A 144179-nucleotide genomic window follows, 5' to 3' on the forward strand; every position below is an offset into this window, starting at 1 on the left:
GATACTGTTGATGTGGTCCAAAAATTCTCCCAGTTGTTCATGTCCATGAGGAGCTGCTAGGCTTCGTAGGAGCCATGTCCATGGCAATGTCCTTTAAGTACTGCATAAACAGGTTGGCTGCAACTGAAGCTAATAGGATGCCCATCATGTTGCTGTCTATCTGGTTAAAATATTCTCCATCATACAAAAAATATGATGACATCAGATGTGCTCAAATAAATCCCCAACGGAACCGTCAAATAACTGAGAGATCAGATCTATAGACTCTTTGATTGGACTAATGAAAACACATCAGAGATGACCATAATATCTCCTTCTCTAACACACAAGCATTTAATTTGATTGATAAGGTTGGTCATCATGCAAAATTAATTCCCTTCTTAAGAGCCTACATGGCACCCACAAGCTGATGTGAGACCTGGTCATCAGAAGTTTGAACTGGACCTGGCGGGCACACAACGAAAATATTATCTTATAAGGCGCTGGAGCGAGTACTGGTGACATTGCAGAAGGCAGTGTGGCTACATACAGATGGGAGCAGCAACCAAAAGATTGTCGCCACTTGACAATGGCTGAGAAGTACTTGGCTGAGAGCTCATGGATTTTAAGCTGTTTGAAATGGCTGCAAGCCTGAGAGAGACAATATTTATTTAAGAAGATTTGTGAGCAGCTTATGAAAAATTTTGAAGTGTAAAAAAAATTATACTTGTTCATCATTCTCTACTTTTTTTAATTAACACCTTTCCACTGTAGTAACTAACTTCTTACTGCAGGCAAAGTGGATACAGAAGAACCTTATGATCATAGAGTCACATTTAACATATTCTAAGAAGATATAATGTGATTGGAAAAGTTTGTCGCTCAAAGACTTGAGTAAGTCACAATTTCCTTTCCATGTAATATCATCTGGAGTGACAACAATTTGTAACTTAGTTTTTCAGCCAATTGTACATCAGTGGAGGATTTCTGTTGAAAATGTAGCTATGTTATCTCATGTGATTACTACGTTTCACATGTTCCTTAGATGATTATAAGTTACTGTAACATTTCTGTAATACAGTTTCATAAACTGCATTTTCGTCACTACAACAATTAAATCAAAGTCCAACAGCACTGTTTCAAGATTTTAAGACTTTTTGGTATTTGTAGTAGACAACGATGAATCAAGAAATTTTATGTAACATAGCAGCATGACGATTATCTGGGTAGCCTATACTACTAGGTGATAAAGTCAGTCAAAAAATGATCCTCTAGATGAAATTGTTCTTACATGAAATATTGAAAATATTTTAGCAGTTGCAATGATCATTTAAATTTGTCATTAGGATTTTGTTTATTAGCTGACTTGAAATACACCTTCATTTTTTTCCATTTATAACTGCCAGATGGAGTAGAGAAGTAACAAGCTGAACACTGTAATATCCAAACCTGTTCTAACTTTAATCACTTATTTGATACAGAGCTGACCACACAATCTTGCAAAGTTTGTCAGGCCTTTTTGAATAGCTTTATGGTTATCAATACCACATTACCCTAAAACTGGATATAAAGTAATTTTGCGAGATTGCTGTTTTGTCAAAGTTAAACTGCCTATCTTATATAACTTTCCCTCTGAACCCGAGTGTATATAGTCAATAAATTTTCCCATCAGAATTTTACTCTGAAGAGATAAAGAAACTGGTACACCTGCCTAATATCGTGTAGGGGTCTGCAAGCATGCAGATGTGCCTCAACAGGACTTGGCATGGACTCGACTATTGTCTGAAGAAGTGCAGGAGGGAACTGACACCATGAATCCTGCAGGGCTCTCCATAAATCCGTAAGAGAACGAGGGGCTGGAGATCTCTTCTGAATAGCACATTGCAAGACATCCCAGATATGCTCAATAATGTTTACGTCTGGGGAGGTTGATGGTCAGCAGTAGTGTTTAAACTCAGAAGAGTGTTCCTGGAGCAACTCTGTAGCAATTATGGAAGAGTGGGGTGTCACATTGTCCTGCCGTAACTGCCCAAGTCCGTCGGAATGCACACTGGACATGAATGGATACAGTTGATAAGACAGGATCTTACATATGTGTCACCAGCTGGAGTCGATTCTAGACATATCAAGGGTCCCACATGACTTCAACTTCACACACCCCAAACCTTCACAGAGCCTCTACCAGCTTGAACAGTCTCCTGACATCCAAGATCTATGGATTCACGAAGCTGTCTCCATACCCTTACACATCCATCCCCTCAATACATTTTGAAATGATACTCGTCCAACCAGGCAATATGTTTCCAGTCATCGACAGTCCAATGTCTGTGTTGACAGGTCCAGGTGAGGTGTAGAGCTTTGTGTCATTCAGTCATCACAGGTAAACGAGAGGGCCTTCGACTCCAAAAGCCCATATTGATCATGTTTCACTGAATGGTTCGTATGCTGACATTTGTTGATGCTCCAGTAGTGAAAAGTGCAGCAATTTGCGCAAGAGTTGCACTGCTGTCACATTGAACGATTCCGTTCAGTCATCGTTGGTCCCGTTCTTGCAAGATCTTTTCTGGCCGCAACGATATCGGAGATTCGATGTTTTACCAGATCCCTGATGTTCACAATAAACTCATGAAATCATCATACCAGAAAATCCCCGCTTCATCACTACCTCAGAGATGCTGTGTCCCATCGCTCGTGCTCCATCTATAACACCATGTTCAAATTCACTTAAAACTTGATAACCTGCTATTGTAGCAGCAGTAAACGATCTGACAATTGTGCCATACACTTGTTATCTTATAGAGGCGTTGTTGACCACAGTATCATATTCTGTGTTTTTACATATCTCTGTGTTTTTACATATCTCTGTATGCATGTCTATATCAGTTTCTTTGGCGCTTCAGTGTATGTTGACCACAGCATTGCATTCTGTGTTTTTACATATCTATGTGTTTTTACATATCTCTGTATGCATGTCTGTATCAGTTTCTTTGGCGCTTCAGTGTATGTTCACATCACTGGCACTGCAACAACATAAAATAATGTGTCTTATTTGTTTAAGTAATTTGATTTTAAAAATTATGATCTAAATTCAGAGAAATAATTCTAAAGAATCTCGTAAATATTTACAAACTCAAGTATGTACTCACAAAAAGTACTGGCTTAGGAACTTTCCATTGATGTTAAGCCACCAGCGCTGATATTTAATCATAATAATTACGTACTAATATACAGGGTGAGTCACTTACTATTTCCACCAAGAATAACTCCAAAAGTATGATAGGAGCCGAAAAGTTTGTGGGACAATAGTTACATGGGACAATGGCGGCCATATCATGATAGTTTTTTGTTGCTAGGTGGGATTGCTTGAGAGATATGAAGGTCAACTCCATACGTTTAAAATGGGATGCTATAGTTTGGTACTCATTTCCTGATAGTGGCTATCGAGACAAATCCAGTGATGTGTAACAGTAAGGTCTTTGAAGGTTAATGAAGGTCAAAAAGGTGGCATCAATGACCATTTACAGAGGGTGTTACAAGTGATGACCATTGGTATCAAAGGAGTGCTGCAATCTTCTTATCATGGATTGAGTGCTATTCCTTAGATCGGCACTTATCGAAGCACATGCTCTTACAATTCTCTCTCGCATATCTTTGGCTGCAGTTGGAACAACTTTATGAACAATGTCTTTTACGAATCCCCACAACAAAACATCCAGAGGCGTCAAGTCTGCCGAATGTGCCGGCTATGACAAATCTCCTCTGCATCCAGTCCCACGATTTAGGAAATGTCTCTGCAACTCATCTCTAGCCATCATCGAAAAATGTACCAGACACCCATCGTGTTGATACCACATTCTGTTCCTTGTTCCCAAAGCTATTTCTTCCAATAACAGATCTAATGTTTCTTGTAGGAATGTCGTGTACTTCCTACTATTAAGACTTCCTTCAATGAAATATGGGCCTATAATTCCGTCCTCCAGAATCCCACGCCATACATTCACCGACCACAGTTTTTGGTGTGCAACTTGGAGCAACCAGCATGTATTCTCAGTTGCCCAATAATGCATGTTATGCAAATTAATATTACCATGGTTCATGAATGTAGCCTCATCAGTAAATAAAATCAAATTAATAAATGTGTCATCCCTTTGAATCTGAAGTGGAGTCCATCGTCAGAATTCAATGTGATGCATACAGTCTTTACCAGTTAATTCTTGGTGGAGACTGACACGGTAAAAATGATATTTATGGCGCTGCAGAACATGAACAGTACTACTCTGGCTCATACCAGATTCCCTTGCGATCTGATGCAAACTAACACAAGGATCTCGAACCACAGTGGTAAGAGTACCAACTGCGGTTTCCTAGTTAGTAGCTTTCCTTTGCCGGTGCATTAAAGATCCAGTTGTTCTCAATTTATCAGACACATATTTAAATGTACGACGTGTAGGATGAGTATGTTGAGGATATCTCTCAGCACATAAGTCTCTAGCTCTCACTGAGTTTCGTTCGCATTATCTGTAAATGAGAAGAATATTGACTTGTTCTTCAAAGGAATACATCATTCACATTCGCTTGATTCTGTGGTACTAGTCCTACCATTCCTATTAATATTGTATTGCGAAACTGTCGAATGGTGTTTGCATGTCAATGGCATGTTAGATGGATACGCCGTATTCAGCGAATATTTACTATTAGGGTGATATATGAGAGAGAATTGTCAGAACATGTGCTTCGATAAGTGCTGAAGAGATAAGGAATACTATCAATCCATGATCAGAAAGTTACAGCACTGCATTGATACCACTGGTCATCACTTCTAACACCTTCTGTAAATGGACGTTCATGCCACCTTTTCAACCTTCATTGTCCTTACTGTTACACATCACTGGATTTGTCTCACTAGCCACTATCAGAAAATGAGTACCAAACTATAGCATCCCATTTAACAAAAAAAAAAAGGTCGACCTTCATACCTCTGAAGCGATCCCACCTAGCAACAAAAGAAAACAATGCCATATTATGGCTCTCATTGTCCCATGTAACTTTTGTCCCACAAACGTTTCGGCTCCTATCATACTTTCGGAGTTATCCTTGGTTGAAATAGTTGGTCACTCACCCTGTGTCGCTACTGAGAAAATGGAGTTGTTCAGAAAAAATCATTATAGTAAATCATTTTTAAAACTTTAGATTTCTGTGACTTCTAGTCAGCCTATATTGCATGGACACTGTTGATCACAAAAGTTTCCTTAGTAATCTGGAACACTGCAAAATGTGTAATATTCTGTAACAAGTGAAGTGTTCCAGCCTTGCTAACTGACAATAGTTATTTTCAATTATACCCACTTATCAGAACTGCTATGAAACCACTAAAGTTATATCTAGTGAAGGCACATTTCTGGGACCTCTTTTTTGCTCACATAAGTCAGTGGTATATGTTTAAATTAGGTGCACATCAGTATACCTTATTTGCTGATGACACAACAATTCTATAAAATGATGAGAGCAGTGTGTCAGTGCAGCAATCCGTAAACTGTGTCACAAATTAAATTGGAAATTGGAAAATAAATAACAGTGACTTACAAAATGCTCTTTTATTCAAATTGATGCAATAATCCATATGAACTTCTTTTGTCCAATAGAGATGTACAAGTGTAAGCAGAATAGAAACTAAATTCTCACACAAAAGCCTGAAATTGGTTGTGCATATTGAAGGTTTAATAGTGAGCTAAACAGAGGGCACTATGGAGTAAGGGCTCTGAACTCCTTCCCCAGTTTTAATATAGTTATGAGAGTAGGGCCTAATATGCTTACACCTATTTCTCCTAAATTATGGAACAGTTTTCTGAAGAAACTCCCCAACATCACTCATTGCATTTAGACTAGTATAGTGAATGGGATGTAAACTAGGGGACTCACCAACAGCCTTGTCTTGTTATATACACCCGTTCCCATCAGATCACCTGAAGTTAAACAACGCCAGGTTTGGCCAGTACTTGAATGGTCAACTGCTCGGGGATGTCACACACTGTTGCAAACTTTTCCTTTGTCTTACCACTAGATGGGAAAACTGATGGTGGCAAACAGTTCTTGATAACCAGATGTTACACCAGTGTTTGGGATTAAATTACAAACCTGTAAGCATTATCTCATAAAGTGAGGCCATATGACACAGTTTACGGTAATCCATCCATCAGATGGGGACATTAAGTTCAGCAGGCCTATTAGTGCTATTCGAGAGGAGTATGCTATGTCCCAGCACTAGTTGCACTCTCTCCCTTCTCAGTGAGATAGCGCAGTGGCTAGCACATTGGACTCACATTCAGGAGGACGATGGTTTAAACCTACATCCGGCCATCCTGATTCACGTTTTCCATGATTTCTCTAAATCGCTCCAGGCAAATGCTAGGATGGTTCCTTTGAAAAGGGCACGGCCGACTTCCTTCCCTAATCCGATGAGACCAATGACCTCACTGTCTGGTCTCCTCTCCCAAACAACCCAACCCCAACCCTCTCTCCCTTCTCTCCTCATCCTACAATGCAAACATGATACCACACCACACACACCACACACACACATACACACACACACACACACACACACACACACACACACACACACACACACACACACACACACTCACACTCACTCTCTCTCTCTCTCTCTCTCTGTCTCTCTCTCTCTCTCTCTCTCTCTCTCTCTTTCTCTCTCTCTCTGTCTCTCTCTACAGTCATCTACACATATCAATTACACTTACCACACAAATTTCACACTTAGCAGTAGAGAAGTGTTAGTGTGCATGAACGACACAAAAAAACTCTCCAGTTAGGTGACTTAGCCTCATGTCTCCCAGCCAATCGAACCATACAACATTACTTCTTTTAACTAGAGGGCTCATTAAACTAACTTAAACAGTATCTAATGCATATCGCTTTGTATATACAAGGTGATTCTATGATGCTTTTACCAACTTTCAGAGACAGTGGAGAAGGCCAAATGTATCAGTCTGAGGAATGGGACCTTGATCTGGAAACGACTGAGTCGAAAGTTATAAGCGAAAACTATTTTGAAACTTCTAACAGTGGAATACATGTACTGGTACTATTGTTGCTAAGATTGTAGGGCAGCAACTTTTAAAGGCTGTAATAACGACCAAAACAAGAAAAAGTATCTAGTAAATATGGACTATAAAATTCATACCTTAGGAGCTATGAGCACTTTTTCATCTTCAGTACTATATTGTGAAACATCTCTCTTCTATTCTGCTTTACGAACCCTTACAACACAAGAGATGTGAACAAGTAATGCAGTCAGGAATTGTTTTGGTGGTCCAGGTGTTATGGTGGGGGGATGCATGTTTTTGCATGGACATAATGAGACTTTGAATATCGTACATTCACCAGTCAATGTTATTGTGACATCAAACTCTTTGCCCATTTCTACCTTTTCAGGGGTGCATTTGGTCCTGACTTCATTTTTAAGAATGACAATGTGTGACCACATCGAAATGTGAAGATGGAGAAGCTCCTGGAACAAAATGATAGTTTGTGAATAGATTGGGCTGCCCATTCCCCCAGCTTCAATCACATCGAGTTCATGTGGGATGCGTTGAGGAGATATATTGCAGCATACAGACGTGCAGCAATGACCATTCAGCAGTTGTCAACCACACTGGTGGAGGAACAGAACTTTTTGTCAACCTTGTGGGCAGCATGGAAGCCTGTTGCAGAATGGTCACTGCTGTCCATGATTATCAAGCACCCTATTAAGCACAATGTCACACCTTTTTTAATGTGCAGGGGACCATCACAAATAACAATGACTTCAACATAATTACTGTCTTTGAATAAAAGTGTCATTTATATTTGGCTCTTTGCGCATTTCTTTGAGCTGCCTTCTGCTATATTGTAGTAATTCTTTCTCTGTGTAGTTCATGTTTCATCAAGCTTCTTTATTTGGCAGTGATACATAATACAAAAGTTACACTCATCCCTAGGTTTTGCACACAAGTGTTTATATATATGCTTGTTGTTCACAGGTTAATCTGCATCATTAAGAATATGGAGACAAGGCATACCAAATTAAATCATAATTGTCCTGTATAAAAACGACTGGAGTTAGGAAATTAATGTAAATGATTGGCTTCTCCAGTACGGCACTGAAACTACTGAATGAAAGAGATGAGTTTTATTTCAACTATTTTAATGAATGTTTCACTTGTTATTTTCAGTAATAGATGCTTGGTTAATAAACACAGAACACAAGCTGAAAAACTAAAATATCAATACTAGTGGTTGAAGGTCTCTTTTATATACTGGAATAAAATACATATGTGTGTCGTTAGATGGCAGATTTTGCCAAAAAGAAAAAAAAAAAACATTAGCTTAGTGCCAGAGCAAAAGTGTAATGATAAAAACTAGCAACTCTTATTACATCAAATATACATGGCTCCTTATTGTATCATCATCAAGACATAGAGCAGTATAAAATAACTGACTGCTTCTAACAACTAAACACTGAAACTATCAACACTTAAATGAATTCCAGTAATATCAGTGTACATATGAAGATTGGTGAGTCCTCATCTACTGTCACTCCTCATCAAAGAGGGTATGTTGGAGATTTGGGCAGTGACAACAGTAATTGTTGATACAAAATAAATGATAAAATGAGGAAATCTAGAGAACTGGATATGAAAAGAATCACTTAATTTGGCCTGTGATATCAAAGACCTTCAGATCAGCAAGTGTGAAAGCAAAGTAAATTGGATGTATGTATCGTTACAATGGACAAATCCAGTCTACCACTCCCACACACAAGAAATGTTTTATTTAGTTTATCACAGCTATACTCAATATCTGAATTCAGTTGCCTTTAACTACAATAGTTCAGAAGCCAAGAATGAATCTTAGAAAGACAAATTGGGGATTTTATAGAAAAGAAATTACAGTCGTTTCCTAGGGGTACATCAGAAACATATATCCGTTGAGGATACAGTAAGGCATATGGTTCCTGTTGGAACCAAAAGACAGGGAATATATACACAGATTATCAACAAACAATGGACTGCAAGAAATGACTGGAAATCTAGACTTCAGCCAGCAACTGAATTCTTAGTCTTTTTTGCAACAACTGGGATCAGCAACATTAATATGAAGGTAAGCATTTAAAGTTACTCCCTCTGAGGTAGCCCACCATTTCAAAATCTGTACAGAAAGGAAGTCCTTTATAAACAGCATTAAGTCAGATCTAGAAGATACTAAGAAGAAGCTAATGGAAGATAAAAATTTTGTTGTACCTTTACTGAAGACAAGATTAATACAGCAATTAAAAGGCTCAAACTGAGGAATATGACAGGAAATGATGGAATTAATTCAGTGTCTATTAATTATACAAGCCTTCAAGCTAGAAAGTGACTCTTGAAATTCTACTTTTATTGTCTGAGCACTGGAAGAATTCCACAACAATTTACAATATGCCAAAACCAGCTACTCTGGTTAGGGATATCTAACAATGACCACTGATTCATCGTATTATGCAGTAATGTTACCAGCAGAATATCCATCGACTGGAAAAAATCGCAGCGCCACAAAGGAGTTGTGGAACATACACGAAAGTTGGTAGGCATGTATCTACATCTGAAAGATGATATCTACTCAGATTTCGCTACAGTCGCGTAAGAGTGGCGCTGGTAGTGCCAATATGAAGATGCAAATCAGGTTTGCTTTAAGTACACAATCTAACGGCCATGAGCGCTATTTATCTTTGAAATTGGACATAGTGAGCTGATGTTACACAAGAATGTCTTTAAGGCAACAAAGACGCCGTTATCAACACCTCACTGAGTTTTAACAATGTCATGTAACAGGGATTACGAGAATCTGGACGTTCCTTCTGCAGTATTGCAGAAATACTTAGCAGAAATGTAGCCACTGTATATTATTTTTGACAGCGGTGGTCACGAAAATGTATGGTCACGAGAAGATTCGGCTCCAGACGACCATATAGCACTCCAGGGGTGGAAGATGACTGTGTTCAGTGTACGGCATACTGCATCTGTAACAGAAATCTTAGCAGCAGTTGGCACCACTTTGACACAACAAACTGTTACAAATGGTTTACTTCAAGAACGCCTCAAGGCCAGAATTGTGCATTCCACTGACCCCAAACCACTGCCATTTGCAACTTCAGTGGTGTAAAGCGAGAGCTCATTGGAGGGTAGAGTGGATATCTACTGTGTTTTCTGATGAAAACTAGTTCCACCTGAGTGCCCTTGATGGCCATGTGTTTGTTAGGAGCCCAGTCGAGTGCTTGAAACCAACCCGTCTGCATGACAGACACAATGGGCCTGCATCAGGAGCTATGGTCTCGGGTGTGACTTTGTACGACAGCAGAACACTGTCGTGGTTACCCCACACACACTGACAGCAAAATTGTACGTCAGTCTGGTGATTCGACTTGTTGTGCTGCCATTTACGAACAGCATTCCAGGGGATATTTTCCAGCAGGATAACGAACGCACGTATATCGCTGTGGTAACCCAACACACTCTGCAGAGGGTTGACATGTTGCCTTGGCCTGCTCAGTAACTAGATCAGCTCCAACTGAGCACATATCGGACATCAGCAGATGAGGACTCCAGCATCATCCACAAACAGTGTTAACCATCCCTGTACTGACCGACCAAGTGCGACAGTCATGGAACTCCAACACACAAACTGACATCCAGCACCTGTACAACACAATGCATGCACGTTTTCATGTTTGCATTCCAGCTAGTTCACTGGTTATTAATGTATAAGCAACTCACATTTGCGGTGGTTTATCTTGCACTTACATTAACCTGTGATCTTGCATTTAAATGTGTTACCTAGACAAATATATTTCCGAAACTTCATTACTCTGCATTAATTATTTTTTGGTGGTACGATTTTTTCTAATAGTGTGTATTGGTGTAGACAGCATAATATTCCCAGGTGATGGCGGATTCAGGTCAAAATGAAGTAGTTGTGATCAGGTATTACTATAACTTCCTTTATTGAAATGATGTTCCAGAGAGGCTTGAAAGTATCAATAACTATTGTTGATTTAACTGCAGCGTATCATACAGAATTTGTAAACAGACCACTGCATAAGCTGAAATGAACTATGTATTGTGATAAGATCATTAAGTTACTAGAGGTGATGCTTAAAAATTGCCCAGTCACTGCAATAATATATTCAGGCAAATAGTATAAGATGAAAAATCGCATGCCTCAAGATTCAATGTTAGTTCCCCTTTCATTTAACTTACATACAAGTTTCATGCTAGCAACAGCATCTCAAAAATTTTGCATTTGAGGTGATATAACTCTGGCAACACAAAGGACAGTTTTTTCAGAGACAAAAGAAACCCTCTCAGAGACTCTACACACACTAAGGAGATATTGAAAATGGAGGAGATTCTGCGTCAGTCCCAGTAAAACTGAGGTGCATGTGCATTCCACTTAAATTAGAAGCTTGAGTGACATAAAATTAAAATCAGTTTCTGTGGATTACAGTTAAACCAAAATGCACATCCTAAATTTCTTGGCACCATTCTGTACTGTTCTTTAGCACTCAGGAACAATCTTGAAATCACAGGACAAAAATAATTGTAGCTCGAAATAACATTACCAGAAAGTTGACAGCTACAAGCTGTGGAGTACAAGCAGACACTTTACATAAAGCAGCATTCTGTCGGCGAATAATGCATCTGTGCATGAGCTAGAGGCAGTCATGTCTGCGAGACTGATGTCAAGCTAGATGACACTATGAGAACTGTGACTGATACGCTGAAAACAACACAAGTTCTTTCGCTTCTTGTCTACAGTAGTACCTTCAGATATGTGACAATCAAAGGCAGAGGACTGAGAATGTAGTAAGATATGCAATTGTTCAATTTCTAAAAAACCTTCAAGCAACAAAATACTTCCTCATTGCCCATGTAGCACACGTAAATCTGGAAGACCTGGAATCTCAACCATTTCCACCAACTTACTATTTTCAGTATAGAAGAACTCAGGAGAACTATCTGGGCACTGGTTTTTGGGCAAGACCTGGCAAATGAAACTGGACCAGCTGTACTGTTGACAGACATAGAGCTCTGAAGAAAAATCTGGAGTTGACTCAGCCTCATCAGAACCAGACATTAAGAGTCTAAACACCCCTCATAAGTGGGAAGACTGCACTCACTCCTAAATGTGGTTGTGGCACAATAGGGAAAGTGGGCAAAGCAACAGATCACATTGTTCGCGAATCACCAAATAGGGGATTTCAAGGAAACTGAAACAACATCATAAATGCTGTTACTTTGTTAAGTTTTTCAGATACAGATATCTGAAGGGACTGAGAAACTAATAAAATCTCTAATGTTTACTTGCTATTATTGAAGACTTCAACTGTTAACAGTGGTAACAAACAATAAATGAGAAACAGTGTTACTGCTTGTAAAATGTGTTAAGTGATGTGTTTTATCCACATTAGTTAACAGCTCCACTACAAATGGAGAGATAGAAGCTAATCTCTAATTTTGTAGTAGATTGTTGCTAATGGCAGCTATGACAGATTGTATGTATGCCAAAATCATGGCTACCAGGTGTAGTAAGGAATGCAGGGTTCATTCCAGAAAAATGCATTTCAGGGATTATGCAACGAGTGTTGGATTGCATGTTGACTGAGCCGTCCATAAGCCCATACTGTAGTCCTTTACTGGTTGTCCTAAACCAGAGATCAGAGTTCGACTAGTTTTGGACCGAAGGCAGGTAAATAAGATTATAGTTCCTGTCACACTCATCCAGAAAATATCGATGAGCTTATACAGAAGTTTCATGGGAAGAAAATCTTTTCAACTTGTGATGTTAGTACGTCTTACTGGAAGATAATGCTAAGTCCTGAATCGAGGAAGTACACAACATTTGTTTATAAAGGGAGATGGATCAATTGGTAACATTGTGCATCAAAAAACCCACACACATTGATTTATATCAGCAGGTCAGCAGCTGTCACCACCCTGAGCAGAAGAATGGGATTTTTAAGACATTGGTGCATAGAGCACATATCCTGTCAGACCAAGAGAGTCTACCAATGGAATTACAGCATCTCAAAACAGTGTTCTGTAAAAATGAGTAGACTACGAAACAAATTGAGGTCGCATTCAAACCAGTCATTTCACCACAGGTTCCAGGAGCAGAGCAAGATGAAGCAAAGAAGGTGGCGTATCTACCCTATGTTGGTTCTATTTCTGCCAGAATCATTAGGATCCTCTGTAAACACAACATAAAGTGTGTTTTCCGTCCATCCAGCATGATCAGGGGACTGGTGGGAAATGATAAAGATGACCTGGGGTTACAGAAACGAGGCATTTACAATATACCTTGTCAATGTGGCATGTCCAACATTGGCCAACGACAAGAACAGTGGGTATCAGGTGCAAAGAACATCAAAGGCACAACCAGTTAAGACAGGTGACGAAATTAACCGTTTCTGAACACTGTCTAGAACTAGATCATGCCATGAATTATGATGAAACCAAGATTCTAGCACAGACACCCAGATTCTGGGACAGTGTTATAAGGGAATCGATAGAGATAAAAGTAACTGACAATCTCATGAGCTGCAATGTGGGGTACCATCTAAGCAGAGCCTGGGATCCTGCTCTGGAATTGTTAAAGGAGCAATGGGGACAGCTGCAGCACTCCATGAGTAGAAGAGCTCAAGGCGTGGATATTGCAAGCTATCCTCAGACAGAGTGCCGAACGTCCGGGAGCGGGTCCAATGGGCGCAGACCATGGAGGGAACACCTAGAAGTGCAGCGGACCGGAAATGGTACTGCGACACTCCCAGAAGATCGTAGTGAGCGGTAGAGGAACGTTTGGAAATGCCTAGCAACTAGCACTAGGCCGAAGATATAACACCTAGGAGCGGATGTGGTGGGCGCGGACCACAGTGGGAACGCCCAGAACAGCAGCGGACGGAAAACGGAAAGGCACCGCTCCAACAGGTCGCAGCAAGCGGGCGCGGACTGCAGAGGGAACGCCTGCAACCGCCGGTGGAGGGGGAAGGCCACAGACGTAATTACTGGACCAGATCCGCTCGAGGAGCAGTCTCAGGACTCACCTGATGAAGGTTATGAGCAACATTACCAAAGCATCGTGCAAGATCGACACTGATATATGGTAGAACACCCGACAGCCCAAGATGTCATTAGATCGCCGGGAAATCCTGAAGAGTTGCAGTGATGTTGTGTTAGGCAGACTATTGTTACTAGGCAAAGACAGAGATACATCCTGCTCAGTCGCTAGTACACATGTGATTGTTTGCACAAATCTTCTCTGAAGATTTCTAGTGTGATTTTTTAATGTAACTGTGGATACTCTGGACAACGAATCTGGTGTTGCGAAGATATCTTGGTGTACTTTGTTTTCCCCGTGCTATGACTGTTTTTTTGTTTCTTTGTTGGTTGCTGGACATTCTTGCGTGCAAGTACAAACACGAACCGAAGTGGACTGTTAGTACATAAGAGCGAGTTGGCTACACTTGAACGCTAACCCGTTTTATTTCAGATAGGCACTGTAGTTAGCTGTTATGTTCGTGCTCATTGTTTTCTACCTTGTTTTATGTTGCCAGAACTTCTGTCTTGGTGCTTTGAGGGCTTAGCAGTTCCATCCCAGCCTCCAGTCCTTCACTAACAGCTTCGCATCTAACCACCTGACCAGCCATCACCACCGACCAGCATTTCATCCGAATGTCTTATTGCTTCTCATCATCCTGCTGTAAAATCGGCATCGCACCGTCAACATCGTACCAGTATCACCACATCGTCGATATAATACCCAGAACATGATTGTCTATTAAATGAATCTTGTATTGTGTGAATAATTCCATTTTCAAGGATTATAAACAGTTCTACAAACACTTAAACCATTTTCTGTATTTTTTGTTCCATGCAAACTCAGTAACGTATTTTTTTCAATATTCATGCTGTAAACCAATATGTTTGATTCAAAGTTCCGGTGTTTTTGCTAAATATGATAATTACAACCGGTTTTGCGAGGCCCACTGGGGACTTTTGATCTCGGATTTTCTCCACCAACCGCCACCGCATAAGCGGGCGTCACATGTATTGTAAAATCCATTCCCGAGAAGGTTAGTATCAAGGAACATAGAATAAAAAAGGTATGCCAGATTGGCTTAGTGCATTCTCATTGGTCAGCGATTTGTTACGTCACCAGGCAGCCAGACGGCAGCAGTCTTCGTTTGTAGAATACGAGAGATTGCAAAATAACTGTTTTCACATCTCTTCTCTTCTCATATAACGTAAAGTTTTGCGCTCACGGGGTTGAACACACTTCATGTTAATATTATATACAAGGTTTCCGAAAGAAATGCGTTAAATATTAGTAGCAATGATGATATATCGCCACGCAAAACTAGTGGCCGATGTTCGCATCCGCAGTCATGCTCGTGTTTTAGGCATGTGACTATGGTAAATGTTTTACAGTTGGGTACTGCCTATTTTACACATGTTTCTGTAAATAAAAAGATATAATCTTCGAACTTACCATACAAAGCTGATGCAGAAGCTACATCGAAGATACTGAAGGCGACGCTGACCAGAGCCGATTCTTCCTTGCCGAATTCCGTTTCATTGCATCAATTTTGGCTCTTTTGTTTAAATGTCCAACCCGTATAAAAGTTCTTGTTCTGACATATAACTGAACTATTTTGCTATTAAGTTCGGGAAATTTCGCACTTATATGATCTGCTAAGGTTGGCATCACTCTATTACAATGAAAAATATTTGATCCATGAGAAGCAGCAAATATAATTTCTAACTCATGTATTTTAGCAAACCAGTAAGTAGAGGGAGAAATGAGGCCCCCTTTTGAAATAATGGTAATCCACTCTTGCTTCAGACTTAATTCTGTATCAACAACACACTGTCCTGCTGTACTTCCCAAAGAACTGTCAACGTTTTTGCACTTGAATGCTATATATCCTGCTAGATATTTTAGAGCATCATCATTCACGTCGTCACTGGTACACACTGAATCATTGAGCTCGAAATCTAAGAGCAAGTTTTCGTCATCTGTAGCGACGTCAAATGATTTATCAGTTACACTTATACATAATTCACTTGAGAGAAAACGTGCAAAATCTTCCTAAGTTTCATCAGCTGGTCTCGGGTAGTTTTCAGAAGCAGAATTCTCATTTCTGTCCTCTGAAGTCAAAGCACCAGAAGACAAAGGTATTTCACTTGCACTTCCAGTCAGTATCAATAAACGAATTCTGTTTTTCACCTCGGAAGGAGTGGGATTGTTGTAGAAGACACCAAGGCCACGGATACTGGAAAAGAAATTTTCCTGACAATCTTGATTAAGTCTGGCTGTCAATATATAAGTAGATCCAGAATTTTTCATATCACTGTAAAGTACAAAAAGTGAATTTATTGATGTAATGAATCCCTTCTGAAATGGGAGAAGACTGTTTCTTTTTCCTACTCGCATATTAGAGCACATTTCAAGAAATCTTTTAAAGAGATTTCCTGACTTCTGATATGAAACCTGTAACCACTTCTAAGGGGACCTTTCTCATCTTGAGGGTATCTCGAATTCAGCACATTGAAAACATCGTTCACGAGCTCAATGAAGCTTCCTTCATGATCTTTATGCAGAACATATCTCACCGCTTGGGCAGTGCAATGTGAAAATATCTGTACAGCCTTTTGGACATTCTGACGATCACGTCCACTAACGTTAATGTGAACCTCCGATATGTGGTGATTGATCGAAAGATCGCCTTTCTGATGTCGAAGAAGATCTTCTATAACCATTTTTGTAATCACAGTACCATCAGGCAAAGTGATTCCGTCATCAAGAAAATGATTTCTTAATAACTTAATCAAATGTGGAACATCAAAAATAACCCAAACGTTTCTGCTATGATCAACAGGGTTTGAAAAGAATATCTTGGATGTAGACACACTAAGTTGCTTCCACACATTCATATTTTTTGGTCCCATGTCACACATAACAGCTACGATATAGATTCAAATATGGTACAAATGGCTCTGAGCACTATGGGACTCAACATCTTAGGTCATAAGTCCCCTAGAACTTAGAACTACTTAAACCTAACTAACCTAAGGACATCATACACACCCATGCCCGAGGCAGGATTCGAACCTGAGACCATAGCAGCCCCGCGGTTCCGGACTGCAGCGCCAGAACCGCATGGCCACCGTGGCCGGCGATACAGATTCCTGCTGTTTCAACTTCTTTTATGACATTCTGTAACAAATCACTAGACATTGCAACATCAGAGTCATAATACACTGGCTGCTTCCATTTTGAAAACAAGCTGCAAACCATGACGACTTGGACATTGTTGTGTGGTCCGAGTACTACATCGTCGGACGAATTGTAAGTCACACGACCGTCAGTGCTCATCTCGTCGAAGCATAGGACACCAATCGCCTCTAATGATGTGAACGTATCTGACCTACTTTTAATTAACTCCAAAACTGGTTTCAAAATACCTGGTCGGCACTTGAACTGTTTCGTCCATGTCTGGAGTGTTGACCTGCAGGGAAAAGGATAATTCTTCCACCTCATGTAGGCATATGCTTTAGGAGACATAGCTTTCAATGTGAGACCATTTGCAATGTCCTCTGAGCACCACTTTACTTGCTTCCTCTTCTTTAACAGACAACGAATTTGTCCTGGTGTGAAACACTGAGAAAGTGTACTTCTCACATCCGAGCATACACATTTGTGCTTCTTAGTGTGAGACACATTACGTTTTATAGATGTAGCTTGCTTTATAACTTCTTTCATGGACTTAATTCTTTGTTCCAGTCGAACATTTTTAATCTTCAAACTAACCAATTATTTCTTCAGTGCTTGAATTTCCTGGTCTTTAAGTGAAATTAGCGGATCAATAAAAACGTCTGTGTTGCTGGATTTGTCCAGCCAGGTGACGTCACAGCTCGAGATTCATCATGGCGGATAAAGGAGTGGGAGGTCGCATTTGCACTCCCGTGATTAGTATGAGTATTTATGGAATCCGGTGATGAGAGTTGCTAAGTGTACACAACTCAAAGATTTAATTGATAACCATAATATTCATGAACAAACAGGAAACCTATGTTACGCTTATTTAACCGTTAGAATATATTACGTAGTCACATGAACGTTTTTTCTAACCGGGAGGAGCCATGAAATATCCGTACGTAATGTAATATTATTGTAATATTCCGGCTGCGAGTACCAACGATAATGCACTACCGTAATTGAGATGCTATGAAACAGGAGCATCTATGTATTTTGTGTTAGAGATAAGGAATGCCGATTGGACGTTGTTTCTTTTGACGTCAGATAAATTTTCATATAGAAGAAAGTTGAAGTACAGAGGAATACAACGTGTCTTCGCAATTATCAAGAGTAAAAAAAATCTCTAGTAAAAAAGAAGGTAAATATCGTTTACGAACTTTTATTCGATGTTGGATCCCCGGACCTTGATAAAACGATTTGTGTGTTCAGCAACCCAGTGCAGATTGATGTCTTCGCAAATTAATAATACTAGGCGAATCTGCTACTATCACGCTCCGAACGACGCGCAATATTTCGCCGTCAGCTTGTGTGTCAACGACGTTCTCTAAGCGACCAGTTTGTTGGTCAGAAGATACCATACTGCCACTGTTGTTCAACCCTCTCATTCTGAAAGTGTTTCCAGAAAATCTTACCGCGACTATGAGTAATTTATCTGTCACGAGAGACGGAGTCTTCATTGCGAGTTGTAGCAGTTTTACCCGACTTTGCCTGGCGTTCTCTGAGAACAGGAGAAACAGAAACCTACGACCGCCAACTCATCCTGTACCTATACCTGCCTCCCTTCCCACACCACAGCACTGTTGGTTAACCACAATAAAATCCGCGAGTGTATAAATTTGTTAAACTTCTTTATAACAACTCAAGAGATCTGCTACAGTTAGCCAGTGAGATGCCTATGCTGGGAGATCAAGCTAAGTTTTAACGAAGAAGCCAGCTCGTTGCTAACATTGTGCACTTTGGCGATTCTGTTGGTGTTCATACTTACTTTTCTGGTGTTATTTCCTTAAATCACTTAACATTTTTGCAGTCCTTGATTGTGATATAGTTCCATATATGCGTCATGTTCCACCTGTTTGTGCCAAGGCTATATTTCATAATTACAACATTTTGTTTATTTATTAAATGTTTGCATACTTCATTCAGTGGATAATTCATTGTTTCAACGTCTTGTGCTAATAAAGCAAAACCAAACTGTTATAGTAATCGCTAGTTTCCTTTTGTAGTTAGCTGAGCCCTTAATTAATATATCCATGAGAGGCGAAGAACCCATACTTTCATGCTTAACTGGGCTATGCCTAGCAATTTTCCGTCAGTAAAATGTTATCCATTGTGTGACATTGTTCCTAATGAATTCCCATGATCTTATGTGTAGATCCCCTTCCCTATAAGACACTGGGGATCAAACTTCTAGCATTCTTAGGGGCATGTTGAACAACTCAACCGACTCTTCACATAGGAGTTTGATGACCCTCAGCCAGTTTTCCGAAGGATGATTTACATTGTCAAATTTTTGATCGACGACTGCTACTATTTGAATCACTTCTTGTCCATCACATTTTTAACCAAAAAAGCATAGACAAATATCATGATAATCAAGGAAGTTTGAGATTTTCAAATAATCATATCCTGCTTGCGCTGAACTAATTTGTATTTTCCTTACAGCAAAGGTTGGTGAATAGAGTTCATCATTGTGCTCAGCTTAGATGCTGCAGTCTTGTGGAAAATATTTTAATATTTTTGTATTTTTGGCAGTAATTCATTGTGTTTTGTGGCATGCCTAGGTTATGAATCTGGCTTTTAAGAGGAGAAATTCATATTCCATGGATGTTTGATTATGCCAAGGTTAACTCATGCTCGTGCGCATAGTATAGAGAAGATGTGTACAATTGATAGGGAAAAGTGAGTACATCTGTAACTGGGAAGGGTGAACTAAATGTGGAACTCGAACAAGCAGTTCACAGTGTGCTGAGTTTAGATATTAAACTCTAATTCTCCTCCGTCGCTGTTAGAGAAAGTCGAGAGAGTAATTTGGAATGATCGGTAGTGACGGTTGGTGAATTAAATATCTTGCAAATTAACAGAGAAAAATCCGGGGCTGAGTTGTTAGGTGAGGAGAACGTGATAGTGTCACTGGCAAATGAAAACTCTGTGGGCGCTGGATGCAAGGACGTGACACAGACCTTTACTGATCGCACGCCAGCTCCTTCTTCATCGTCACCTTTTGATCTCCAGCAGAAAAAAAGCAGAAGAGTTTTTCAAAAGGTCGGAAGAGTGTTACAAACAGAAGGAAGCATTCTTCAAAAAGATGGAAGAGAACTTCACGGAACTCATGCTCATTAACGAACAGCAAGAGGAGATGAATGATGCACGATTCAAAAAGCCTGACGAACAATTCAAGAAGCACACCCAAACATTTCAGGAGATTAGACCAACAGTTAAAGGATCATGTGCAAGGTGTGACGAAAATATTGTAGCATTAGATAAAAAGATAGGGGAAGAAACTAAGAAACCCTAAGACAAGATGAAACCACTAACTGAGGAACAAATCAGCATTTGTGAAAATAAATTATGCACGGTACCTCAAGAAAGCAAGGGCACAATCGATGGATTTCGCAAGGGTATTTACGTCATTAAAGAGTGGAAAGACAAAGTGAAGACAACGTATAGCAAGTAAGGAAACAGATAGATCAATTATTGTTACGTAGTGTTGTGGGTTACGATAAGCCCGTACCTCTAGACTCGAAAGATCAAGAGGAGGTAGGACTGTTATTCAAATTTGAAGAAATAGGAGCAGACATCAGATGTCACAACCACGAAGCACTGATACAATTGTTTAAGAAGGGATAACAGTTTGCATTAAAAAATTAGATTCGAACCGTTACAGGATGAACTTCTGAGGTCATAGTTTCCTGGTCATAAAATCAATTTCATTTGTGTGCAGCTTTTGGAAGAAGCAACTAGAAAAATGCAAATAATCACGGCAAAGGGCAGAACTTACGAGGAATTTAAACAGGTCTTTCTGCATACATTTTGGGTGCAAACTAGGTTTGTCAAACTAAGCATTTTGGTGATGGGGGCTTGTGCAGAATCGCAATTTCGTAGTCCAACGCAGTATTTTATAGAATTGGTCAAAAGAAACCAGTACATGGATGCATCATTTGAGCAGGAAGAGGTAATATGGACCTGCCAAACAAAATTATGTAACAGAATTCAGAGGGATATCACGTTAGAAGGTCATAGAATGAATGACACAAGAACATTCTTGCATTTACCTGACGAGTTCGGTTATGATCATGAAGTCGATGTCAGAGAAGCAATGCACTTTGTGCAAATGCACTATGAGCCACCACAATGTGGGCCACCTAACACGAAATGGAGGACGAGGCATCAGCCCCACAAAAATCGAAACAGATGGAATAACAATAACAACAATACTCATGGCTCATTGGTGCCTCCGGATAGGGTAAATGAGAGACGAAGTTACGGAGGACGAGATGATCAGAGACGAGAGGATGCAAAACTGTGGGCTTACGTGACCCAGATCCATGAAGGAATCCGCGATAAAATGGCAGTGAGAGAAATTGTGAAGAAGATTGACTATTGGCCGACTTCACCGTTAGATGGAAGTCAACATCCACAGACCTTATATGTCAATTATGAAGACTTAAAAGAAGAAACTTTCAGAAGGTGTCGCTCAGTTAGACAACAGGACGGAAGACTTATGTACCCAGTGATCGGTGTGATATTATAAGATGTAACATTATAATGTATTTTGAATTCAGGCAGCCAAATCTCGGTACTTGATAAGGTGTGTATGATATGTTTGATAAGAAGTAGCAGATGTTCAGGAAGCAAGGGATGAGAGTACGAGGTGCAATACCCAGAAAGCTCGCGGAAGTAAAAAAGGAGTCGGAGCCGACTTTGTTTATCAGTCACACATGCTTAGTGCCAGTTTTATGATTACGTGGAACCAGACTGTGATGGTGATTCTTGTTCTTCACTTTCTCAAGCTCTACAGAGTGGTGCTGCCCTTGAAACAGAGGTATGTATCAACGTGTTTATATGGGGAATAATTTAAATTAACTTTTAAGGACAGTGAGGGCGGCTCATGAAGCGAGGTGTTAGTCATCGTTTTGGGTAGTGAAGTACATTCCACGAAATAACATAATAGTAATGGAAGTAGGCGAAGAGGAATTAGGAATAGAAGGAGGAGAGACTCAGCTACCTATTTCTGCAAGAGTTCCGAGGACACAGGCAACGTCTGAAGTATTCGCGGAAGATAATGAGTCAGGGTACAAAGACTATTGTACGAATAATAATGAATGGGAATACGTTTGTTCTGGCGATTCCGCGGATGAAAAAATCGGTTATTAATATTCAGCATAGGCTGGGAAAACTTTTGATATATTTCTCCAGGCAGAAGACTGGATAAATGCGACGTTAGAATTGCAGGAGGAAGATGATGATTCCAATTAAGACAAATTTTAATCTGTGAACTGCAAACGAAGAATAAAACGACGAAAGAAAAGTAGTGTTCCAGATACGGGAAGTCCGGCAAATTCTGTTGATAGAAACAGAGCAGAAGACAATAGAGCAACTGAACAGTGTTCAAATAATGGTTCAAATGGCTCTAAATGGCTCTAAGCACTACGGGACAGCTGAGGTCATCAGTCTCCTAGACTTAGAACTACTTAAACCTAATTAATCTAAGGACAACACACACATCCATGCCCGAGGCAGGATTCGAACCTGCGACCGTAGCAGCAGCGCGGTTCCGGACTGAAGCGCCTAGAACCGCTCGGTCACAATGGGCGGCTGATCAACGTTGATGAGGACGACCCAGGACATGTTATTCGACATCAAAGATGAACATTGTCAGTAGTTACTAGAAATGCGAAAGAATGGATAAGGAGTTACTAATAGGAGTTTGGACATATATGTGCAGCAGTTAGTCGACAGCATTGTAATGAATAATAAAAAACTCCATAAAAACTGTGAAATGCAATGAGATGAAACAAGTCTGCCGAAGAAAATGAAATTATACTAAAGACCATAAAGAGACCACAAAAGTAAAAGTTTATCTATAGAAAAATCAGTTGTCGCATGTATAAAAGACCATGACCTGAGAAGACATTGACCGGTTTGGTTGAACTGTGTTCGTTATTGTCAGACAAAGTTTGTATGGAAGAACATTTTTGGAAAATCCAGCGGAAAAATCGTAAACAAACATCAACTGCTGCACGAATGAAATGTCGTCAGTTAAGAATGGCTCGACAGATTTGGTTGATTTTTATCTCTGTTTTGTTCGGAATTGTCAGGGCAAGGTTTGTGCGAAAGAAATATTTTGCAAAACCCACGAGAAAATTTGGAAATTAAAGCCAGTTTGAAAGATCATCACTTTAGAAAGATTCGCCCGATTAGCTCGATTTCTACTATTTTTTTTATGTTGGTTATAAAAAAACTTTGAGTGCAGTTTGACACTCCTGGTGTCACATGTTTTCATAAGAAAAAAAAATTAGTTTGACAGTCATATGTACATTACTGGCCATTAAAATTGGTACACCAAGAAGAAATGCAGAAGATAAACAGGTATTCATTGGACAAATATATTATACTAGAACTGACCTATGATTACATTTTCACGCAATTTGGGTGCACAGATCCCGAGAAATCAGTACCCAGAACAACCACCTCTGGCCGTAATAACGGTCTTGATACGCCTGGAAATTGAGTCAAACAGAGCTTGGATGGCGTGTACAGGTACAGCTGCCCATGCAAATTCAACACGATACCACAGTTCATCAAAAGTAGTGACTGGCGTATTGTGGCGAGCCAGTTGCTCGGCCATCATTGACCAGACGTTTTCAATTGGTGAGAGATCTGGAGAATGTGCTGGCCAGTGCAGCAGTCGAACATTTTCTGTACATAGAAAGGCCCGTACAGGACCTACAACACGAGGTCGTGCGTTATCCTGCTGAAATGTGGGGTTTCGCAGGGATCGAATGAAGGGTAGAGCGACGGGTCGTAACACATCTGAAATGTAACGTCCACTGTTCAAAGTGCCGCCAATGTGAAGAAGAGGTGACCGAGACCTGTAACCAATGGCACCCCATACCATCACGCCAGGTGATACGCCAGTGTGGCAATAATGAATACACGCTTCCAATGTGCGTTCACGGCGATGTCGCCAAACACGGATGCGACCATCACGATGCTGTAAACAGAACATGGATTCATACGAAAAAATGACGTTTTGCCATTCGTGCACCCAGGTTCGTCGTTGAGTACACGATCGCAGGCGCTCCTGTCTGTGATGCAGCGTCAAGGGTAACCGCAGCCATAGTCTTCGAGATGATAGTCCGTGCTGCAGCAAACGTCTTCGAACTGCTCGTGCAGATGGTTGTTGTCTTGAAAACGTCCCCATCTGTTGACTCAGGAATCGAGACATGGCTGCACGATCCGTTACAGTCATGCGGATAAGATGCCTGTCATCTCGACTGCTTGTGATACGAGGCCGTTGGGATCCAGCACGGCGTTCCGTATTACCCTCCTGAACCCACAGATTCCATATTCTGCTAACAGTCATAGGATCTCGACCAATGCGAGCAGCAATGTCGTGATAGGCTACAATCCGGTCATTATCAAAGTCAAAAACATGATGGTACGCATTTCTCCTCCTTACACGAGGCATCACAACAACGTTTCACTAGGCAACGCCGGGCAACTGCTGGTTGTGTATGAGAAATCGGTTGGAAACTTTCCTAATGTCAGCACGTTGTAGGTGTCGCCACCGGCGCCAACCTTGTGTGAATGCTCTGAAAAGGTAATCAGTTGCATATCACAACATCTTGTTCCTGTCGGTTAAATTTCACGCCTGTAGCACTCATCTTCGTGGTGTAGCAATTTTAATGGCCAGTAGTGTATATAATATACCAATACATATGTAATATACACTCCTGAAAATGGAAAAAAGGACACATTGACACCGGTGTGTCAGACCCACCATACTTTCCCCGGACACTGCAAGAGGGCTGTACAAGCAATGATCGCACGCAAGGCACAGCGGACACACCAGGAACCGCGGTGTTGGCCGTCGAATGGCGCTAGCTGCACAGCATTTGTACACCGCCGCCGTCAGTGTCAGCCAGTTTGCCGTGGCATACGGAGCTCCATCGCAGTCTTTAACACTGGTAGCATGCCGCGACAGCGTGGACGTGAACCGTATGTGCAGTTGACGGACTTTGAGCGAGGGCATACAGTGGACATGCGGGAGGCCGGGTGGACGTACCGCCGAATTGCTCAACACGTGGGGCGTGAGGTCTCCACAGTACATCGATGTTGTCGCCAGTGGTCGGCGGAAGGTGCACGTGCCCGTCGACCTGGGACTGAACCGCAGCGACGCACGGATGCACGCCAAGACAGTAGGATCCTACGCAGTGCCGTAGGGGACCGCACCGCCACTTCCCAGCAAATTAGGGACACTGTTGTTCCTGGGGTATCGGCGAGGACCATTCGCAACAGTCTCCATGAAGCTGGGCTACGGTCCCGCACACCGTTAGGCCGTCTTCCGCTCACGCCCCAACATCGTGCAGCCCGCCTCCAGTGGTGTCGCGACAGGCGTGAATGGAGGGACGAATGGAGACGTGTCGTCTTCAGCGATGAGAGTCGCTTCTGCCTTGGTGCCAATGATGGTCGTATGCGTGTTTGGCGCCGTGCAGGTGAGCGCCACAATCAGGACTGCATACGACCGAGGCACACAGGGCCAACAGCCAGGCATCATGTAGTGGGGAGCGATCTCCTACACTGGCCGTACACCTCTGGTGATCGTCGAGTGGACACTGAATAGTGCACGGTACATCCAAACCCATCGTTCTACCATTCCAAGGGAACTTGCTGTTCCAACAGGACAATGCACCTCCGCATATATCCCGTGCCACCCAACGTGCTCTAGAAGGTGTAAGTCATCTACCATGTCCAGCAAGATCTCCGGGTCTGTCCCCCATTGAACATGTTTGGGACTGGATGAAGTGTCGTCTCGCGCGGTCTGCACGTCCAGCACGAACGCTGGTCCAACTGAGGCGCCAGGTGGAAATGGTATGGCAAGCCGTTCCACAGGACTACATCCAGCATCTCTACGATCGTCTCCATGGGAGGATAGCAGCCTGCATTGCTTCGAAAGGTGGATATATACTGTACTAGTGCCGACATTGTGCATGCTCTGTTGCCTGTGTCTATGTGCCTGTGGTTCTGTCAGTGTGATCATGTGATGTATCTGACCCCAGGAATGTGTCAATAAAGTTTCCCCTTCCTGGGACATTGAATTCACGGTGTTCTTATTTCAATTTCCAGGAGTGTATAAATGGAAAGCTTTGTAATTGAAAATCTCGATAAGTTCTCGATCGATTTGAAACAAATTTTACACGATATTCTAACAAACATTCTAACGTATATGTGATATATATTTTTGTAATATATATAATATATACATACATAATATATATACTATATAAAGGAGAAGCGTAATTACCACAAACCTCGAAAAGTTTGTGACGGATTTACTTCCAGTTTTTGTATGATACTCTAATGTACATTCGGCTGGACACAGGCTATGTATTTTTGTAATATATTACGTACATAAATATATATGTCGTATATAAAGATGGGTTACCAAAAATCTCGAGAAGATCTTGACAGATTTGCTTCAAATTTTTACACAGTACTCTACTGCACGTTTATATGGAAAAGGACATAGAAAGGGGCGATGAGGAGATGGACAGAGAGATGGGTAAGGAAATTATGTACACAAAGATGGAGGAAGGAGATGTATGAAGAGAGAGGGGGGATGAGAAGATGGGGAGAGAGAGGGGGGCAAGGAGTTTAGGATTTATATTCATTTCCTGTACATTTTTATAATTTGTTAAGCATTGCTGGATTTGCTAGTAAGTCATAAATTCTGTTGCAGAGTGAAGAAAATTCTACACAATTACGTTGATGGGACTGAGAACTTCATGAGTCGCAAATAGAACGGTGTTTTACATATATTGCACATCAAGAGGTTCACTGAATAAACTCTGTTGGAGGACAAACAACCAATCTAATACCCATGGGCTAATATACATGGAAGTGGATAAGAGGATGATATGGAGGGATTTTGTTATGAATTGCATGTGAGCGACTTCTCAGTAAGATTTGAATCATCGAGACTGCATTGGAAGATGACAAAGATAAATTTTTTTAGTTGTGTTTAAGCACACCATGAGGGCGAGGCAGTGAGCTGTTACGCAGAGAAGAATAGATTACTTACACGCCATGTACGTGATGTACAGGTATATGAATCCAATCAACTGGAACTGCAGGATTTGCTTGATTTTGTGTATGCTGCTCACTGGGGATGAGACTGTCACCTGGGAAATGTCCGTTACTGTGATGTTAAATATCTTACAGTAAGACAAATACTACTCACGAATGTAACGATTTGGTGAAGAATATTCTGAACTCAAAAAGGAGGAGATGTGTGGTAACAGTTGTAATGAATGCCATGATAGAGTGTTTTGTGCTTTCTTGTGTTATCAGCTATATGTTATCATTGTATGTCTTACATGTGTTTCAGAACAGTCATCCAAAATGTGGAATGACCAGTTGTTTTCATGATTTGAGTATTGTAAAGAGAAGGAACAATCCAAGAGAGTGAGGAAAACGCTTCATGATACTCAAGGAGTATGTCAGTGCGTGCTGCCAGCACAATTGTTAGCTGTAGGCTGTGCCAATAATTAAAGCAAGTAGCATGCTCAACTAAGAAGGGAGGATTCCATTTAGCATCTGAGGATACCTGTTCTTGTTGTTGTGGTCTTCAGTCCAGAGACTGGGTTGATGCAACTCTCCATGCTAATCTATCCTGTGCAAGCCTCTTCATCTCCCAGTACCTACTGCAACCTACATCCTTCTGAATATGCTTAGTGTATTCATCTCTTGGTCTCCCTCTACGATTTTTACCCTCCACGCTGCTCTACAATACTAAATTGGTGATCCCTTGATGCCACAGAACATGTCCTACCATCCGATCCCTTCTTCTGGTCAAGTTGTGCCACAAGCTTCTCTTCTCCCCAGTCCTATTCAATACTTCCTCATTATTAATGCGATCTACCCATCTAATCTTCAGCATTCTTCTGTAGCACCACATTTCGAAAGCTTCTATTCTCTTCTTGTCCAAACTATTTATCGTCCATATTTCACTTCCATACAAATACTTTCAGAAAAGACTTCCTGACACTTAAATCTATACTCGATGTTAACAAATTTCTCTTCTTCAGAAACGCTTTCCTTGCCATTGCCAGTCTACATTATATATCCTCTCTACTTCGACCATCATCAGTTATATTGCTCCCCAAATAGCAATCTAATTCCCTCAGCACCACCCGACTTAATTCGACTACATTCTATTATCCTCGTTTTGCTTTTGTTGATGTTCATCTTATATACTCCTCTCAAGACACTGTCCATTCCATTCAACTGCTCTTCCAAGTCGCTTGCTGTGTCTGACAGAATAACAATGTCGTCGGCAAACCTCGAAGTTTTTATTTCTTCTCCATGGATTTTAATACCTACTCCGAATTTTTCTTTTGTTTCCTTTACTGCTTGCTCAATATACAGATTGAATAACATTGGGGAGAGGCTACAACCCTGTATCACTCCCTTCCCAACCACTGCTTCCCTTTCATGCCCCTCGACTCTTATACCTGCCATCTGGTTTCTGTACAAATTGTAAATAGCCTTTCGCTCCCTGTGTTTTACCCCTGCCACCATCAGAATTTGAAAGGGAGTATTCCAATCTACATTGTCAAAAGCTTTCTCTAAGTCTACAAATGCTAGAAACGTAGATTTGCCTTTCCTTAATCTTTCTTCTAAGATGAGTCATAAGGTCAGTATTGCCTCACGTGTTCCAGTATTTCTACGGAATCCAAACTGATCTTCCCCGAGGTCGGCTTCTATTAGTTTTTCCATTCGTCTGTAAAGAATTCGTGTTAGTATTTTGCAGCTATGGCTTATTAAACTGATAGTTCGGTAATTTTCACATCTGTCAACGCCTGCTTTCTTTGGGATTGGAATTATTATATTCTTCTTGAAGTCTGAGGGTATTTCGCCTGTTTCATACATCTTGCTCACCAGATGGTAGAGTTGTGTCAGGACTGGCTCTCCCAAGGCCGTCAGCAGTTCCAATGGAATGTTTTCTACTCCGGGGGCCTCGTTTCGACTTAGGTCTTTCAGTGCTCTGTCAATCTCTTCACTCAGTATCGTATCTCCCATTTCATCTTCATCTACATCCTCTTCCATTTCCATAATATTGTCCTCAAGTACATCGCCCTTGTATAGACCGTCTATATACTCCTTCCACCTTTCTGCTTTATCTTCTTTGCTTAAAAGTGGGTTTCCATCTGAGCTCTTGATGTTCATACAAGTGGTTCCCTTATCTCCAAAGGTCTCTTTAATTTTCCTGTAGGCAGTATCTATCTTAGATAGATAGTGAGATAAGCCTCTACATCCTTACATTTGTCCTCTAGCCATGCCTGCTTAGCCATTTTGCGCTTCCTGTCGATCTCATTTTTGAGACGTCTGTATTCCTTTTTGCCTGCTTAATTTACTGCATTTTTATATTTTCTCCTTTCATCAATTACCCGCATTCCTATTGTTTTATTCATTATTAAACCTACTCCTGCATGACCTTTATTTGATTTTGTGTTTATAACCCTGTAGTCATCTGACCAGAAGTCTTGTTCCTCCTGCCACCGAACTTCTTCTGTCACCCAAGGATTTCTACTAGCCCTCGTCTTTTTACCTACTTGATCCTCTGCTGCCTTCACTACTTCGTTTCTCAAAGCTACCCATTCTACTGTATTTCTTTCCCCCATTCCTGTCAATTGCTCCCTTATGCTCTCCCTGAAACTCTGTACAACCTCTGGTTCTTTTAGTTTATCCAGGACCCATCTCCTTAAATTCCCACCTTTTTGCAGTTTCTTCAGTTTTAATCTACAGGTCATAACCAATATATTGTGGTCAGAGTCCACATCTGCCCCTGGAAATGTCTTACAATTTAAAACCTGGTTCCTAAATCTCTGTCTTACCATTATATAGTCTATCTGAAACCTGTCAGTATCTCCAGGCTTCTTTCATGTGTACAACCTTATTTTATGATTCTTGAACCAAGTGTTAGCTATGATTAAGTTGTGCTCTGTGCAAAATTCTACCAGGCGGCTTCCTCTTTCATTTCTTAGCCCCAGTCCATATTCACCTACTACGTTTCCTTCTCTCCCTTTTCCTACCACCGAATTCCAGTCACCCATGACTATTAAATTTTCGTCACCCTTTCTATCTGAATAATTTCTTTTATTTCATCATACACTTCTTCAATTTCTTCGTCATCTGCAGAGCTAGTTGTGATATAAACTTGTACTACTGTAGTAGGTGTGGGCTGCGTATCTATCTTGGCCACAATAATGCGTTCACTATGCTGTTTGTAGTAGCTTACCCGCACTCCTATTGTTTTATTCATTATTAAACCCACTCCTGCATGACCTTTAATTGATTTTGTGTTTATAACCCTGTAGTCACCTGACCAGAAGTCTTGTTCCTCCTGCCACCGAACTTCACTAATTCCCACTATATCTAACTTTAACCTATCCATTTCCCTTTTTAAATTTTCTAACCTACCTGCCCGATTCAGGGATCTGACATTCCACGCTCCGATCCGTAGAACGCCAGTTTTCTTTCTCCTGATAACGACATCCCCATGAGTAGTCCCCGCCCGGAGATCCGAATGGGGGACTATTTTACCTCCGGAATATTTTACCCAAGAGGACGCCATCATCATTTAATCATACAGTAAAGCTGCATGCCCTCGGGAAAGTAGTTTCCCCTTGCTTTCAGCCGTTCGCAGTACCAGCACAGCAAGGCCGTTTTGGTTATTGTTACAAGGCCAGATCAGTCAATCATCCAGACTGTTGCCCCTACAACTACTGAAAAGGCTGCTGCCCCTCTTCATTAACCACACGTTTGTCTGACCTCTCAACAGATACTCCTCCGTTGTGGTTGTACCTACGGTACGGCTATCTGTATCGCTGAGGCACGCAAGCCTCCCCACCAACGGCAAGGTCCATGGTTCATGGGGGGTGAGGATACCTCAAAAACTATAATCTGAATTGCACGTGAGGTACACTGATCAGCCAGAACGTAATGACTGCCTACCTCGTAGCCGGTGTGTCCACCTGTTGCGGCGAGTCGTCATGGGATGAAAGTAATGAGGCCTTGGTAGGTAGCAGAAGGGAGTTGGCACCAAATCTGCTCACGCAAGTCACCTATTCCCTGTAAATTCCGGGGAGGGGGTGATGAGCTCTGACACTGTGTTCAACCACATTCCAGATGTGTTCGATCGGCTTCAGATAAGGCGAGCAGAGGTCCGAGCACATCAACTGAAAATCGCTGCTGTGTGCCTCGAACCACTCCATCACACTCCTGACCTTGTAACATGTCGCATTTCTTGCTGAAAAGTGCCACTGCGGTCGTGAATCATGATCGTTATGAAAGGGTGTACATAGTCTGGAACCAGTGTACGATAGTCCTTGGCCATCATGGTATCTTTTAGGAGCTTCTCTGGACCCATAGAAGCCCACATGAATGTTCCAAAGAGCATATTCGAACCGCCGCTAGCTTGTCTCCAACCCGCCGTGCAGGTGTAACGAGCTGTTTCCCAGGAAGACGATGGATTCGCGCCCTCTCATTGGCATGATGAAGAAGATATCAGGATTCATCAGACCATACAACACTTCGGCACTGCGATTATGTCCAGTGCCAACGGCCAAGTCCCATTACAATCGTAGCTGCCGATGTCGTGGTGTTAACATTGGCACATACGTGGGTTGTCAAGCTGCAGAGGCTTATCATTAGGAGTGCACTGTGTGTTGAGACACACTGCGCACTCTGTTTTCAGACAAACATTAAAGTCTGATGTTAGTTCGACCACGGTTCTCCACCTGTCCAGCCTATGAATCGAACACCTGCAATGAGATGTGGCTGCCCAACCCCATGAAGTCTGGATGCGGTTTCTTTATGTTTCTTCATATTTCATATTCCCAAAAAACTCTGCATGAGGGCAATACAATCGACACAAGCAGTATAATCCACATAAGATGGCGTGGTATACATGTAACCACATAGGTACCTGTGTGGGAAAGTGAAGCAACCTTGACACAGTGGTGAGACAAGGAAACACTTCCTGCAGAGTGACTCCTGTCAAGGGAGCACTGCCTTTTCCACCCAAGGCGGGCCTGTTTTCGAGTACGACTTACCTGTCAGCGTGTGCCCACTGCATCTCCACGCCTGCACAGTACAGCTACTCTAATGATTACCGACACTAGAGTTTATGCTATGTTGCCTGGCGTAAGAAAACTGTGCCATTAGCCAATGAACTGATCATGTAGCAATGTAGCGGAGGACATCCAATCTGAGTCTACAGCATTAATTATCAGGGAGGCAAACCTGTGTGGGAAGATTGCACAAGGAACTGTCTCTGAACTTGTTATTGTGTTGTCAACATGGTCGTGCTGCGCAGTAAACATTTCTCATCTGACAATTGTTGCCGGCCGGACTGGCCGAGCGGTTGTAGGCGCTTCAGTCTGGAACCGCGCGACTGCTACGGTCGCAGATTCGAATCCTGCCTCGGGCATGGATGTGTGTGATGTCCTTAGGTTAGTTAGGTTTAAGTAGTTCTAAGTTCTAGGGGACTGATGACCTCAGCTGGTAAGTCCCATAGTGCTCAGAGCCATTTGAACTATTTGACAATTGCTACGAACTCTTACCTGGTTATCCACTTGAACTTTGAGTCCTGGGGTTCGGCTGAATTCATTGTTCAGGCAGCAGATGACCACATTTCTTCGTTCCTTGTGAATGAGAATGAGCATTATTGTGACACTCTCCACAACACCAAATAATTTGTGAGTAAAGGAAACAAACTGACTATCTGAAGACTGATCAGACATTATAATAGGAAACTTGTGAACTTCATTATGATAGACACTGTACATCATGTAAGAAGAAACCAAACGTTGCCAGGAACAGGCTATGGACTTGAACTTCTATGCTAGGAGCCCATTAACTAGAGCTGATATGTCTTATCAGTTACTTGGACGAGCAACTACCTTCATCTTACGAGCTGTGCCAGGCTTCTATGAGAAGAACCACAAAAACTCCATGGTGGGGAAATTTGTAAAGGTGGCCTAGAGAACAGAGTTCCAGGGTACAAAGAAACACAGCAGAGGAAAGAAAATACAGCACCAACCTGATTATAGTAGATTTTGAAATTGATTCTTTTGGCACTTTTGGGCACTGGTCAGCAAGTTGCTCAAGCTGGATACAAGCTGGTCTGCTGGAATTGCCACATTCTCATCCAAAATGTGCTGCTGCTGTTCTTGAAGACTATGAGGGTTGTTGCAAAACACCTTACATTTGAGGGCTTCTAACACAAAATAACCACACATTGACAGATCAGGTGACCTGGTTGGCCAGATAGGGCCACGACCAAACTGACCTCTGCTAACAACTCTGTCAGGTGTGAAGCTTGCATAAATGTGCTCCAAGGTTCATGTGGTTGTATGGGCAGTTGCTCTATCCTGTTGGAAGCAACTGCATGTCTTTTGCTCCTCCACTAATGCTGTCACAAAGGGTTTCAAAATGTTCTATAAAAAGTCTGATAAAAGGAGATGGGACCAATAATGCAGTGTGCAGATACAGCACATCAGACCCCAACCTTCTATCATGCAGTGGTGTTTCACAGAGATTATGCAGATACTATGCTGCCCAGAACCTGTGGTTCTGTGAGTTGACATAATCACTCAGGTGAAACCAGGCTTTATTGGATATAAACAATAGATCCATGTCCAAGCCATCCATTGTTATCTCAGTGAACAGCCACTCTCAAAACTGGATGCGCTGAGGAGCATCTGCTGGCTTTAATGCATGAACAACAGACACTCGGTAGGAATTAATGTACAGGTCCAGGTGGAGCATTCGTCCACATAATCGATGTGATACGCCGGTCTCTTGCGACCGACGTCAGTTTGATTTGGTAGAACTCTGAAGCATTTTCTGATAAAATGCAGCGACATTTTCTTGTGTGAGGGCAAGTTTCGGAATGTGTTTTGACTTGTTCAAAACAGATCCTGTCTGACTCCATTTTCGGACCAAGCATTGCAAAGCACTCTTTACTGGCACTTTGACACCACTAAACTTTCCAGCAAACAACTGACCACATCGTTCCCGCGACCTTGTTGTCATGTAACTTTCCACAACGAACACCTGCTGCTCCATTGACTCACACTGACACACCTGGACTATTGTGGATCACGTGGCGGAAGTTCTTGTGGAGTACACTTCATGGGATGTGGTTATATGCATACTTTCACATCTAGTTGTATCCACCCATCCAGACCACTTTTATTGCCCCACCCTGTATAAACAATTATTTCAGTTTCGTGTCATGTTGTGCAGACTTTTCGTAACAATAATTTGTGTGATGAACGGTGTGTTTTCCTGAGAGCTGTGAAATATATTTGTGCGCGTATGCTTGTTTTGTGCTTTTATTTTAAATCTTTCAGGGACAGTACCAAAGACTGGCATGGAGGCTTGGCTAAGAATTACAAGTATTCACTTAAGTGATAATTTTGATGCACGCCATCAGCGGTGCTGCAAATTGTGTTTATTTGTAGCCTAATGTTATCTAATTGATTAAATACGGCACTTCCACTGTAATCCTGATGCATACCACCAGTGATGTCCAATTTGTGCATATCTGTAATTTTATGATTTTTATTGACAAAATATGCTGTAATTTTGCTACAAATTTGTTGGATTCTGTTAGAGCTCTATCTCCCATTCACAAACCTTATTTGCCAATATGTACCTCAATCTGTTGACACAGTGGCTCAGGTGTTTGCATGTGGGAGTTTGTTTACTACTTTAATAGTCACAATATTTTATTTACATTTACACATTTTGAATTTGTCGTGATTATCTGTTTCGAGAATTTACAAATTTATACTTCCACATAATTATACAAAAAAACGATTGTGGTACAATTTGCTTTTATTACATTTTGGTTGTCATGTACACCTTGTTATTCAGTGAGATAAACCACGTGGTAGGATGTGATTCTACTGAAACGAGTCATTTAGTATTGTGAGATAGTAGATATGGATGTAGTAACAAATGGTTAATTGATTTCGAGTATGTATGGATTTTGGACACGAGCCTTTCATGTGTTTGTGAACTTATAAGGTACTGCCTTATTTCATGAACATTGGAAAAGTAATTGGTATACATGTGTAGTTCTGAATTAGCTGCTATTTCTCCTTTTCATTATATATATTCCAAATAAATATACTCTTGCATCAGTGTATGCAATCGAGTGTGAGGAGGCTTGTGAGTAAGTGTGTTTGTATATTTTCATGTTATCACGTTGGCACCATGCTAAACTTTTCCACCCATGGCATGAAACTCATCAGTTCGATGATCATGCAGACGAAAGTACCCACAGCTCAACAAAAATGTCTTCGATGAACTTGTGGTAGCACAATGCCATTGGAATCCACTTTGTAAATTATGGGGAGGCGATGTTAAGTATCTGTTTATTCCCAAACTGTCACAACAGCAGTTTTATAGTGTAATATGGACACTTCAATTGTCACTATAGTCGATTCTTCAATGCTGCATCATGACTACAGATAATATTCACTACTGCTAATGACTGCATATCTAATTACTTCTTCTTCTCCTTTTCTTTTATTGCAGCGAGGGGGACCTGCCAGTTTCTGCAGCCTTGGGAGCCTTCAAAGCTGGCTCGTGACATGGAAGAACATGTTTTACACTGAACACAGCCCTCCAACTGGTACAGGACAGGGAATTCACTGTGTCCTGTATACGCACAGCAGGCACTGGGGGCAGCCAGCATTCTGTACAAACTAAATTGTGTGAAACACTAGGAGTAAGCCTTTTTAGAGAGATAAATATCTCAAAAGCAAGGTGTCGCACTCAGAACATGAAGCTATAGAAACAGACGTCATCCATAACCGTACCTCGAAGGAATGTCCATTTAAATCTAATAACAGAGACAATGATTGGTTCACAATAATTATTTCGTCAAAAGACACACTTTCCTACGTTTGTGTATGTGTAAGACTTTTTGCTGATCAGAGCAAGAAACGTGTCAGGTGATGGGAGAGATTTTCTGTCGTCCTTCCTGCACCACAGCACCATGTGTTAAATACAATAAAATTCGTGAGTTTAGAAAATTGTTATACCTCTTTATAAAAACTCTCGAGGTCTACTGCAGTTAGGCTGCGGGATTCCTGTACTGGAAGATCGAGCTAAGGTTCTGAGAGTAAAGACAAAGAAGAATTGCTGCCAGGATGTCAAACAGAGGGGACTTGCTTGAGGGGCGCCATCGAGAACAGAAAACACACTCTACTGCAGGCAGCTGCATAGAGAGGTGTCTCCATCTAAGAGCCAAGAACAGTGATCGAGTTGTACTCAGAATTTCCAGCCACTACTGCCCGCTATCTTCCACACTCGCACTGTTTAGGAATGTCAAGCATGGACTGTCAGTGTAATTGCCCATCCAAGTGAGAAGTATAGCTAATTAATATACATCAGGGTTCACCTGTGCAGTTTTAATGTTTGCAGTCAGTTGTTACCATGATGCACTATGGCTATTCTATGAGAATTTGTTCTTGTTCTTCCAGTGTTCTTTTCTTAAATCACTTAACATTTTCATAGTAGTTGGCTGTATCCAAATTATGGTTTCGCGAAACGCTTTCGTGTTCCACCCTCCTGTGTCATGGTTGTAATTCGTAATTACAAAGTTTTATTTATTTATTAAATATTTACATCCTTAATTCAGTGGGTAAATCTCTGTTTCAATGTCTTTTACTGATAAATCAAATTGTTATAGTGACTGCTAGTTTTTCTTTGTAGTTAGATGTGCCCCTTCATTAATATATTCGCATGAGGTGTGGTACCCATACTTTCGCGCTTAATTGGGCCACCCCTAGTAGTTTCCCCTCAATAAGACATTGTATGACATTGTATGGAATAAGTATTTAGAAGTACAGATAGCACATCAGATGTGAGACCTTAGGTATTGGTTGTTTCTCCAGTGGGGTTCTGCTTTTGAGGCACCTCCTAGTGCATTCACCGTGGTGGATCCAAACTCACATCAGGATGAATGGCGGATGGTAACACTTTTATGTCTATTGTGGAGACTAGCCACCTGGTCTTGTCAATTCACCCTGAGAAGGTACATGTGACCACTCCTTCAGCAGTGTCCAAGCAGGCACATGGGGAAGGGGTTTCCTTGCTATCGGAAGCTCCAATATTAGGCCCTTTTGCAGCCCCTTAGGCAAATAGCGTTCAGAACTGGAAAGAAAGCCAATGTGCATTCAGTGTTCTGCCGGAGGCCTCATGTGAAATTGCAGGGTGCAGGGTACAGGCATCTGAAAGTTGTGGCTAACTTTGGCATCAAAGACGGCTGTTGCATTCTGAGGCCATCCTCAGTTCATACAGGCGGCTGGCGAAGGTGTTGAAGAATTCTGGCCACACGTGCGAGCTGCAAGCAAAAATTGCAATTTGCAACATTATTCCCAGAGTTGATCAGGGTCCTTTGGTTTGGAGTCGAGCGGAGGTTCTCAATCAAAGGCTTCATCGACTCTGTGATGGTCCTGGCGGCAAATTTCTAGACCTGCTTTATCATGTGGGGATTTGTAGGACTCCCTTTGATAGGTCGGGAGTGCACTACAAAAGGAAACAGCTACTTAGGTAGAAGAGGGGTTGTGGAGTGCGCATGAGGGCTTTTTAGGCTACTTGGTTGTTTGAAGTGCTCTGATGAACACTCGCCAGCCAATACGTAGCAAGGGAAGTGAGATGGCGTTCAGAGTAAATACACTTCGACTGCCAAAATTTTATCAGTAAGCTGTCGAAGTATTCGTAATAAAGTCCATGAATTCATATAGACAGACAGTACGGCGAAATACTTTTCAACACGTTTTCTCAAAACTGTCTTGAGCAGCTAGCTCGGCAGCCCAAACCCAATGGTAATCTCACTTAGACAGTGAACTGATATCACTTAGTTCTAGTAAAATGGACATAGAGGAATTATGGGCAAAGTTTAAGAAGCTTGTAAATCGTGGTCCGGAGAGTTATGTGCCTAGTAAGAGGATAAGGGATGTAAAAGACCCACCATGGTTTAATAACGAAATTCAGAAGATGTTGAAGAACCAGACTCTGTTGAAATCTCAGTTCAAAAGAGAACGCAAAAATGACGATAAGCAAAGGTTAGTAGAGTTTGGTGCATCTTGAGGAGATCTGCACGCAAAGCATACAACAACTACCACCGTCAAACCTTAGCAAAAGATCTGTCAAAGAACCCGATAAAATTCCGGTCCTATACAAAATCGCTAAGCTGATCTAAGGCTTCCATTCAGTCCTTCCTTGACCAGCCTGATGTTTCAGTTGAAGGAAGCGAAACGAAAGCCGAAGTTTTAAATTTTACAGTCAAGAAATCCTTCAAACTGGAGAATCGTACAAACATACTGTCTTTTGACCATCGGACAGATACAGTAACAAGTATCCCAGTTCTGTTTTACAAGGAGTGGTCTACGGTTTTATACCCTTACCTAGCTTGCTTTTATCGTGACTCTCTCACCCAGCACAAAGTCCCAAGCGACTGGAAAGAAACACAGGTGACTCCAATATATAAGAAGGGTAAAAGAATGGAACCTGGTTTGATGAATGATAGCTAGCTCTAAATGTAGAAAAATATAAGTTAATGCGGATGAGTAGGAAGAACAAACCCATAATGTTCGGTTACAGCATTTCTAGTGTCCTGATTGACACAGTCAAATCATTTAAATATCTCAGCACAGCATTGCAGAGTGATATAAAATGGAATAAACATGTGAGAACTGTGTTACAGGAGATGAATAGGTTGACTTCTGTTTATTGGGAGAATTTTAGGAAAGAATGGTTCACCTGTAAAGGGGAACACATGTAGGAAGCCAGTGTGACATATTCTTGAGTATTGCTGAGGTGTTTGGGATCCATACCGGGTCAGATTGAAGGAAGACATCGATGCAGTCCAGAGATTTGTTACCGCTAGCTTCAAACATCACGTAACTGTTATTGATGTGCTTCGGCAACTGAAATGGGAATACCTGGAGGTAAGGGGACGTTCTTTTCAAGAAACACTATTGAGAAAATTTAGAGGTATGGTATTCGAAGCAAATGCATATATATGTATACATACAAACATTATATATATTAATTGTGTAGCTGTAACAAAACGCAAAGATAATGTGGATTTTCATTCTGCACACTAATGACAAATTCATTATCATTTTTTGACTGTGAAATCTGAAGGACAATTCCCAGGTGTGGAAAATATTTGTTTATGAACCTTCATTTTACAGACGTTTCCATGTTTGAATAACTGATTGTCCTTTCAGTGAGATTTTTCAATAGAAAAATCATTTGGTTGTTTCTGCAACCAGGACCTACTATGATTGCTGAAACGATTGTTGAGTTGTTACACAATTTTTTGTGCTTTAAAACTTTTACTTCTGTAATCGATTCAATCTCCAGTGTAGGCACTGAAATTGAGTAGCCTTTTTGAAAACTCTCTTACATATTACATACTAGCTGTCACTAGTGGCTGCACTTGCATATCAGTGAAATGAAATGAAATGTGTGTGGCTTTATTGGCTGAGAGACCCCATTCTGGAAGTTCAAGTGCTTGGTGCAACACACACACACACACACACACACACACACACACACACACACACACACCATGACAATCAGGGACTAAATTGCAATGAGTTTGACTGGCATTAGTATGGAAGTACAGATTAAACATATAGAGTATTGTATAAGCATTAAATTAATTATATTGAATCCTATTACATGGAACATACCAAACAATAAAAGCTTTCCCATAAATATAATGAAGTTCGAAAGGCAAAGAGTACATAGCGTTATCGGAATCAAATTAACGAATCTGTTGTAATAAATACTTTTTAAAGTAGTCTGTGTTCTTCCTCAACACTCAATCTATATCCAATCAAATTTCATCAAAACCGGTTCAGCAGTTTAGTCATGAAAGTGTGACAGACAGAGTTTCTTTGTGTTTATAATGTTAGTATGAATGATATCTGTCACTTTCTTCTTGTAATGTATTTATACTAATACAGTAACTTTAAGTATATGTCACAGATGAAAACATTGTTCAACACTTCTGTTTTCTCTGGAACTTTGTAAGTTACTCTTTGCAGCATTTTTTTAGTGTAAGTATAGTAAAGCAGTTGTAGCAGCTGCCAACATTTATTTTTCTTCACTGCTCTCATTACTTCAGAAATTTTATATATTGGGCCAAGTACTGTAAAAGTTGTGCACTCTTTATTACAGTACTATTTACAGATTGGGGCAATTCATTAAAGTCAGTACAATGATAAGTGTTTTGAAGTGTTGGATAGAAATCAATAGATATTTCTACAACTTTCAGAGAGAAGCCTTATGACAAATTGTATAATTCATTTGAAACATATATTACTAAAACCTAAAATTTCATTTAAAGACAAATAATACACTGGTGATTTCATAAAATATTTTGGTACTATGTAGTGGTCTTCAGTCCTGAGACTGGTTTGATGCAGCTCTCCATGCTACTCTATCCTGTGCAAGATTCTTCATCTCCCAGTACCTACTGCAACCTACATCCTTCTGAATCTGCTTGGTGTATTCATCTCTTGCTCTCCCTCTATGATTTTTACCCTCCACACTGCCCTCCAATGCTAAACTGGTGATCCTTTGATGCCTCAGAACATGTCCTACCAATCGATCCCTTCTTCTAGTCAAGTTGTGCCACAAACTCCTCTTTTCCCTAACCTATTCAATACCTCCTCATTAGTTATGTGATCTACCCATCTAATCTTCAGCGTTCTTCTGTAGCACCACATTTCGAAAGCTTCTATTCTCTTCTTGTCCAAACTATTTATCGTCCATGTTTCACTTCCATACATGGCTACACTCCATACAAATACTTTCAGAAATGACTTCCTGACACTTAAATCAATACTCGATGTTAACAAATTTCTCTTCTTCAGAAACGCTTTCCTTGCCATTGCCAGTCTACATTTTATATCCTCTCTACTTCGACCATCATAAGTTATTTTGCTCCCCAAATAGCAAAACTCCTTTACAATTTTCAGTGTCTCATTTCCTAACCTAATACCCTCAGCATCTCCCGACTTAATTCGACTACATTCCATTATCCTCGTTTTGCTTTTGTTGATGTTCATCTTATATCCCCCTTTCAAGACACTGTCCATTCCGTTCAGCTGCTCTTCCAAGTCCTTTGGTGTCTCTGACAGAATTACAAAATCATCGGCGAACCTCAAAGTTATTATTTCTTCTCCATGGATTTTAATACCTACTATGAATTTTTCTTTTGTTTCCTTTACTGCTTGCTCAATATACAGATTGAATAACATCGGGGAGAGGCTACAACCCTGTCTCACTCCCTTCCCAACCACTGCTTCCCTTTCATGCCCCTCAGCTCTTATAACTGCCGTTTGGTTTCTGTACAAATTGTAAATAGCCTTTCGTTCCCTGTATTTTACCCCTGCCACCTTCAGAATCTGAAAGAGAGTATTCCAGTCAACATTGTCAATAGCTTTCTCTAAGTCTACAAATGCTAGAAACGTAGATTTGCCTTTCCTTAATCTAGCTTCCAAGATAAGTCGTAGGGTCAGTATTGCCACACGTGTTCCAATACTTCTACGGAATCCAAACTGATTTTCCCCGAGGTCGACTTCTATTAGTTTTTCCATTCGTCTGTAATGAATTCTTGTTAGTATTTTGCAGCTATGGCAATGGTAATTTTCACATCTTTCAACACCTGCTTTCTTTGGGATTGGAATTATTATATTCTTCTTGAAGTCTGAGGGTATTTCGCCTGTCTCATACATCTTGCTTACCAGGTGGTAGAGTTTTGTGGAATGTTATCTACTCCCTGGGCGTTGTTTCGACTCATGTCTTTCAGTGCTCTGTCAAACTCTTCACGCAGTATCATATCTCCCATTTCATCTTCATCTACATCCTCTTCCATTTCCATAATATTGTCCTCAAATACATCGCCCTTGTATAGACCGTCTACATACTCCTTCCACCTTTCTGCTTTCCCTTCTTTGCTTAGAACTGGGTTTCCATCTGAGCTCTTGATATTCACACAAGTGGTTCTCTTTTCTCCAAAGGTCTCTTTAATTTTCCTGTAGGTAGTACCTATCTTACCCCTAGTGAGATAAGCCTCTACATCCTTACATTTGTCCTCTAGCCATCCCTGCTTAGCCATTATGCACTTCCTGTCGATCTCATTTTTGAGACGTTTTGGTACTACAACTGTCTTTTTGGTTCACACATAAATTGGTGGTCCTCTTTCTCTCATTGAAACTAATGATTTCAATGTTCATAATGTAGATTATATGAACTTACTTCCAGTAGTGTCTGCCCAGCAGAGGTTCTAAAAAACATGATAGCATACAAGAAGTTCTCATTTTGGTATGTATTACATATGGGATATGGCACTTTTACACTTTTCAGCAATCACGATATGAAGTTTACTTAAAATGATGAGAAGGTGCCACATGTTATGTATTTATTTGAGCTGAGTTCCAGAGTCTTTGTACACCTTTCGCAATTAATCACTGAATGCTGTGGAAAATTGAAACAGTGCTGTTGACATCATCCTTTGGCAATATGTCAATAGGTAAATGAGCCTACTGTTCATAGAGATTTATTAAGAAAGTAAATATTTATAGCTATGTTGTTTCTTTTTCTCATTTCATGCAACATTTTACTTATTTATCCTCTACTTATTAAGTCTTTTAAAGTGTGCTATTACAATGACCTTTTAACAAGTAAGGCCAATAACAAATAGTTTCGTATTTAGTATATTTCCTGATGTAATGACAACGAAAATCACATAGATATTATGATTTTGCAAGAAATTTAAAAACTCTACGACATATAGTTTATGTTTACAGTCAGTTAGCAACTGGAGTTTCTTATCTTCTCTGATTAAAAAATATTAAATACGATATTTATGTTATGATTCCTAAACCAATGAACTTCAGTTAAAAACTTTAGGTAAAATCTTCTACTGCATGTTACAATCTTTCTGAATTTGTATTAATTAAATTTATTTCTGTGACAAAATATTGTTTGTAAATACACTGTCTTAAATTGCTGAAATACTATGAGAAAAAATCATTTTGTTTCATTCTCCACATTTAGGCAAAATCTAGTATTGGAGTTGTAGGTATTTAATATCCATTTTGACTTAAATGAAGTTCTTGTTGTCGTGCACCATATTGCCACTCAATTGTTATGTCTACTTTTTCTCCTACTGATTAAAATATTTAAATAACTCTTTCACTAACATATATACTGATATATACAGTATTATTATTTGATTACAGATGCAGGTTCTCGCTCAACTGATAACGCTTTCCATGCAGTAAAATTCTCATTTTGCACTTTTGAATTGTAGTTCAGTTTTAGGATCTAATGTTCGTAGTTGACAAAAATTTATAGAACATGTTTTTCTCTTTGACATTTCATTTTAAAAGATTCTTCACTGAATGGGTTACATTTGAGTCTCTGTCATTATATATGGTATTAATGTACAGTATTATGAGTCTTCTCCTTACAGTTTATGTTGACACCTTAACTTCAGCTCATTTTATTACAAATGAAGTTTCCTTGTGAACAGACTGGTAAATGATTTTCATGCATAAACATTTAATTTGGTTCTTTTCTACCAGAATTTCATTTTTAGGTCTGAAGTTTCAAGTTAAAAGAAAGAGGAAGGAAGTTTTCCTTTCTGTTTTTGTTTCCAAACATTTTCTCACTGGTTTTGTTTTGTTTTGGTCTCTTAACTCTGTATGAAATTCATTATTTCTGCCAGGACACTTTGTCATTCTATTTTTCAGTAGCACACATTCATTCCCAAAAATGAATCTATAATGTCACATAATATGTGTAAATCTATTTTACACATCTATCTAGTTTCTGTTTTTAATATCTGTAGATACTGGTGTATATTTCTTAGCATTGTTAACAACTTCCCATTTTTCCATTTTGTTTTAAAAATTTTTAAATCCTTTACTTGTTTTGTAAGGATTAATTGATTTTGTAGGAAGATAATTCTAAGTTGATTGTTCATTTTGTTGTCTCATTGCAGTCATGTTGCCTCCCTGCTGTAACGAAATATATTTATTTTTTGTTTTTGGTGCATTGTGTCCATTCTTCACTGCTTCAGTTTCTCTGTTCCCGCTTCACATTGTTTTCTGAAATCTAAAGCCATACGATGAGGTGAGTTCAAAAATTCGTAAGAGCACAGTAAAAACAAAACTATGTTCATTTATCACATAGGAGCAGTTCAGTAGCTGCTTGACTAGTTACATTGCCATTCCAACCCTGCACAAACATCTGAATGTTAACACCATCAACTGAATCAGGTAAAACTGAGTAAATCATATTTCAGGTGAATGCAAAGAACCAAAAGAAGGGCATGTTACACAACTCTTTTAATTTTGTTTGTTATTTTATTTTGATAAATGAACATGTCTTTGTTCTATATAGGAAGCTTAAATACCAAGAGTTAAAATATGTGAACTAGCAAAACTGTGCAACTCTATTGGAAAAACATACACATTACTTCGCATTATTCATTATTTTTCAGATTAAGTTACATCCGTAAACATTAATATAATTTTATATTAATAAAGGAGTAGAAAATCATTTTAAACTGTCTCTGAATTGAGTAATTAGAATAATAAGGACAGTGAAACTGAATAATGAGAATACTAAACCAATATTCCACAGTTCTGTGCTTGAGTATTTGAGAAGAAATCTTCATTCATATTTACAAAATATTCCAGATAAAGTGATTTGGTTTTCTTGCAAATTTAGAACACATCTGAAAATACTAAAAGCCAAACAAAACAGCTGTAGATAAGGACGCTGCTAAAATGTAGTGAATGAGATACAAATATTATTAAACATGCTTCATAATAAAACAACGTACCTCTACTGAAAACTGAGCACGTAACAGTGAAGTAAAACTGTGTGGCAGTAATAGAGGGAATAGATCTTCTCACAATGGCAAAGACTGTATTCTTACTGAAATAATACAGCTGTTTCCAACGGTGTTATAATAATACACTAGAGTATTGTTTGGAAATGAATGTCTGTACAATGTTGTTCTTGTGAAAAACTTCTTATGCTAAAAATACACATACATAAAACACATAATGCATGGAAAACGTGTTCATACTTGGCTGCGCATCATGTTACTAAAGCTGTAATAGAAACATATGGAAAATTATATAGTAAGTCATATGAGAAGGGACAAATACATGTTGAGAGTGTGGAAAGAGATCTTCTCTGTTTGGAGGAATTTTTCCATTTATAGGATCATGCTTTCTACATTTAGTACAATACTTACAACTGAATACTTAAATAAATTACCACATTCTAAATAATACGTGGTGCAACACCAAAACGACTTTCACCTAATGTCTTAGAAAACGCTAGCAAGCAGTCAGTCATTAGGTGATGAACAGGTTTAGCAATATCTATATTTTATGATTAGAAACATGCCAGGCGCTATAAATGATCATGTAAAATGATAAAAGAAACCTTAGGTATGTCATGCAACTGAGCAGCAACGGCTGTGATTCAGAAATAAGAAAGATGCCTAGTCCCAAATATTAAATCAAAAAACGGAAAAAAATGTTATATAGAAAAGTAAGGAAATTCTCTCTGCTCTCGTTGCTTTGAGAAGTCAAATGGGAATTTCTGGAGGGAAGTTCATTTCCCAAAACACTGTTGAGAAAATCTAGAACACCTGGATTTGCAGCTGACATAGAGCATCTCTAATGCTGGTAATATACATTTTGTTTAAGGACCACGAAGATTGGATATGAGATACAGAATCGTATACACAGTCGTTTTTCCCTTGTTCTGTTTGTGAGTGTATAGGAAAGGAAATGTCTAGTAGTGGTACAAGGTACCTTCTGACATGTACCATACAGTGGATTGTAGAGTATGTATGCAGATGTAGATACTCATTGTCAGACGATTCCAAAAGCTGGTGGGTGATCAAAATGGTAGTAAATGACAAATACTTTAATTGATACCTAGATACAGAAATATTAAAAGAACATTATTCAAAGGCAGAGACTTTAAGGAAATGGTGACAATCAACATTTCATGATGTATGATTGTAAACCATTACTGTAAATACAAGACCTTGGGTCCATATGAGCAGTTGTCCGAAACTGCCAAGTATGTAAACTCTACGAAAAACGGTTTCTAGGAGTGCCAATGACTACTGTTAATTGTGTCTGACATACAATTAAATGTTAGAGCAGTGGCAGTAAACCAAAAATGGACTTCCAACTGTCAATACTAGTCCGAGGATTATCTTCAGGCTGCTAATACTGCCAGTTCGAAAGATAAATATAGCTGATATTTCGACCTATGTTTTGCCTTTGTATCTGTATAGGATTCTTCAGAGAAAGTAATTCTCAACTTATTTGTTCTCAGAATTCTTTCTCTTTGTAATTAACACAGATTCTATCATGTAGATCATTCTTTTGCAGTACATTAAAACAACTATAACACTGGTATTCATGTGAAGAAAATATGAACTGTTTTGAAGAAGTTACATCTGTTACAAGAAGGAAAAAAATCATTAAACATTTTCTGACATTTATATGTAGACTACTCCTGAAATATTTACCAACAGTACACATAAGAAAGGTTTATTGTCTATAAGGTAGCGTTTAGTAAGATGAATTATATTCTCATCCTTTGTTACTTGATAAATATCTTCTGCTTGGTTACTTGCAAAAATCTGCCTTTATTAATTGTTATGTGGCAGTCATTTTTTGATAATATCATAATTTTGCTTGCTATCAATGTCTATGAGTACATGTGGGTTGTTATAAAATGAATAAATGTTAACTGAAGCACTACTTGTTGCTGGTTCTAAATTAATTTCTTGTGCAGATTAGTGTAGCACCATGCACATCTTTGTGGAAACATGCTCATTAGTGTCTCAGAGATCAAGCTAACAACAATTTTCTTTTTTCGATGTAGGTGCAAAGTATACCCTGTGTACACTTTTCCATTAAGTTGACCTCTTTGGCGCTAGCAATACTGTGTAAGTGTAAGTTCTGTGACATAATACTAATAAAAAATTAGAAATTTATCAAATTAATAGCAACAAATGTTTACTTATGAATGGTCTCCCTTCAGTCATGTCTATTTAATGAAGATGTATACTAAGTGTGTGGATTGTGACGGCGAAGATAAATTCAGTCTGGAAGTAGGACTTAAATACCCATGAAAAAAAACTCCAGTAAGGCACATGTCGTTTCTCTCAGAAGCTCACACACTGTGATCGTCTCTCTGTCTTAAATTATTTTTAAACTTTGATCAGAAATAGCAGAAACGGTAAATGTTTATCCTAGAAGCCAAGTACAAAGTTTGGCTCAAACACATATCTACAAGTTGGTTACACTTCACTCCATTTATCACCCTTTGACCAGCTTGGCTGTTGAGTCATTAGATTTTTTTAGAACTTCCTAGAAATTGATGCGAGTTGCAAATTGCAGCAAAATTTACAAATAAAACTAAAAATTAGGATCATTAAGCAACATCAAATCATTCAATTTGAACAATGCTTATTTTAGCAAATAGAATTAAATTTATTTGAAAATACTGGCGGCCTCATAACAAAAGAAACGAAATAAAAAAAAAACTGTTTTGAAATGAATAATTTGCCAGTAAGGTTTGTATATGCGAGCAGTAAAACCAGCAGTACATGAGATATAAATATAGTGAAGGTCTACACAAAGCAACTATCATACACTCCTGGAAATTGAAATAAGAACACCATGAATTCATTGTCCCAGGAAGGGGAAACTTTATTGACACATTCCTGGGGTCAGATACATCACATGATCACACTGACAGAACCACAGGCCCATAGACACAGGCAACAGAGCATGCACAATGTCGGCACTAGTACAGTGTATATCCACCTTTCGCAGCAATGCAGGCTGCTATTCTCCCATGGAGACGATCGTAGAGATGCTGGATGTAGTCCTGTGGAACGGCTTGCCATGCCATTTCCACCTGGCACCTCAGTTGGACCAGCGTTCGTGCTGGACGTGCAGACCGCGTGAGACGACGCTTCATCCAGTCCCAAACATGCTCAATGGGGGACAGATCCGGAGATCTTGCTGGCCAGGGTAGTTGACTTACACCTTCTAGAGCACGTTGGGTGGCACAGGGCACAGGATACATGCGGACGAGCATTGTCCTGTTGGAACAGCAAGTTCCCTTGCCGGTCTAGGAATGGTAGAACGATGGGTTCGATGACGGTTTGGATGTACCGTGCACTATTCAGTGTCCCCTCGACGATCACCAGAGGTGTACGGCCAGTTTGGGAAATCGCTCCCCACACCATGATGCCGGGTGTTGGCCCTATGTGCCTCGGTCGTATGCAGTCCTGATTGTGGCGCTCACCTGCACGGCGCCAAACACGCATACGACCATCATTGGCACCAAGGCAGAAGCGACTCTCATCGCTGAAGACGACACGTCTCCATTCGTCCCTCCATTCACGCCTGTCGCGACACCACTGGAGGCGGGCTGCACGATGTTGGGGCGTGAGCGGAAGACGGCCTAACGGTGTGCGGGACCGTAGCCCAGCTTCATGGAGACGGTTGCGAATGGTCCTCGCCGATACCCCAGGAGCAACAGTGTCCATAATTTGCTGGGAAGTGGCGGTGCGGTCCCCTACGGCACTGTGTAGGATCCTACGGTCTTGGCGTGCATCCGTGCGTCGCTGCGGTCCGGTCCCAGGTCGACGGGCACGTGCACCTTCCGCCGACCACTGGCGACAACATCGATGTACTGTGGAGACCTCACGCCCCACGTGTTGAGCAATTCGGCGGTACGTCCACCCGGCCTCCCGCATGCCCACTGTACGCCCTCGCTCAAAGTCCGTCAACTGCACATACGGTTCACGTCCACGCTGTCGCGGCATGCTACCAGTGTTAAAGACTGCGATGGAGCTCCGTATGCCACGGCAAACTGGCTGACACTGACGGCGGCGGTGCACAAATGCTGCGCAGCTAGCGCCATTCGACGGCCAACACCGTGGTTCCTGGTGTGTCCGCTGTGCCGTGCGTGTGATCATTGCTTGTACAGCCCTCTCGCAGTGTCCGGAGCAAGTATGGTGGGTCTGACACACCAGTGTCAATGTGTTCTTTTTTCCAATTCCAGGAGTGTATGTGGGCACTTATTTTCAGAGTCCAAAAGAGTCATAAATTCATGCAAAATTCGGAATTAAAGCTATATAACTGATCCTGTAGTTATTGAAAAGTGGTAATAGAACAGACAAATAATAAGCATTTACTTTCTCAATAGCTCTACTAGTTTGTGTGTCCGCTAGGATTTAGCATAAATGTGCTTCATTTTATTGCAGCACATCGCAACACACTGAAAATGATAATAATTCAGTTTCCTTCTGTATCTAAAGCTCATAGAAAGTAAAAGTTCTTGCAGTCAGTGAACAGCTATCACTTGTGAAGAATGAGCTAATATAAAGTGCAACACACAGAGTAAAATTTAAAGTCTTTCACAATCTGTACAGGCAATATTGCACACAAAATTGTCCCTGCAGTACTGCGTATTGCCAAACTTACACCTGAGATAATGACCGCAATTGCAACAAAAACACGTCATGGCAGTGGTGTGTCTTACTTATAAAGCATTGCTCATGTCACACTACTTCCTTCGTTACAACAAAATATACTTTAATGACCACCATTAATATTTTGCAAATAAAGCATTCAACTTTACACGTATAAAGACAATCCTCTTATCTGTGGCAATTTGCCACCTACAGACTACAAAATCTATTAGGTTGCCTTGTTATAGACAAAATGTGTAATGAAATTTTTTTGCTACACTAGTTTATACTAAGAAACTTGTATCAAATTAACACAAAAATTAGGAAGCCATTATTCTGAATAAGCTTTCGACGAGCTTTAACCTGATGCCTTTAGAATCTACTATACATACACCATACCCATTAGCAAATGTCTTATTAATGGCTGGTTTACATAATTTAATATTCCTATCAAATAACTGAATATCGAAAAATCACTAAGGGGTGAAGTAAAGACGATGTTCCTATATTTTGCCACATGCTCGGCCATTTTGGTTTATTTGCAGTGCAAGTAATGGAAAAATGAAATATAAAACAGGTCTCCACACAGGGACTTGGACCTAAGACTCTTGGACTACCGATCTGTACTCTTTTCGTTGTGCTAACCGCTAAATGCAAACCACACATAATATAAATGGCTCATGTCTCACCCGACTAGCGCCAAGACTACTTCCTTTTTCCAAACGCTTGACTATCTAGAGCTTCCACTCCTGGCACGTTAACTTCTGACGAAGCCCTGCATGTACTATAAAATTGGACGAAACCGGTGATGACTAGTAGGAACAATTCCCCTGTCAGTCATGTGAAAACTGCCAAATTGGTCTTTCACGGTTCATTGTGAATTTCGGTATTGGTGTCTGCGTTTGAGATATGGTGGGTGAAAGAAAATTCGATTCCAGTTCTGCCATTTTGCATTTTCTTGTTCGAAATATTCTGGAGGAATTCGAGTGCCATTTTCGATAATGTTTTTGTTTTGTGAGGGGAGGGGGGGGGGTAGTTCCAGCATCACTGTGCTCGTTTGACAATCGCGTTATTCGATTCCAATTTTGTGTTTTCTCTATTTCTTCGTTTGATTTGGTATAGAGAAATTGTTGAGCTTTATTTTTTGGTTGCTTTGTAATCATCTTGGTTTTATTAACGAAATCCCTGATTCCCGCAGTTGTGCTGTTAATTTAATTAATCACCTCATTGAAATATTTCGCATATTTTCGACCATAATTGTCCAACTCTTGGTCGCCATTTTGAAGGATGTAATCGGCTCACCACTATGAATTATCTGTGGTTGGACAAAATAGGAAATAGCTCGTGCAGATTATACTCTTTAATCGGAACAAACTGAAATCCAAAGAATGAAGAGCACGAAGAGATAGTCAGTCGTCAACTGGCAGTCTTCCTCAATGCTGAGGAGGACCCAGAGGACGAACCCCAGTGGATGTGGCAAGAGTAATTAGGTCCCTCCCTACAAAAAAAGGCGTCAGGGCACGACAGTGTCACTAATCAGTTAGTCAAAAAACTCCCATCCACAGCAATCACACACTTCGCGAACGTCCTCAACGAGATTACTCGATCCCTCGAGTTCCCAGCTTGCTGGAAACATGCTGAACTGGTCGTGACACATAAACCAGTGAAAGACCCTCTATTCCCACAGCACTACAGGCCGATTAGCCTCTTACCAACTCTCAGCAAGATCTATGGGCGCCTCCTGCTAAGACCCATACAGGAACATATTACCAGAGAGCAACTTCTGCTGGATTTCCAATTCGGGTTCTGGCAGAACCACTCTACCCCACAACAGGTCATGGGAGTGGTTGAAGCAGCCACAGAGGGCTTCAACCACAGAGGCTACTGCAGGATAGTGCTACTAGATGTAGCCAAAGCCTTTGACTCAGTATGGCATAGAGGGCTACTCAACAAGTTGTACATGTAAGGGTTCCCCGGGAGTATAGTTAAGCTGATCAAAATCTATCTCATGAATACAACTTTCTCCGTCCAAGTAGAGACTGCCACCTCCACCAAAAGGCGTATTCGTACTGGAGTGCCACAGGGATCGGTCCTGGGGCCCGTTTTGTACAGTCTGTAAACTGCGGACACTCTAACGGCCTCCCTGGTGCTCACTGCACAGTACGAAGACGACACAGCCTTCTACATGAGAAATGCGAACAAGGGTTTTAGATGACACAGAAACTTGGGCCCCTCACTGGCGTATCACCATCAACTCTGAAAAGACACCGGCTATGCTGATTACCCGCAGGCTCGGAAGGCGCGAACCTCCTCAACGTCCCACCCTCCATCTTCACCTAAATGGCACCCAACTCCCCTGGCGCAGAACCGCCAAGTACCTTGGCGTAACCTTGCACTCTCGTCTTACGTGGAAACGCCACATAGACGAGGTCCGCAAGAAGGTCTGCGCCAGAATGTCCATCCTACACCCAATCCTGAACTCAACCAGCTCCCTTCCCTGCCCAGTAGCAGTAAACGTGTACCTGGCCCTGATCCGGCCAGTCATGGAATATGCGTGCCCTGTCTGGGGATACGCGACAAAGCAGCACCTGGACAAACTCCAGAGACTGCAAAACCGCGCCCTCAGGAGGGCATTGCATTTACCTCTTGGATTCCCCATAGATGATCTGCATGCCGCAACTGAAATACCACTCCTGAGAGAGCGTTTCCAAGATCTCGCAAGGGCATTCTATGAAGGTTCTTCCAGATCAGGAAACGCCCTCATCCACTCCCTAGGTCGGTATGACATGTCCGTGACAAGCACAAGCGCCACATGGCGATCTTAGACGATTAAGTCGAAGAGAAAATCCCAATACCCAATGCCTTAATCCTGTTCCTTCCTATATAACACCAATCATCTCGCCAACCTCAAGCAAGTACCAGATACAAGCAGAACAATCATCACATTTCACAGACACCAAAAAAGCTACAGAAATAATCACACACACACGTACGCAGGGGAGTAAAAGCCGAAAGGCTTCAAACACCCTCTCACACTTCCTCAAAGAGGGGAAAGTTAAAGATGAGAGCAGCTGAAATCCAAAGAAACTGGTACACATGCTTGATATCGTGTAGGGCCCGCGTGAGCAAGCAGAAATGCCGCAAAACGACTTTGGCATGGACTCTGCTAATATCTGAAATAGTTCTGGAGGGAACACATCATGAATCCTATAGGGCTGTCCATAAAACCGTAAGAGTACGAGGGAGTGGAGATCTCTTCTGAATAGCACGTTGCAAGGCATCCCAGATATGCTCAATAATGTTCATGTCCGGGGAGTTTGGTGCCCAGCGGAAGTGTTTCAACTCAGAAGAGTGTTCCTGGAGCCACTCTGCAGCAATTCTGGACTTGTAAGATGTTGCATTGTCTTGCTGAAATTGCCCAAGTCAGTCGGAATGCACACTGGACACGAATGGCTGAAGGTGATCAGGCACGATGCTTACGTATGTTACCTGTCAGAGTTGTATCTAGACGTAGCAGGCTTCCCATATCACTCCAACTACACACGTCCTACACCATTACAGAGCCTCCACCAGCTTGAATAGTCCCCTGCTGACATATGGGTCCATGGATTCATGAAGTTGTTCCCATACTCGTACACGTCCATGCGCTCGATACAATTTGAAACGAGACTCGTCCTACTAGGCAACACGTCTTCAGTCATCAACGGCCCACTGTCGGTGTTGACAGGCCCAGGCGAGGCGTAAAACTTTGTGACGTGCTGCAATCAAGGGTACATGAGTGTCCCACATTGGTGATGTTTCGTTGAATGCTTTGCACGTTGACACTTGTTGATGGCCCAACATTGAAATCTGCAGCAATTTGTGGAATGGTTGCACTTCTGTCACGTTGAACGATTCTCTTCAGTCGCCGTTGGTCTTGTTCTTGCAGGATTTTTTTCCGGCCGCAGCGATGTTGGAGATTTGATGTTTTATGGGATTCCTGATTTTCATGGCATACTCGCGAAATAGCCATATGGGAAAATCCCCACTTCATCACTGCCTCAGAGATGCTGTGTCCCATCGTTGGTTCACCGACCATAACGCCACGTTGAAATGCACTTAACATGCCATTGTCGAAGTAGTAACCGATCTAACTACTGCACTAGATATTTGTCTTATACAGGATGGAGGAAAATTGTGTCACGAAATTTTAACCCTGGATACTTAAGCCAGTAGGGTCCAAAATTACTAGTGGTGTGTAAGTCGACAAAGCACCATTTTTAAACTACGGGAACTTGGGGTCCCGCACTCCGATTTGCCGTGGGACTGCCCTGTTGCCTTTCATCGGTTGACGGGCAAGGCTATGGTTGTTGATTCACACATAGAAACGTCCCTCGCCCCGTCATTGTCCCGAAGTGATAAGCAAACGTGTTGAATAGGTCTTGCCTCCACCTCACGTCAGAGGTATTTGCACTTAAGCTTCGCTTCGGAACACACACACGTCACCTGCGATTTAGCCATACAGTAAGCATGGTGGCACAGTATTCGTTTGAAGAACAACGAGATATTCTCTTTGTTTATGGACTAGCCGACAGTAATGCGCATGAAGCTCGACGGTCGTATAAGGAACGGTACCCAGCAAGACGCCACCCACACCCGCAAATGTTTGCATCAATTCACCGGCGACTTGGCGAAGCAGGCGCGTTACCCGGATATCGTGGTGATGCTTGGAAGACATCGAACACGACGAGATGCTGCATTTGAAGAGACTGTTCTGGAGCTCTACGACAAGTACTCGAGTGGTTGGACACGACATAGGGGTGACGCATCAGTTAGTCTGGGTGGTTTTGAGGGATGACGGCCAGCATCCATTTAGTCCAAGATCTAAATCCTGTGCCGGACTATGAACACAGGTTAAGGTTTTGCCGATGGCTTCAGCAACGTGTTGCACACGATCCCGACTTCACAGCCATTGTGTTGTTTACCGACAAGTGCACCTTCCATCTGGATGGCCTTTACAACACGCGAAACGTTCATTACTGGGCAAGGGGAGATCCTCACGTCATGTACGTCCAAGGACACCGGAAAAGATTTTGGCTCAACATTTGGGCAAGTATTATGGGTGACCATCTGATTGGGCCAGTCCGTCTACCTCTTCGAATTACTGGTGCAAATTACCTTCACATTTTGCAAGAAACTCTACACGACCTGCTGTTAGATGTTGCCCTGGACATACGGCTACGCATATGGTCGCAGCATTATGGGGGGCCGGACATAACTGTCGTGCTAAATGAACTCTTCGACGACCGGGTAATTGGCAGAGGTGCTCGTAGGACATGGCCCTCACGATAACCAGATCTCATGCCACCGGACTTTTCCCATGGAAAATCTTCAAGGTTCTAGTTCACCCACCCGGGCCCGAACCACCTAGAAACGAAGAGCAATTAATGGATCGCATTCAACATGCCGCCAATTACATCAAGGCAATGCCAGGAATCTTTGAAAGAGTTCGGCAAAACACCGTTCGACGATACCAAGCTTGGGTCGCGTCAGAGAATCGCCAGTTCGAGCACCTGATTTAAGTAAACAATGTCCTAGATACAGAAAAGGTCGACGCAATTTGTAAAAGACTTTCTGTACGCGAACTAACAGCCGTTGACGGGTTCGTTCCCGGTACGTCTTATCATGAAACAATGGGTGTGTATGGCCCCAGCGGATTCGCCCCCAAAGTGGAAGGGTGGCGCTCTGCCACCGAGCGTGCGAACCGCCTTGGATACATCGCGATCTCCGGCAGGCAAAGCATTCGCGGTCATGCGTTGTCCAGAGCATCCGGCAACAGGGCAATCCCGTGGCCGATCGAAGCGTGTGGCTCCAAGTTTCCGTAGTTTAAACCTTGTGCATTGTCGACTTATACAACATCAGTAATTTTAATTCCACTGGCATCAGTTAGCCGGGGTTAAAATTTTGTGACACAATTTTTGTCCACCCTGTACAGGCATTGCGGACCGCAGTGCCGTCTTCTGCCTGTTTACATATGTCTGTATTTGAATGTGCATGCCTATAGCAGTTTCTTTGGCGTTTCTGTGCATATTGGTCCAAGCAGACGTGTAAAATCGTACTTCGCTTTATTCCCATAAATTTTCATGTAACAAATACAAGTGTGTTGGAATGCCAAGTGTGTAGGTTTATGAAAAGTACATTGACATCTCTTGTAATAAGTAAAAAATATTCTGAAGTGAATTCAATCTTCTCGGTTTTCAAGGCATGTCAATTTGAATAAAATTCTCGAGCTTTCGACGGCTATCACCGCCATCGTCGTCAGGATTAAAAACTACTGACTGCCGCGGCTGGCACGATTTTCCGCTTATGTAGCAATGAATATGACCGCAGGCACCAATCAGACAGCCGGCCGGTGTGGCCAAGCGTTCTAGACGCTACAGTCTGGAACCGCGCGACCGCTACAGTCGCAGGTTCGAATCCTGCCTCGGGCATGGATGTGTGTGATGTCCTTAGCTTAGTTAGGTTTAAGTAGTTCTAAGTTCTAGGGGACTGATGACCTCAGCAGTTAAGTCCCATAGTTCTCACAGCCACCAGTCAGACAGGACAGAAACGATGCGTATGCGTGGGGTGAGATGGGCTGTACATACCAGCTCCGGACCGTCGCGGGGATGCGTGATGTCAGGCGGCGAGGGTGGGGGGCGGGGGGGAGGGGGGGTGGCGGCGCCAAGTTTGAAACTGCCGATCCCGCCTTCCTACCAGCGTTAAGCATCCGTCTTTGCTTCCTTCCAACATCCATAAGCAGAAAATCGTATCAGCCATGGCAGTCAGTAGTTTCACTCCTGACGACGACGGTGGAAATAGCCATCGAAAGCTCGAGAATTTGATTGGAATTGACGTGGCTTGAAAACAGAGAAGATTTTATTGAGACATTCTGCCGCGAAAGACTCCGAGGACACATTGTGAAGTGAATAACTGCCGTGGTTATACCATGAGATGTACTGGGAATGGAAGAAAATCAGCCCATTATTCTATGGTAAGATGGATGTCCCACTGTCAACTGTCAAATTTGAGGGTTCTGCACAACGGCCTACCGTGAGTCAGTGAAGCATCTATACTGAGGGCAACGAAAGAAACTGCAAAAACTTGTCAATATTGTTGCTACATTAGACGGTCTCTGGCAGAAGACAGGCTATACATCTCTCAATGGAGATGTCACGTTTACTTTTGTAAACATGGGTAATGTGCTGGACTGTTAATATCTGACAAAACACTGCCAATGTTGTGTGAATAAAGTAAATGAACACAAATGTGATGAAATATTTCAGGGATGCTGTGGCGGTGTGGAAGCCAAGGGGTCAGTCGGAATTTTTGATAGGCCATTTCCTAGACGTGGTGTGCAATAGTGGGGACTCTAAAGTCTTCAGCAGTGATGTGGCTGCTAAAACACACGGTGAATCTGAAATTTAGGAAACCGAATGCATAGGACATTTGCAGAAGAGAATGGGGGCAAGACTTAGGAAACTCTGCAAGCACTAGACATAAAATAAACTCTCTGGTGGTTGGTTGGTTGTTTCGGGGAAGGAGACCAGAGGGCGAGGTCATCGGTCTCATCGGATTAGGGAAGGACAGGGAAGGAAGTCGGCCGTGCCCTTTCAAAGGAACCATCCCGGCATTTGCCTGGAGCGATTGACGGAAATCACGGAAAACCTAAATCGGGATGGCCGGACGCGGGATTGAACCGTCGTCCTCCCGAACGCGAGTCCAGTGTCTAACCACTGCGCCACCTCGCTCGGCGAACTCTCTGGTGGGAGAGGCAGACTAACCAAATGAGAAACAGAAAACTTCACAGAATATTGTGGTCTGTCCATTAGGAGAAACAGTGAAAATCCTATTGAGATGAGAGAACCTACATGGGCAACTCTATATCCACTGACGTGCCCCCACAGCATGGCCTCTACCCATAAGGAAATACTCCATGCTGCAAGTACTATAAGTATGAAGCAAAGGTTCGAAAACATACACATGCACACCCGGTGAAATAAACTGATGTGGTAGAAGTAAATCTAGTGTATAGACGTATTTCAGACTCTAAACTCCTGGAAGAATGTTCACATGGCAAACGTAGAACACAAATGAAAGTCCCAATAGCTGCATTTGGGAGTACTTGCTAAAAACTATTTCTGTTGGCATATCAGCTTTTCATATTGGTGTGATGGATGCCATTGTATGTTATAATGATGGAATAACAAGCAGATTAAAAACCATGAGCAGGCTAGCCATCGAAAGAGGGGACAACATGAAAAACGTTCTTCTTTGAGTGGACAGTCAACGTGTAGCTGAAGCTGAAAAAGCTGCTGACACCGTGACAAAGGATGTGGTGTCACCGCCAGAAACCACACTTGCTAGGCGGTAGCCTTTAAATCGGCCGCGGTCCGTTAGTATACGTCGGACCCGCGTGTCTCCACTATCAGTGATTGCAGACCGAGCGCCGCCACACGGCAGGTCTAGAGAGACTTCCTAGCACTCGCCCCAGTTATACAGCCGACTTTGCTTGCGATGGTTCACTGCCTACTTACGTTCTCATTTGCCGAGACGATAGTTTAGCATAGCCTTCAGCTACGTCATTTGCTACGACCTAGCGAGGCGCCATTATCAGTTACTAGTGATGTTGTGAATCATGTACCGTCGAGACCGACGTTCATCATAAATGGATTAAAGTTAAGTATTCCACCAGCTACGTCCGTTTTTCTAAAGTCTAATTTCCTTGTCCTGTTCCACACCTCACGCCAGCCTACGTGAGCTAAAACGCGTGCCTTTCGGCCTCCTCTAGTAACACCGTGTTGGCTCTCCTGCCAACTACAACAAAGGAGGTCAGAATAACTAATAAAAGAGAGGAAAAAGGAAACGAAAGAAGATCAAAACGACACTCAGAGTGAACAAGCTGGATTGTTTCGACGTGTTATCGTTGAGAAGGAAACGAAATGCAAATCTTTAGTTCCAATTTCCCATAACTAGAGTTTTGTGTAGTTTGGTATTATTATCTCACTGCGTATTAAAGATACAAGATAAACTTTTGCATGAGTAATTACATAATGTTTGCCAATACAGCGAATCAGATTATCCAGAACTAGATTACTGTAGGTATGATAACGTTGTGTAAAACATTGTGGTCGTTGACTGACACTGTACAGTAGAATGGTACTTTACCGCATCAACTCAATGATGCTGTTCTCAAAGGTTTTCGAGAAGAGCGACAGTTCTGCTTACATTAGCAAATTTTTGCTACTTCTCACAGTGTCTGCATCTGTTACAGCTAGTTAAATGAGCTCCGATAGAGAGAGGGAATTCATCCATTCTACGACGATCAGGTCTCATTTCCGAAAAATGTCTCGTAGTGTGTGTGTGTGTGTGTGTGTGTGTGTGACAGAGAGAGAGAGAGAGAGAGAGAGAGAGAGAGAGAGAGAGATACCAGGAATGATTGGGTACCACGGTCTGTCGTCGACAAATCTCATGTTCAATGACACCTCTCATATTAGTCTTTCACAAAATTTGTGGGTAGAATTAGGAATTGTGATAGAATGTATATTAGCTAACGGACATGATTTCAAGAAATTTCCTTCAAGAGTACCACATTAAGATTCCAGATTTAGGACATAGTGAATTACGGGCTAAAACTGTTGTTGGGACGGTATATCCATACTCTAGTGAAAGTGAGCCAGCTTGGTTTCGTCTACACAAAAATGCTGTAGTGGGACAAGTAGCTTACTAGGTCACAACCAGGCTCATGTCTAGGATAACAGTGTAATACAACCATCTGCATACGAGGCTTCACGACAGATGCACGGTTTGTGTTCTCGTCCTAACGCACGAACTGCTGCTGATTAGTTATGTTTAGCCTCCTCCAATGAGAAACGTCTCCTGCCGCGTACAGCTGGTAGTTAGCATCAAACCCAAGAAGAACGACAGAAATCGCATATTCTGAAACTATTGCTGGGGGTCACAAAGAAGTGGGTGAGCATTTTGATCTTTTGGTGTGTTCTCGTAGGATAATTGAAGGGATCGGTGGAAGAAAGAGCTAACTCTTAATTTATTAATGATTACACTGATCACTTGATCGGTTGTATTTCCGAATGTACTACATGGCGGAAAGCAACAGTTTCCCATGTATCGCTACAAAAAACAATCTACCACGCAGATGGCTTTGTCTTGGCCTAGTTGTCTTTGAATATACAAAAACGTGTAACATGCAGTATCCTTAAATCACCTCTTGCGGCTTAGCACTTTCTTCCAACGACCTCTACATTTCATCCATATGGGAGTTGTCCTTGACCGAAAGTACACCATCGTCCATCACATTCTATGCTAATCAATAGAGAAACTTTGGGAAAGGTCGCATCCTTCAGGAAGATACACTTTGCCATTGGACAATAAGCGTCTAAAAATGTCTGGGCGGACAGACTCAGAATTTCAAAAATACTCTCAAGATCTGAAGCCGACTGAATGTGGTAAATGTGCTAAAAAAAAAAAAAGTAGTGTCGTAGATTGCTAATCGGGCGGGCTGCTGGGCGAAGGTTCGCAACCCGTCATGATTTAAAATTTTTGGTTCGGTTTGTATACTTAAATCATTTAAATATGAAATTTATCCAGTATACTCATACTTAACCATCATTTTTTTCAAGAAAAGTGCAGGTCTTCTAGATTCTAATTGCAGACCACCCACAGAATTTTGATTTTCATTGGAAATGCTCATTCTTAGTCATCGATATATTATAAAAAATTGTTAAAGATTTAGAAGTTAAGAAAGCATTCACAATTAAATTTTTTGAGGAAAAATCAAATACTCTTTGTTTGAATATGCCGATTTTTTTGTAGGACAGATGTCTCATACGAGCTAGTTATAAGCGTCGTAGAAACACGGAAAACAATTTTCAAGGCGTGGAGCACACTGCCACTGTATATATGATGCATTTTTACAGTTGTCACCTTAACACTGAAATCTGAACCCAATAAAATTGTTATGGAGCCAAGTTAAGGGATTTGTCGCGAGAAATAACAAGACATTTAAGCTGCCAAACTTACTGGAACAAATGCACGAAGCTTTGTGAAACGTCATTGCCAAACGACGGCGAAATGCAGAACAGCGCGTCATAAAAGAGGAGGAGGAGATGTGTACCTTTTGGTGGCTTGGGATTCTGTTGCTGTTCGCCTCGTTATCGACGTAGCAGTACTGAAATGTACCGCACTCCTCGGAGTCCGATCTGGAAGAAGTTCAGAGATTATCAGACGACTGATTGTAATACCTTCAGTGGCTTCAGTATTTAGCCACATGGTGAAATCCCAGCAGGGCGCTCTTACGCCGCACATAACTGATGCAGAAATATTACGCTTGCTAAAGTCAACAATTTTCGTCACTATGTTAGCTAAGAACGAGAACATGTTATGTTTTCCATCAGCTCACCTAAGAAGCGTATCGCCCGAGTCTTACGATTATTTCCTTCTGTTAAAGGCTGTTCAGTACTCGTCTATTTTTACGTCTTTACTACAGCTGTTCTATTCACTTCAGGTTAATTGGACCAGGCGGCTGGCAAGTGCTTTCCAAGTTAAATGCGCCGGTAAAGCTGTTGACCCGTATTACCGCTGAGTCGATGTAAGCGCTTAACGCAAAGCATAAAACGTATCCTCATTATTGTACTTGACTGTACTCCGTTTCAGGGCGTAGATGGACTCCGGGATGGTCACTACCAAAGGATGACAAGGGTAGCACTGGTCGATAGCTTGTAGGCTGCTCAAGGAGTCAGTTCACAGAAGAAACGACTCTCCAGGGCATGAATGGATGTGCTCAAGAGCACGAGATATAGCCAACAGCTCGGCAGTGAAAACACCGCAGCCATTGGGCAAGGAATGCTGTTCAATATGTCCTCCATGGACATACGCGAAACCGACTTGAGCATCAGCCATCGAACCGTCGGTGTAAACCACTTCGTGACCTCAGTACAAGTCAAGAATAGAGAGGAAGTGGCAACGAACAGCCGTGGGGTTAACTGAGTCCTTAGAGCCATGTGAAAGGTCCAGGCGAAGCCGCGGCCTAGTTGTACACCATGGAGGTGCACGTGAATGGGCCTCAAGTATAGGTGGTAAAGGCAAGGACTCCAGTTCGGAAGGAAGGGATCGGACACGAACTGCAATTGGAAGCCCTGTCTTGGGCAGCCGATGCCGAAGAAGAACAGCCGTGGGTGGGAAAAGGAGACGGTGATTTGGATGTGCAGGAGAACTACGAATGTGTGCAACGTAACTGGCCAGGGAATCCGGCCTCCACAAGGACGCTGGTCAGCGGACTCGTCCTAAAAGCTCCCGTCGCTAGGCCAACGCCACAGTGGTGCACTGGGTCGAGTAAAAGCAACGCTGAGGGTGCCGCCAAACCATAAAGCACACTCCCATAGTCAAGGCGGGATTTAACAAGAGCTCGGTAGAGCTGCAGCAGCGTAGAGCGATCTGCACCCCAGTTGGTGTTACTCAGGTAGCGGAGGGCATTGAGGAGCTGCCAGCACTTCCGCTTAAGCTGAGAAAGGTGAGGAAACCAAGTCAATCAGTCGTCAAAAACCAGTCCTAAGAATCGATATCTCTTCACCACAGTGAGTGGATCGTCATTAAGGTGAAGTGCAGGTTCCGGATAAACGGTACGACGCCGACAGTAGTGCATCACACATGACTTTGCAGCAGAAAACTGGAAACCGTGGGCTAGAGCCCATGACTGCGCCTTGTGGATGGGTGCCTGCCTGTAGGCACTGCTCAGCAACACCAGTACTGGTGGAGCAGTACGAAATGCAGAAGTCTGCATACAGAGAAGGTGAGACAGACGGCCCTACAGCTGCTGCTAGACCATTAATGGCCACTAACAATAGAGAGACACTCAATACAGAGCCCTATGGGACCCCATTCTCCTGAATACGGAAGGAACTATGGAAGGCACCAACTTGGACCGGGAAAGTACAAAGCGACAGGACATTGTGGATACAAATCGGGAGCGGGCCTCAGAGATCCCACTCGTATAATGTGGCAAGGATATGATGTCGCCACGTGGCGTCATATGCTTTTCGAAAATCAAAAGAGATGGCAACCAGGTGTTGGTCTCTGGAAAAGGCTGTTCAGATGGCAGACTCCAGGGACACAAGATCATCAGTGGTAGAGCGATCCTGGCGGAAGCTGCCCTGACATGGAGCCAGTAGGCCCCATGACTCCAGGACCCAACCCAACTGCTGACACACCATACATTCCAGCTGATTACAAAGAACGTTGGTGAGGCTGATGGGCCGATAGTTATCCACATCAAGTGGGTTATTACCGGGTTTGAGCACCAGAATGATGGTGATCTCCCGCCATTGCGAAGAAAGACGCCATCACACCAGGTCCGGTTGAAGATGATGAGGAGGTGTCGCTTGTAGTCAGATGAGAGATGTTTAATCATATGACTGTGGATCGAATCTGACCCAGGAGCTGAGTCGGGGAAATATGTAAGGGCACTGACGAGCTCCCACACTGTGAATGGGGCGTTATAGGATTCACTGTGGCGTGTAGTGAACGAGAGGACTTTCCCTTCCACACGCCGTTTGAAAGTACGAAAGGCTGGGGCGTAATTCTCCGACACAGAGGCTCGAGCATAGTGCTCAGCAAAGTGCTCGGCAATCGCGTTTGCGTTGGTAGATAACACGCCATTTAAGTTAACACTGGGAACACCTGTTGGGGTCTGGTACCCCAAAACACGTTTGATCTTTGCCCACACTTGGGTAGGTGACGTATTGCTCCCAATGGTTGAGACATATCTCTCCCAACACTATTGCTTCCGTCGTCTGATAAGTTGGTGAACGCAAGCCTGCAGCTGTTTAAAGGATATGAGGTGCTGCAGAGAAGGGTGCCATTTATGCCACTGTAGAGCTCGCCGACGCTCCTTAATTGCTTCAGCGACTTCCGGCGACTCCCAAGGGACTATTTCTCACTGGGAGCACTCTAAAGAGCGAGGGATCGTGTTTTCTGCCACAGATACGATTGATGTAGTCACCTGCTCAACCATCACATTGATGATACCCTGTGGGGGAGATTCAACGGTGACAGCAGAGGTGAAAGTTTCCCAGTCCGCCTTGTTTAAAGTCCATCTGGGCAGGCGTCCGTAGGCCTAACGCCAGGGCACTGGCAGGAAGATTGGGAAGTGGTCACTACCACACAGGTCGTCATGTGCTCCCCAATGGGTAGATGGGAGATGTCCTGGGCTGCAAATTACTAAATCAATGGCCGAGTAATTACCATTAGCCACAATGAAATATGTGGCGGCCCCAGCATTTAAGAGGCAGAAATCGAACTGAGACAGCAAAGTTTCGACATCTCTGCCTTGGCCAGTAAGCACGTGCCACCCCACAAGAGGTTATGGGCGTTAAAATCTCCCAAAGTTGGAAAGGTTTTGGGAGTTGGTCTATCAGTTCATTTAATACATTCAGGGATACTGCAACATCTGGAGGAAGACATACATTGCAGACAGTTATTTCTTACGTCGTCCCTATTCTGACAGCCACAGCTTCAAGAGGTGTTTGAAGGGGCACAGGTTATTTGACTACAGACTGAGTTTAGGACATAAACGCAAACTCCACCTGACACTCGATTATGGTCGCTACCATTTCTTTAGTATCCCTTATAGCCACAGAGGGCGGCGGGAACCAAGTTTCCTGGAGGGCAATGCAGAAAGCAGGTGTAAAGCTTGAAAGTTGCTGTAACTCAGCCAGGTGGTGGAAGAAACCGCCGCAATTCCACTGGAGGACGACATCGTGAGACTGGGAAAGCATGTAACATTCAGTCAGGCAGGTTACGCCTCAGGGTCACCTGCTGCCATCGACTTTTTGTCTGGGCAGTCTATATGCATTGTGTCTGGGAGTCTGGCGAGATCTAGGTCCTCAGCAGACGCCAGAATCTCCACCTCATCCGCAGATGCAGGGTTCGTAGTTAGAGGTGGTGTGGGTGCCACCGCAATTTCCTTGGCCTTGGGAACCTTTTTGGATTTCTCTCGCTGCTCCTTTGGTTTCCTTGGCTGTGATGACTTCACTGAATCGTTCTCCGGGACTGAGGATGAGCGTGAAACCCTACAACCAGCTGCTTTTGGGCTCTTCAGCCACTGGTGGGTGTCATCTTTCCCACTATCAGAAACCTGGGGAGTGATCCAAGGGACCCCTTCCTAGCGAAAGGAGCCGAAGAAAACTTACGTTTCTCGAGCTTAGAAGTGGGGACTGATATCCCCAATGGTTGGGGGGGGGGGGGGGGTTGTTGCTCCTGAAGTAGGTGGTGCGGGTGCAATAGGGAGAGTTGTGCCCCCCACCATCAAGGGACAGGTGTAGCCTACAGGTTCTGAGAGGCACTGGTGGGGCGACATCTGTTCTCATAGCTGCTGCGTAAGAGGAGGTCATAGACACAGGATGTAGGTGCTCAAATTTCCTCTTAGCCTCAGTGTAGAGGTCAGTCGGTCCAGGGTTTTATATTCCACGATTTTCCTCTCTTTCTGCAAAATTTTGCAGTCTGGCAACCAAGGTGAATGATGCTCTCCACAGCTGACACAGATGGGAGGCGGGGCACAGGGAATATTGGGATGTGATGGACATCCACAATCTCGACATGTGACGCTGGAAGTACAATAGGAAGACATATGGCCGAACTTCCAGCACTTAAAGCACCGCATCAGGGGAGGGATTGACATCACAGCAGTAGGTCATCACCTGGACCTTCTTGGGCAAAGTGTCACCCTTGAAGGCCAAGATGAAGGAACCGATGGCAACGATTATCCCTCGGACGCTGATGGTCGCGCCAGACGAAATGAACACCTCGTTTCTCTAAACTGGAGTGCAGCTCGTCGTCAAACTGCAAAAGAAGGTCCCTGTGGAGTATAATACCCTGGGCCATATTTAAGCTCTTGTGGGGCGTGATGGTACCAGAAACATCCCCCAACTCGTCACAAGCGAGTAATGCCGGCGAATGGGCAGAGGATGCTGTTTTTATCAAGTCTGACCCAGAGCGCAGTTCGGACAAGCCTTCCACCTCCCCAAACTTGGCCTCCAAATGCTCCACAAAAAATGAGGCACATGGAGATGAAAGATTCCTTATCAACTCTCGTACATACGAGGTAATGGGGCGAATAAGCTTCACTACCATTCATAGCCTGGCATTCCTCCCATGGTGTGGCCAGGGAAGTGAACGATTTGGGGTCATATTTCCTAGCACTGAAGTTAGACTTTGCCCACTTAGATACTGCTGGTGGCGGACCACCAGCAAGAGATGATGTACTACGCTTCATGGCGTGTCATTCGCCCTGATGCCACTCACTCCGACCAGGGGCCCTCTCCACAGGCACCACCCAGCCCCAGCAAGGGCCACTTGCCAGATGGCCATTGCTGGGAGTCCCGATGCCCCAGGGAGATGGGCATCTACTCCATGGCACATGTGGGAAGTTAACGGCGCAGGCATCAGCAGAGCGATACCTGTGTTGTCAGGGGACTACAACTAACAGGGTACATGGCGGCACCACCACAACGGACTGGCTACTGCAGTGGATAAGAGGTGGTAAGAAGTCCATGATCATCATCGGCGCAGAAAGCGACAATGCATAGTGCATGGTGGAAAGCGCACCTGGGAAGGTGTCGTCGCCCAAGAGATGGAGAATAAGCGGGACTGCAATACGATGTCAAGAAAGTGAGCTAAAGATCTCAATGCTCGTTGGACACGATGCACCATTTAAGGCGCCCTTCCCCAATTGGCTCGCTCTTGTTGAAAATTTAGAAAGATGAAGGTCAGACCCGACAGGGGACCATGACATAAAGATCGAAACGTGTGAGACTGCTTTTAGTCGCCTCTTACGATTACAATTTATGTCAACCATCGGTTTTTGCAGTTATGTGGTCTTATTGCTGATTATGGTCGATGTCTTGAGTTCGACGAACAAATGCCTCACATGGTTTGAGAGGGCTATAATAAAAATTACATGGTGTTTGAGGAATCCCGTGTGGTTGTGTAGGATAAAGATGAGTCTTCGATACAACTCGTTGGCTTTGGCGAGCGACGTAAAAAGCATGTGACAAACGTCGTAAATATTATGCCCAAAGTGACGTCATATCAATGTGGATGTCTTCATTATAACAGATAGAAACATTGCCCAAAAACAGAGAAAAATTAACAACGTCGCAGAAAAAACCCTTCGTATTACGAATATTGTAATGAAAGAAATAGTTTTTAGAACGAAAAAGAAATGGAGTAGGCCCTGTTGTAAAAAACACAATCTACAGCTACAGTGGACGCCAGAACGTAAAATATGAAAGTGGAAAGAAATAATTCTGGTAAAAATAGAAACTATTCGTACTATAGATGAACTATTGGACACTAAATAGAATCATAAACGAGACCTGCAACTACCGGTGTCTGTCGAATACACCATAAACTACTAAAGGAAGAATAGCGTCAAACCTACAATACCAAAAAGCAAACTAGAAATACACTTAGAGACTCAACTTCTTTTTCTAAGCTACTACTGTTGATAATGGACCCCATAACATTGCTTCGCGAATGCCCGTAGCTCATATTACACTCGAAAACAACAAAATATTTCTAATAAATAATTTCTCGTAAATCGAGTCATATTCGGAAATAAGTCAAATAAGCATCACCACGAACAAACTGATAACGTGAAATCGTTAGTATGTCCTCAGACAATGAGAATACTCATTCGTAGATAATATCAGTTGTAGTTTTCTACTAATATATCGTAACTGAAGCACATAGTCCAAATATTCGGCAAAATCGTAGATACAAGTAGGATACTGCGTATAGCATCATATATCACGACAGACGATACAGATCAACCAGGCACCGTACATTCGTGGTGGCATTCGGTTCCTTCGACACCGCTACAAAATTTGCAATATGCACCTAACACAGGCCTCTTGATTCCATTAACACATGTAGTTTTCTTGATTTTAACGAGAAAAGTGTTGAACTATAGCCTAATCTAGACCTCAGGCTACGCTGGAGATCAGTCTGCCGCCACAGAAAGCTTTCCCGTTGTCAGATTCGTTACCAACTCACAACCAGACTGTTGCATTCCAACATAACATAGACCTCGGGCTACACTACACATCAGTCTCTCACCACGGAAAACTTTTCCGCTGTCACAAAGTTTGGCTTTTCCAACTCACAACCTAACTGTTCCATTCCAACGTAACCTAGACCTCGGGCTACGTCACTGATCAGTCTGTCACCATAGAAATTTTTTCCGCTGTCACATTCGTTGGTTTCGCCAACTCACAATAAAACTGTTGCTTTCCAACTTAGCCCAGATCTCGAGCTACACTACAGATCGGTGTGTCACCACAGGAATCGATTCCGCAGTCACAGCCGTTGGCTTTGCCAACTCACTTCCAAATCATCACATTCCATCCTAATCTAGACCTTCGCTAAATCAATCCATTATCGTGACATTAAGTTGTTATATTGACTCAAAAGGTAAATTCGGAACTTCTTCAAAAATTCAAAAAATTACATCTCTTTTTTCACTTCACTTCTTTCTCGACGTGTGACTGTCTACAAGTTCTTTAATACCAATGTCAAGCAACTGCCAATGTCAGCACACAATGCAAGAACCGCCACACAGCAGGTCACTGTGAGACAAAAGTAGTATAGAAGTGAAAATTACGGTAACTGGATACGCAACCGTTCTTATCAGCAACACACTGGTGTCCCCAATAGGTAGACATCCAAGAAATCAAGGTTATCTATGAATTATTAAAAAAACCTAGTAGTTCAAAACTGAAGATGAAACAAATTTAATGAGATGAAAACAATTGCAAAAATCAAAACAAATAGAAAAGAAAAAATGCACCTCCTTTCCAAAACAGAAACTTAACTCTCTCTTTTTGGCACATACAGCCTCCCCAGGCCTTCCAAAAAAACTTCAAACCAGCACCGATTCTGTGGAACATTCTTCCTCCAAATATTCTCATCTAAATGACCCTGTAGTATAGAAATTTTCCTTTTCCTACGACCAATAATAGTTTTTATTGCCCACCAATACCGTTCAATTGTGTTTGTACATGCACCTGTTTTTTTGTCCCTAATTCAGTGAAATGATTCACAACCAAATGCATGTACCCAGTGTCGTCTAATCCATTATAACTACCCCATCCATCTGACATTATTATTGACCTATCTGCTATACAACTTTTTACTAACTAAAACGTAGTACAAGCTGTCCTATCTTTAATTACCTTAAAAACCATTTCCGGAGAAGAGCGATTCCCTGAAACAACCGCCACCCACATCCATGGCCCAAAAACATTGTGACCTCACACACCTTCCTTTTTTTTTTCAAATTGCGGTTCGTCAATTTCTATAATAACCACAGCTCACCAATTTTGCCCCTTCTCATGAAAAAATTCGAACAAACTTCCCGGCAAAACGAATACCAATCTATAACAGTTTTATGGTCTATTTCTGCCTCATGAACAGCAAGTCAAACAGGAGAACTTAATGAAACAAAAAAATGAAGTAATAAAATACTTTTCATGGGAATCCTTGATTTCTCTAACCATGTCCCTCTACGAATAGACCGCCACACACGATCTTTTCTCAGCGCTACATATACTACTACAAATCACTCGTGCGTTTCTTCGAATCCTTGCAGAATGTCATCTCGTTGCCACATTACAATACACAATTAAATTATACTGACTGGAAAAACTGATAACATTCATTTGGTTCCCACTATTCATCGCCAATTTCACAGTAGTGAAAAGAACGGGAGGAATATGTTGTTCCCCATTCCCACTATTTTCCACATCTTCAAAACCAGGGACAGGACTTGTCCCCGCACTTGCCTCCATGTTCCGTGATGGTAATAATACCTAAAGAGCAATTTCAAATCCCGCGCAAAGATTAACAAATTACTTTCTGTAAAAGCAGGAGGATCTGCAGCGAATTGGCGCATGGTGCAAGAAATGGCATTTGAATCTCAATGTAGACAAGTGTAATGTGATGCGAATACATAGAAAGATAGGTCCCTTATCATTTAGCTAGCATATAGCAGGTCAGCAACTGGAAGCAGTTAATTCCATAAATTATCTGGGAGTACGCATTAGGAGTGATTTAAAATGGAATGATCATGTAAAGTTGATCGTCGGTAAAGCAGATGCCAGACTGAGATTCATTGGAAGAATGCTAAGGAAATGCAATCCGAAAACAAAGGAAGTAGGTTACAGTACACTTGTTCGCCCACTGCTTGAGTACTGCTCAGCAGTGTGGGATCCGTACCAGATACGGCTGATAGAAGAGATAGAGAAGATCCAACGGAGAGCAGCGCGCTTCGTTACAGGATCATTTAGTAATCGCGAAAGAGTTACGGAGATGATAGATAAACTCCAATGGAAGACTCTGCAGGAGAGACGCTCAGTAGCTCGGTACGGGCTTTTGTTGAAGTTTCCAGAACATACCTCCACCGAGGAGTCAAGCAGTATATTGCTCCTTCCTACGTATATCTCGCGAAGAGACCATGAAGATAAAATCAGAGAGATTAGAGCCCACAAAGAGGCATACCGACAATCTTTCTTTCCACGAACAATACGAGACTGCAATAGAAGGGAGAGCCGATATAGGTACTGTAGGTACTCTCCGACACATACCGTCAAGTGGCTTGCGGAGTACGGATGTAGATGTAGAAACCTATTGGGAATATATGAAGTGTGGGGAGCCTCCTTGGGCCGAGTGTCATTGTCCAAACAGATGAATCCGCTTTTGGCAAAACCGAGTACAAAAGGGAGATCCTGCGGTGGGATCACGGATTTGGGGGTTTTCAATATCAGGCCAAGGTGTGATATAGTATTTGATGTGGTTCGTAATAGAATGAAGGAAGTGTTGATGCAGTTAACTGAGGATCAGGTGGCCGAGACTTTTCTTCAGTTTGGTATTTGTGGAATAGGGGTTGTCAGCATATTGTCATGAATCGTAACACTGAATGCAGAATTTCAACTACTGGGGCTTGTACCAATAGTATAGAGGATCATTGGACAGCCATAAATGTTGTAGGGAGGGGGAAACGTCGCATTTCGACGACTAGAGAGATATTTACACGAATGCTCTTCGAAGCTGGTGTACCTGAAACGTACTGCCCATTTAAGTGTTTTCTAAAACGTGTTTGGCAAATGTATCCTCCAAAATTCGTTACCTAATTTCATGTTGGGAGGGGGGTAAACGATAATTGAGGAAAAGGGTTGGTTAGGTCGGGATGGTTAAGGTATTGATTTGGAGTTTTTGGGGTTGGTGAATCATTCTTCATTTTCTTATGTTACGTAATCTTTTTCTGTGGCTATCTTTTTCATTATTTTAGTTCATTTTGTTGCTGTGAACTTCTGGGTTTACACAATATGTGATCAAAAGTATCCGAACCCCCCCCCCAAAAAAAAACCATACCTTTTTCATATTAGGTGCATTGTGCTGCCACCTACTGCCAGGTACTCCATATCAACAACCTCAGTAGCCATTAGACATCGTGAGAGAGCAGAATGGGGGGGGGGGGGGGCTCCGTGGAGCTCACGGACTTCGAATGTGGTCAGGTAATTGGATATCACTTGTGTCATACGTCAGCACGCGATTTCCACACTCCTAAATATTCCTAGGTCCACTGTTTCCGATGTGATAGTGAAGTGGACACGTGAAGGGGCATGTACAGCACAAAAGCGTACAAGCCGACCTAGTCTGTTGGCTGACGGAGACCGCCGACAGTTCAAGAGGGTCGTAACGTGTAATAGGCAGACATCTATGCAGACCATCACACAGGAAATCCAAACTGCATCATGATCCACTGCAAGTACTATGACAGTTAGGCGGGAGGTGAGAAAACTTGGATTTCATGGTCGAGCGGCTGCTCATAAGCCACACATCACGCCGGTAAATGCCAAACGACGCCTCGCTTGGTGTAAGGAGCGCAAACATCGGACTATTCAACAGTGGGAAAACGTTGTGTGGAGTGACGAATCACGGTACACAATGTGGCGATCCGAAGGCAGGTTAAAATGGCTCTGAACACTATGGGACTTAACATCTGAGGTCATCAGTCCCCTAGAACTTAGAACTACTTAAACCTAACTAACCTAAGGACATCACACACATCCATGCCCGAGGCAGGATTCGAACCTGCGACCGCAGCGGTCGTGCGGTTCCGATCTGTAGCGCCTAGAACCTCTCGGTCACCCCGGCCGGCCCGATGACAGGGTGTCGGTATGGTGAATGCCTGGTGAACGTCATCTGCCAGCGTGTGTAATGCCAACAGTAAAATTCGGAGGCGGTGGTGTTATGGTGTGTTCGTGGTTTTTCAAGGAGGGGGCTTGCACCCCTTTTTGTTTTACGTGGCACTATCACAGCACAGACCTACATTTATGTTTTAAGCACCTTCTTACTTCCCACTGTTGAAGAGCAATTCGGGGATGGCGATTGCATATTTCAACACGATCGAGTACCTGTTGAACGTATGCCTGCCAGAGTGGAAGCTGTCATCAAGGCTAAAGCCTGGTTAATACGACGACATTGGGTTGCGCCACTCGTTGCGTGGAATGAGTTGCTCGCAAGTGGTTTTATATATGGCTGTAGACACGGCGACACCAGTATACATATCAGTTTCGTCGTTTTGTGGGTCCCTGAGTCGCGTCTGAAATGAAAGTTTTGCAGCTGCACGTCACATGAGCTGTGATGGAGTTAAAGCTTGTTGCGTGGAATCGCTGCATAAGAAAAAAATAAGAGTCGTGTTTCGATTCCTGAATGCATGAAGAGAAGACCTGAGCTAGGTTTCTCGGCATCCTTGCTGAAATAATTTATAACAGAAGATCCAAGAAGTTCTTTTATTATCTTAGAATGAAACGAGAACTGTTCAAGTTTCTTCTAAATATTGTTAATTATGCTGTAAGGAATAAAGGTACTGTAATGAATGAAGCACTATCGCCAGAACTGACATTACATATCATATTACGTGCATTACAATCGAGAACACTAGGCATGCTATAAGATACGGTTTTAACTGGTGATGATGCTATTTCAGTAACACCAATTTTTATTAACAGTAATAATTATTAACATTAGCAACGATAGTTGCAGGCCGCATTAAGAAGAGAATGGTTTGCAGTCTACTCTCTTGAATATAGATCTGCAATATTTCAATATTCTAACATATGTGAATGGGGAGTACCGCAGTGACGTGTTAAACAGGTGAATATTGAACAAAGAATGCAGCTTCTTGAATTGTTATAGCCTTCCCTCCTGTCAACAATATTCCTTAACAAAGAGTTGGCCAACTTGGCCGTCTTGTAGACGAGAGCATTGCCACAGCTAGAATTACACTTGCTTGTAGTTTTCTTAATTCCGTTGTATATGCGCTGCTAACTCAATAAATTTTGCCCTGCACCTCAAATATTGTCAAAGCATCAATTTTATGATCGCACATGACGGTCTCAGCGGCGGAAATATGTTGCTTATTTTTGTAATCGGCATCACAGAAATCCCACAAACACCTATGCAAAGCATAGATATCCAAAAAGCGAACATTATTCTCCGCTCTCCACTTCATATTTCAGTTTGGCTAGACTCTACGAACACACATAACCTCAAAACTCATACAACTAGTGTCGCCAAAGTTGGAACACGCCGAACGTGTTTAGTTTCACCAGCGAGTTGCGCAAACGCGCGGCGTGCAAGCACATTGGCCGGTAGCGCAGTTGCCTGCAACCTAGTGTCGTCATGTAAACTAAGCTTTATGGTGGGCCAACACCATATTGGTTGGTTGGTTTTTGGGGAAGGAGACCAGACAGCGAGGTCATCGGACTCATCGGATTAGGGAAGGACGAGGAAGGAAGTCGGACGTGCCCTTTGAAAGGAACCATCCCGGCATTGGCCTGGAGTGATTTAGGGAAATCACGGGAAACCTAAATCAGGATGGCCGGACGCGGGATCGAACCGTCGTCCTCCCGAATGCGAGTCCAGTGTCTAACCACTGCTCCACCTCGCTCGGTCACCATATTAAATTCCAGCATTACCGATGGAGGACGCCACGAACTTGTAAGTCATTTTCAGCCAAGTGTCCGTATACTTTTGACCACATAGCGCGTACTTGTATGTGTGTTTTTTGTGATGTTGTGTTTCTTGTGTATTTGTATGTGGGTATGTAATTTCTGTTACCGTCTCCCAAGGCCAGCTTTGGTTTTTTCCGGAGGAGTTTGTGTATGCTAAGTTTAGTGTCTTATTTTTATGTTGCAATGAATGTCTCTTTTAATGTTTTTCTTTGTCGTATTATTATGTTATTCTCAGTTGTGTTTGGGTTCGTCAACTGCAGTACGGAACACAAATTTTACAGTTGTTGCTTTTTTTCGCCTTCGCTACCTCTGGTATCCTATTCTTCAGTTGATTTATATCTGTCAGCTGACGTATGAGATACAGATTTTTCGTATCTCGCTTTTTTTTCGACTTTGCTAGCACTAATTGACTTATATGGCTCAATTGGAGGACAGGATACTATCTTCGTAGTTAAACTGAGGTACAGGATGCCAGTGTTACGTACGTTGGATTTTCTGTCTTCGCTAGCAGTAGTATCCTATTCCTCGGATGACCTATATAGGTCAACTGCTGAAGTACGGTACACAAATTTTACGTACGTCAAGTTCTTCGCCTTCGCTAACACTAGTACCCTATTCTTCAGTTGACCTACGTGGATCAGCTAAAGTACGGGATACAAATTTTACTGTCGTCGCTTTTGTCTCCGTTGCTAGTAGGCCCTACTACTATGATAATTTCCAGTCGATACTATTAATTACGTATTTGTTGTCTAGTTTAGCTGTTGTGCCGACTGTTTGGAACGACACGTCCATGGGAACACGACTGGCAGCGAAGCCGACTGTTGAGTGAGGTTTAATTCATGCACCATGTAAGTTTTAACGTTTACCACAATGGTTAGCAAAGAAACTTAAGGCATTTCGGTGTTTGAGCGCTTACCACCGTTTCTCTCAATCTAGAATAAAAACGAAATATCTAATATATTACATACGTAACACCTACCGCCTGAGGCCTTACGGCACCACATGCTTGAGCAGTGCAACCGATTACCAGTGACAGAAATACTTTTCACTAGAGTCCCGTAATCAGCCGCAGAACGTTTACACAGCGGATCGTACCAACAGACACTTGAGAGTATCAAAAGTACTGGCTGAAGGGTCACCTCAGCTGTCGCGTCGCGTCTTAACTTTAGTCCTCAGACGGTATAAATCGTCAAACATCGGTAGCCTTCGGTCAAATAGCGTATTTCATTCACCACACCCTTGGCGACCTTTGAGATGCTGCAATATCATAGTGAAGTACATATACGTCTACGTTTTATACTCCGCAAGCCACCTGACGATCTGTGATGGAGGATACTTTCTCGGCTTCTTCTATTCCATACACCAATGGCGCATGGAAAAAAATAACTGTCGGTAAAGGTCCGTAAGACACGTAATGTCCTTAATTTTGTCGTTGTGATCATTTCGTAAGAAATATTTAGGAGGAAGTAAAATGCTATTCGACTCTTATAGGAACGTAAGATCTCGAGGCGTCTCCGTGATCTACTACGCCTCTCTTGTAGCGCCTGCTACTCGTGTTTGTTGGCCATCTTTGTAACGCTCTCCCGCCCAGTAAATTGCGCTGTGGCGAAAGGCCGAGTTTTTCATTGAATTTCCTCTGTTTCTTCTGTTAAGGGGGCTAGGACGTCAAACGGGCCGACTTGGAGCAGGAGAGGCACCACAGGACATTTTAATTTCCACTGTCTATACTTTTACAAATAAATTCATAAAACTTTGTCAGCATGACCAGGAAGGATTCGGAATTCACACTCATAGCAGTGGAAGTTCGAAAACATAACTAAGTAATTTTTTTTACATGTGAAATTTCATCATTTTTTTCACTTACTAATGGCAGCATTTGTTGCTATAGGTACACTTTTCTTCATAAGTAAGAGAGATGGTTCGATGAATTTTGCACAGCATACAAACCATACTTAAAGGTGTATGAAACTCTAGAATTTTCCAAATCTATTAAAACTGTGGTAAAAATTGAGGCAATTAACAACAAAATTTGTGTTTTTTTATAAACATGAAGTTTAAAATACAACAGATCATTCGTTTTTTCATAAATTAAATAAATTCTAGAGTTTCATAAACCTGTAAGTATTGTATGTATGCTGTGCAAAATTCATGGAAGAATCTCTCTAATTTATGAAGAAAAGTGTACCTATAGCAACAAATGCTGCCATTTGTAAGTGAAAAAAATGATGAAATTTCACACGTAAAAAAATTATTTTGTTATGTTTTCGAACTTCCACTGCAATGAGTGTGAATGCTGAATCCTTCCTGGTGATGCTGACAAACTTTTATGAATTTATTTGTAAAAGTATAGACAGTGGAAATTAAAATGTCCTGCGGTGCGTCTCCTGCTCCAACGGTTTGACGTCCTGCCCCCCTTAATACTACTTGTTATGGGTAGCATCAGGAGCTCCACCGGTGAACATGATCGAACTGAGTAGGCGGCAGCTAAGTGAACCGATAGCACTTGGCTGCGAAAACCATGTTAGGGACAGACTTCTGTTTGGTACTATAGTTGAGTCGCTGGTAATCGGCTGGACAGCCGCACTGGGATAGGCGCAGCAGCTTCGGACACCTACTGCAACCAATCACGTTACAGGAATTTGTCTCTACAGTAACGCCTCATTGTTGTCGGAGCTCCATAGGCAGCTACTGTTCCCGCCGGCAGCCGTTTGAGCTTTGTAGTTGAAACCTGGCAACAGCACTGCGAACTGTCAGGAATTAAATTATACCGACGAGACTATAATCGTTTCTTTCTGTTGTTGCGGCACTGGAGAAATAAGACTGACGACAGCATGCCTTTACGTCCACGGATCGAGAAATAAGCATCTTCCAGCATCTTCTTGTAGATAGAGGATAGGAACACGAGGGTTAAAAGAACTGTCTATGTTTCTCGTTTGTTTTTCGGTCGGATTTTGCACCTTGTCTGTGCCTGCACGGCGAATCTCGCCACCCGCAAGGTAACGCCGCAGATAACACCCAGACGAATCACTTACAGCTTAGGCGAGCTGTAAGTTTGTGCGTACTGCAAATGGCGAATTCTCTGGACGCGGTCGCAATAGTGCGTCTGTGTAGCGTGGTGGTGACGTCGACTAGTGACAAGTCACTTGGTCGCAAAATTAAACTGCAGCTAAAAATACTGGCTGCTGTGACATGCAGGACGAGCAAGGCGGGCAGCCGGGATGCCAGGGGCGCTGGGGCTGCCTGCAGGCGGCGCTGCGCGCGCAGCACTGCCCCGCGGCCTCTCCCTTCGCCCTCCACCCTTCGCCCTTAACCTGGTTCCGCAGCCACGCGCAGACCAGACCGCCCTCCCCCCCTCTGGCGCCGCCGCCCCCGCGAAGCCCAGTCTGCGCGGCACGTGTCACACAGTGACGCCGCCGGAGTTTTCCCAAGGTCGCGCTGCGCCACACCCAGATTTTTTTACACTGCTCTCTGCACAGATTACCAACAAATTTTCAAGAAAACCCCACGTCACACAGTCTAATATATACTGTCACGACACTCTGCTGCGGAAGTTGCTGCCGTTTGACAACTGTGGGGACACCAGTGCTCCAAACGGTGTAAATGCACAATCGTATGCGACGTAAGGATAATCTTCGTTTCACGTCTCTTTTGTATATGATTTGCGCAACACGTATTCTAGTTTTTGCCTCCAAGTGTTTGTCTAATATCAGAAGACAGGAATGATTACAAAATATATGTAGAAAATTTCGAATCTCACTGATTCAGTCAAGTAAGCTGTAGCTTGCTCATAAAGAAGTACACTACTGGCCATTAAAATTGCTACACCACGAAGTTAATGTACTACAGACGTGAAATTTAACCGACAGGAACAAGATGCTGTGATATGCAAATGATTAGCTTTCCAGAACATTCACACAAGGTTGGCGCCGGTGGCAACACCTACAACGTGCTGACATGAGGAAAGTTTCCAACCGATTTCTCATACTCAAACAGCAGTTGACCGGCGTTGTCTCGTGAAACGTCGGTGTGATGCCTCGTGTAAGGAGGAGAAATGAGTACCATCACGTTTCCGACTTTGATAAAGGTCGGATTGTAGCCTATTGCAATTGCGGTTTATCGTATCGCGACATTGCTGCTCGCGTTGGGCGAGATCCAATGACTGTTACCAGAATATGGAATCGGTGGGTTCAGGAGGGTAATACGGAACGCCGTGCTGGATCCCAACGGCCTCGTATCACTAGCGGTCGAGATGACAGACATCTTGTCCGCTTGGTTGTAACGGATCGTGCAGGCACGTCTCGACCCCTTAGTCAACAGATGGGGACGTTCGCAAGACAACAACCATCTGCACGAACAGATCAACGACGTTTGCAGCAGCATGGACTATCAGCTCGAAGACCATGGCTGCCGTTACCCTTGACGCTGCATCACAGACAGGAGCGCCTGCATGGTGAACTCAACGACGAACATGGTTGCACCAATGGCATAACGTCATTTTTTTGGATGAATCCAAGTTCTGTTTACAGCATCATGATGGTCGCATCCGTGTTTAGGGACATCCCGGTGAACGCGCATTGGAAGTGTGTATTCGTCATCGCCATACTGGTGTACCACCCGGCGTGATGGTATGGGGTGCCATTGGTTACACGTCTCGGCCACCTCTTTTTCGCAGTGACGGCACTTTGAACAGTGGACGTAACATTTCAGATGTGTTACGACCGTTGGCTCTACCCTTCATTCGATCCCTGCGAAACCCTACATTTCAACAGGATAATGCAACATCGCATGCTGCAGGTCATGTACGGGCCTTTCTGGATACAGAAAATGTTCGACTGCTGTCCTGTCTAGCACATTCTTCAGATCTCTCACCGATCGAAAATGTCTGGTCAATGGTGGCCGAGCAACTGGCTCGTCACAATACGCCAGTCACTACTCTTGATGAACTGTGGTATCGTGTTGAAGCTGCATGAGCAGCTGTCGCTGTACACGCCATCCAAGCTCTGTTTGACTCAATGCCCAGGTGTATCAAGGCCGTTAATACGGGCAGAGGTGGTTGTTCTGGGTACTGATTTCTCAGGATCTATGCACCCAAATTGCGTGAAAATGCAATCACATGTCACTTCTGCTCCCCGACACGCTAAGAGCAGCGGACATCGACATCGCCTTACTACAAGAACTGAGGGCAGCAACTTGGTTCGCATCTTACGGATGCGACACGCACGCTGCCTCGGCGGCTATGGGACACACAGGTGCAGCTATCCTCCTCCAAGATGGAACTGCACTTTCCGATGTCGCACACCTTCCAACGGCAAGAGGTGTGGCCATAACAGTTGAGGGAATCAGAATCATAAATCTCTACGCCCCATCGGGCACAGATGAACAAAGGGATCGCTTCCAGTCCTACGTAGAAGAGATCACGCCTTCATTTTTAAGCAGACACGATTGGCTCATCGTGGAGACTGCAACGGTGCTATTGAGCGTACAGACCAAAACCCACATTTCATAACATGTCCGGAACTTCGCTTCCTCGTCCGTCGCCTCCGTCTCGTCGACAATTGGAGAGTGGTATACGGTGACCGCCCGGGGCATACACATGTCACAAGCCACTCTGCCAACCAACTCTGTAGAATATATATCTATGACGCTCTAAAACCCGTTCTTATTTACGCGAGACTTTGACCGTCTGCCTTCATCATGACGTCTACAGCTGTTCCATCGACCTACGTAGACAATCTATATGGCGCAGTGCAGGACCATGGAAACTCAACGTCTCGCTACTGTATGCCCCCGAATGTCGACAACAGGCCACAGACACGTGTTATGCTCATGTTAAACGGATCATGCTTTACGAGGCCACACTGCAATGGTGGTTACTGCGAGCCAAACAGGCCATCCAGTGCACTTGACACACTATGGCAGGTGGAATCACCACACAACAGATTTCTACTACAGCGCTATACGCGAGCACATGGATCATATCCCGTCCTCGGTCCGTCTAAAGGAAGCTCAGCGCATAAAGGCAAAAATTTTAACCTTGACCAGGTGCCGACTGGAAGGCGCCGTTGTACGAGCACACAGCCGAGACAGGATTAACGGCGATCAATCTTCCATGCATCAAAATGTTCGACAATGCCGACGTGTCTTAATGTCAACTTTAGACCAAGCTGACTGACGAAAGCTGACTCGCAAGCTCTCATTGTTGATGCCTTCACAACGCACTATAGACGCCTCTATCAAGAAGTACCGACCGGTGCAGAGGCTCTTGCTGAGGGTCCCCAGAAGGTCCATTGTACCTTCCCTACTGCGGAAGTGGCCACCCACTATGCCCTAGGCGCTGTGCTCAAAGAATCACTGAATCGGTCTTCCGGCCCGTATGGTTTACCGCTCGAATTTTACAGAACCTTCCAAGATTTGATGTTGCCACGGTGGAGAGTCATGGACTGGGGACTTTCCTCCAGCGCGACGCTCCCGCCAACAAAGTTCATGGAAGGCTTACTCATCCCAGTCCCGAAATCTGCAGGAGGAACACGACTGGATAGTTATCGGCTGATCACGTTTCTCAATTCCGATTTCAAGATATTCGCACTCCTTCTAGGTGTGCAACTCAAACATGTTTTACGTGAAATTGCTTCAATACGGAACCTATAAGGATCGAAAGCCCAGTACGTAAGGATTGCTCACTGTTAACAGTACTTTATGCCATTGCGATGGAACCACTCATCTGCGGATTACAGGACCATGTGTTTCGGTGCCGAGCCTACCTGGACGCCTTGGCCCGCGTCGTAAGTTCAGCGGGCGACGTACAAGTTACGATGTAATGGATTACCCGTTACAGTGCAGGAAGCGCTACGAGTGTTGCAAAACCATGCGCTATGAAGATCCGCCGTGGCCTTCCCACAGACAGCGTAGCCCCTCATTCAACTGATAGAATATCTGGGATTGGTGTACAGTCGAGACATTCGACGCATCTCGACGATCAATTTTTCGGGCACTACCGCAACGAACCCGGACAAACATACAGAATCACCTACTGCGCCTGCTGAATATGAGCCAGAAAGTCACCTTCGTCAATACTCATCTGGCAGCCTAGCTACCCGACATCACTCAGATTCTGCACGTCACTGCGACAATGGCGGCTTTCGGGTATTTTATATGTTCCGGACAAATCTCCAAAGTCCAGTATGATGCCCTCACCTTACCGAAGCGGGATGGTGGCCCCGATATGGTTAAGAGCCAGGGCCAATACTATGCTCCGGTTATGGAAAAGCCAAAATGTTGGAATGTTGACCACCGAGTTTGCACCTGCTTCGAGACGCCCGCCGACGTCTTTGACACACATTCCACCTCCGAAGTCGCACACCGGCCGCTTCTTTTTATACATATGCACCGAGCTCCCCAGGATTAGGAAGACGACCACTCGCGATATTTACCGCCTTCTCCGGCCGTTCCCACCCCGAACCCTGTCGAAGGACGTCACCCCCAGGTTTCATTGCCGACAGTTTGGAAAAACATCCATCAACCATACCACACCACTGACACCACCGCGACATGGTGCCTTCTCGTCAACAGAAAATATACTAAAAGACAGAAACCGCACCGCATCGCGCTGGCGGTCTCACCCCTGTACCTCAACTGCAGTGTCTTACACCGCTCTGAGTGTGGGCAGTAGCAGCAGTATGGACTCTCGTGCAGAAGGTCGTGGCTTCCTACCTCCGAGTACCCCTACATAAAATCTCTCCTACCATGCTGATATATTCCGACACGACATACTTTCCATTATCTAAGTGGCATGGTCATCAACTATCTCTTCCGTGACGACATCGTCGATCCGGCAGACTTCCGGAAGCGTCTCCAAGCACAGCACAGCACCACACCCTTCGCCGACATCGGAACTATCGGGGCATTTTTCGCGAACTATTCGCAGAGTATTTTCGCCAACCCACCTCAGAGCAGGAATCTCGACGAAACGTGCCAACCAAGACTGGACGATCTCACGTTCCCCTTCCAACCACAGAATAGTTGTTCTGACGGCGAGACAATGCGGTGCAAGTCTTCTTAATTTCTTTCCCTTCCATAAATTTTTTTCCCTTACACATGTTTATTCACGGATGGATCTGTATCTGCAGCCTATTTGTTTTTATTTTTCACGCACTCCGCTTAAAAAAAAAAATGGAGGTGATGTTGAGAAAGTACACTTATTTACGTTTTCAAAAATATTGTTTATTTTACGAAGAACGTCGTCTTTTATTTACGAACAATAGAGAGTTTCATTTTTAAAGAAAAAAGTAAGGCAATCGCTCGCGATAAGCGGGCAATCCAGATTCGTCGTCATTCCATTATACAGCTGATGGTTGTCCATATTCGCATGTGCAAATACATTTCATATAATATACAGAGGAAGGGTGTTTCAGTTCTTCACTGACTTGTTTGGAAGAACGGCAAAAGACCATTTTGTTGTAGTGAAGGACATATCCTTTTTAATCCACCATTTATGAGTTTTCTACATGAGACGATCAAACGTACTGAGAATCAATTTCAATTGTATATAGAATCATCATCTTCATGGTTTTTCAATCAGTTTCGTTGAAATGGAAATCCAAGATATAATTAAACATAAATTTTATTTTGTTGCAGATGCTGAGACATTCGACTTCAATCATCATTATATGCTTGACAACTTCACAGCAATGGGTGTCCAATCCTGCCGAAGATAACAGGAGACTGTTTCATTTTGAGAAACAGTCACAGTCCTGTGGTGACCGGAGTAATGTCTTGTCATAGCCCCAAATAAAACAATTCAACGGGAGTTAACCGGGCGACTGAGGTGGCTCACTCAACACATCTCGCACGATCTCACCAACATTTCCACAGCCGACGTTCGCAGGTCTGAGTCATGATTTCTGAATACCAGAGCCAGAGGTAGGTGTAGAAAGGAATCGGTAACCTCTCCATCAGATCCGCAAAATGCAGATAAAAAAATCTATGGCAAGCTGCACAAGTCTGGTATAGTAGTGGAAGTCGAAGTCCCAAAATATGATTATCAACGATGGTAGTCGATATGTTCAAGGAAAAGTTTGTTGTATGAAATCTGACAGCAATCGCATGTGGGTTACACTAATTTTTTTCTGTAGAATACATTCAGGAAAATCAACTGGGCTGTTTCAGACCTCTGTCTTAGCATACCTTCAGAAGCACTTGGAGTTCTGAAAAAGTATCTTTGATTTACTGACAACTCTTTTGCAGGGAGCTTGAGATGTTTGTCTTATGGAACGGTTTTATGGAAACTTTGATTTTACAGCGACTGACTATTCTACAGAAAGATGAGAAGAGCTCGTATCATCGCAGCTGTGATGAGCGAAGGAATTTTGTCCCCTTTTCTGTAAACTCGTGTTGCGTTATCTCATTACCGACGAATTAATGAGAAGCTTAGAATGGAGTGAAAGGGAGGACCTTTGGAGAGATTGCCTTTCGCGCCAAACATCCGGGAACTAAAGAGCATAAGATGCTTAGTTACAGCAAATAATTAACAGGACTGTAAGAAACTTTAAAAACGGTTTACGCCTGTTTGACTTAAATTGCTTCTTTATACTACTGAGCCCTAAACAGCTTTGTTATTTACTGAGACTGGAGTATATGTTTTCGTATAGATCGAAAGGGAGCGCTTGGCGGCTACTGTGTTGCTTGCGCTTTTTTAAGCATGCTTAAGACACTGCTAACGAAATAATCTGTTTTTCAAACAGTTTATATTTCCATTTTTAGCTATGAAGTGATACAAGTAAAAAAAGTGAATTTTACACCAGAAAGCTCCGAGATATAAATGCAGGTTGTTTGGAATCTATGTGTGTGTACTGGGGCTACTTCTCGTAGGTTTACTACTTTTTCACTCTGAAGAACCGGTATCGAAATCATTGTTAGAGAAAATATTTCAAAATTTTACTCCTAGTGAAAGAAATTACAAGAAGCGCTACGTAATAATCGCACTGTCTGGTCAAAAGTATCTGGACGCCGAATGTAATGTGGAATCTACCGCTAGTAGATGTCACGAGAGACAGTCCCGCCAGAATAAAGGAGACGAGGAGAATTGTGTTGTCAGTAGAGAGGCAGTAAGAGCAGAATGGCTCTCTCTGGAGAGCTCAGTAACTTCTAACGAGGAGTAATCACCCGAGTAATCAATGCGTTGGCGCTGTGGTTAGTATACTGCAGTCCCACTCAGAAGGCCGACGGTTTAAGTGTTTAAGAAGGGTAGTAGGAGTAATCCATCGAACTACAGACCTATATCATTGACGTCAGTTTGCAGTGGGGTATTCAAACATTATGAATTACCTCGAAGGGAACGATCGATTGATACGTAATCAGCATGGTTTCAGGAAACATCGTTGTTGTGCAACGCAACTAGCTCTTTATTCGCACTAAGTAATGACCGCTATCGACAGGGGATCTCAAGCTGATTCCTTATTTCTACATTTCCGGAAAGCTTTTAACACCGTTCCTCACAAGCTACTTCTAATCAAGCTGCGGGCCTATGGGGTATCGTCTCAGTTGTGCGACTGGATTCGTGATTTCCTGTCAGGAAGGTCGCAGTTCGTAGTAATAGATGGCAAATCATCGAGTAAAACTGAAGTGATATCAGGTGTTCCCCAGGGAAGCGTCCTGGGACCTCTACTGTTCCTGATCTATATAAATGACCTGGGTGACAATCTGAGCAGTTCTCTTAGGTTGTTCGCAGATGATGCTGTAGTTTAACGTCTAGTAAGGTCATCCGAAGACCAGTATCAGTTGCAAAGCGATTTAGAAAAGATTGCTGTATGGTGTGGCAGGTGGCAGTTGACGCTAAATAACGAAAAGTGTGAGGTGATCCACATGAGTTCCAAAAGAAATCAGTTGGAATTCGATTACTCGATAAATAGTACAATTCTCAAGGCTGTCTATTCAGCTAAGTACCTGGATGTAAAAATTACGAACAACTTCAGTTGGAAAGACTACATGGATAATATTGTGTGGAAGGCGAGCCAAAGGTTGCTCTTCATTGGCAGGAAGCTTAGAAGATGCAACAAGTCCACTAAAGAGACAGCTTACACTACACTCGTTCGTCCTCTGTTAGAATATTGCTGTGCGGTGTGGGATTGACGGAGGACATCGAAAGGGTGCAAAAAAGGGCAGCTCGTTTTGTATTATTTCGCAATAGGGGAGAGAGTGTGGCAGATATGATACTCGAGTTGGGATGGAAGTCATTAAATCAAAGACGTTTTTCGTCGCGGCGAGATCTATTTACGAAATTTCAGTCACCAACTTTCTCTTCCGAATGCGAAAATATTTTGTTGAGCCCAACCTACATAGGTAGGAATGATCATCAAAATAAAATAAGAGAAATCAGAGCTCGAACAGAAAGGTTTAGGTGATTGTTTTTCCCGCGCGCTGTTCGGGAGTGGAATGGTAGAGAGATAGTATGATTGTGGTTCGATGAACCCTCTGCCAAGCACTTAAATGTGAATTGCAGAGTAATCATGTAGATGTAGATGTAGACGACGGTTCAAACCCTCGTCCTGCCATATAGGTATAGGTTTTCCGTGGCGTCCCCAAAACGCTCCAGACAAATAACGGGGAGGTTCGTTTGCAAATGAAACGGCAAATTTCTTTCCCCATCCTTTAATAATCCGAGTTTGACTCAGAAGATAGAGTTCCTGAATAATTCAAAGAAATCTTGAGTCTCATTTCAAATGGGTACCCCACTCATACAATTGTAGTCGGTGATAACTTCAATCTACCCTCGATATGATGGAAAAATTATACGTTTCAAGCCAGCGGCAGGGATAAAACATCATCCGAAATTGTACTGAATGTTTCCTCAGAAAATTATTTTCAACGATTAGTTCATGAGCCCACTTGAGCGTCAATGGTTGCGAAAGTATATTTGACCTCTTGGCATCAAATAATCCTGGACAACTAATGAGTATCATGACAAATACAGGGATTGGTGACCGCAAGGCAGTTGCTGCTAGGCTGAATACCATAACACTTACAAAAAGAAACGCAAGGCACATCTATTTAAAAAATCCGATAAAAATGCACTTAATGCTTTTTTAAGAGACAGTCTCCACTCGTTCCGATCTGATCACGTAAAAGTAGAAAAGTTGTGGAGTGTTTCCAAAGAGCTAGTATCGACGGAAACTGAGAGATATATACCACATAAATTAATAAGTGACGGTACTTATCCTCCATGGTCAGGTCGCTGTTGCAGAAGCAACGAAAACAGTATGTCAAATTTAAAAGACGCAAAGTCCCCAAGGTTGGCAAAGTTTTGCAGAAGTTCGAAATGTAGCGCGTACTTCAACGCGAGATGCTTATAATAATTTCCACAACGAAACTCTGTCTCAGAATCTGGCACAAAACCCAAACAGATTCTGGTCCTACATGAAGCTCACCAGTGGCAAGACGCAATCAGTAACTTCACTGCGCGATAACGATAGTGAAGTCACTGATGACAGTGCTACTGCCGGCCACGGTGGCCGAACGGTTCTAGGCGCTTCAGTTCTGAACAGCGGGACTGCTACGGTCGCAGGTTCGAATCCTGCCTCGGGCACGGATGTGTGTGATGTCCTTAGGTTAGTTAGGTTTAAGTAGTTCTAATTTATAGGGGACTGGTGACCTCAGATGTTAAGTCCCATAGTGCCCAGAGCCATTTGAACCATTTTTGACAGTGCCACTAAAGCAGAGTTATTAAACATGGTTTTCCGAAACTTCTTCACCAAAGAAGGCGAAGTAAATATTCCTGAATTACAATCACGAACAACTGCCAAGATGAGAAACATAGAAGTAGATATCATCGGTGTAGCAAAGCAGCTTAAATCACTTAGTAAAGGCAAGGCCTCTGGTCCTGATTGTGTACCAGTCAGGTTCCTTTCAGAGTATCCTGATACCATAGCTCCATATCTAGCAATTATACACAACCGCTCGCTCACAGAAATATTCGCACCTAAAGGCTGGAAAATTACTCGACTCACACCAATAACCAAATAGGGAAACAGGAGTAATCCACTTAATTACAGGTCCATATCACTAACGTCGATTTGCTGTAGGGTTTGGTTCATATACTGTGTTCGAACGTTATGTACTACCTAGAAGAACAGTGCAACAAGAGGTGTTTTTTTATTTACAAAACAAATATTTTTTGTGCTTCCTGCGGAGGATGGCCACGCAAACAAACTCGTTAACCTTCATTGTTTTCAAGAACTGGAACAGAGCATTTCGGATGAGATTGCAGTAATTCCCGCAATCCAGCTTCAATCCGCCTTCAGAAAGTTGCTGACCAGGGCCCAGAAGTGCCATGAGATAAATGGTGGTTACCTTCAACATGTGTTTTAGTCAGTTTAGTACTGTATTTCCTTCCCTCTTCTGCTTTTTTTTTTATATCCTGAACTATGTTTTCTGTGCCTCTTTTATTTGCACCACCCTGAATATGGAAACACATGGAAATCCTTATATATACTTCCATGAGAAACGAGAAATCCTTTTTGAGTGCCAATTATGATCATTTAACAAAGAATTCAACAAATAAAAATATTTCAGTAATATATGCGAAGTTCTCAATATATGGTCCAAATAAAAACATGGGAAACACATGTTATTAAGAACAGAAACGACAAAGTACACTCCTGGAAATGGAAAATAGAACACATTGACACCGGTGTGTCAGACCCACCATAGTTGCTCCGGACACTGCGAGAGGGCTGTACAAGCAATGATCACACGCACTGATCAGCGGACACACCAGGAACCGCGGTGTTGGCCGTCGAATGGCGCTAGCTGCGCAGCATTTGTGCACCGCCGCCGTCAGTGTCAGCCAGTTTGCCGTGGCATACGGAGCTCCAACGCAGTCTTTAACACTGGTAGCATGCCGCGACAGCGTGGACGTGAACCGTATGTGTAGTTGACGGACTTTGAGCGAGGGCGTATAGTGGGCATGCGGGAGGCCGTGAGGACGTACCGCCGAATTGCTCAACACGGTGGGCGTGAGGTCTCCACAGTACATCGGTGTTGTCGCCAGTGGTCGGCGGAAGGTGCACGTGCACGTCGACCTGGGACCGGACCGCGGCGACGCACGGATGCACGCCAAGACAGTAGGATCCTACGCAGTGCCGTAGGGGACCGCACCGCCACTTCCCAGCAAATTAGGGACACTGTTGTTCCTGGGGTATCGGCGAGGAACATTCGCAACCGTCTCCATGAAGCTGGGCTACGGTCCCGCACACCGTTAGGCCGTCTTCCGCTCACGCCCCAACATCGTGCAGCCCGCCTCCAGTGGTGTCGCGACAGGCGTGAATAGAGGGACGAATGCAGATGTGTCGTCTTCAGCGATGAGAGTCGCTTCTGCCTTGGTGCCAATGATGGTCGTATGTGTGTTTGGCGCTGTGCAGGTGAGCGCCACAATCAGGACTGCATACGACCGAGGCACACAGGGCCAACACCCGGCATCATGGTGTGGGGAGCGATCTCCTACACTGGCCGAACACCTCTGGTGATCGTCGAGTGGACACTGAATAGTGCACGGTACATCAAAACCGTATCGAACCCATCGTTCTACCATTCCTAGACCGGCAAGGGAACTTGCTGTTCTAACAGGACAACGCACGTCCGCATGTATCCCGTGCCACCCAACGTGCTCTAGAAGGTGTAAGTCATCTACCATGTCCAGCAAGATCTCCGGATCTGTCCCCCATTGAGCATGTTTGGGACTGGATGAAGCGTCGTCTCACGCGGTCTGCAAGTCCAGCACGAACGCTGGTCCAACTGAGGCGCCAGGTGGAAATGGCATGGCAAGCCGTTCCACAGGACTACATCCAGCATCTCTACGATCGTCCCCATGGGAGAATAGCAGCCTGCATTGCTGCGAAAGGTGGATATACACTGTACTAGTGCATGCTCTGTTGCCTGTGTCTATGTGCCTGTGGTTCTGTCAGTGTGATCATGTGATGTATCTGACCCCAGGAATGTGTCAATAAAGTTTCCCCTTCCTGGGACAATGAATTCACGGTGTTCTTATTTCAATTTCCAGGAGTGTAGTTCTGTTCTTCTTCTACTCTGGAACATTGTTAATGAGCTGTCACGACAAGATAGGCAATGGATCCATCACCCCTTTGATAAGTAGTCTCAATATAGCCCATTGCAAAATATACATGCTTCGTCTGGGTCTTCTTCGTCTGATGAAGTTGGAAAATCATGCTTTTTGGATTTTTTTGAGCTGGTTTGATCTTTCCAACTTTATATTTTCTGCTACTTCACCTTCGTTACAGCGTGACTCTTTTGTTTATTCTCCATACAAAAGTTTTAGTTTTGGTTCTTCTTTGTGTTTCCTCACTTTTTCTTCAATTCCCAAATCATTTTTGTATGAAGAGCAGGTCAGTATTACTACTCTGCCCTTTCTCCTATTGGTTACTTTTTTTGTAGTTTCTATCAGGTCAGAGTATGGAGGAGGCATTAGCAATTTTTTCCAACCTAGTTTTGTCCCATCTGGAATATCCGATTTTGCCCAACTGTGCAAGACAGAACAAAACATGGCGTTGGAAACCTGGCATACATATTATTGGCATCATACAAACCTTGAATCAGCTTATTCGAAATAGTAACTTAACTATTTTTATTAGGTAATGTTTCTCTTCAAGACACTGCACCAAAAAAAGCCAACATCGAATAAAATTTCAGCGAAAACTTTAAATGGTCTAGAAGGAAAGCAACAGGCGGCCGCTGATGGCGGTTATTTACAACTACCCGAGTGACGGTTGCTAGTAATTCAGAGTGGTATCAGACGGTTGGCAGCACTCGTCACAGAAATGTGAAGTTACTCGGTTTGACCTGCATACCCAATTTTACCGTGATTTCCCCCTAACATCCTTAAGGCTGATGACTTCTACATCTGCATATACATCCGTATTCTGAAACTAACGTGATTTATGTGGCATCGGACATATCCCAAAGCAGCACAGTTGAGGGTTTATTCCTTTCTATCCAGTGTGATTGTTTAAACTGCACTGTGTTGTCGGTAGTAAGTCTATTTTTTCTTCGAGGACCCTACGTAGACTCCGCCTAGGTGATGTAGTATGTTCCAAAATTCTTCGCTTCCCACTGCTTCTTGGGACTCTGTAAATAGGCTTTCGTCGGGTGGTTAGCATCTGTCTTCAATCGTCTGCAGTTCAGGTTGTTCAACATTTATGTGACGCCCTTCCGAGAGGCTCAGCATTTGTTACGCTCTTCTTTTTTACGTTCAGCTACCCCTGTTAGTTCTTTTCAAAATGGGTCACGCGATGGAACAATATTCTAAGATAGAATTCACGGCTGTGTTTTGATTTTTGTTGACCGACAGAAATTTTCCATGGAACTTTCCAATGAAGCGAAGTTTACCATTTCCTTTACCTACGGCGCGCTGGTTTAGCCGAGCGGTCTAAGGCGCTGCAGTCTTGGACTGTGCGGCTCGTCCCGGCGGAGGTTCGAGTCCTCCCTCGGGCATGGGTGTGAATGTGTGTGTGTTTGTCCTCAGGATAATTTAGGTTAAGTAGTGTGTAAGCTTAGGCACTGATGACCTTAGCAGTTAAGTCCCATAAGATTTCACACACATTTGAACATTTTTTCCTTTACCTACGATTGAGCCCATGTCATCGTTTCATATCCTCACAAATTGTTACACTCAGGTATATTAAGTGATCGATTCAAATCATGAGTCATTGATACTGTAGTCATCGGACACTGTTTTTTGTGTTTCGTGAATTTCAGAATTTGACAATGGTTTGTTTACAAATAACTTTTCTGCTACAAGTCACGATTTTATTTTATTTATATTTTACATGACGCATTCTGGGAAATATACCCATTTTGAAGTGCGTTTTCTTTGTGTATGCCATTTTTTCGTTATATTTTTGATGTGTGAGGCTCAGCTTTGTTCTGTCGACTATACTGCAATATGTAAAAGAACGCACAATTTTAAGCTGATTATCGAACTTCTTATGTGATTAGTGACAAAAGTTGGAAGCTGTACTTAGGGTTTTCTTATGGACAATTTTTGCAATCTCACAGATGTTAACCACAACACACTGTTTTATGTGCACAGTACACATCGAGAATAACAAACTTACATAAACAAACAGTTACAAAGATGTTTTTCAGATGTAGTCAACAGAGATAATGCAGTAAGTCGACCACAGATATGCTTTGTACGGAGGGTAGTTATCTTAACAATTTGGGACATAATATTCTTATATATATTTAAATGGGGCTGATTTCCGTTTTTATTTTAAATATGCTGTCTAAGCATCTGAATGATTCACTTGCAAGTTTTTCGTTTCATATTTTATTTTCATATTTTCTGTAAGGTGAATTTCACACTACAGGATATCCATTTGGAAAAATAAAGCAAAACGTCAAAGTACTCCAGCGTCTAAATATAGATGTGTATTGGAAGAAAACTCACACTCGCTTGTACTTGCACGCAGACAGTTACCACAACCTTAGGGAGAGTAATGGGATACTGAAACTCTAGTACACTGGGCACGCACCATCTCAGACGCAGAGAATCTTTCGTAGTAACTGGAACACCTCTAAAGTATGTTACGAAAAAATAGATACTAGGAATGGCAGACCAGGAATGCTCTGTGACTTTCCACGACAGTACCATCTGTAGAGACAGATTAAGTAATGCAGGATGAGGTAGCCACTGCCTATTTACAGTACACGGAGCGGTAGTTGGAAACATCTGGCGCAAACCTATAAAGCATCAAGTAAGAACTGTCTTTTGCCCACTCAGTGAAACACAGGCATTACAGGGGAGCGTCAAAGATGACCTTTGTTTACGGAAGGCAGGGGTATATCAGACTGCGTGCCAATGGGGCAAGACAAATGTATTGGGCAAATAGAGCGTAACATGCCGAGAACACCAGCGACACACTCGACTAATGTATCGAAACAAGTTGGCGGCCACAGAGCACTGTTTGTCCGAGACTCGTGCGATAAAGATACTGGGACAGCGTGGTTAGAGAAACTAGATAAATGCGCATCGGGGACAATACCATGTACAGGGCCAGTGGCTGTAATCTCATCACTCCTTGGAACCAGCACTGGGCCTAACTAAGCAGACGCTCAGCATACACACGGGTCTGGCGGCCAGGGCAGGCGGAGTAACCACTGAGCTGTCACAACCGGGGCGCCATGTTGGGCATCGCTAGTCACAAACATAGAACGTTCGCCTGCGCGCCCGCCGACGCGCCCTCGGCCGCGGACCGCATACAAGACGGTTCGCGGGTTGGACGGTATAGAAGCCGGCCAGGCACCTCGTCAGCACACCTGGCGATGCCAACATGTCTGATAGGCTAAATATTATGATTGTTCGATACTGTGAACCGGCAGCACAACTACTGGTCAGACATTTCAAAAACACTCATAATTAGTTAAAAATACACTTAAGCGCCAAAGGAATGCATATTCAAATACAAAGAGATATAAACAGGCAGAACACGGCGCTCCGGTCGGCAACGTCTACGAGTGTACGGCGCAGTTGTTAGATAGCTTACTGTTGCTACAACTGTAGGTTATCGAGATTTAAGTGCGTCGGCGCACGAGCGTAAGGGCACAGCATCTTCGAGGCAGCAATGCGGCGGGGACCTCCTCGTACAACTATGTCACGAGTGTAGCGCACATACCAGGAATCAGGTAAAACATCAAATCTCCGACATCGATGAGGCCCTCCGGAACTAACGACGACTGAAGAGAATCGTTCAACGCGACAGAAGTGCAACCCTTCCGCAAATTGCTGCAGATTTCAATGATGGGTCATCAACAAGTGTTATCGTGCGAACCATTCAACGAAACATCATCGACATGGGCTTTCGGAGCCGAAGCCCCGTTCGTGTATCCATGATGACTGCACGACATAAAGCTATATGCCTTGCCTGGGCCCGTCAACTCCGACATTGGACTGTTGATGACTGGAAAGATATTTCCTGGTCGGACGAATCCCGTTTCAAATCGTATCGCGCGCATGGACGTGTAGGGGTATGTAGACAACCACATAAATTCATTGACCCCGCATGCCAGCATGGGACTGTTCAAGCTGTGGAAGACGTGCAGTTGGAGTGACGTGGGACCCCTGATGCGTCTAGATACGACTCTGACAGGTGACACGTACTTAAGCACCCTGTCTAATCATTTGCATCCGTTCGTATCCATTGTGCATTCCGACGGACTTGGGCAATTCCAGCAGGACAATGCGACACCCCACACGTCTGAAATTACTACAGAGTAGCTCCAGCAACACTCTTCTGTGTTTGAACACTGCCGCTGGCAAACTTTCCATACATGAACATTATCGAGCGTATCTGGGATGCCTTGCAACCTGCTGTTCAGAAGAGATCTCTACCCCCTCGTAGTATTACGGAATTAAGGACAGCCCTGCGGGATTCATAGTGTCAATTCCCTCCAGCACTACTTCAGAGATTAGTCGAGTCCATGCCACGTCGTGTTGCGGCATTTCTGAGCGCTTGCTGTGTCTCTACACGATATTAAGCAGGTGTACCAGTTTCTTTTGCTCTTCAGTGTAAATTACGTGTCAGAAGGCAGAAATCGCTAAGGAGATATTAAACATGCATAAAGCATTTCGTCAGTGCGGCCAGTACTGCGGCCAAAGGGAGGGGTATAACTAAAAGGGAAGCAGTAGTTACAAAGGAACAGAAACCATGGAGGTGTTTAAGGGTGTGGAAGGGATCAGAGTAAATGTTCAAACTTAAAATATGCCCTTACGAGTGAAATAATAAAAACTATTGTACTCTCATTTCTATGTTAGTATCAAATAATTGCAGATGTCTTGTATAACATCTGCTGTAATGCTGCAGAAGGATTAAAAAGTCAGATACAATTTGAAACAACCTAAAATTAGAAAATAATAAAAAAATTTGCACCCAGACCCGGAATCGAACACTCGAACTCTAGTACCCTAATGCAGAACTCTACTTACCACCAACTTCGGCAGCATACCAGCACTACACTGAATGAAGACACCTGTCCTTCATGTGATTACAGTGTTCCAAAATGGCTTCCTTTCACGTCCATTTTCAGCCAAAAATATGCACGGGACGAAATTTTCTTATAGGCGTTTTTGTGATGTCAGTACACAAGGAATCGCGTCGCTGGATCAGTCTGCACGAATTATGATACACCTTGTTATAAACCAGTGATAATAGAGTTTACCTGACTGTCAAAAAAGGTATAATTTTGTATTTCGTGTAATTTATTTTCATGTTTACTAGGCCGCTAAGCATCTGAGCTCAGACTTTTCAAGCGACCATTAACAAATGACATTGTTACGCTTATAACTTAGGTTTATTAACGCCTTCTGAATGTGAGGCTCTCCCACTGCTGGTGATCTTGTGGTTGTTATGTGTGAGGGAAATTAATTTCCAAGGGTTTCTTCTGCACAATGTCGTGTTGCGGCCATTGATTCTCAGTTAAGACATACACTAATTTACGCACACTGTTTACAACACAGGACAATTTACTCCACCTGACACTCAGGAACCACATTCAAATCTAACAATAACAAAATTGCGTGAAATTTATTATCTATCAATGGGAGGAAGTGTGTAAGTGCTGTACTACATTAGTGACTGACTGACTGACGTGGGCGATTTGCAGTAGCTTTGACCAGAAAAGTCCGGTGTACTATTCGCCAAAGTGCAGTAATGGAAAAGAGATTGTCTCAGTTGCACACAACAGCCAGTACAACACGTAGTGACGTAGTAAATACAACAGTGAGGTACACATGACAAAACTTAAGCATTTTTTTGTGACTTGTGTCGAGTTATGAAACTGTAAGTGGATCACAGCTAATAGAATGGTACATTTGAAATTCGTACTATTATCTCTTAATCAGTAAGCAGAAACATACTATCCGCTAATTACTAACATGACGAGACCAATAAGTTATACGTTCCTGTATCTCTATCACCCTATCGTTCAACACCTCTGTCTCTACAGCCCCGATTCCATTCCCGAATTTGAATAATTTCCCACTGAGTTCATTTTCTTCCTTTTTGTCGCGTAGTTCAGTGCTGCATCTAAATCAAGAAAATCTATTTTACAGCAGCGCTGAAAGTTCTCATGCTGTCAAGTGGTGAGATGTTATTTTCTTCCGTTTGAATCCATTTTGATGGTGCATATGAAATGTCGAAAATAAAATATATAGAACGGCCAGAGGATTGGTGCCCTTCAATCTAGTCAATACTACGCTGTGACCCAACCGGAAGGAAGGTTAGAGTTTAGCGTAGACTGCGAAGTCGTTAGGGACGCAGCACGAAAGGATGGGGCAGGATATCGGCAGTGCTTTTTCAAAGGAACCATCCGAGTATTTGCCTGGATAGGTTTAGGGAAATCACGGAGAACATAATCAGGAGAGCTGGACGCGGATTTGGATCTTCGTCCATCCGAATGCGAGTCCAGTGCGCTGACCAGGGTATCACTTCCCTCGGTATGCGATCCCACAAATAATGAGGAGCTACCTCTGGTTTCAAAGAGTTTTGGCGAGCGGAAAGCTGGTAACTACCTCGGTACGAATTCGTACAAACTATAGTTCAACATGTTCACACTTACGTTGGATAGGCATGAATTTAACCCTTTCTGCAACTTTCAGAAGAAAGAAGAAGAAGATGTAAACCACTAGCCGTTTTCCTGCGGTGTCTTCGAAGCACAAGAAAATCGTTTACTGCAAAACCTTGTGTAATTGAAAGTTCCATTTCCAACAAGTGCTTCTGCTTGATTCCGTCATAAGGATCCTAAAAATATCTCGTTCATAAAATTCTTTTTTGTTTTATACGAGATCATAACGTGTGCATACGAAATTTTGTGTTCCATCTGTGGTTGTATAATTACTTCACTCTCCAGGCTGTGTTTCCCAATCTATATTGAGTTCTCTTTTTATTTTCTATTTTGTCTACAGTCGAGATGTCAACAAAAGTATTGAACCTAAGGGTGAAATTGTAAAATAATTTAAAATTATAGTTCAAACTACACTCCTGGAAATGGAAAAAAGAACACATTGACACCGGTGTGTCAGACCCACCATACTTGCTCCGGACACTGCGAGAGGGCTGTACAAGCAATGATCACACGCACAGCACAGCGGACACACCAGGAACCGTGGTGTTGGCCGTCGAATGGCGCTAGCTGCGCAGCATTTGTGCACCGCCGCCGTCAGTGTCAGCCAGTTTGCCGTGGCATACGGAGCTCCATCGCAGTCTTTAACACTGGTACCATGCCGCGACAGCGTGGACGTGAACCGTATGTGCAGTTAACGTACTTTGAGCGAGGGTGTATAGTGGGCATGCGGGAGGCTGGGTGGACGTACCGCCGAATTGCTCAACACGTGGGGCGTGAGGTCTCCACAGTACATCGATGTTGTCGCCAGTGGTCGGCGGAAGGTGCACGTGCCCGTCGACCTGGGACCGGACCGCAGCGACGCACGGATGCACGCCAAGACCGTAGGATACTACGCAGTGCCGTAGGGGACCGCACCGCCACTTCCCAGCAAATTAGGGACACTGTTGTTCCTGGGGTATCGGCGAGGAACATTCGCAACCGTCTCCATGAAGCTGGGCTACGGTCCCGCACACCGTTAGGCCGTCTTCCGCTCACGCCCCAACATCGTGCAGCCCGCCTCCAGTGGTGTCGCGACAGGCGTGAATGGAGGGACGAATGGAGACGTGTCGTGTTCAGCGATGAGAGTCGCTTCTGCCTTGGTGCCAATGATGGTCGTATGCGTGTTTGGCGCCGTGCAGGTGAGCGCCACAATCAGGACTGCATACGACCGAGGCACACAGGGCCAACACCCGGCATCATGGTGTGGGGAGCGATCTCCTACACTGGCCGTACACCTCTGGTGATCGTCGAGTGGACACTGAATAGTGCACGGTACATCCAAATCGTCATCGAACCCATCGTTCTACCATTCCTAGACCTGCAAGGGAACTTGCTGTTCCAACAGGACAATGCACGTCTGCATGTATCCCGTGCCACCCAACGTGCTCTAGAAGGTGTAAGTCAACTACCCTGGCCAGCAAGATCTCCGGATCTGTCCCCCATTGAGCATGTTTGGGACTGGATGAAGCGTCGTCTCACGCGGTCTGCACGTCCAGCACGAACGCTGGTCCAACTGAGGCGCCAGGTGGAAATGGCATGGCAAGCCGTTCCACAGGACTACATCCAGCATCTCTACGATCGTCTCCATGGGAGAATAGCAGCCTGCATTGCTGCGAAAGGTGGATATACTACTAGTGCCGACATTGTGCATGCTCTGTTGCCTGTGTCTATGTGCCTGTGGTTCTGTCAGTGTGATCATGTGATGTATCTGACCCCAGGAATGTGTCAATTAAGTTTCCCCTTCCTGGGACAATGAATTCACGGTGTTCTTATTTCAATTTCCAGGAGTGTATTTGTAATGCGGATCTCTGTACGCGCGATTTTATATATCTACTAAGCCATTGGCACTGTGGTTCACCAAACCCAAGCAAACAAAGAAAAAAGCTTGTCGGTGTTAATAGATTGTAAATTTGCGAATAAATTGATAACAGGCACTCACGTCCGGGAACAAAATACATAGGATTGGAGATATGCTGATCAACGCTTCCCGAACAGCACTTGGTGGTGTTCATGTCCCACTACATCTTTTACTTAAATATTGGCCCTAATAACCCAGAGTGACATGACTGCAAGCACCGCTCGAACTTGAGAATGCACGAATTGAATCTCCTGAAATAATGCCCAGCACAGCAATGCAACAGTTTCGTGTGCTTCGCTGTGTGGTATTTCAGATCCATAACCTTTTAATTTCGCAATTCCTTCTTTACTTCTGTTTCATCAGTTATCGTTACTTTACAAAAATTTTAATGAGTTTACTTGTAGGATAAATTTATTTACTTAATTTACGTGTCAAGGTCACAGACTACACTGCAACTATACCTTCAAATAATCAGCCACATGGCTGACTGTCTTTTACTATAGGGTCTGCCATTGTGCAAGTTTTACCTGTTTTTGGGCGCCTCATTATATTTTGACGATTTTTTCTGTTGCACCACACTGTCAGGAATCGCTCTCTTTATATCCTCATTTTCTCAGGCTGGTATTCCCCCGTGTGACGCCAGTTCTTTAGCGGTTATACACCCTCCATGTCGTGAATGGTCGATGATCCCCAGCAGTCAGCTGTTCTCTAGTCTTTATTAGCGTCTGATTGTCACCAATCTTGCCACAAATTTTCTCGTCTATTTCAGGCGGATCGTCTATAGGACCGGCCGTTCCCATAAAACTTCGCTAGCACTTAAGTCGTCTGTGGTTTATTTGGTAGCAGTAGAATTGGTGCCTGTGATCGTCAGACTGTTTCCTCATTTTGGACTCAGCTACAACTTGCTTTCTGATTGGGGATGGAGCTATGCCGACAATGGAGTAAATTTCTTGAACTATCGTTGGTTTTAGTGGGCCACACACTACATTAAGTTGCCCGTAGTGGAGAGGCCGCCTGTATTAACGCTTTCTACATCAAAAGATCGGCAATTAGTTTGTTGTTGTATGTCACGGTAACGAATGACCCAGTGTTAATAATGTCACAAATTCAAAATCATCGTGTTTTTAACTATCTGACGAGGTTTCCAGACGTAAATTTCCTTCTCATTGTCATTTGGTATTATTAAGCGCCTAGAACCGCTTGGCCACATCGACCGGCTTCTTTATTTATACAATGAGTATCGATCATCAGGTTCATAAAACTATTCACACCTTCATCTTAGCAAAATATAAAATTACTATCGTCAAAATGAATTGCTCACCATTATCATATCGTAATGTAAATAAAATTATCAGTTTATAAAAACCGTGCTAGGTAGTGTACTCATTTATGTTGGAACTGTAATAGGGATTAATGCTGTCGTAGACTGACGATGTAATTTATCTTACGATATGATAACAGCGTCTAATTCATGATTTTAGCTTCTGACGATAGTGATTTTATCTTTCGACTCGCTGGAATCTGTGAATACTTTTATGAACTTGATGTCGTCCGACTCTGGCAGTGCAAGCAAAGTATTTTACCAGTAGTCTCAGGTGGTAATATTATATTTTTTCAGATATACACTAGATGTGGGGCGCCATCTACTGACAATAGAATTATTGCTTTGCCGTGAAAGTTTTCTTACCTTCAGTTACTGTATTTTCTGTCAAAGAGTCTTTATTACAGCTTGCCTGGTTTTAATGTGCTGGTCCACCCTCTACCTACCCTCTCTTCCCACACACGCACTACTCCGAGACGTACTTTAGCCCTGCGCCGTACTTCTCCGCTGTTATTTCCACGTACTCTGCTTTACTAGTCTGCACGCGTCGTTGTTGGTCTGTAATTCCCTTCGCTCCCCGCCGAACGGTACGGAATAATTACGGCAGAGGGCCCGCGCCGCAGCTGTCTGTTTTCCACGCGGCGCGGCGCGGCGCGGCGCCGGTCTGCACGGACCGCCCGACCTCGCCTACAGCTGCGGCCGCGCCGCAGGTCAGCGCCTCGGCTTAAAGCGGCGCGAGCCGTCTGCCGGAGCACGCAGCAGCCACTCCACGTCTCAGCACTGCTCTGCCCTTCACGAGCAACAGCGCAAACAGAACTGCTTACCTCGTTTAAACTGTATTACTTCCCATTTCTGATAACAAACTGTCTTATACTTTTATTACATCGTTAAAGTACACTGGTGTGCAAAACTTAAGATTCAAATGACTCTGAGCACTATGGCATTTAACTTCTGAGGTCATCAGTCCCCTAGAACATAGAACTACTTAAACCTAACTAACCTAAGGACATCACACACATCCATGCCCGAGGCAGGATTCGAACCTGCGACCGTAACGGTCGCGCGGTTCCACACTATAGCGCCTAGAAACGCACGGCCACTCCGGCCGGCAAAACTTAAGAACGAAAGTAATTTTCGCATGATGTGTCACTACAGATGACATTGGAACTATACACAGAAAGAACTGCTACAGTTTAGTACACAAGGTAACTGAAAGAAATATGCTATGAGACTAACAGAAATGACACTTCTATTCAAAGAAAAGAATTACAGTAAAGTGTATATGATTGTCCCTTGTACATCACAAAAGACGGGACATGGTTCTTAACAGGGTGTGTGATCGCCGTGGAAGGACATCCACGCTGCGTAATGTGCTCCCAAGCAGGTCACAACGCTGACAAGAAGTTCTTGTTGTAAAGTGTTCCATTCCTACACCAGTGTGGTTGACAAATGCTGGATGGTCGTTGCTGCATCACGTGGCCGCAGCGCCACCAGACATCAAACGTCGCAGTGGGCGGTGTTCGTAACGTTTTGGCTCATCAGTGTAACTTGGCCACTACCTGCAGTGAATGTTGGAAGCGAAGGTATCGGCAGAAGTTTGCCGATGGTAAACTTTGTTAGCAAACGGTACTGCCCCAGTAGCACCGCAAAGTAGAAATTTGTAATTTGAAGCACCAGATATTTGTTTCAGCTAAGTGAAATCCTTTAAACGATCGGTATTTCCGTGGGTCTTCTCTGCAATCTTATTGACATTGGTACGCATTTGTTTCTTAATTTTTGCGTGCTGTGTGAAAGTTGTGTTTGAGGACGTCAGTGATCCCTTACATCCGCTCCCATCATCCATTGCAAAAACTCCCAGGCTACATTGCTCGTGTAGAAAGCTATAATCAAAGGTTGTTAACTATCTCTGAACAATACCTATTATACGAGCAAACTATCTTCAATTTTTCAAGTCCGATTTCATCGTTGAAATGGCACTTAAATATTCAAGACTAGACCATTTAATTTCGGTACCTCCATCCAAAACAGCTACTCAGTTCAAATTTACGCATGTAAAAAGTATTATCACATCAAGCTTTACAATCTAAAATAAAAAGTAAATGAACATTAAATACTCTTCTACAGATATCTCAGAAAGGAAGGCTTTCACTCAACACACATACCACGGTATTACAACACCAACAACACCAACGACAGTCAAGAAAAGAATATACAGCAGGAGCAGTCAAGAATTTGGCTCATGAGCGGAGCCTCGACAGTATTGCCATCCTGCTGAATAGTAATCCAGGCTGCACATATCCCCCTACCCTCAAGGCACGCTGTCTGATTGTGAGGAGGAGAAAGAAGGGCAAACTGCGAACGGTCCGCATTTAAGTGATAATGCACTAGCACTGCATATGACTCGATTTTATATCTCACATTTCTCAACAACATACACCATAAACAAAGCAAATTTTCAGTATTATTTAATTATTATTTGGACACTGAAGACGTAATATAATTTTATCTGGTACAAACTATTGGACATGAAAGGGAAGCATTGGTTGGGAAGGTAGTGAGAAAGGGTTGTAGCCTATTCCCGATGGTATTCAATCTGTATATTGAGCAAGCAGTAAAGGAAACAAAACAAAAATTCAGAGTAGGAATTAAAATCCATGGAGACGAAATAAAAGTTTTGAGGTTCGCCGATGACGTTGTAATTCTGTCAGGGCAACAAAGGACTTGGAAGAGCAGCTGAACGGAATGGACAGTGTCTTGAAAGGAGGATATAAGATGAACATCAACAAAAGCAAAACGAGGATAATGGAATGTAGTCGAATTAAGTCGGGTGATGCTCAGGGAATTAGATTAGGAAATGAGACACTTAAAGTAGTAAAGAAGTTTTGCTATTTTGGGAGAAAAATAACTGATGAAGGTCGAAGTAGAGTGGATATAAAATGTAGACTGGCAATGGCAAGGAAAGCGTTTCTGAAGAAGAGAAATTTGTTAACATCGAATATAGATTTAAGTGTCAGGAAGTCGTTTCTGAAAGTATTTGTATGGAGTGTAGCCATGTATGAAAGTGAAAAATGGACGATAAATAGTTTTGACAAGAAGAGAATAGAAGCTTTCGAAATGTGGTGCTACAGAAGAATGCTGAAGTTAAGACTGGTAGAACACATAACTAATGACGAGGTATTGAATAGAATTGGGGAGAAGTTTGTGGCACAACTTGAACAGAAGAAGGGATCGATTGGTAGGATATGTTCCGAGGCACCAAGGGATGATCAATTTAGTATCGGAGGGCAGCGTGGAGGATAAAAATCGCAGAGGGAGACCAAGAGATGAATACACTAAGTAGATTGACAAGGATGTAGGCTGCAGTAGGTACTGGGAGATGAAGAAGCTTGCACAGGATAGAGTTGGGTGGACAGCTGCATCAAACCAGTCTCAGGACTGAAGACCAGAACAACAACAACAACAACAAACTATCGACATACGGACTGACGCAAAAAATTTCACTGATTTTAGCACTCAGCTTCCCACATAATCACGACGTATTTAATTTCATAGTCGTAAAAAAAACTTTGACACACATATATTGATCGAAATGTTGTAACATTTTGCAACCTGGTTATGAAGATATGGAGACTTTACTCGAAGAAGATAATGTAAATGACATGGGTAGTTTTAACGCAAAAGGATTTGTCTTTAAAATGGGACTTACGTTGCAGATCAGTCAGTTACGTCCGCACATGTACAGTGGCGCTCTCAACTGAAGAGAGAAAAGGTCTCAAGAACAGTTCGAAAACAGATACAAGATTGGGAGTGTCCTCAAGACGTTTAGAAAAGTATGCTTATAATTCTTTCAAGGCATCAATGAACTGTTCAAAGCACTGGTTTTTCTTTACCATAATTGCACTTAAGGAACTGGACTGAGTTTTTCAGAATTTTTCCTTTATACAATGCGATTTTCTTTTGGAATGCATCCTCAAGACATCAGAAATTTTTGTGCAAACTGCCCCTGGAGCTTTAAACGCGCTGTCTGCAATTAATTCGGAATGTTCTAATTTTAGTTGCTGCACCCGTTATCCGTTAATAAATTCTACGATACTATAAATCGGAAAGTGGTTCCAGGCACGATCCTTGACTTCCCCAACGTGCTTTGCAGCAATGTGTGCACCCGCCATTCGCCTAAAGGGCTCGGCAATCCCTCAGACACTGAAGCACCACGGGTTTGCTCATGTACTAAGTGGTGCCTCCCTGGACTGCGTCGATCACAACCAGGACGACAGACTCCAGGACAAACGCCAACGGAGGTCATCCGTGACAGGGACCTATCTCCTCCGCCGCGTCACATGTGCGGAACTGGCTCGGCAACAATTCCTTCGCGCCCGGCTGTGTAGGGCAATCTAAGTCAACACGTCGGGAGCTCTGGGTCAATTAATGCGCCGAAGCCACGGCAGCGGGACACAGGGCTTTCCAACGATATGCGGGGACCTACCTGTCGGCCACATCCAACGTGCGCTCTATCTCCGTTGTTAGGGATTATCAGTGGCATATTCTTCACTTCCCACAACGTTCATCCAGTGTATGTTCCAGACCTATCCCTGTTAGTGTCTGAAAAGCTATTATTTTTTTATTGAGAAGATTTTTCTTTGTTATTAACTCTCGCTAATGTGGTCTGAACAAACCCTTGTTCCAGTTTACTTGTGCCTTGTTATTTCTTATCCAGCGTCTCTCCGTGCAAGGTAGAGCGCTTTTCATCCAGTTCCCTCGAAAAGTGTTCAGCCGACAGTGGAACACTGCGTGCGACTTCAGAAATGTTATTATTCGCACCACCAATTTCTTCACTTTGTTCCATGCTTGCATATTTAGGAGAAAGTGCTCTTGGTGTTCAGAACAATGAATCTCATCTGTCGATCATTGTAGTTTTTTACTCTCTCATTATTAACTGAGTCTTTAAATTCTTTGTGTGTGTTTTTACAAGATAGTTCTAAAGCAAATTTGTAGTTAGTATCTATCGATTATGCGACTGCATAGTAGATACTGAGAATTCTCATCCCTCTCTTCTGTCCTCTTCAACATCCAACGGGCCAACGGCTGTTTAGCGAGTTTATTTGTTAAACAATTGACCACCCGCTGTCCGGCTACCATATTGGATCAACAGATAACCTGCAGCTTTCTCGCTTCTCCGGTGCTAGGTTTGTTCTTCTGCACAAATGCGTTGCCAAAAGTGATTCCTACTTGCACCACGTTAGGTACGTTTTTATTGCTGGTACGAAATCTCTACTTTTGGCAGGTATTGGGCTATATTGACCTAACCTCCGCGCTTTTGGCGCCAAGCAGGGTACGAAAAACCGATTACGAGAACACATTGGCAGAGTAGGAATCAGAGATCGAAATTCCACAGTAAATGGCAGCTCTGGGGTATGTAGCATCCACTTGTAGGGCAATGTGGTGTCTCTGGACTATGAAGCACGAATTAAAACAACAAGATGGCGGAACCATGGTAGGTTTGTAAAACTGTCACATTTTTAGGAAGTCTGTACGAGACAGCATTCGAATCACGGTAGTAACAGCTTGTGCTCTTCTGGTGCTGGAGTCGAACAGCACTTGTAGAGTTCAAATGGCTCTGAGCGCTATGGGACTTAACTTTTGAGGTCATCAGTCCCCTAGAACTTAGAACTACTTAAACCTAACTAGCCTAAGGACATCACACACATCCATGCCCGAGGCAGGATTCGAATCTGCGACCGTAGCGGTCGCGCGGTTCCAGACTGTAGCGCCTAGAACCGCTCGGCCACTCTGGCCGGCACTTGTAGAGTATTCCTATCAGTGCTGACACAGTTTTCACCTTTAAATGCAATGCACAACTATGCTTTCCATCACTACTCTCATAATGTGTCGTTCCTTTCACCACCTGTACTTGCGTCGTTTTGATGGCCACAACTCATCTTGTCCCTTCATACTGCCGTGTGTCACTCCGAAATACAGATTGGTAAGGATGCGCTGGAAACCATTTCGAGGAAACATAAGGATCCTGTGGCTAAACGATATGAAGTGCAATTGACTGACGTTGAAATTGTTTTACTGGCGGATAAGCTACCTGGGATATTTCAGCAACTCCGTGTAAATGACTATTATCTTATGGACTGGATATAACGCAACACTTTTCTGGGTTGACAAAATGATGTGTGATTCCTTAACACTGCACCTGTGTGCAAGAACTACAAAGGAAACAGCAATATGATTGTGAAATACGGTAAGACGGTTGGAATAAACTATTTAAGGTGGATGAGCTCCAATTGCAGTAAAAAGACAATAACAAATTTGTAAGTCAAATCACAAGCCAAGAAGTGAACAGAGATATTTGTAACCAACTTATCGATTTCATGAAGTGCCCCAACATGCATCTACAAGAAACTTTTATATCTTTCTTGGCCAAAGGATATGGTTTCACTAGACAAGAAGCTATGTTTTATAACTACAGAATATATGGTGTGTTTGAATCTGTGGAAGAGTGGCAAAGTGTATTGAACACAAATAAATTGTCTCTATGTCAGTCACTTGTATGTGGTGTAGCTTGAAGACCATTTGCTGTGTTGTGTTTAAGAGTACTTTAAAATATTTATACTGAGGCACTAAAAAATAGACGAAAGTTTACTGGTGTACAAGTAAACCTTACAGACGATCAAGACCGAGGAAATATTATCAGCTATGTTTTTCTAGGCCCTTTGATTGTGGCACCATACACAATCATTAACCTGGCTCCAGGGAGGTAGGGTGCCCTTCCCTATTCCTCCACTGTCTGGCGCGTCCACGTCGCGGGGGTGGGCATCGTACACTTCAGTAGGCCGGAGTGCTAGGATGGCTGAGTTCAGGCAGGGACCCAATCCCGTCGGGTATAACACGGAACCCATGCCCAGGGTTACGGGTGAAGACCTTAATGGCAGCGATGGCGGAGAAGGAAGACTTCGGAACGGCGTAGCTATCAGATGAGGCAACCCTCCTTTCTGGGGATTAAATGAGAAGGGAACCACTGCCTTGTGGTGGAGGATAAACTCCAAAGGCTAAGGGAGGCAACCCCGACAGAAAATCCTTCCTTGCGTTAGGCCTAGCAAGCCAGTAGGAAAGTCTTCATATATTGCTTTCAAAACACAGACGAGCCTCGGAACGAACCACTCAGGATTTGACCCCACTGCTTCTTCAAGTACTGGTGCAAATGATGGGAGACCTGATGATAGTCATCAGTACAAAAAGATGAAACCAACTGGACTAAAAAATAAACTAAATATTGGTACCCTTAATAAATTAACCCTCAATGGAAAAATGGAAGAAATGACAGATGTACTAACAGAGAGGAAGTTAGATATATTGGGATTAAGCGAAACAAAGTGGAAAGGAAAAGGTGAGAAGAATTTGAGAGGAGGAGGAAAACTGTACTGGAGTGGGAATAACAGGTCGGGAAGAAATGGTGTGGCAGTGATGGTGAATAAGAATGTACGAAGCTGTATTGAAAATGTGAGATATATATCAGACAAAAAAAATGGTTCAAATGGCTCTGAGCACTATGGGACTCAACTGCTGTGGTCATCAGTCCCCTAGAACTTAGAACTACTTAAACCTAACTAACCTAAGGACCTCACACACATCCATACCCGAGGCAGGATTCGAACCTGCGACCGTAGCAGTCGCGCATATATCAGACGGGATCATAATCTTAAACCTGAGATTCCAAAAAGAAACACTAAAAGTAATCCAGATTTATGCACCTCAAGTGGGATGTAGCGAAGAAGAGAAGATGGACTTTGAAAATGTGTTATAAAATCATATAGAGAGTGCTAATATAGTGATGGGAGATTTTAATGCACAGGTAGGCAAAGACAGAAAGGGATTTGAGCAAGTATTGGGATGTTTTGGATATGGAGGCAGAAATGAAGAAGCGGAAAGACTCCTGGATTTGTGCCAGAGGAATGGAATGAAAATAGCAAAAAGCTGGTTTATGAAGAGAGAAAGTCGTGTTATCACCAGATACAGTTGGGATGGAAGAACGAAGAGTGTAATTGATTATATTCTAGTAGATAGAGAATGGGGAGAGAAAGTAACAAATGTGAAGGTAATTTCAAGTGTGAGTGCAGATGGAGACCATAGATTACTGGTGAGACAATGGAAAATGAATCAGTGTGTGAAAAATAGAAAACAGAAGAAAGTGATGAAGATATGGGATTGGAAATTGAAGGAGAGTGAATGTGCTGAGAAGTACAGAGAATTAATAACACAAAAATTTCCAAAAGAAGTTTTCTGCGATGTAGGAAAAGAATGGAGTATATTCAAAGACACTTTAGTCGAAGCAGCACAAAAAGTATGTGGCAGAACATCTGGAAAGGAAAAAATAAGACAGACAAGTTGGTGGGATGATACCACAATCCAATCAGTTAGAAGAAAAAATGGAGCATGGAGAAAATGGTGGAAAACTAAAAATGACGAAGACCATAAAAGATATATAGAGGAAAAGAAGAAGTGCAAAGAAATAGTGGAAACAGCAAAGAAAAAGGCATGGGAAGGGTTTACACAAAAAACTTGAAGGAGATGTGAAGAGCAATAAGAAAATGTTCTATAAAATGATGAAAAATAAAAGGAAGGCTTCTGAAGTACCAGTAAAGATGGAAACAGAGGACGGTACCATTATTGAAGATCCAGGGAATATAAAAGATCTCTGGAAAGAACATTTTAAGAAGCTGTTAAACGCTGAGGAGCAGGTACATGAGGAAACAACAAATAATGGAGAAATTGAAAGAAGTTGGGAAGCAGAATTAGGACACGGGAAGAAATGGAAAAAGCTGTGAAGAAGATGAATGGGGGAAAGCCCCAGGACCTGACGAAGTATCAGTGGACATGATAAGAGCAGCAGGTCCAGTGGGAATGCAGTGGCTGTATAGAGTACTATCAAGTGTGTGGAGAAATAGTAAAATACCTGACGTCTGGAGAATAGGAGACATTGTTCCCATCTTCAAGAAAGGCAATAAAAGACTTTGTAAAAACTACAGAGGAATAACCCTCATGAGTCATACAGCCAAGATTTTTGAAAGAATTTTACTAAATCGAATAAGTGAAAAGATAGAAAAGGAGCCGAGTGAAGAACAGCATGGGTTTAGGAAAGGAAGGAGCACAATCGACCTGATATTTTCTATCCGTCAACTTATGGAAAAAAGTTGGGAGTATAACAAAAGGGTGATAATGGTTTTTATAGACATAGAAAAGGCATATGACTCAGTTGACAGGGAAAGACTCTGGGAAGAACTGAAGAAGATAGATATAGAAGATGGGTACATTAATGTTATAAAGGCAATGTACAGAGGCCACAATTGTAGAATTAGAACACCATTGGGGAGCTCTGAATACTTCGAAGTAAGACAAGGACTTAAACAAGGAAGTATTCTATCTACTGCGCTTTTTAATGTTGTGATGGAGGGAATGAATAGGGCAGTTAAAGATATAGTAAAAGAAAAAGACAAAAAGATGATTTTTGCAGATGATATGGTTATGTGGGGTGATAAAGAGGCAGATGTACAGTTACAGCTTGATGCGTGGAAGCAAATAATGAAAAGGTATGGATTAAAAATAAATAAAGATAAGAGTGAAGTAATGGTATTTGTAAGAGAGAAAGGAATCAATGGAAATATTACCTTGAATGGAGAACCCCTCAAAGTGGTAGAAAGTTTCACTTATTTAGGGAGTGAAATATCTAGGGATGGAAGAATAACTAACGAAATTAATATGAGGTTACAGAAGGGAGGCAATTTCTACCAAACAATAAAACATATGATTTGGTATAATGAGGTTTCAGAAAGAGCAAAACTCCTTATGTATAAGAATTATTACATCCCTATTGTCACCTATGGTGGAGAAATATGGACAATGACAGAAAGGGACTGGATCAGACTGCAATCAGGGGAAATGAAATTTCTCAGAGCAGTTAAGGGAAAAACAAGAATGGACAGAGTAAGGAATGTAGAGATTAGAAAGGACCTCAAACAAGAAAGTATGAGAGAAGAAATTGAAAGAAAGAGATTAAGATGGCTTGGGCATGTTAAGAGGATGCATGGGCAGAGACTCCCCAAAATTATGGAAGAACTAAAGATGGATGGGAAAAGACCTAGAGGGCGCCCAAGAACACGGTGGAAAATGGGAGTGAGAATATCTGTTGAAAGGAGAGGTGTGGCCTGGCAGCAAGTGGAGGAAGAAAAGTGGTGGGAGGGCCGAGACAAATGGAGAGGACCCGTCAGCACCCAGACCCGGCAGTAGCTGGAGCGGGATTCGGATATAGATAGATGTTTTTCTAGCTACAGTTTTAATTATTTACCTGTAAACTATGTGGAGATTACTAACACAGATTCCAACAAAGACATCATAAATGCACTAAAGAGCCAAAAAAAAAAAAAAAAGAAAACTGGTACACCCGCATAATATCCTAATATCGTGTAGGGCACCTGCAAGCAGGCAGAAGTGTCCCAACACGACGTGTCATGGACTCGACTAATGTCTGAAGTAGTAATGTAGGGAGCGACACCATGAATCCTGCAGGGTTGTCCATAAATCCGTAAGGTACGAGAGGGTGCAGATACATACCGAACAGTATGTTGCAAGGCATCCCAGATATGCTCAATAATGTTTATATCTGAGGAGTTTGGTGGCCAGCGGAAGTGTTTAAACTCAAAAGAGTGTTCATGGAGCCACTCCGCAACAATTCTGGACGTGTACGGTGTCGCATTGTCCTGCTGGAATGTCCGTCGGAATGCACAATGGACATGAATGGATGTGTCAGAGTCATACCTAGACGTATCAAGGGTCCCGTACCACTTCAAATGCACACGCCCCACACAGAGCCTCCACCAGCTTGAACAGCCCCTTGCTGACATGAAGGGTCCATGGATTCATGTCCATGCGCTCGATACCTTTTGAAACGTTGGTCCCTTCCTTGCAGGATCATTTTCCGGACACAGCGATTTCGCAGATTTGAAATTTTACCTGGTTCCTGATATTCACGGTACACTCGTGAAATGGTCGTACGGGAAAATCCCCACTACATCGTTACCTCGGAGATGCTGTGTCCCATCGCTAGTGCGCTAACAGTAACACCAAGTTCGAGCTCACTTAAATCATGGTAACCTTCCATTGTAGTAGCAGTAACCGATCTAACAACTGCGCCTGCACTTGTTGTCTTATATAGGCATTTCCGACCGCAGCATCGTGTTCTGCCTGTTTACATATCTCTGTATTTGAACAAGCATGCCTAAATCAGTTACTTTGGTGCTTCATTGTATTATACGTGTTATATTAAAGCTGGAGAAACGTATTTTTCTCAGTCTAGGTCACTTTTCTCTACAATAGCACAAAACATACGCATTGTCGAATTATAGTATTTGGTCCCATGAATAATACTATTCTGCAGCGCTTAAGAAGAACAAATTGGTCACTCAGACTTAAACAGTTCCCTATTAAGGAAATGAATCCCTTAAGTGTAGTTAATGTATTATGTACACACAAAAGAAAAGTGGTAAAGGAAGAGGTCAAAATCAGAAAAAACAAAGCAGGAATATGAGCGTTACATTTAAAAGAACAAACCATTGCACATATGCAAGCAAGACTTACAAATTACTTCAGATACGTATATGGAAAAATCTGGATACAGATCAGGAATATGAGACATCAGCATTTACTATAAATATCAATTTGGAGTTCTCAAAGTAAACAGTGGATTCGAGGACGTTATCTATATAAGAGGATGTACGAAAGATCTGTGTATATACCTATGTACCCCCTTGGATCTGCTCAAACAGGATAGCTACATTATATATAAATGTGGAGGCTCCAGATTGTGTATCTAGCAACAGAAAACCTTGACAGAGTTTAAAACTGCTGGAGTAATTACATTTAATAAGTATTCGTTTGGTAAAATGATGAAATTCTATCTGAAACTCCGCCTGCATATGGGGAAGACCTGCCCTCTTACACCCAATAGGATATGGCATGGCTCAACAGTATTGCTGCACAGGAAATAAAACACAAAATTAATATTCCCGAAAGCTTTTAGCTAAAAAAATTCAAGAAGAAATAGAGGTACACAGTAGATAGTGCACAGGAAAAGAAACTAGACATGTGATAGAATTTTAGAACATACTCTCTTTGCTTTTGACTAATTATTGGCTACAGGAAACTGAGCGCCGCGCTGGCTCCTATCGATGCTTGATGAGACCGATCAAGGACCGCACTGTTGTACTACGGCGCCGTGGTCTTCACCGCAGACCGGTAGGAAACCTCGTACAAGTTGCTGTGACACACTGTCGATTTAGGGCCATCTCACCGGTGCAGCAAGATTGTGTTGAACCTGGTGAGGCTTCATTTGTTAATCTGAGCCAGCACGTTTCGTTCTGCGAGGAATTTGTTTTTATTGTACTGCCCCAGACAGCACTTTGGCGATATTAGAAGTATTTATGTTAAAGATTTTTTTAAGTGGCCATTCTTATGGTGTACCGAGTTTGTATTGTGGATAGTTTCTCGAAGTATATTAACGGCACAAGGCACTGATGATACATCTGCTCCAGTGCATTGCCAAGCACAGCTTAGCTAGTAATCGGACAGCCTTGTAGGTAGGGCAACTACAGCTACGAGAATTCATCTTGCGTATTAATAAAACGCTTCAACTGTATTTGGTCCTTTATTATTGGATCATTACCGGTTTCATAGACTAAAAGCCACATCTTCAGATGAACATACAACTAACACAGTACAGTGGAAAAGTTCCGAGCTACAGCTGAAGAGGTTTATTAATATCCAAGATAACTAGTAATAATTCTAGCTGGCACATATTTCGTGTTTTAATGATCACTGAGTGGTTGTATTTCTTACGTATTCACTTGTAAGGCGGGTCTGTAATTTTCCTTTCCGTATGTTGCAGTCGAGTGGCCCAATGGTGCTGGTGCTATTCGTTGCTTGTAAGGCACAAACGACCTATATGGACCCGAAATTATTTGGTATGTTCATTGGGTGTCTTTGCAATGGAAGAGCTGATTAGGAATTGTTACTTCTTTTGAAACCTGTATTTCAATCTTGCTTGTAACCAAGTACACTCCTGGAAATGGAAAAAAGAACACATTGACACCGGTGTGTCAGACCCACCATACTTGCTCCGGACACTGCGAGAGCGCTGTACAAGCAATGATCACACGCACGGCACAGCGGACACACCAGGAACCGCGGTGTTGGCCGTCGAATGGCGCTAGCTGCGCAGCATTTGTGCACCGCCGCCGTCAGTGTCAGCCAGTTTGCCGTGGCATACGGAGCTCCATCGCAGTCTTTAACACTGGTACCATGCCGCGACAGCGTGGACGTGAACCGTATGTGCAGTTGCCGGACTTTGAGCGAGGGCGTATAGTGGGCATGCGGGAGGCCGGATGGACGTACCGCCGAATTGCTCAACACGTGGGGCGTGAGGTCTCCACAGTATATCGATGTTGTCGCCAGTGTTCGGCGGAAGGTGCACGTGCCCGTCGACCTGGGACCGGACCGCAGCGACGCACGGATGCACGCCAAGACCGTAGGATCCTACGCAGTGCCGTAAGGGACCGCACCGCCACTTCCCAGCAAATTAGTTTGCTCCTGGGGTATCGGCGAGGACCATTCGCAACCGTCTCCATGAAGCTGGGCTACGGTCCCGCACACCGTTAGGCCGTCTTCCGCTCACGCCCCAACATCGTGCAGCCCGCCTCCAGTGGTGTCGCGACAGGCGTGAATGGAGGGACGAATGGAGACGTGTCGTCTTCAGCGATGAGAGTCGCTTCTGTCTTGGTGCCAATGATGGTCGTATGCGTGTTTGGCGCCGTGCGGGTGAGCGCCACAATCAGGACTGCATACGACCGAGGCACACAGGGCCAACACCCGGCATCATGGTGTGGGGAGCGATTTCCCAAACTGGCCGTACACCTCGGGTGATCGTCGAGGGGACACTGAATAGTGCACGGTACATCCAAACCGTCATCGAACCCATCGTTCTACCATTCCTAGACCGGCAAGGGAACTTGCTGTTCCAACAGGACAATGCACATCCGCATGTATCAAGTGCCACCCAACGTGCTCTAGAATGTGTAAGTCATCTACCCTGGCCAGCAAGATCTCCGGATCTGTCCCCCATTGAGCATGTTTGGGACTGGATGAAGCGTCGTCTCACGCGGTCTGCACGTCCAGCACGAACGCTGGTCCAACTGAGGCGCCAGGTGGAAATGGTATGGCAAGCCATTCCACAGGACTACATCCAGCATCTCTACGATCGTCTCCATGGGAGGATAGCAGCCTGCATTGCTGCGAAAGGTGGATATACACTGTACTAGTGCCGACATTGTGCATGCTCTGTTGCCTGTGTCTATGTGCCTGTGGTTCTGTCAGTGTGATCATGTGATGTATCTGACCCCAGGAATGTGTCAATAAAGTTTCCCCTTCCTGGGACAATGAATTCACGGTGTTCTTATTTCAATTTCCTGGAGTGTATTTAAAGCTGCAATTGAGATGTGGTATTTTATGATTTTATTAGTTTTAAAACTGATTTGATAGTTTTAATTGCTTAGTTCAACTCTTACCGAACTATCAGTTTAATAATTTACGGCTAGGAAATACTAACGCGAATTCTTTACAGGCGAATGGAAAAACTGGTAGAACCCGACGTCGGGGAAGATCAGTTTGGATTCCGTAGAAATGTTGGAACACGTGAGGCAATACTGACCCTACGACTTATGTTAGAAAATAGATTAAGGAAAGGCAAACCTACCTTTCTAGCATTTGTAGCCTTAGAGAAAGCTTTTTACAGTGTTGACTGTGATACTGTCTTTCAAATTCTGGAGATGGCAGGAGTAAAATACAGGGAGCGAAAGGCTATTTACAATCTGTACAGAAACCAGATAGCAGTTATAAGACAGGGTTGTAGTCTCTCCCCGGTGTTATTGGTTGGTTGGTTGTTTTGCGGAAGGAGACCAGACAGCGAGGTCATCGGTCTCATCAGATTAGGGAAGGATGAAGAAGGAAGTCGGCCGTGCCCTTTGAAAGGAACCATTCCGGCATTTGCCTGGAGCGATTTAGGGAAATCACGGAAAACCTAAATCACGATGGCCGGACGCGGGATTGAACCGTCGTCCTCCCGAATGCGAGTCCAGTGTCTAACCACCTCGCTCGGTCCCGGTGTTATTCAATCTGTATATTGAGCAAGCAGTAAAGGAAACAAAACAAAAATTCAGAGTAGGAATTAAAATCCATGGAGAAGAAATAAAAACTTTGAGGTTAGCCGATGACATTGTAATTCTATCAGAGACAGCTAAGGACTTGGAAGAGCAGTTGAACGGAATGGACAGTGTCTTGAAAGGAGGATATAAGATGAACATCAATAAAAGCAAACCGAGGATAGTGGAATGTAGTCGAATTAAGTCGGGTGATGTTGTGGGAATTAGATTAGAAAATGAGACACTTAAAGTAGTAAAGGAGTTTTGCTATTTGGGGAGCAAAATAACTTATAATGGTCGAAGTAGAGAGGTTATAAAATGTAGACTGGCAATGGCAAGGAAAGCGTTTCTGAAGGAGAGAAATTTGTGAACATCAAGTATAGATCTAAATGTCAGGAATAATTTCTGAAAGTATTTGTATGGAGTGTAGCCGTGTATGGAAGTGAAACGTGGACGATAAATATTTTGGACAAGAAGAGAATAAAAGCTTTCGAAATGTGATGCTACAGAAGAATGCTAAAGATTAGATAGATAGATCACATAACTCATGAGGAGGTATTAAATAGAATTGGGGAGAAGAGAAATTTGTGTCACAAATTGACTAGAAAAAGGGATCGGTTGGTAGGACATGTTCTGAGGTATCAAGGGATCACCAATTTAGTATTGGAGGGCAGCGTGGAGAGCAAAAAACGTGGAGGGACACCAAGAGATGAATACACTAAGCAGATTCAGAAGGAAGCAGTTTGCAGTTGGTACTGGGAGATGAAGAACCTTGCACAGGACAGAGTAGCATGGAGAGTTGCATCAAACCAGTCTCTGGACATACGACCACAACAACAACAAAAGTTCAACTGTAACGCTAATGGTCACGATTTTTGAAATATTTTTTTTTTATTTCAGTTTATGGATGTTTCAGAGTGCTTTGTTTAAACAGTTTCAAATTAACTGGAATATGCCTTTTAAATGATTGTGCCCAATTTTCTTTGTGGAGATCTCTGAAAAATAAGCGTAAGTATTGTATTAAAACCATACTCTACTAGAGCCCAGTACATGCCAGTGCCCTGCTCCATGCAGTTGCTGCTATGGTAAATATCCTTCACCATATCAAAAGCATTTGATGATCTGCATGTATTTTCAAATCATAAGTTAAAAATTAAGCTGGATGTTATTAAAATGAGTACAACGAACAAACATAAAGAAACAGTGTACATGTCACTTTTTTCTCTTTTCCTTCCTTCTTTAGTTGCTTTAATTTCGCTAAGGAATGTTCCGTCTATGCAACTAATTGTAGGCAGTTTTGTTTATTGCCACACCTGTTTCGCTTCATTCATCTGGAATGGTCACTGAAGATGCTTCCCAAATAAAAGAAACGAAACGCGTATGGCAATAAACAAAACTACCTTCAATTAGTTGCATAGACGGAACATTCCTCCACGAAAGAGTGTACTATTTATGTGTCGTATCTGTTCTATCAGACGTGTCCGAAATATCAGACACCACTGGTCTCTTGGTATAGCGGTTGTAAATATCAATATTTGGAGGTAGGTGCCAACGTCTTCCACAACTGGGCACTGAAATAATTCAGTGGTGAAAGCTGAAAATTTGTTCTGTGCTGGGACTTAAACCCGGATTTCCCTTCTTTACGTAAGCAGTCGCCTTCACTGCTTTGGCTATCCGAGCACACTTTCTGTCTGACCCAATCTGTGGGCTTGACTGCTATGATATCCTCAGTGCAGATGCACTATAGCGTCAGAACCTCTTGTGGCAACACAGGCACCGCTGCGAGTTAATGAGGTAACTGGAGAGGGACGCTACTTTATGGTATGTAGTAAGTTGAGAATTTTGGTCAGGCAGGAAGGACGCTCCGATAACCAAAGTAGTTAAGTGGAGAATCCAGGTTAGAGCCCCGGTCTGGCACAAATTTTCAATTTTTGGCACAAAATTGTTTCAGTGCTCACTTGCAGCTGACATCTTAGCTCCCTCAGAAAAAAATTCTGTCTGTAAATGTATACGCACAAGTTCACAAACGTTTTTTTTTTTTTTACAGGAGTATTTGTTTCTTTATTTGTTACCCTGCCAGAAATTCCAAAAACTCCTATTTGTGATACTCTACACCTAAGTAGTCTCCCTCGGCACTATTCAAAATATTCGATTGATACACAAAAAGAAGTACATCCGCACAGCCAGGGGATGGTCAGAGATGTTACTCCTTTAATAACGGTATTTGATTGTTCGTACCCCACTTGGTGTCAAAAACACTTAAGTTCGATCTATGTACCTCACTACATCTACGTCTTCATCTACATGATTACTCTGCAATTCACATTTAAGTGCTTGGCACAGGGTTCACCGAACCACAATCATACTATCTCCCTACCATTCCACTCCCGAACAGCACGCGGGAAAAACGAACACCTAAACCTTTCTGTTCGAGCTCTGATTTCTCTTATTTTCTTATGATGATCATTCCTGCCTATGTAGGTTGGGCTCAACAAAATATTTTCGCATTCGGAAGAGAAAGCTGGTGACTGAAATTTCATAAGTAGATCTCGCCGCGACGAAAAACGTCTTTACTTTAATGACTTCCATTCCAACTCGCGTATCATATCTGCCACACTCTCTCCCCTATTACGTGATAATACAAAATGAGCTGCCCTTTTTTGCACCCTTTCGATGTCCTCCGTCAATCCCACCTGGTAAGGATCCCACACCGCGCAGCAATATTCTAACAGAGGACGAACGAGTGTAGTGTAAGCTGTCTCTTTAGTGGACTTGTTGCATCTTCTAAGTGTCCTGCCAATGAAACGCAACCTTTGGCTCGCCTTCCCCACAATATTATGTATGTGGTCTTTCCAACTGAAGTTGTTCGTAATTTTTACACCCAGGTTCATAGTTGAATTGGCAGCCTTGAGAATTGTACTATTTATCGAGTAATCGAATTCCAACGGATTTCTTTTGGAACTCATGTGGATCACCTCACACTTTTCGTTATTTAGCGTCAACTGCCACCTGCCACACCATACAGCAATCTTTTCTAAATCGCTTTGCAACTGATACTGGTCTTCGGATGACCTTACTAGACGGTAATCTACAGCATCATCTGCGAACAACCTAAGAGATCTGCTCAGATGGTCACCCAGGTCATTTATATAGATCAGGAACAGCAGAGGTCCCAGGACGCTTCCCTGAGGAACACCTGATATCACTTCAGTTTTACTCGATGATTTGCCATCTATTACTACGAACTGCGACCTTCCTGGCAGGAAATCACGAATCGAGTCACACAACTGAGATGATACCCATAGGCCCGCAGCTTGATTAGAAGTCGCTTGTGAGGAACGGTGTCAAAAGCTTTCCGGAAATCTAGAAATACGGAATCAACTTGAGATCCCCTGTCGATAGCGGCCATTACCTGCCAGGATTAGGGGTATAAGGTCTGGCAAGAAAAATATGTCTAAACTCTCTGCAAGTATGAATTACCCTTGCAGCTTCTGACTTACCTCCGGCAATTGTAACGTTGCACATATGTAGGCAGCGATTAGGCAACCTGGAAGTAGTATGTGGAGATGTGACAGTGTTGCACGGCAGATTGCTAGCGGTCTGAGGGCTCAGGGCGCGCTGCTGGAGGTCCAGCCAGGTGACCGCTACGGACGAGTCTAGCGACGAAGCAGAGCAGCTACGCCGGAACAGGGTAAACCCAAAAGCTGGGGATTTGTACAGCGTTGCTCGCATGCCCTTTGTGCGGGAGACGTTCCGAAAATGGCGGAGTTTCAGACAAACTAACAGCTCCTTGAAAATCTATAATAATTTACAGTCAACTATTAAAGCAAATCTGAATCCATTTGCGAGCTCAGAAAAATGAAGCGCATCCAGTGACACAATAATATTTTCAGTATCTTTTAAACTACAGAAGTTAATATTTCACAATGTGCCTCTGAATTTACAGCTTTTAATTGCTTCATTCGATTTCAAGAAACAATACCACAGATGATAACAATGTACGATAGCTATTATCAAAGAAAGCCATTCATCTTTTATTTATTCACTTACGACTTCTTTTATATCTTTTTTATTATGCAAATGTTTGTCAGAACATTGTATTCTCCACAATTACACGGCATATGAATGCAGTATGAATACCTCATATCTTAACATACTTCAGTTATTATTTAAGGAACAGTTCACTGTTTTGCAAGTAACTTTATTTGAATGATGAATGTAAGTGCTATTAAGAAATCGTGATAATTTAAGAAGGGGTCAGTTGCAGTTGTTAGTTGACACCACTATTCAAAAGAGTGCTGAAAGTCACTTTTGACAAGCGGACCTAAATAATTGTTTAAACAATATTTAATGGCATTATATTGTCACTTAAAATGAGTGCATTTTCGCAAGAATAGTAGCTTAATTATGTATGAACAAACTTTCATTCGTAACTATTGTGAATGATCTGAGTGTGACCATATATTTATAACATTTCTTTATTTAAATATTGCTGTAATATATTAGCTTAGTCTGGGAAGTGGTCAGGTTGAGCCAAATCACGTCTGTAGAACGTAAGAGCGATGTACTGTATTTTCCTTGGGGACAGCCTTCAGCCAATGGAAACGGAGACAATAGCGGAAAATCTCAGGAGTCAAGCAGATGTTGCAGTTGGGTATTAATTCTGATAGAAGGTAGATTTGCCTGTGCTACTGGGCGATGTTTGATCGACTGGGTGACAGATTCTGGGCCGTGAACGGCTGGTGCAATACTCTAACTTGTGAAGGAACTTTACATTTCGAGAGGTCTGAACGTTCGCTTGTGTTACGGAACTGAGGGTAAAGCTACTGTGACATCCTACTATTTCATCTCGTGTGCATTAATTTGCACATCACGCTGAAGTTTGAGCTGGTGAATATTTTGTGTCTTGTGATTACGAAATTGACTTGGTTTTTGCGTATCATTGGTGACTATTTAGTTTTGGGATTTTGCTAGTATTCTCGTAACGCTCTCAACGTAACTTTACTGTGTTTGATAATGGTATTTTCTATCTGTTTAACTGAATATCATAGAACCATATTCCGCTTACTTGAGATGTCCTTTCTTGAATAAACATTATACAACATAATTTTATGTAGTCTATATCAATTATAGACGTTGGAATAGAACCCTTGTTACTACATAATTCATTTAACTTTTATTTTGTATTTCTGTGTAGTCTATAAATTCGCAATGGGCTAATGCACAGACTACTTGACTGCAGGATCGCACTACAGGTTATAAGCTGCGGAGAATAAAAACTGACGTGCTCGGTTCGACTCTATGACTACATCGAGATATTCATTTTAAAGAGTACCGTGGATAGCCAAAGTACCTAAAGTAGGAATAGCCTCAGGTAAAGGTGTAACTGGTTTGCTCATGTGGCATGCTGTTTGGAAGAACAACTACACACACCAGTAACTGTTGGGTACTTTCGCACAATGGATTTGTGGAGAACAGATGTATCACAGGAAAACCGAGAGGGTCGTAGGTTTAGGTTGACCACATCACTATCTAAGATCACGAAATCGAAAATACGCGATGTACAATCCAGACAAGGCGGCTTTTTCTGAGTTATTGTGTAAACTAATAGAGAAAACAACTCTGACAAGTCTTGAAAGTTTCTTCGGGTTTGCTGCCGGATCCTAAAATCAACTTGACTCGATATTTCGGCGATCCAGCTGTTCGCCATCTTCAGGAAAATGCTGCTTATGCTGGTGAGTCCCGCTGAGAACTGACGCCAGGTTGCAAATCGACGTCCTATATGGGCCACCGTTCAGTACACGGCGCATGTGCCGCCCATCACGGTTTCTGCCTTCCAAAACAGGGAGGTGGCGCCGCCCTTAGTGAAACACTGCTCGCAGCGATATATCGCAATCAAGGCCGCACCGAAGAACGTTCAGTTTTGTTGCGAGATAATACAGGAGTCCACGTTTTGCTAAGAGGAAACCCATTGTCTCTGTTGATTAAATTATCAGTCAACCTAATTAAAATCACCTCTTTATACACACTGTTCCAAAAACCGGAAATGTTGGCAACCACAACAATTTCCTCAAATTTTATTTTGTGTCCCTCATTTAGGCAGTGTTCTGCTACCGCCATTTTCCGGCTGTTGTAGCCTCGTACTTCGAATTGGCTGATGTCGTTTGACGTCTGTCCTAACTCTGTCACCTGGTTCGAGTCTCGTTCACGTGACTACTAGTGTTAGAGGCGGTATGGAGCGTTGGAGGTGACGTGGATGTAGTTGCTGGTCATCCACAGCATACCAGACGGGGCTGGGAGAATCATCCATTGCACGTGCAATTTCTCGTCTGATCTTCAACGTGATACTGCACGACGTCTTCCAGTTCAGGTGTGTAGCTTCTCCTTGAAGCATCACAGTCACGTCTGCTGATGGTGAAGGTACACCTTTCTCGAAGCCTTTGCGTAATTGTGACGAGAAGAGCGTGCGATGGAGATGGACGTTGTGCATATCCATCTCGGTGAAGACGACCACCAGGTCTTTCATTACCGTCAGCTTCGCCATACAGAAGGATCAAGTCGGTGTATTCTGTAAATGTGTACTCAATCATGTTGCTCTAGCAATCACAGACATTTGAATGAGGCTCGAACCATACCAGAGAGCTAGGACAGACTGCAAATGACATACAGCCCCCCCCCCCCCCCCCCCACTATGACTACCCTCTTGCATACCTACCAGCAAACATGTTTTCAAACGGCTGTGGCACGGAAGCGTTACGTTCCCGGACATCGGTTCCTGTTCAAAACATTGTTTACTCAGTCCTCTCAATAAGTCCTAGATGTTTGTAACGGAAATTTCCGAACACCCTGTATACCCTACCAAGCCTGGTGGCAACGCTAAACACGAAGGACACTAATGCACTCTGTTGGTTATTCTAGAAGTCAGGGAGAAGTGCAACACTAATCATTGACATACCAGCCGATGCTATGTGTGTGTACGAATTTATGTTGACATTCGACCCTATCTTCTAGGTGTCTCATTTTTTTTTTGGCATGCAGTGTAATAAATATTCTCAGTAGATATATTTCATTATTGCCATCACTAGTTACTATTACTCCATTAGTAATTAGTTACAGTTATTTTAATTACCTACGACAAAGTGAATCACTGGCGCTCTTTCATCCAGCAGATGCTTCTGAGTGGAATACCTTTCTTCATACTTTTTTGCGCATTACGTAAGTTGTAGGTTTCGGCACACTAGTTCCCATTTTAAGTAACAACTGCTCAACCCTTGGCTGCTCCAAGTCCTCAGTTGGTCCAGCGTCAATTTACGATCACCTTGAGCAACGCCAATGTGAGTGTATTTGATGCCATCACTCTAAAAGTGTTGTCAATGCTAGCATAATATTCAGTCTTGATCGTACCACGTATGCTACAACCTATGTTCTTGTTGCATACGTTGTGCGTTCAAGACTGAATATAGAAAGAAAATTTTTTTGATCGCTGTTCCAAAAATGTTTATTAAAATTGCTAGCATAATAACGTCTTGCTTACGTAAACTACTTTAAACATGAAATTTGTGTTTGGTTTAGAATTTGTTACAAATTTAAGCCGGAGTAATAACGTGTGTGGTGAAATATGATTTACCTGTACCACTAAGAAGAATGGATCAATAACTGTGAAGACTGTGCCCAAGAGGAACATAACATTTGCTCTCTCCAAGCTCAGACTCAGTTGCTGTAATTATTTAAGAAGGAACACTGCTCCTATTTATAGTGCGCTTGGAGGTCTTGCTCGTTACAGGGTACCTATAGAGTAGGAGGCCAGTGTTAAAATCCCGCACGATCTTTCGCTCCCTATTTTTTTCTCAGTTGAATGTTGCAGCCTGGTTGTGAATGGCGGAAGTACATTCGCAGATATCAATAGCGAGCTGCCAGTGATAGTACATCACTGCTGAAATTCTTTTCTTTATTTTTTGTGGAGGATGTAATTTTATTTTTCCACAAAAGTGCAGGGTAATACTTACAACTGTGAAGGACTGTCTTGTTTCGTAAATAACCAATACTGGAATGCGAACCTATGGTACTTTTGAATTACATTTGCTCAACTTAAGCAGGAAGATTAACAATAAATTGTTTTCAGTCCCTGAAGTGTTTACTTACATTGATTACTTTCATTTACGTTATGAATAGCATCGTTATTTAAGGTTCTGTCAGCTTCATTTTGGGGAGTGGACAGGCCTGACAAAACTTAGATAAAGAAGCAAAGGATAAAAATGAAGTTTTAGGCAGCAAAACGAACATCTGTGGGAACAAAACAAAGTTGTGTTTCTAAGCATAAAAAGTACAGGCAACGAAACGAAGTGATCGATACCTGACACGAGTACCGAACTACAGCTTTCTGAGGATTCCAGGCTAAAATCCTCGTACTTACTTTCTTGTCTTACTACAACATGGTGCCTACGAAATGGCGCTAGGAGGTAAAATAAAATATCTTCCAATAATACACTCACATGAGTCTGTTACTTCGGAAATTATTTATTTCTGGAATAGGACGAAATGAAATGTTTCAAAACTAGCGTCAAAATGCCAGTATATCTACTATATCGTGTGAGAACTCGAGTTTAGATAGGACGTTGACAGGCAGATCAGAATACTGATTCCACTTTCATGCATTTATTCTTTACTCGTACAGTCCGTTGCTCTGAAAAACAGCACAAAACATGATACAGAAATCGATAAATTAGGGACTACGCATCGAAACCTTTAAGCACGGAAAGGACACCAGCGGAATATTTCCTCAACAAATACACCGCGACAAACTGAAGAATCGCATTTACAAACTTGCCACTTTTGAGTCTGACCTGACTTCATTCTGTCAATGGCAGTGTGTTTGGTAAATAATGCTTCGAAGCCGTTCGACGAGTCACTGTTTAAGCTATACTCAGTCACTCTCCCAATAACTTTGTCGTTCTACTCTCCAATACGAGATAATCTGCTACGTACAGATGACGTAAACAGACTGCAACAATGCTGATTTATAAGCTCGCTGAACAAAATATTAGCAGTTCCCTTAACAAAGCACACAGGTCGGTTTGTGGCGCTGCAGGTGGCGTAGAACTGCCGCCAGGCGGGTCGTGCGAGCCTCCACCGCTGACTTAAGTCACGGGAGTGGAATGGTGTGCGTGTACCAGCAGGTAGTATGGTATCAGCCCAGCAAGATGGGTCGATGTGGAGATGTGGCAGAATGGCAGAAATGTCCTTTCTTGATTGAATGCGGTCGCATGTCGTGAATGAAGTTTCCTGGTTTGTTGGTGTACCAACGCGGATGAGCAGTGCGCGGCTGGTGTTCATGTCGTTTCTTGCCTGACAGCTTCTCTTTACGGAACTGTCGCCTTGTTTCTTATTCGATTTACTGGCACCACTGAGTTGCTGGCTTGCCTGACCGTGAGTGGCAGCAGCAGCGCGTATCGATAAGAGTACTGTCTTATTATCTTTGAAGCGACCGCTAGTATTTCCGGGTCGTCCTGTGTCGGGAGTTCAGTCGGGACGGAGCGCTAGTGAGTTCCGGACAGCCAGTACTCGCCGACCGCTGGCGATACACATGCACTGTCCGACGGAAGGAGACTGGAGCGCGGACGACCGATGGTCGGTCGTTTGGTCGGTCGTCTCATCGGGCGACGTGTATTTGGTGTTTTGACCGTTTCTGGGCCTCGTCAGTTGGTCATATTGCCGAACGAGGGTCGGTTCCTTCCTTGTGCAGAGATGTCGGGTGGCCAATGGGCAAGTGTTACCTCTGCATGGTTGGATCCGAGCCAGTGTGCCCGGGTCGCCGCGTCTCCAAGTTCCGAACGGACATAGAGTTGTGTCGAGATGGAACTGCAGTGAGCTTCTGAGAGCCAAGATTCTCTCGACCGTTGCTGACACACATGTGGACGACCTTGGTTGGTCGTTCGGTCGGTCGTCTCATCGGAAGACGTATATTTGGTCGCCGTGTGTGTTGACTTGCCATTCGTCCTTGTTGTTCTACAGTGATTGCTTTTATGATTGTTCTTGTGGAAGTGTTTTCGTGGAACTGTGTCTAGCTTGTGTAATTTCGACTGAGCTGTTATGTCAATGCTGTCTGCGTACTAGAGTAGCAGTCGGTCGGTTGGGACAGAGCAGCGAGGAAGTCTCCGCGGCGAGGTCATCAGCGTAGTGTTGAGCAGTGTGTTTCTCCTCGCCATGTTGATGCTGTCTATACTGCGTGTAGTTCGACAGTCTTGGTGTTTTTTTTTTTTTTTTTTGAGTGGTTATTGTGCCAGTTATCAAGACGTAGTGCTGCTGGTATCTTCGTCCTCGCTGATATTTTCGGTTGTCGTGCCGTTGGTCGGGTGAAAGGGAATGGATTAGGTTGTTGGTTGGTTCTTCAGCTGTCCCTAGGTCGTTTTGCCATCCGATTATTTAGTATTACCCTTGGCTGTCTGTCTCACATAATATTAGTTTCCTCCCCAGGCCGACCCTTGGAACACTACCGAGCACCACTGTTCTGTCGTTTTGGATTGAGATTTTCTTTTAGTCTCTAGTACTGGGTGAGGCCTTCAGCCGTGTATTAATTTAGTTTGTTTTAATGTTCAGTATGTGGCCTTCAGCCGAACTTCATGTGAAATATTTTAAGAGAAGGCCTGCAGCCGTCTTAAATTAAAATTTGAAAGTTCATTTGGTCACAATCTTTTAACATTTTCTTACTGAAATTGTTGTTATCCAGGCCTTAAGCCTTCAGTTCTTCTATTTTGTAACTAAGGCCTTCAGCCGTATTGTTTCTGAATTCTTTTAAGGGAATGTGAGATTAAGTGTTTTAGCAAAATAAAGTTGGTATGTTTGTGCAACTAACAGCAACTGATTTGGGCCCCTTTCCACAAGCTGATAAGCTCTGTCCTGCGAAACCAGATTTCAGCTGTCTATCCAACGTGTCCACAAGGAATGGCGTACAGCTCGCAGGCATGTAATACAGCGTGCGAACCGTGGTCGTAAAAGCACCCTAAACGACAGGGAATTGAGACGGGTGTTATGCTTTCTCAATGAGAATCTGTTTCAAACCAGTAGAAGTCGCTCCTGTCAGTCAACGCGGCTCAACAAGTTTGCGAGTTTAAACTGCGAAAGAAGTAGCAGGTGAGGGACGTTTGGAGTCAGGTACCCCGCCAAAATCCATTACTCACGGAGACTCCTTTTATATTCAACAAGCAGTATTTTCTTTTAAACCAGAAAGTTATTTTTTGGTACAAAGTTGTTTTGTTTAGCTCTTTTTTTCAAAGACTCTGAAAATTATATGCCTCGTGTTGTGAAGAAGGCGCATACAGGCGTGTAATTGGCTGATTTAGTGCCTATGGAAATGAACTGTGAAGCATGGAAAAGTTTCTACTTCGGATATATGACATAATTAACATGAGTAGGAACACAATTACCGGACCTGTAAGAGGTCGAAATAAGGCTCCATAGATTGCATTTCTGTTGTAAAACACTGCATCTCTTGTATGTTTGGCCGGCCCCTGTGGCCGAGCGGTTCTGCTTTGGGCATGGATGTGTGTGATGTCCTTAGGTTAGTTAGGTTTAAGTAGTTCTAAGTTCTAGGGGACTGGTGACCTCAGATGTTAAGTCCCATTGTGATCAGAGCCATTTGAACTCCTGGAAACAAAGCTCAAATGGTTCAAATGTCTCTGAGCACTAGTGGACTTAACATCTGAGGTCATCAGTCCCCTAGAACTTAGAACTACTTAAACCTAACTAACCTAAGGACATCACACACATCCATGCCCATGCTACGGTCGCACGGTTCCAGACTGAAGCGCCTAGAACCTCTCGGCCACTCCGGCCGGCTATTTCATTTCACCATGAATATTTATGTATGTAATTTCTTGTTTTTTTTTTTCACTACTCTAATATTGTTTCGAGATCATAAAATGATTACATTAATGAAATAATAGTTAATGACATTAAAATAACAACATAGTATCTTAAAAGATGTTAATGTACGTCAAATTACGAATAATGAGCAAGGAATAGGGAAGATATCAGATATAATCCAAGAAACGATTATCGCCCATCGCCTCAGGGTCGGAAAAAACACGTTAAGCCCAAATCAGTATGCCCAGATCACACAAATGATCGTAAGTCCTCATTCCATAACGAAGTCACCTTTAATCCAAATCACCTTTAAACATAGTTGTTAAGTGGCTAAACATAATAGAAGGCCAAGGGAAAAAGCCTTCTTTCTGGGCTTAGAATGTAGGATTTGTTTCTGAGCACACTCAGGTCTTGTGGGAGGCTGTTGTAAGTACTTAGGGGTACAGACCTTTATTGTGTTTCTGTGTCTTGTGAATGCATGTAGGTGTTCCTTTGAAAGAAATGTTGTCGCAAAGAACGAATTAAATAATGTTGTTTTTCTTAAACTGATCTTAAAAAAGGACCAATATGAAGTCTCTGAGATATTTCGATTTCCTATCGCAAAAAGACTGAGTGAAGTACCCCCGAAAGAGTGGTTACCTGTTTAGAGGGTAATTTTAAAAGCAGACTGTGTTTTGGACACTGAAACCCGACAAGAGTTGTGAGGTGTCAGGCAAATCCAACACCTTCCATGAAAACCCTGACATGATAGTAAATCCGGCAGTATGCCACATAGCTCCAAATAAATCCTGACATTAAATTAACCAAAGTAATATGATCAACGAGTGAGCAAATAGAATACCACAGACTAACACAAGAACGCCTAAATGCATGTCATACCTTCCCGCCATGAAACAGACACAGTTCTGAGGGGAGAAACGAGAACAGAAGCCAAGAGCAGAATCGTGTAGGCTGGGAGGCCCTACGATAAGGGATGGAAACCCATCTCGCCAGCCGACCGCCAAAATCACACCCAGCCCATGTTAAAAGACAGAGCCCTCCAGAAGAGAAATATAGATCTTACGATAACACTGAAAGGGCCACACCAGCTGCAAGTTTTAGCATGAGACTTTTTCGCATCTCTGTTACGTTGCAAACGTTAAAAACATTGCCCCACCACGAAAAGTATAACGTTTCTCATTGGATAGACAGAATTTTGTAGGCAGAGCTTAAGGTTATCTCATGGTGTTCACATTTGCTACTTGAAGTAAAAATCTGAAACGCGCTGATTTTTCTGTTACATAATTATTGAGAAGCCACATCAGCCACTGTAATTTACGACAAGTTAGATAAGTAATTAAAGATACTTTAGGGTCATTGTAGACCATTTTGATAGTTTTCTCTTTTGTGAAACTTAATTTAAACCTAGATTATAGATGTGATATGGCATAGGTCACCCTTCGATCCACTGTAGAACTTGGAAACCCAGTCAGGAGATATTCGTTCACGTTTTTGTTGAACGTAGTTGGTTTTCATCATCCTGTATTAAAACATTTCCTTTCATCAATAGTGCAATTTATAAACAATGTTTTGTGAGTAGAATAAATTTTCAGTGGTTAACTTCACTGCTTTTTCGACGTTATTTTGCCAGCTAACTAAAAATAGGAAAGCATTGAACCCCTTCCACTAAATTTAGTTAATATTAAGATTCTTTTACAGGGAGTGCAGTGGAGCTGACGCTGAAATCATTAAGTATTTGGTTATATCATCGCTAGTCTCACTGAACTCTACATGTCATGTGTGGTCTGGCGTCTCCTTACCAGCAACAGGTCCCAGGTTCAAACTAGTCAATTCCCTAAAAAACACGCTCACAGCGTCGTTGCGCAAAAGTGGTAGGGAGACACGACTTAGAACAGACAGACACCACGCAGAATGTTAGAGAGTCTCTGCTGAACAATAGACCTCCTCGGTGCTTTGGCATGTTCATCTGAACAACGGCAAGGCGCTTATAGCGGTTCCACGAGGCAAGGGCGAGCACGAAAATTAACTTTAAACGGGTCCAGTCTCTAAATTCAGCACCGTCATTTGCAAACACATGCAGAGCAGGGGCAACGTATGGATGAACTGAAAAGCGCCGCCATTTTACAGAGGCGGCGTACTTAGCGATGAAACAAGACAGCTCGGCGTGCCAGCTGTTTGCTTCCCGTCGCCGACGGCAGGATCTCCGCGCTGCGAGCGAGGCTCAGTCTAGCGAAAATTTTGCGCCAACCAGAAGGGCGGCGGCGGCAAGCGTCTACCCCGCGACAAAGCCGGCGGCGGGCGGCGGGCGGCGGGCGACGACCCTACGGCGGCTGTCCGCTGCCCTCTGGCCGCTGACCGCCGCGCTCTGGGGAAATTGTTCTGTCTGCGCGCTCGAGTCTGCCTCCCATTCCACCGTGGCAGCTATCTGCGTCGCTCTCGTTGGCGTCTCCGTATCTCCCCGTACCACTTCGTCAACGGTTTTTCTTAGATTCTGTTACTGGCAAAAACCGGACAGTGAAGTAAATGGAAGACTTATAACAACATCCACCTTCTGCTTATTTCAGTTGCGTTGTTACTACGCCAATGTACATTTCAAAGTCAGAGGTTCATCGCCAGGTCTTTTATTGCTATGTAGAGACATTCATTGCGATATCAGCGCTCCAGAAACATCTATTATACACTCCTGGAAATTGAAATAAGAACACCGTGAATTCATTGTCCCAGGAAGGGGAAACTTTATTGACACATTCCTGGGGTCAGATACATCACATGATCACACTGACAGAACCACAGGCACATACACACAGGCAACAGAGCATGCACAATGTCGGCACTAGTACAGTGTATATCCACCTTTCGCAGATATGCAGGATGCTATTCTCCCATGGAGACGATCGTAGAGATGCTGGATGTAGTCCTGTGGAACGGCTTGCCATGCCATTTCCACCTGGCGCCTCAGTTGGACCAGCGTTCGTGCTGGACGTGCAGACCGCGTGAGACGACGCTTCATCCAGTCCCAAACATGCTCAATGGGGGACAGATCCGGAGATCTTGCTGGCCAGGGTAGTTGACTTACACCTTCTAGAGCACGTTGGGTGGCACGGGATACATGCGGACGTGCATTGTCCTGTTGGAACAGCAAGTTCCCTTGCAGGTCTAGGAATGGTAGAACGATGGGTTCGATGACGGTTTGGATGTACCGTGCACTATTCAGTGTCCCCTCGACGATCACCAGAGGTGTACAGCCAGTGTAGGAGATCGCTCCCCATACCATGATGCCGGGTTTTGGCCCTGTGTGCCTCGGTCGTATGCAGTCCTGATTGTGGCGCTCACCTGCACGGCGCCAAACACGCATACGACCATCATTGGCACCAAGGCAGAAGCGACTTTCATCGCTCAAGACGACACGTCTCCATTCGTCCCTCCATTCACGCCTGTCGCGATACCACTGGAGGTAGGCTGCACGATGTTGGGGCGTGAGCGGAAGACGGCCTAACGATGTGATGGCCCGTAGCCCAGCTTCATGGAGACGGTTGCGAATGGTCCTCGCCGATACCCCAGGAGCAACTGTGTCCCTAATTTGCTGGGAAGTGGCGGTGTGGTCCCCTACGGCACTGCGTAGGATCCTACGGTCTTGGCGTGCATCCGTGCGTCGCTGTCGTCCGGTCCCAGGTCGACGTGCACGTGCACCTTCCACCGACCACTGGCGACAACATCGATGTACTGTGGAGACCTCACGCCCCACGTGTTGAGCAATTCGGCGGTACGTCCACCCGGCCTCCCGCATGCCCACTATACGCCCTCGCTCAAAGTCCGTCAACTGCACATACGGTTCACGTCCACGCTGTCGCGGCATGCTACCAGTGTTAAAGACTGCGATGGAGCTCCATATGCCACGGCAAACTGGCTGACACTGACGGCAGCGGTGCACAAATGCTGCGCAGCTAGCGCCATTCGACGGCCAACACCGCGGTTCCTGGTGTGTCCGCTGTGCCGTGCGTGTGATCATTGCTTGTACAGCCCTCTCGCAGTGTCCGGAGCAAGTATGGTGGGTCTTTTTTCCATTTCCAGGAGTGTAGAACGTTGCTGCTTTTTTTTTTAAATATGAGATCGCAGTGAAGTAAGTTCCACGTAGGTTTTATTGTCACTAGCTCAGTAACCGTCACTGTCTAGGTGTGTATTTATACCAATTTTTATTAGTCCGGCTTCTATTTCCCCCTCTCTCTATCCATCTCCAGCTTGCCCCCCCCCCCTCTCTGCCCACCTCATCCTCCCCTCCCCCTGTACATCTCTCTGTTCATCTGCTACTACTACCCTCTCTCAGTCCATCTCACACTGCTCTCTCTCTCTCTCTCTCTCTCTCTCTCTCTCTCTCTCTCTCTCCTCCCTCCCTCCCTCCCTCCCCATCTACTCCTGTTACCGCAAGGCGTTCAATACAGTTCCCCACAGTCGTCTGATGAACAAAATAAGAGCATATGGACTTTCAGACCAATTGTGTCATTGGATTCAAGAGTTCCTAGATAACAGAACTCAGCATGTCATTCTCAATGCAGAGAAGTCTTCCTTAGTGAGAGTGATTTTAGGTATGCCGCACGGGAGTGTCGTAGGACCGTTGCTATTCGCATTGTATATAAATGACCTTGTGGATAACATCGGAAGTTCACTGAGGCTTTTGCGGATGTTGCAGTGGTATGTCGAGAGGTTGTAACAATGAAAAATTCTACTGAAATGCAGGAGGATCTGCAACGAATTGACGCAAGGTGCAGGGAATGGCAATTGAATCTCAATGTAGACAAGTGTAATGTGCTGCGAATACATAGAAAGAAAGATCCTTTATCATTTAGCTACAATATAGCAGGTCAGCAACTGGAAGCAGTTAATTCCATAAATTATCTGGGAGTGGGCATTACGAGCGATTTAAAATGGAATGATCATGTAAAGTTCATCGTCGGTAAAGTAGATGCCAGACTGAGATTCATTGGAAGAGTCCTAAGGAAATGCAATCCGAAAACAAAGGAAATAGGTTACAGTACACTTGTTAGCTCACTACTTGAATATTGCTCACCAGTGTGGGATCCGTACCAGATAGGATTGATAGAGGAGATAGAGAAGATCCAACGGAGAGCAGAGCGCTTCGTTACAGGATCATTTGGTAATCGCGAAAGCGTTACGGAGATGATAGCTAAACTCCAATGGAAGACTTTGCAGGAGAGACGCTCAGTAACTCGGTACGGGCTTTTGTTGAATTTTCGAGAACATACCTTCACCGAAGAGTCAAGCAGTATATTGCTCCCTCCTACTTATATATCTCTAAGAGACCATGAGGATAAAATCAGAGAGATTAGAGTCCACACAGAGGCATACCGACAATCTTTCTTTCCACGAACAACACGAGTCTGGAATAGAAGAGAGAACCGATATATTGAAAGTACCCTCCGCCACACACCGCCAGGTGGTTTACGGAGTGTAGATGTGGATGTACCACTTTCTGTCCATATCCTCTTCTTCCCTATCCCTACACATCTGTTCCTCTGTCTGTCGATTTCCTCCTCTGCCGTCTTTATGTCTACCTCATGTAGCCTCTTCCTCTGTCCATCTTCTCTTCCCTCTCTTTATGTTCATTTCCTACTCTTCCCTTTATGACCCTTCTCTCCTCTCTCCCTATCTCCTGCTCCCCACTATATGTGTCCATCTCCTCCTTCCCCCCTCTCTGTCCATTTCTTCCTACCCCCTTCTCTCTTCACATTATCTCCCCCAACCCCCAATAGGTGGTTTCTGGTTCTTCCCCCCCACAGTGTTTCTTTCCATCTAGTAAGTAATATGTGTACCAAGTTTGGTTGAAATCGTTTCACGTGTTTAGCAGTAGCTGCCTATTCGCAGCTTCGCACATATGTTTGACATATTTCAGCCATATTTGTACACATATTTCGCGTTATTTCTAGCGAATTCCATCCTCCAGTTTCATTTCACGCAGTTCAATGTTTAAGACGTCATATCCCCTGAACTGCGTGTCGTATAATCATACATTTTCGCAGGTACATTCAGTAGTACATGTAAACACTGTCTGCTTGCAAAATGTGTTGCGAATAGCTTTAGTTGTACAGAAGTAATAAATTAAAATGTCACGCCTAATGCGGCACGTTCACTGCATGGACGTCGGAAAGGTAGTAAGTGATAAACTTTTTTTCTTTCATCATTTTGTAATGGGTGTCACCAAGAAGAAGTCGCGTAAGGGTTTGAAATTTTGTGTAAAATTTGTTGCAAGTCACTAAGCAGTCTTATTCTCAAATACTGGGTAAATATAGTTTGCCTACTGGCGAGTCGTGAGTTATGCTCCTGTATCACCACCAACCCCACTCCAAGCCTTTGAGAGGGAGGTGGTTCGGTTCTTACTCTCTCAGTAGTCCTTTCGAGACAGTAAGTGATATGAGTACCAAGTTTGGTTGAAATTGATCCAGTGATTTAGGAGGAGATGTGCAATTTACATATGTAATGCATACATCCATCTTTATGAAATGTATGGATCGTAACATACACCATTATCAAAGATGGCAAGTACAGTGGGTGCTACTCAAAGAGTGTGAAGTGTTAACTCACTTAGCTGTTATGTCATATACAAAGGACAGCAGCAAAATTCACCACTAGGCGTTTCTGGTGTGTTGCCTTCGTAATGAAGGTCCTTACGTAACAAGAGAAGCTCTAATGATGAAGCTGTGACTTAGAAATATAGAGTGGTGTAGTAATAACGCTACTGAAATAGACAGTACTTCTGTTTCAAAATCAAGTTTGCATCCTTTGAAACTGAAATTATGAGGGGCTATACGAAAATAATGCAACAGTGGTCATTACGTCTTCCTCAATTAAAACAAATGGTTTAAACTTCCCATACATTTCTAGAGCGACTCTTTCTCCAAGGTGAACCCGACCTCTACCGAAAAAATTTCAGAGTTGGCAAGGGAACTTTTTTCTTTTTTTTTTTAATATTTTGGTATGAGGAACTCCTGATATCCAGTGACTCGTTACAAAGTAACTGCATTTCATTTCATTTAGTATCCATATTTATCTACCTATGTGTACTGCACCAAAAATATCTCCAAAACAGTGCCAATGTCTTCGGTGTGTGCTGAATGTCTCCTTTGGAAGACAAAAATCAACCACTCCCACACGGTACTTGGTATTGGCAACAGTAATGCCCTCAAGTTTGCATTCAGTACTTCCTGGTTCGGCCTAGGGTTTTGTTTGCCGAAAGTGTTAGTCGTGCGTTAAAAGCGGTACACAGCGGTACTGTAGATGGATCCACTGCTGCAGAGTTGGCAGATGTGCACCTCGTGTATGGGTTCGCCGAGTCCAATGGAAGAGCAGCAGAACGCCGCTGTGTTAGTCGTGCGTTAAAAGCGGTACACAGCGGTACTGTAGATGGATTCACTGCTGCAGAGTTGGCAGATGTGCACCTCGTGTATGGGTTCGCCGAGTCCAATGGAAGAGCAGCTGAACGCCGCTGTGTTAGTCGTGCGTTAAAAGCGGTACACAGCGGTACTGTAGATGGATCCACTGCTGCAGAGTTGGCAGATGTGCACCTCGTGTATGGTTCGCCGAGTCCAATGGAAGAGCAGCAGAACGCCGCTTTGCTCAATTGTTCCCACAGCGACGACTGGTACTCATATATGACAGTGCTTCAGCATCTGTAGATTATTGCACTGTTCTATAATTAATCTTCATTTAATCCATCATATACGTCGTTTTTCGAAAGCCTGCATTTCGGTCAACTCCTGAAACGCGCCGTACTATGCATGAAAATAGGTAACTGGTGCAGTATTATATTATTTCAATCTTTATTGTGTGTTATACTTTTTGGTGATTGCATATAACTGGCTCTTTCACTGTTATGAAGGTATTTCCACAGAAGCAAAAGTAGCTGTGGTATCAAAGTGAACAAATCATATCTCTGTGATGAGCCACTTGAAACCACGAATCCCTGAAACAAAAATTTTCAGAACATATCACTGAACAGCTACCGAAATTTTGCCCTTGTAGTTCGGGTTCAGCTTGTGTATACAAGTTGCAAGTCAATACAGTCTCCATGAAAAATGATACATTGGCGTCTTCCTTAAAGCCAGCTCCTGAATCCCTGCCAGCAAAGTCAAGTGTACCTGGTAATACGCAGTTCTTCGTGCCCATTTCATCTCGTCTGCGTCATCAAGCAATTGCCACTGAAAACTTTCCTTCATTGCTCCACATAGGGAAAAGCGTTAGATCTGTGGAGTAGATGGCACCGCCTCCAGAAAATACAGAACAAGGTATTACGTATCATAAGCAATGCTCCCCGATATACACGGACAGCGGACCTTCACTGAGAATACCGACTGGAGACTCTCCGGAAGGTATTCAAAAAACTCGCCACGCGACTGTACAAGAAATGAAGTCACTCGAACAATCCTCACATCCTACACCTGGGCAACTACTATCACAACCACAGATGGAAACACAAGCGCCCAAAGACATTCCTTAGGGACTAACCATCTATGGTACTTTCGTAAGTACCCAAACGACACAATGAGGCGAGCCCCTGCACATCAACCACTGACTAGCTTGCTAGCTGAGCCTCTGCCATGAGAACTGGCAATCGCAGGGAAGCCAACACGACACACAAACAAACCCCCAACACATATCACACTGCAAGTTCCTTAGAAGACCATCGAACTGACAAACCTACAACGACATGGCTATGTTACAGGAGCAGCAGCAGCAGCAGCTGGCCCAGGAGACATCGTCGGCCCAGCAGCAGCAGCGCTCACCTTCTCGACAGGACTGATCATTCCATGACAATCTGGCACTGCTTCTATGGTACTGATGCGTGATACCCAACCACTAACGCAACCTTATCTTGCACGATATGTCGCAGATAGCAAGAAACCGTTACTGCCCTTACTACCCAACACTATCGTAGAGGTTTTTTTTTCCTTGGTACTTGCCTTGGCACTTTTTCCCTCTGCCCATTAAACCGCTCTTCTTTCAAGCTTGATTCTGTCAAGCTTTTTCGACCACTTCTATTACCCAGATGCGCCCATGTTCATGGGTAACCCTATCCAGACGTACGGATACCATCGCAGTTCCTCGCTCCTGCGAATTCCTCGATTCTGAATACTAACAATGCAGAGGTGACAGGAGACCTTTTGAGTTGGCCACCATGCTTGTGCGAGCGTGGAGGGGCTCACACCTATAAAAATGAGTAGATGGGGAGATGCGTGCCAGGACCTGATTTGATGTCTAATTGGTATGTTTTCGTGCATTGTTATAGAGAATACACTGATGGAACAAAAATCGCAACAACAAACAAGTAGAGTAAAATATCGAAAACATATTTGTCTAGGTGGCTTGAAGTAACTTCATTGCAAAATCACAGGTTACGTAAGTGTGAGATAAGTCGCAAATATGAAATATTGTTGCATTAGTAAGAAAGGAAACGTTCACGCGTTGTGTTGTATAGATGTCGGAAGTCAGTTTATAGGATGGATTTCCGAGGCTGTTTAATGCTGATTGTGGATAACGCTGGAGTTGTTGTCCGATAATGTCTCACATGTGCTCCGTTGCAGTCAGATTTGGAGATCGAGTAGGTGGAGGCAACATGCCGACACTCGTGGGTCACAACAGCGGTATGTGGGAGAGCGTTATCCAGTTGGAAAACACCCCTGAAATACTGTTCATGAACAGCAGCACAACAATGGCTCTGGTTCAAATGGGTCTGAGCACTACGCGACTTAACTTCTAAGGTCATCAGTCCCCTAGAACTTAGAACTACTTAAACCTAAGTAACCTAAGGACATCACACACATCCATGCCCGAGGCAGGATTTGAACCTGCGACCGTAGCGGTCGCGCGGTTCCAGACCGTAGCGCCTAGAACCACTCGGCCACCGTGGCCGGCTAGCAGCACAACAGGTCAGATAATTAGATTGATTACAGATTTGGAAACGGGATGCTTGGGATAACCAGGAGAGTGCTGCTGTCATACGAAATCGCACCCCAGACCGTAACTACGGGTGTAGGTACAGTATGTCTTGCACGCAGACAGGTTGGTTGCAGGCTCTCAACTAACCATCTTCCAACCAACATATAACCATGACTGGCACCGAGGCAGAACCAGCTTTCATCAGGAACAACAGACGTCCACCCTGTCCTCCAATGAGCTCTCGCTTGACACAACTGAAGTAAAAAATAGCAGTGGTTTGGGGTCAGTGGAATGTACGCTATAGGATGTCTGGCTCGGAGCTGTCCTTGAAGTAACAAATTTGTAACAGTTCGTTGAGCTCTATCGTTCCCACTTTTGTTCAGACCGCTGCTGCATCTACAGCACGATGCGACAGAACCATACGCCGAAGACTATTGTCTTCTCCCTCGGTAGTGCCACGTGGCCGTCCGGAGCCCGGTCTTCTTGCGATTGTACATTCTCGTTACCGCCGCAGCCAGAAATCATGTACATGGTTACATTCCTGCCAGATCATTCTGAAATATCAGAGCAGGAACATCCACCTTCTCGTAGCCCTATTGCATTACCTCGTTAAAAATCGACGAGGTGTTGATAATGGCGTCATTGTAACTTTAAATGCATTCTGGACTATCATCATCTCACCACGGCCAATCTCAAAGATGACTAACGCTGAAGACCGTTACAGCGTGTGTTTAAAGCAAACCGGATTTGCACTACTAGCATCATTGTTGCGGGACTGGCGCTCAAGCTGAGTAAACATCGTCTTTCAGATGTAGAAACACGCCTACTAAATTTCGTTTATGTCGTACAACTCCCTCTTGTTGTTGAGAATTTTTTTTCGTCGGGGTATATACCTGTTTACAATTATTGTACGGTGTTTTCCACCTTGTAGCTTCTCCAAGCCTCTCTTGAGTCTCAAAGTACCGCACGCAGTTCGTGGTACAGCCGCCTTCCAGAAAATGAAAGAAGTGACGCCCTTTCCTCCCTCATTGACTCAGACTTTTTATTATGTTCGCTGATTCTGAAACTTCTCAGGTATTGTTGTAAAAGTGTGATGCCCATATTTGGAATGACCCTTCTTTCCTGGGACATTAAAGGAACGGGAACTATTAAGTCCTTGTAGCGACTCAGGAGAAAAATGTCTTTATTCACTTTGAAAGGTTTGAGCAGATGAAGCTGCATTCAAATTTTTTTCTCTCCACTTCGCAATACCCAACGCTTTGTATTATTTTCTGACCGGCATTTTAACCACAGTTCAGTTGTACAGTAGGTTCGCGGATTTTAAGACGACTGTCGATGAGAATGAAATGGTACAGCCACCGCCAGTTTGTGTCAGTGATCGCAGTTATTTATCTCCCACTAAACGGTTCGTCTTTCATATTAATTTCCTGCTCTGTAATCGGCAATTCCTCTTATCTGAAGCGTCATCACATTTCTGTGGCCATCGGACAGCTTCGAGCATTCTTTTGCCAAAAAATATATTACTTCTGTTTGATACTCAAGCATAGATAGAAAAAGATCTGAAGTTCCAGTTTAAAGAAAGAGTCACTTCTTCCCCGCCGGCCGAGCGGTTCTAGGCGCTTCAGTCCGGAACAGCGCGACAGCTACGGACGCGGGTTCGAATTCTGCCTCGGGTATGGATGTGTGTGATGTCCTTAGGTTGGCTAGGTTTAAGTAGTTCTAAGTCTAGGAGACTGATTACCTCAGATGTTAAGTCCCATAGTGCTTGGAGCCATCTGAACTATTTGAACTTCTTCCCCATATGCAGTTTTGACTATCTCCAGCTGTTTATAAAAGGCTACATGACAATTTTTGCGTAACTTTGGGTGACTCCCTTTTATTACGTCTTCGTTGGCATGTCGTCAATTAGATGATGCTCTGAGATCAAACATAATGAGTGGTCTCGAACAGAGTTGACCTTCTCCGTGCTGACTAGAGAGGATTCCAAAAAACATCGGTCATATGAAAGCCAACTCGCCTTTTTTTCACATCGCACCCTTAAATGTGGCTGGGGGATTAGATAAATAATTAATGATGTTACTTGCTTTACTATTCCTACACCAGAAGAAAATAATCAATCCAAGTAAATATGAAGTTAATTAATATGGAAACTCCTTTACGTCCAACTATTCCTTGACAGGGAAGGTTCTCATTAAAGTTCATTATTATGTCTTGAGAGAAAATGCAGATTCCCTTCACTGTCTGGAATGCTCTTGATTAGATTCTCCCTGTATGTCGTTGAAAATTCAATGGTCCTTGCAGGGAATAGCAAGACGGTAATTAATGGTTCTTGACGATCTCATTGTGTAGGAGCAGTTGCAGATCTCCGCCGATCACATGTAAATTGCTGGTAATATTTAACAGTTTGTGTAGAAGCTTCGGAAACTGATCCAATGGAATCCAGTAATCATTTAATTCGACGATGCATAGCCGAGCAGCAGATTCCTTCAATCATCAGTAGAAAGCTCTCCAGATGTATCCTAAGACCGTGGTGCAGATTACTCAGCAAATATCACGAACCAAATGTCTGAAGGTCCTACAGAAGCCTTGCACATGTGTTCACTCTTGGGACTGCACCACTTATCGTAATTGTTAGTGACTGCTAGCTAAAAGCTGTGATGTGAATTAAGAGTCCCCATCGGCCACATCATTTGAACTCGTGACACTAATTTCCTGCAGCATATTAATCATAAGTGCCTCCGGGGTGTGAGTGTACAAGCTGTGGCGGAAGATTAGAGAGGCAGTTTCCCGCCGCAGAGCACGTGGTGGGCGGCTGCCACGTGGCCGTAGCCAGCGGCTAGCCGCTAGCGTTACGCGGCCTTGGAAAAACCCCAGAGCTTGGCAGGGGCGCGCATGGCCGTGTTTTCGCGCATGGAGGAATTTATATTCCAGATAAAAATTGATAAAAACAGAACTAAGAGTGACACGAAGGTGCGGGTTGGCACTCTTGGACAGTAAAATATGTAAAGCTAAATATAATAGTTTAAAAGTAATTATTCTCTTAAAATTGTAAATTTATGATAGTTCAAAAGCTAATATTTCGGCAATGTGTTGCCCGATTAATATAAACAAAGTCTCTACGGATGTGGTTAGTAGAGCTGCGTCAAGCAATCTTAGCACATTCAGCAGAACCTGTACCATTTTTTAATGAGAGGTCGAAATATGGGATTCGACAGGGAGACACTGTGTTTCTGGTAATAAATAAATTTAAAGAGACGAAACTAGAGGCAGCATTCTAAAGTTTAAAGAGGTAGATGATTAATTATGTACTTGTTTTGTAAGTAAAACTGCCTTTTCCTGCTGCTAGTTACTTTATTTATCCCATAGGCATTTCGCCTTCTCCTGTTCTAAAGCATCACCAATGGAATGTATAACGATATAGATTGTTAAACAGTCCATTTCGCGATTTTTTTTGTAAAAAAAGTTGTTACTTGCGATTTGCTGATTTGCGTTTCCTCACATCTGGTCTGGAGGTTGCACTACCACTTTTATCACTGCCATATAATCACAGCTTTGTGTTCTCGGTTTCCACGCACTGTTAACCATGTTTCTCACTTTTTTCTGATGGACTATTGTTCTTTTGTCACTCGAGACAACTATTTTGTCGTACACTGTTTTTCACAACGTAAATATTGCGACTCCATTACGTGTTTCATCTTCTTTGGTATGTTTACCAATTTGTTGCTAACCTAATGAAGTGTATGTTCCAGACTAACTTCTATTTATGATGTTTATACCGTGTGTGTGTATGAGTGAGAGAAAGAGGGGGATAGAACCGACGAGAGTCTTTTTTTGGGGGGGAGGGGCGGAGGGGGAGGGTGTACTAGCTGTTATCGAGTGGTTGAAAACTTTGGTGACAGCTAATCAGACTTTTCATTTCAATATTCTGTGGAGGGGTTCATTGATGAGTGAGTGTAAAGATTTTTGGTCCTATTATTATATTGGACAGTATTGTTATATTAATACTTTTTGTGAACGTTCTTCTATTACTTTATCTATTAGTGTAAATAATAAATTTCTTGGCATGTGTAGTTGGTCATGCAACAGGATTTTCCCCTCTGCTTTAGTTTTCTGTATGTGGTAATTTTCTTGCATCGTTAGTCGGTGTTTTTTATTGTTGATTCTAATTATTTTCATGTCATCTTCTCTAGTGGTTCGTTTGTGGTCATTTTCCCTTAGGTGTTCTGCGGATGTGGACTGGTTGGTCCCATATTTCCAGGCTCTCATGTATTCTTTGTATCTGACATCAAATGTTCTCCCCGTTTGCCCTATGTATGTGCCTTCACAAGTGTTACAATGTAGCTGATATATACTTGCTTTCTGGTATATATCACTGTTCTTTGTCAGTTTTGGGATGTATTTTTATTTAGAATTGTCTATTGTGTATGCTATGTTTATTCCCTGTCCTTTGACAATGTTGGTGATTTTATGGGTGAGTTTGTGTTTGTATGTCATAGTGTACCAACGGGTGTTTTTTTCATCTTTTTCTTATTTCATGTGTAGTTGTTATGGGACTACGTGTTTGTTTGGTTCTGTTGTATTGTTGTCTGTGGTCTACACAGGATACACAAATACTTCGTTAGGTTGGCAACAAATAGGTAAACATACTAAAGAAGATGAAACACGTAATGCAGTCGCAATATTTACGTTGTGGAAAACAGTGTACGATAAAATAGTTGTATCGAGTGACAAAAGAACAATAGTCAACCACAAAAAGAGTGAGAAACATGGTGAACAGTGTGTGGAAGGCGAGAACACAAAGCTGTGATTATATGGCAGTGATAAAAGTGGTAGTGCAACCTACAGACCAGATGTGGGGAAACTCAGATGGTTCAAAATGGCTCTGAGCACTATGGGACTTAACTTCTAAGGTCATCAGTCCTCTAGAACTTAGAACTATTTAAACCTAACCAACCTAAGGACATCACACACATCCATGCCCGAGGCAGGATTCGAAACTGCGACCGTAGCGGTCGCGCGGTTCCAGACTGTAGCACCTAGATCCGCTCGGCCATCCGGACCAGCAAAACGCAGATCAGCAAATCGTAAGTAATTACTTTAAAAGAAAAAAAACTCGTGAAGTGAACTGTTTAATAATCTAAGACTAACAAAACTGTATCGTTATAGATCCCACTGATGATGCCTTAGAACAGAAGAAGGCGAAACGCGTATGCGATAAATAAAGTAACTAGCAGCAGGAAAAGGCAGTTTTACTTACGAAACAAGTATTTATATGCTTGCTGCGGAGGATGGCCACACAAACAAACTTGTTAATTAAGTATGTATTTTTATTTGTTTATTTATGTTTGCTATAAAAAATATGGGAGAAGCAAAATCACGCCACAAGAACATTATTTGTGAAAAAACGGTGGCAGATACAAGAAAATTTGACTTTAAATGGTTAGTGTCCGGAAAATTTATATCTTTCTCAATATATATCATATGTGTTTTGTGTTTAGGTCTAGAATATTCGTAATTTTTGTCAGACATTGTTTTGAGTTAGGCAGTCGTTTTCAGGGTGGATAGGGCGGCCATCTTTGAGGACAGTTGAGTTTGAGCGAGGCTAAGAGCCGGAAGTGCCACCGGCCTGAGGGTAGTACGGGGTTGGTAGGCACGTTCGGAGACAAGTATTACGTAGCGACTTTCGAAAACGATCAAGTTGAGCGCGATATAGTGGATTACCACAGCAGACAACAGTGTATTTTGTGAACTGTGAACAGACTGTCGAGTGCCGTGATCGCGACATACGAATTTTATAGTGAAGTGTTGTAGCATCAGTTACTAACGGCCGCCCTTACGCAAGAGCCCCTCAGACTGCATTTTAAGTGTTTAGTGAACATATTGGAGAACAATAAACTGCTTGTTCAAATTATAAATCAACGTGAGTGACTCAATATTTTAAATTTCACCGCAATACCTGTCTGCATTGTTTTGTTATATTTTATTTCAGCTTAAAAATTGAGTTTACGACAGGCGTGAGCTGGCACCCTACGACGAAAAACGTAGCCAAACGCTGAGACCAGCCACATCTCTGGGCCACTCAATTAAGCTGACTGTAACGAATATATATATTTTTTCGTGCCATAGCACGTGGGGGCTCGAGCGAAACTATTCAAACTTCAATGTGCAGTGCGCAGTGCAGCCGTACGCCGACCCTTGTAACCTTCTGAGCGCCGATCCTTGTGTTTTACACAGTGATTTCCTTTTTAGTCTTAAGTACTCTGTGTGGCCTTCAGCCGAGATTTAGCACACAACCGCATGAAAATTATAAGACTCAAAAAATAGACGTATATCAGTGGGTGTAGCATCTCTTCAAGCTTTAACTCACGTTACAGCTGCTTAGTATCGGCACCTCTTGTGACATTGCGAACGTCAGTAAGTGTGTGCTAATCACTGAAGGCGCTGACACGTATTTCCTGGGAAGGCGCGACAGGAGCCCGCTTTGTAAATCTGTTCATTGGTTTGCTTGTCTGCAGGCAACAACAATTTCAACGCAACAGTACGTAGCGGGTCACTTGTTGTGACACCCTGACGTCTGGTGCAACTACACCTCGGCGCGTACTATGAATCGAAATCGAGAAATGACCTATCCAATGAGAAGGTAGGGGACCCAAATTTCGCCATCTTAGTAGTTTAGGCAGTGTATCAGTCCTGAAAGATTATGGAAAAGCACACAAATACGTATATGGTTCAAATGGCTCTGAGCACTATGGGACTTAACTTCTGACGTCATCGGTCCCCTAGAACTTAGAACTACTTAAACCTAACTAACCTAAGGACATCATACACATCCATGCCCGAGGCAGGATTAGAACCTGCGACCGTAGCGGTCGCGTAGTTCCAGACTGTAGCGCCTAGAAACGCTCGGCCGCCCTGGCTAGCAGAAATACTTATATGTATTCCTCAATTTATTCTCCACTTGTAGGAAAATTACTATTAAATTGTTGAAACATACTTGAGCCGTGCACGGCTCATGTTCATGCCGTTTATTGTTTGTCATCTTCTCTCTCGTTTCCTTATTCCATTTATTGGGGTCACGAACTTCCTGCCTTACCTGTCCGTGAGTGATAGCAGCAGACCTTATCGATAAGTGCACTCTCCTAGCATCTCTAGAGCGACCGATAGTATTTCCGGTTGGTCGTGTGTCTGCAGCCCAGTTGGTAGTTCAGTCGGGACGCAGCAGCAGTGAAGTCGGGGACGGAGATCCGGTGAGGCGTGGACAGCCAGTGCTCGCCGACCGCTGGCGACACACTTGAACTGTCCGACGGTGGGAGGCTGGAGCGGGAACGACCGATGGTTGGTCGTTAGGTCGGTCGTCTCATCGTATTTGGTCCTTTGACCGGTTCCGGGCCTAGGCAGTCGGTCGGTTGGTACAGAGCAGCGAGGAAGTCGCCGTGGTGCGTCGTCAGGACGGAGCCGCTGGCGGTGTTCACGCGTGGTTGGAGTTATGAGGCGCTTCTTGTGAGGGTTTCGAAGTTCGTACCCGCCGACCCTGGACACTAAAGTTGAGTGCTCACTTAACCGTCAAGCCTCAACTGTTATCACATCGCTTCGTTTGATCCTGGTTGTCGCTTTCTGAGAGATTCCCGCGAGCAATGACATGTGTGCATTCAAGTTGGATAGAATTGCAGCCGTCTTCCTGAGTGGTATTTGACTTAATTTAACTCATTCCTTCATTAATGAAGTATACCAGTGGTATCTTCTGCCTTGTGGCCGTAGAAGTTCCGGTTACTAGCCTGGCCGTTCACGTAGTTTTCGGCAGTGAATTTTTCTCGTCGTGTTGATGCTGTCCAGCACGGTCCGTGGTTCGACAGCTGAGGTGTTCTTGGTAGTTTTGGGCGTTTATTCTGACTTGGCTCGACTGGGCACCAGTATCCAGAGCGTTGTGCTATTGACATCTTGTTGTTTTGCTGGTCGGGTGGAGCTGAACTGATCTTGTTGGTTGGTTCGTCAGCTGGCTTTCGGTTGGGTTGCCTTCCGATTAAGAGGTTGTCCGTCTGGCTGCCTGTCTCACCTAAACATACGTTAGTGTTACCTCCCCAGGCCGACCCTTGGAACCTTCTGAGCGCGACTCCTTGTGTTTTACATAGTGATTTCCTTTTTAGTCTTACGTACTGTGTGTGGTCTTCAGACGAATTTCAGCTTATTA

This window comes from Schistocerca gregaria, chromosome 1 (genome assembly GCF_023897955.1).
Source record: "Schistocerca gregaria isolate iqSchGreg1 chromosome 1, iqSchGreg1.2, whole genome shotgun sequence".
Taxonomy (NCBI): Eukaryota; Metazoa; Arthropoda; class Insecta; order Orthoptera; family Acrididae; genus Schistocerca; species Schistocerca gregaria.